The following is a 144,179-nucleotide window of genomic DNA, read 5'->3' as shown; positions in this document are numbered from 1 at the left end:
TTCGTTTTCTCAATACACAAAATAATCGCCATATCGAATTTTATAAGCAAATAAAGAGTGTTTATAATGATATTGCAATGAACGAATCTTCAGTGGCGTGGAATGTTGTCGACAGCGCTGATTTTGAGTCATGACAATGAGCGCTCTCACTCATCAGCACAAATACAGCAAGAACTTCAATGTCTTAAGTGAGAAATTTTTGGGCATCCTCCATGCAGTCCTGACTTGGCACCAAGTTATTTCCTCTTATTCACCGAGCTAAGTGAATTTTCGGGGGAAAACAGGTTCGCGGACGGAAAAGATCTCAAACAAGCCTTACACTCCGGCTCAAATCTTTGGCGATATAGGAGTACAACACAGATACTGAAAAACTGGCCCCATGTTACAATAAGCGTCTTGAAACTTACGGGAACTACATTGAAAAATTGAGCAAGGTACTGTAAATAAATTTTATGTTGTCATCTTTCGTTTTTATTTAGTCACTCCAAAATGTTCTTTACTTTCCGGACTACCCTAGTAACTTCCTCTAGAAATCGTAAGGTGGCTTACAGAGTAAGTACATACAGGTAGAAGATGAAATTCTAAATTGGAATAGCAAATACACTACTGGCCATTAAAATTGCTACACCAAGAAGAAATGCAGATGATAAACGGGTATTCATTGGACAAATATGTTATGCCAGAACTGATATGTGATTACATTTTCACGTAATTTGGGTGCATAGATCCTGAGAGATCAGATAACGGCCTTGATGCGCCTGGGCATTGAGTCAAACAGAGCTTGGATGGCATGCAGCTTCAACAAGATACCACAGTTCATCAAGAGTAGTGACTGACCTATTGTGACGAGCCAGTTGCTCGACCACCATTGACCAGACGTTTTCAATTCGTGAGAGAGCTGGACAATGTATTGGCCAGGGCAGCAGTCGAATATTTCCTGTATCCATAAAGGCCCGTACAGGACCTGCAACATGTAGTCGTGCATTATCCTGCTGAAATGTAGGGTTCCGCAGGGATCGAATGAAGGATAGAGCCACGGGCCGTAACACATTTGAAATGTAACGTCCACTGTTCAAAATGCTGTCAATGCACACAAGAGGTGAAGAGATGTGTAACCAATGGCACCCCATACCATCACGCCGGATGATACGCCAGTATGGCGATGACGAATACACGCTTCCAATGTTCGTTCACCTCGATGTCGCCAAACACGGATGCCACCATCATGATGCTGTAAACAGAACCTGGATTCATCCGAAATAATGACGTTTTGCCGTTCGTGCACCCAGGTTCGTCGTTGAGTACACCATCGCAGGCACTCCTGTCTGTGATACAACGTCAAGGGTAACCGCAGCCATGGTCTCCAAGCTGATAGTCCATGCTGCTGAAAACGTCATCGAACTGTTCGTGCAGATGGTTGTTGTCTTGCAAACGTCCCCATCTGTTGACTCAGGGATCGAGACGTGGTTGCACGATCCGTTACAGCCATGTGGATAAGATGCCTGTTGTCTCGACTGCTAGTGATACGAGGCCGTTGGGATCCAGCATGACGTTCCGTATTAGCCTGCTGAATCCACCGATTCCATATTCTGCTAACAGTCATTGGATCTCGACCAACGCGAGCAGCAATGTTGCGATACGATAAACCGCAACCGCGATTGGATACAATCCGACATTTATCAAAGTCGGAAACATGACAGTACACATTTATCCTCCTTACACGAGGCATCACAACAACGTTTCACCAGGCAACGCCGGTCAATTGCCGTCTGTGTTTGACAAATCGGTTGCAAACTTTCCGCAGGTCAGCATGGAGTAGGTATCGCCACCGGCGCCAACCTTGTGTGAATACACTGAAAAGCTAATCATTTGCATATCACAGCATCTTCTTCATGTCGGTTAATTTTCGCGTCAGTAGCACGTCATCTTCGTTGTGTAGCAATTTTAATGGCCAGTAGTGTACTTTGGGTAAGGAGTCATCGTATGACAACCGCTGCGAACGTGGCGTCCGTCTCCGGAGCAGGAAATGCTGCTACTCGGTGGTGAACTAGCTCCTGGAGGCCACATTCTCTTAACCTCGATGGCTCTGAAGACGGCTTGGTGTTCCACCTGCTGAAGGATCCGCGACCAGTTCAGGTTCAGACGGGCGCGTTGCGAAAACTGACCAGCGCGCTCAAGCGCAGCGGCCGGCCCGTGGGAAAGAACACGCCCATCTATCCAGGTGGCGTCGCGGCCGACCCCGGATGTTGCCAGATGAACGCTGCCTAGCAATGCAAAGTGGAGGTACGCGGACGGTGCCGATAATGAAATACCGGGAGCCCGACGATCAAACACTACGCGCCACGTTGTCCCTAGTCCGGTTCTACATTCTCTCATATTCCCACCACGTCTCTTTTCTCTTTTGTCAGACCTCTCCACACCTGTTCTCTTAGTGATTCTTCCCTGAAAGACTTAATTTCTGAATAAAACTTCGTCTTCCATTTTCTTTCTTCACAGATCAGTAACAGTTACGATAATACACTACTGGCCATTAAAATTGCTACACCACGAAGATGACATGCTACAGACGCGAAATTTAATCGACAGGAAGAAGATGCGGTGATATGCAAATGCTTAGCTTTTCAGAGCATTCACACAAGGTTGGCGCCGGTGGCGACACCTACAACGTGCTGACATGAGGAAAGTTTCCAACCGATTTCTCATACACAAACAGCAGTTAACCGGCGTTGCCTGGTGAAACGTTGTTGTGATGCCTCATGTAAGGAGGAGAAATGCGTACCATCACGTTCCCGACTTTGATAAAGGTCGGATTGTAGCCTATCGCGATTGCGGTTTATCGTATCGCGACATTGCTGCTCGCGTTGGTCGAGATCCAATGACTGTTAGCAGAATATGGAATCGGTGCGTTCAAGAGGGTGATACGGGACGCCGTGCTGGATCCCAACGGCTTCGTATCACTATCAGTCGAAATGACAGGCATCTTATTCGCATGGCTGTAACAGATCGTGCAGCCACGTCTCGATCCCTGAGTCAACAGATGGGGGCGTTTGCAAGACAACAACCGTCTGCACGAACAGTTCGACGACGTTTGCAGCAATACGGGCTATCAGATCGGAGACCATGGCTGCGGTTACCCTTGGCGTTGTATCACAGACAGGAGCGCCTGCGATGGTGTACTCAACGACGAACCTGGGTGCACGAATGGTAATACGTCATTTTTTCGGATGAAACCACGTTCTGTTTACCGCATCATGACGGTGGCATCCGTGTTTGGCGAAATCGGGGTGAACTCACATTGGAAGCGTGTATTCGTCATCGACATACCGGCTTATCACCCGGCGTGATGGTATGGCGTACCGTTGGTCACACGTCTCGGTCACCTCTTGTTCGCATTGACAGTGGACGCTTCATTTCAGATGTGTTACGACCCGTGGCTCCACCCTTCATTCCATCACTGCGAAATCTACATTTCAGCAGGATAATGCACGACTACATATTGCAGGTCCTGTACGGACCTTTCTGGATACAGAAAATGTTCGACTGCTGCCCTGGCGAGCACATTCTCCAGATTTCTCACCAACTGAAAACGTGTGGTCAATGGTGGCCGAGCAACTGGCTCGTCACAATACGCCAGTCACTACTCTTGATGAACTGTGGTATCGTGTTGAAGCTGCTTGGGCAGCTGTACCTGTACAGTCCATCCAAGCTCTGTTTCACTCAGTTCCCAGGCGAATCAAGGCCGTTATTACGGCCAGAGATGGTTGTTCTGGGTACGATTTCTCAGGATCTATGCACCCAAATTGCGTGAAAATGTAATCACATGTCAGTTCTAGTATAATATATTTGTACAATGAATATCCGTGTATAATCTGCATTTCTTCTTGGTGTAGCAATGTTAATGGCCAGTAGTGTTGTTACTGCTATGTGGTGAATGTTTCGGACCATCATACCCATTTTCAAACCATGGCCTACAATGTAACCTGTAATTCAAATGATGTGAATCGCAACTACTAACGGACGGCGATCTTTTGTTTGCGTCATCTGCAGACGTACTTCGTCAAAATGAAAGGAATGTGCAAATGAAGTCAGGGTTGCCCGTAGGTTTTTATGCGATTAGTGGCAAAACATTTTCACCACACATGTGATTTGCAAAATTCTGAGGACATCCTCATATGCTCTTCACTTTCATATTTGTTTCTACCGTGCACTGTTAGTACCTGGTCAATATTTCGAACATGTCATGCTAACAGTATAATTATAGTACTCCCGTCTTCAGACCACGAGTGGCCTCCCGGGACCATCTAACCGCCGTGTCATCCTCAGAGGAGGATGCGGATAGAAGGAGCGTGGGGTCAGCACACCGCTCTCCCGGTCGTTATGATGGTATTCTTGACCGAAGCCGCTACTATTCGGTCGAGTAGCCCCTCAATTGGCATCACGAGGCTGAGTGCACCCCGAACAATGACAACAGCGCTTGGCGGTCTGGATGGTGACCATCCAAGATCCGAGCACGCCCGACAACGCTTAACTTCGGTGATCGCACGGTAACCTGTGTATCCACTGCGGCAAGGCATAACTATAGCAAATCCCCTTTTTTTTACATTTATTCGTTTTCCCGCCATTTACGTTATTTTCGGTTGGTCCTTTCTTACTCTTTCTTAAGCGCTCACCTCTCAATCAGTTATTTTCCTTCTATTGAAAATTTCTTGTTAATACTGTTTCCGACATTTTGGGCTGTTCATACACTACCACAGGCATCAACATCGATTTATGTGGAAACTACGCACCATCATTAGGATAATGCATTACGTAAAACAGTACAGGTTTTCAAATTCTAAATCATTTTTCGTTCGAAAAGAAATATTGGTCTCATTTTAAGCGCACTTTCAAAATTTTTCCGCTATCTTTCGTCACCTGAAGCTACTCTAAACTACAATAAATCTTCGAAAACAGTAGTTTCATTGGTTTTTCCTTTTAAAGGCACGTCAAGTAATGCCCAAAACAGTACGCAAGAAATAACTCATTTCAAATTCGCGAGATTATTTTGTACAAATTTCACAGGATTCTAATTGGCGAGTACTTCTAGACTCTTGATTTGGCTTGTTACTTATTAAGAAAAGTACTTGACTTTATCAATAGCATCTTTATGCGACTTTGAATCTTATATATTTTTGTAGACTCGTGAAAGTTTCTGAAAAAAAGTGCATGGACGGCCCATGAATGCGCTATGTTGTCTACCATGCGTTATATATCGTTGGAAAAGCATACACAACTATTAAAGCTCACTTTCAACTGTATTACAATAAACCAACCACTGCAGAAAGACAGCTAGTCTAGCTGGGGCCGGGCGGTTCTAAGCGCTTCAGTCCGGAAACACGTTGCTGTTACTGTCGCAGGTTCGAATCCTGCCTAAGGCATGGATGTGTGTGATGTCCTTATGTTAATTAGGTTTAAGTAGTTCTACGTCTAGGGTACTGACGACCTCAGATGTTAAGTTCCATAGTGCTTACAGCCATTTGAACCATTTGAATCTAGTCGAAATCGTCTCTTTATGCCACCTGCGTTATTCTCAAAATTTCAATATTTGTTGGGTTGTCGGCGGTTCAACAAACCTTTTTACTTGATGTAGTCGTCAATCTCCGTTTTTCGAAACGATTTCCAACACTGAACAGGCCTGACTGATCAGGAGACCGCTACCCTTTTCATCAAAGCACTTCAAGCCACAGATATACTGGCTAGGGCCATATTTTATCCACGAGTAAAATTACTGCAATTTCTAATAGATATATTTGAGTTTGACTCGCCGCACGGAGTGGCTGCGCGGTTAGAGGCGCCATGTCACGAATCGGGCGGCCACTCCCGCAGGAGGTTCGTGTCATCCCTGGTGTGTGTGTTGTCCTTCGCGTAAGTCAGTTTAAGTAGTGTGTATGTCTAGGGACCGATGACCTCAGCAGTTTGGTCCCATAGGAATTCACACGCATTTGAACATATTTTTCTTTTCTTTTTAGTCTGACACACCCTTGCTTGTAATATTAGATCGCAGGTAGTACATTCTTCGAACGCTCACTTTCACTTTTGGTTTCCATTCGTGTATGAAGTACAAAAAGACTGACGAATATCTATCATTTTTACGCTCCATTCGCTACGCCTTTACACCTCACTATGCACAAAATTCTTTGTAAATCACATTTAGGCACCACTGCTCACCTACAACTCCTTGTCCACTATGGAAAAATTGAGAGGCAACTTGATTAACTGCCGACAAACTCTCGGGTCATAACGAACAGCTGAGGTTCTTGACAGCGCGTTATAGAAACGTTATCCTCAAATGCAGAGCTTATTTACAGCAGCGCTTATGAAATAAATTACAGGAAGGCTGTTGTACAACGATTACTCAACGACTGTCACCCTCGTTAGATCGCATAGTTTGGCTACAGTTGCAATGACGACTTCCAGTTTCTACCAGAAATATCTGTCAGTGGCCGCACAGAACAAATGACCACCCATTCAGCAAATGAAAAGAAATGTAACACAATATGTTGCTTTCAATTAGCTCCTCCACAGTTGTTAACCGTTATTTGAATTTTGAAGGAGTAAGCTTTTGTCGAGTGTGTTTCGCATGGCAACTGTTTTGTTCCACCAATAGCCATTCGAAGTTTGTGAAGACGAACACCCCTAGCGATATTCGAACTAGGATGATGACTTCTTCGTTCCATAGGAAGGCAACATTTCGGAAACAAAACGCTCACCACAGAAGTCCTTCAAGGGGGAAGCAAGTGGTGGACAAGTGTATTAAGGATGAATACGATCCACCGTGATTTAGTAGCAAAATTCGGAAAATGTTGAGGAAACAAAGATACTTGCATTTTCGGTTCAAAAAAGAACTCACAAATGTCGACAGGCAAAGATGAGTAGAAATTCCTGCGTCTATAAAACGAGCGATGTGCGAAACATACAACTACTTTCACCATCATACTTTCACACATTGTTAACGAAAAATTTTGCCGAGAAACCGAGAAAATTCTGGTTTTAAGTAAAATCATCATCGGCTCAAATTCTTCTATCCAGTCCCTCGTCGACCAGTCTGCGATGGCAAAGAAGACAACAAGAGGAAAATCCCATTGTTTGACTGTCGCAAAGACTCACATACCCTATGGAGCACATATAAATAGGCATCTCCAGCGTTGAAAAGCAACTGAAAGAGTTGGACACTGATAACTCGCCTGATCTAGATGGAATCCTGCCTCGGGCATGGTTGTGTGTGATGTCCTTAGGTTAGTTAGGTTTACGTAGCTCTAAGTTCTAGGGGACTGATGACCTCAGATGTTAAGTCCCACAGTGCTCAGAGCCATTTGAACCATTTTTTTTTCATTCTGTAATATTACATTAGCTTTCCCAATTATTCAATATTCTGCTGAGAAATGCCGCAGAGCGTATAGCATCATTGGCTTTCTCTTCACAAATATTTACTCCGAATGCCATAGGCTAGGCAGGAATTTTTGAGAGATATGGATGTAAATAATTGCTTTTTAATAGTTTTATAATAATTTGTTATGATTGCATCCAATCCCATATTTCCAAATTTTCTAAAAAGTTTGCCAGTCGAGTCATTTACTTACTGCTACTTTACAAATCTGCTATTGAATCCATGTATTCCTCAAAGAACTTGGCAATTGTTTTCAGCATTGATGTTTGTAGACACTTTAACACCTAAAAATTCTCTTCATCTCGGAGAACACCTTTTGAGCTAATTCTGCACCCCAAAAGTTTTATTTCAGACTTCACAAATTCTGGTGTTTCTAGATCTGCTGTCCCTCCTGTTCTCTCGAACACTATAAGAATTTCATCTAATATTTGTTCATGTTCTTCCCAAGAGACAGATGGACTAAGAATGTTGTCCACATAAATTGCAATTTTCTTTGGTAATACACACCCATGCACCTTGTCCAAAGATGTGATAAAAACTGCAGTGGATACACTGAGGTTGAATGGTAGAACACAGTATTAGCAATTCGTAGCCCCAAATCTTAACTCTGTATACTTTCTTTCAGGATGGAACACTGCCTCTCAGTACTCAGGCTCCATATCAGTATTGTTAAAATTTGTAGCTCCTCTGAAGTTCTGTAGCTGTGTTTTTAAATTCTCTGGTTGGTTCTGCTGCGGAACTATTATTTTATTTAGCTGGCTAGCCCCTAGGATTATTCTGATGCCACAATTTTTCGTTTCAACGACAAACAGTTGGTAATTGTAGCGACTAGACTATTGTTCAATTATTTCATAGTCTAGCATTATCTGCGATCTATACTACTAAATGGCTTGATGGACACATGGTTCCAGATGCAGGTGGATAGCGAACAGTTGTAACAAGTTACATACATGTTGGCTTCTCGTGATTATGAGAATTAACTGCGCCAGCTTCGAAAAAAGTATTGACAAGATTTTACTTGAGTGTAAACGCCCTTCTTCCAATATAATTATGATTTTGCGTCGCCAACCTTGAATATTTTACAAGATTAATGTTAGTTAACACATTAGCTACTTTGTAAAGTCATAAGACATCTTAAAATGTTTAATACATGATAGTTCAGTTGTTTGCGCACCTGAGGAATTAGGCACTGCTTGGCGTTAAATATTACACGTCCTTTAACTTGGAAACGACGAGCACCTCTCGTATGAGCCCTAATTTATCAGAATATACCTTTTGGTGTTTCCTTAAAATTTTCTCTCGTCTGTGATCTCTCAGCTGTTCTCGGCGTGATTGATTAATTGTGTTCCTACGGCATTAGATTTGCGTTGTTGTTCCCATTTTTTTGCTCAAGTTTCGACAACCGACTCAGCCATCCTTCTTCAGGTGTTGCGAGTTTTGCTGTTACATGAACCCGCTGTCTGAACTCCAACCAGACTGTGAACCATTCCCCTAAAAGCACATTCTGTAAGCGTTTTCAAGGTCTGATGGATAAGATGACCAGGGAGGTTTTTCTCACTTATATTGGGTGCCGGACCCTCAACCTCGTTTAAATTGAAACCTCTGTCATTGTTTACCAGCTTTTCCAATAACGTTATTTCCATAGACTCCTTAATTATTCGTTGCCAGAAACTTTAATGAAATACGAGGAGACCACTATCATGTTGTACACGCCATGTTTCTACCCCTATGGTATAAGGCACTTTCAGCACGTACACACCGAGTGGTATCATCATGATCGCAAAATTTCGCATTCATTGTTTCAACAGTGAAGGGTGCTCAACTGACAAATTAAAGGAGAGTTGTAGCACTTTTTATTCTAATGTGACTTGCGGTCTAGGCCACAAAATTGACTGAATTTCAAGTCCAGTGGTAGGAGAAAACATCTTCCTAGATTGTCCTAAATGCTTCCTCCGAAAATTATTTCGAGCAGTTAGTCCACGAACCCACGCGAATTGTAAATGGTTGCAAAAACACACTTGACCTCTTAGCCACAAACAATCCAGAGCTAATAGAGAGCATCATGACTGATACAGGGATTAGTGATCACAAGATCGTTGTAGCTAGGCTCAATACCGTTTCTTCCAAATCCACCAGAAACAAACGCAAAATAATTCAATTTAAAAAAGCGGATAAAGTGTCACTAGAAGCCTTCCTAACAGACAATCTCTATTTCTTCATAGCTGACTACGCAAATGTAGACGAGATGTGGCTCAAATCCAAAGAAGTAGTAGGAACAGCAATTGAGAGATTCATACCTCAAAAACTGGTAAGAGATGGAACTGATCCCCCATGGTACACAAACCAGGTCCGAACGCTGTTGCAGAGGCAACGGAAAACGCATGCGAAGTTCAGAAAACCCGAAATCCCGAAGATTGTCTAAAATTTACAGACGTGTGAAATTTGGCACGGACTTCTATGCGAGATGCCTTTAATAGGTTCCACAACGAAACATTGTCTCGAAATTTGGTAGAAAATCCGAAGAAATTCTGGTCGTATGTAAAGTACACAAGCGGCAAGACGCAGTCAATACCTTCGCTGCGCAGTGCCCATGGTTCTGTTACCGACGACTGTGCCGCTAAAGCGGAGTTATTGAACGCAGTTTTCCGAAATTCCTTCACCAGGGAAGATGAATGGAATTTTCCAGAATTTGAAACACGAACAGCTGCTAGCATGAGTTTCTTAGAAGTAGATACCTTCGGGGCTGCGAAGCAACTCAAATTGCTTGATACGAGCAAGTCTCCAGGTCCAGATTGTATACAGATTAGGTTCCTTGCAGATTATGCTGATACAATAGCTCCCTACTTAGCAATCATATACAACCGCTCGCTCACCGATAGATCTGTACCTACAGATTGGAAAATTACGCAGGTCGCACCAGTGTTTAAGAAGGGTAGTAGGAGTAATCCATCGAACTACAGACCTATGTCATTGACGTCGGTTTGCAGTAGGGTTTTGTAGCATATACTGTATTCAAACATTATGAATCACCCCGAAGGGAACGATCTATTGATACGTAATCAGCATGGTTTCAGAAAACATCGTTGTTGTGCAACGCAGGTAGCTCTTTATTAGCACGAAGTAATGGTCAATATCGACAGGGTATCTCAAGCTGATTCCGTATTTCTGGATTACACAAACGACTTCTAATCAAGCAGCGGGCCTATGGGGTATCGTCTCAGTTGTGCGACTGGATTCGTGATTTCCTGTCAGGAAGGTCGCAGTTCGTAGAAATAAGCGGCAAAACTGAAGTGATATCAGGTGTTCCACAGGAAAGCGTCCTGGGACATCTGCTGTTACTGATCTATATAAATGACCTGGTTGACAATCTGAGCAGTTCTCTTAGACTGTTCGCAGATGTCTAGTAAGGCAATCCGAAGACCAGTATCAGTTGCAAAGCGATTTACGAAAGATTGCTGTATGGTGTGGCAGGTGGCAGTTGACGCTAAATAACGAAAAGTGTGAGGTGATCCACATGAGTTCCAAAATAAATCCGTTGGAATTCGATTATTCAATAAATGGTACAATTCTCAAGGCTGTCAATTCAGTTAAGTACTTGGGTGTTAAAATTACGGACAACTTCAGTTGGAAAGACCACATAGATAATATTGTGGGGAAGGCGAGCCAAAGGTTGCGTTTCGTTGGCAAGACACTTAGAAGATGCAACAAGTCCACTAAGGAGACAGCTTACACTACATTCGTTCGTCCTCTGTTAGAGTATTGCTGCGCGGTGTGGGATTCTTACCAGGTGGGATTGACGGAGGACATCGAAAGGGTGCAAAAAAGAGCAGGCAGCTCGATTTGTATTATCACGTAATAGGGGAGAGAATCTGGCAGATATGATACGCGAGTTGGGATGGAAGTCATTGAAGCAAAGACGTTTTTCGTCGCGAAATTTCAGTCACTAACTTTTTCTTCCGAATGCGAAAATATTTTGTTGAGCCCAATATACATAGGCAGGAGTGATCATCAAAATAAAATAAGAGAAATCAGAGCTCGAACAGAAAGGTTTAGGTGTTCGTTTTTCCCGCGCGCTGTTCGGGAGTGGAATGGTAGAGAGATAGTATGATTGTGGCTCGATGAACCCTCTGCCAAGCACTTAAATGTGAATTGCAGAGTAATCATGTAGATGTAGATGTAGATACTTCTTTTATGACACACCAGAGCTCTCCAACACCCACACTTGTCGCTATGAATGTTTACAAAATTTATAAAGGGCATGAAAAGGCTTTAAGTTGAAACTCATATGCAGTTGACAGGTGACTAATAGTACAGTGGATTATAGCGAGACAATCTTCTACAGAGAAGATTGTCTCGCTATAATCCATTAGAGTCACCTCTGCAACGCAAAGTAATTGCTGTTGTATCGACCGATGTACTACACGTGTTAGGCGTGCTTTAGAAAATGAAACAACGACTAGTTGCTTGGGGAGCAGAAGAACATACGTCTGCAACTTCGTAGCGATTGCATTGAAGTCTCTTGCCTGCAAACGGTGGCTCAAGTATTCTGTGTCCAGCAGAATCTTTCCACGTTGAACCTTACCTGGCTGACAGCAATATAAACAACAGATTGCAGAAGGGTTCTCGTTTTAATCCGTGGCGACGTAATGGAGTAAGTAGCCTCATACACACACACACACACACACACACACACACACACACACACACACACACACACACACACACATCTGAATAGAAGTCAGCTAAATACGTTATAATGCTCTAAATTTTTAAATGTACGTATTGCAGAAAATGTGAACTAGAAGAAGCATATTAGTAAGCTTCTCAAACAGTTAAGTTCAACTACTTTTGCTCTTCGTGCAACTGATAGGGTTGGAAAGAAATGAATCAACCTCTTGACATATTTCGGATGTTTCCAGCCAATAATGTCGAATGGTGTTAACCCTCGGATGTCGTGTAGGTATATTTAGAAGGACTTAGGCATTTTAAATGCAGCATCATAACACATACATTCGCTAATGAAATTCGTTACAGTTAAGCTTTTAAAACCAAGGGCTGTAACATTAAGCGTACAATGGGAATTCCACTGTTAAATGCACAGGAGAGGGCCTCTATAAGGGGAAAACTTATCTGATGACGTGGTAGAAGAAGAAACACGAGTCGACAGGGAAAACAGTGAGGATCCAGTATTAGAATCAGAATTTAGAAGAGATTTGAAAAACGTAACAACAAATAAGCAGGCGGGATAGATAACATTCCATCTGAATCTCTAAAATCATCAGGGAAGAGGCAACAAACCCATTATTCATGGTGTGCTGAATGTAATGAGACTGACGTTACAGCCTACCATGTCTTTGGGAAAAACGTCATCCATACAATTCCCTGGACTGGAAGAGCCGACAAGTGCGAGAATAATCGCCCAATCAGTTTAACAGCTCATGCATCCAAGTTGTTAACAAAAAACAATTTTCAGAAGAATGGAAATGAAAATTGAGAATCGGCTAGATGACGATTTCTTTGGCTTTGGGAAAGGTAAAGGCACCAGAGAGGCATATCTAACATTCCGGTTCATAATGGAGGCATGACTAAATGAAAATCAGGACACGTTCATAGCAATTGTCGACCAGGAAGAAGCGTCTGACAGGATAAAATGGTGCAAGTAGTCCAAAATCCTGATAAAAATAGGGGTAAATGTCGTGTGACTAGGTCCTCCCGTCTGGCAAGTCTCTCGATTTGATGACCGTTCGGCGATTTGCGCGTCGATGGGGATAAAATGATGATGATGAGGACAACACAACACCCAGTCCCTGAGCGGAGAAAATCTCCTACCCAGCCGGGAATCGAACCAGGGCCCTTAAGATTGACATTCTATCGCGCTGACCACTTTTTTTTCCCTTTAAGAATGAAAATTACCTCTTTCAGGCGTTGGCCCCTATCACCCATACTACCCCCGAAAACCTATCTAACCTAAATACAAAATCAAAGCTAATGCCACTTCCACTTTCATCCTAAAACTAACTAGGACGGCCGTTCGCCACCACTTCAGGTTCCGCCCACGAACAAAAATTAAATTCGCCTCTAAACATTTTTTAAAAAAGAAGAGAAGGAGAAAGTAAAGGGTACAATATTTTATTATATTTTATTTGTTGCTCATTTTGTTCTTATTTTGTTCTCATGTATTTATTTCTAATGATTTCTTTTCCCTCGGGGGTTGTCCACAGCAGCCAGACGGCGGGATGTCCAGGTCGTCTTCTCGTTCATCGAGGGTGAAACACCCTATAATTACCGTTGATGACTCTCATCAGTCCATCATGTGCAATCTCTCAGTCTCTTCTCACACCTGGTACACCCCGATGGTCTGGAGGGCACGTATACAACGACCCCAAGTAATTCGCAAATAGTGTACCATACGACGCACTGCACCGTAAAATCGTGTAGTTACTCGCTAATAATGGCAGAAATCTAACAACCCTGCAACACCCTCATTAAAAAAGTAAGACAATGGCATACCCTTAAGCCACACCGTGGCGTTATGACGAGTAGCAAGGACGTAAGTGACGTCGGGATGGATCAGCTCGGTGGGCTCTACGGACTGAGGCGTCCATCGCAGCAAGATGGTTCAAATGGCTCTGAGCACTATGAGACTCAACTGCTGTGGTCATCAGTCCCCTAGAACTTAGAACTACTTAAACGTAACTAACCTAAGGACATCACACACACCCATGCCCGAGGCTGGATTCGAACCTGCGACCGTAGTAGCAGCGCGGCTCCGGACTGGAACGTCTAGAACCGCACGGCCACCGCTGCCGGCTGTCGCAGCAAGAATGCCAACATGTGTTGTGTGAGGAGCCAGCAGTCAGCAGCCGTACCACAAATGAAACGGTGCATGTCGGTGTCGACAGCGGCGCATCTGGGGCAGAGAGGATCCTCGGCAAGATGGATCATGTGTAAACGTTGTCGGGTGAGGAACTTTTCGGTAGTTCTCACATACCTCAGCGCCCTGACCGTGGTGGGTAGAAAAGCAGAGTGTATGTTACTCCACACCCGTCTCCAGCCAACCGCCGGATGTCGGCGTTCAACCGCATTAGCAGGCAGCGTTCGTTGAAAGTAGCGGTAGAAGTCCTTGGTGCGAGGATCCCACTTGGTCGGCAAGACATCCAACAGATAACTCATGTCGACCAGATAGGTGCGAATGTGGCACAGTGCTGGCTTGATATGTCCAACAGCAATCGGCGGACGGATGGATGGAGGCACCACCTCCTGAATCAGTGTACCAGGGAGGGTAGCCTTGTCCAAAGTACGTAGGTGATGCGTCGTCCGCAGGAAGATAGCGCGCGCCATGTTGTGCACGTTTGTCATTCCAATGTCGCCTCCGTATGTGGGCAACGTTAGCGTGTCGTAACGGTTCTTGAACACCCTACCCTCGCTGACGAAATGACCGAAGGCCACCTGTAACTTGGTAGCAACCGTAGCGGCCATCGGGAGAACGTGTGTGTAATGGTTAAGTTTCGGAGCGAGGTACACGTTGAAAAAAATGTACTCGCATGATCAAGTCAAAGTTATGGAGGCGAAATTGCGCGCGGGTCACATTAAGTAGTCTGCGATACGTGTATGCTTCTGCACCCTGCACGTTCCCATGGGAGGTCACTCACAACCACTTCATCGCCGGGACTTTGGTAATGGGCACTGAGGTACTCGTTTGCAGTCCTCTGCCCACATCCATGTAGTGCGACTTTCGCAGGTTGATACGGCTCCAGGCCACCTCTGCTTATTGCTGAAGCCACGCGATCGCCGTACACGTATCTTCTGAGGACATGGCCAAGAATACTACATCGTCCGCATAGGCACAACATTTAAAATGCACATCATGGAGGCGAATGTCCTCCAAACGCTGTCGTAGGCCGTGAAGGGCGACAGCGAAGAGAAAGGCTGACAGGGGACATCCTTGTCGCACTGAGCGCTCTATAGTGAACGGTGGCGAGCGGTAGCCATTAACCAGAACTGTGGAAGGGGCTCCGTGGATGAGACGGAGAACCACACCTGCCAGCATTGAGGACAGTCCCATCTTTTCTAAGACAGCCTGAAAGAAATGGTGGCCAACTCGGTCAAATGCGTGGTCTAGGTCAACCGCCACGAGGGCGCCTTCTAAGCGGCATCCCGACATGAGCGCAACCACACCTCTATACAGGGTGTTACAAAAAGGTACGGCTAAACTTTCAGAAAACATTCCTCGCACACAAATAAAGAAATGGTGTTATGTGGACATGTGTCCGGAAACGCTTACTTTCCATGTTAGAGCTCATTTTAGTTTCGTCAGTATGTACTGTACTTCCTCGATTCACTGCCAGTTGGCCCAATTGAGGGAAGGTAATGTTGACTTCGGTGTTTGTGTTGACATGCGACTCATTGCTCTACAGTACTAGCATCAAGCACATCAGTACGTAGCATCAACAGGTTAGTGTTCATCACGAACGTGGTTTTGCAGTCAGTGCAAGGTTTACAAATGCGGAGTTGGCAGATGCCCATTTGATGTATGGATTAGCACGGGGTAATAGCCGTGGCGCAGTTCGTTTGTATCGAGACAGATTTCCAGAACTAAGGTGTCCCGACAGGAAGACGTTCGAAGAAATTGATCGGCGTCTTAGTGAGCACGGAACATTCCAGCCTATGACTCGCGACTGGGGAAGACCTAGAACGACGAGGACACCTGTAATGGACGAGGCAATTCTTCGTGCGTCAGAGAATTTGTTGCTGCACAAGGTAACGTTGACCACGTCACTGTATGGAGAGTGCTACGGGAGAACCAGTTGTTTCCGTACCATGTACAGCATGTGCAGGCACTATCAGCAGCTGATTGGCCTCCACGGGTACACTTCTGCGAATGGTTCATCCAACAAATTGTCAATCCTTATTTCAGTGCAAATGTTCTCTTTACGGATTAGGCTTCATTCCAAGGTGATCAAATTGTAAATTTTCACAATCAACATGTGTGGGCTGACGAGAATCCGCACGCAATTGTGCAATCACGTCATCAACACAGATTTCCTGTGAACGTTTGGGCAGTCATTGTTGGTGATGTCTTGATTGGGCCCCATGTTCTTCCACCTACGTTTAATGGAGCACGTTATAATGATTTCATACGGGATACTCTACCTGTGCCTTTACAAGTACGACACAACACGTGGTTCATGCACGATGGAGCTCCTGCACATTTCAGTCTAAGTGTTCGTACGCTTCTCAACAACAGATTCGGTGACCGATAGATTGGTAGAGGCGAACCAATTCCATGGCCTCCACGCTCTCCTGATCTCAACCCTCTTGACTTTCATTTATGGGGGCATGTGAAAGCTCTCGCCTACACAACCCCATGTACCAAATGTAGAGACTCTTCGTGCTCGTATTGTGGACGGCTGTGATACAATACGCCATTCTCCAGGACTGCATCAGCGCATCAGGGATTCCATCCAATGGAGGGTGGATGCATGTATCGTCGCTAACGAAGGACATTTTGAACATTTCCTGTAACAAAGTATTTGAAGTCACGCTCGTATGTTCTGTTGTTGTGTGTTTCCATTCCATGATTAATGTGATTTGAAGAGAAGTAATAAAATGAGCTCTAAAATGGAAAGTAAGCGTTTCCGGACACATGTCCACATAACACATTTTCTTTCTATGTCTGTGAGGAATGTCTCCTGAAAGTTTGGCCGTACCTTTCTGTAACACCCTGTATATTACTGCCACCTCCTAGACACGATTGGTCGACATGAATGGGATCTTTGACAATAGCGAGGAGGCGAGCACGTAGAATGCGGGCAAACAGCTTGTAATCCGAATTCAATAACGTCAACGGCCTAAAGTCTTGCAGTCTGCACCCCACGTTTGGTTTCGCCACAGGGATGATATTGCCCTCCAAAAATTCGGGAGGGTAGGGGGGGGGGGGGGGGGACGCGGAAGTCCGGATCCAGGAGTTCGCAGCACATCTGCCACAAACTTCCCCCATCAGGTCAGAAAAATGCTGTAAAATTCAAGCGGAAGACCATCAGTTCCGGGTGATTTGTTTCTCGCACCCCGCGAGAGGGCCATGCGCATTTCTTCCCACGTGACGGCCTCCAAGAACGTGGCTTCGCCTTGCGCCCTACCCGGAGGTGGGAGGCCGTGCACGACGTCCTTAGTGTCATTGTCACGGCGTTGATCTGCTAGATGGAGAGTGCGGTAATAATCTGTGAGGGCACGGGAGATGTCGTTGTGTGTCTCTGCGCGTTGCCCAGTCACAGAAGTAACTGCTGTGATGAGTCGTCTCTTACGGTGTCTCCGTTCTCTGACGATGTGAGAGGCACGTTCCTCTGGGATGGATTGTTGCAGTCTCGATCGAACCCGCGTGCCGTCCAATCTGTCAGCAGCGACTGCAGAAGCCGTGCCTGTGTCCGGTGGACGGCCATTTGGCGCTCTGGCGAAGGTGGTTGAGACTCTGGTTCCCGCAAAACCGTGTAGTAAAACTGAGAGGTGGATCGGAGCCAAAGCGACCTGTCTCGTCCTTATGTCATGAGCGTGCGACGAAGAGCTGGTTTGCGCAGTATGTCCACCATCGTGTCGTGCAATCATAGGTATGACGCCGTCGCTCACATTTGTGCCGGGTATGAGTGATGGCTACACGGCAGGTCTCTTCCCAGAGAATGTTACCGTTAAGAGTCCAAGGTCCTCTACTACGGCTCGTCTGTTGTGGCAGCGTCACGGTGCAGATAAAGGCCTGATGGTCTGTGAATGCAGTGGGCCATGGCTCAGCACCGGCAGCTGCCATCCGAAGACCTCGGGAGACATAAATCCTGTCCAACCTGATGGCCGATTGGCTGGTGAAGTGTGTATATCCGCGTCGGTCACCGTGGATTAGCGTACATGAATCATGCAAAGCGAGATCTCTGACCATAGCATGCAGGGCTGGACATGGGACATGGTGAGGTATCTGATCCTCAGAGTATAAGACGCCGTTAAAAGTCCCCGCCCACCACCAGATTGTATACCGATCAGGTTCCTTTCAGATTACGCTGATACAATAGCTCCCTACTTAGCAATCATATACAACAGCTCGCTCACCGATATATCTGTTCCTACAGATTGGAAAATTGCGCAGGTCGCATCAGTGTTTAAGAAGGATAGTAGGAGTAATCCATCGAACTACAGACCTATATCATTGACGTCGGTTCGCAGTAGGGTTTTGGAGCATGTGCTGTATTCAAACATTATGAATCACTTCGAAGGGAACGATCTATTGATACGCAATCAGCATGGTTTCAGAAAACATCGCTCTTGTGCGTCGGAGCTAGCTCTTTATTCGCACGAAGTAATGGCCGCTATCGACAGGGGATCTCAAGTTGATTCCGTATTTCTAGATTTCCGGAAAGCTTTTGACACCGTTCCTCACAAGCGACTTCTAATCAAGCTGCGGGCCTATGGGGTATCGTCTCAGTTGTGCGACTGGATTCGTGATTTCCTGTCACGAAGGCCGCAGTTCGTAGTAATAGACGGCAAATCGTCGAGTAAAACTGAAGTGATGTCAGGTGTTCCCCAGGGAAGCGTCCTCTGCTGTTCCTGATCTGTATCTGGGTGACAATCTGAGCAGTTCTCTTAGGTTGTTCGCAGATGATGCTGTAATTTACCGTCTAGTAAGGTCATCCGAAGACCAGTATCAGATGCAAAGCGATTTAGAAAAGATTGCTGAATGGTGTGGCAGGTTGCGTTTCAGTGGCACTCGTTCGTCCTCTATTAGAATATTGCTGCGCGGTGTGGGACCCTTACCAGGTGGGATTGACGGAGGACTTCGAAAGGGTGCAAAAAAGGGCAGCTCGTTTTGTGTTATCACGTAATAGGGGAGAGAGTGTGGCAGATATGGTACTCGAGTTGGGATGGAAGTCATTAAAGCAAAGCCGTTTCCCGTCGCGGCGAGATCTATTTACGAAATTTCAGTCACCAACTTTCTCTTCCGAATGCGAAAGTATTTTGTTGAGCCCAACCTACATTGGTAGGAATGATCATCAAAATAAAATACGAGAAATCAGAGTTCGAACATAAAGGTTTAGGTGTTCGTTTTTCCCGCGTGCTATTTGGGAGTGGAATGGTAGAGAGATAGTATGATTGTGGTTCGATAAACCCTCTGCCAAGCACTTAAATGTGAATTGCAGAGTAATCATGTAGATTTAGATGTAGATGTAGGTGCTCTGTAGCGCCTTGAAACAGTGGAGCTACCTCAGTGGAGTAATAGAGTGTTCGCTCTCGACGCTTCGCAGTACCAGACAGGGCATACAGATTCACAAGACGGACTGCGCCGATGATGAGCGCAATGCCTTTCGCTGATGGCAAAAACTGAACATCTGTTGGTTCGATGTCATCGCGTATTGGTGTAGCCATACCACCACCACTGTCGGAAGTTGGGTTGACGTATGACGCATATCCATATCCATAAACACATCAATGTCCGCCGCTCGAATCACGTCCTTTAGCAACTGAATTTTGATCGTGGAGCTAATGCCGTTGACATCGACTGTACCTATCCGATACACCTGGGTCATTTGATAGTACTATGACGTATCCTGCAGTCTTTTAAGCCTGTATGCGCCACATCGTCCGCCCGACCTTCCCTGTTACCCGCACCGTATATATTATTGATCGGTTGAGACATGATGTCCGTCCGACATTCCGCAGGCCGCGGGCATCTGGTTGTCACTCGAGTCTGACATCATTCTTTCCATCTCGATCTCGGACGACCAATCACCAGCTGGAGGTGTGGTACGTTAGGCGACGCATGACGTTCTTCCGATGTCTTAGCCGCAAAATCGCCAGGGGGCTCGTCGGTGAACTCAGCATCGTCAGCTTGTCTTTGTCCTTGGGCGGACGTTGCCAGAAGCGAAGCGTTGGTGTGAGGTGCACAGCTCTGGCCGCAGATCGATTTTCCTCATCCTCCTGCAACGCGTCACCATCTCTAGAATCATTTACTGCAGACAGCCTCCTCTTCTTTCGTCGCTTGGGCGACTTCTGATTGCGGGAACTCGTGTCCGCTTCCTATGGATCACGGCAAACAGTAGGCTGCCCCCCACATCTCCGTGTCAGAGCTCGAATCGATTTGCTGATGCTCTCCTTCTTCACAGGGCTGGGGTGCAGACGTGGTCGCTGCTGACAAAAACGGTGACGGTTCCGATGGAGGCTTCGTCGTCGTGGGCGCAGAGACCGGCCCGCGGCGGTCGGCACTTGGAACGGAACAACGTCCGCGTCCGACGCGTTCCTCGCTGCCTAAACTAGTGACGGGGAAGCTCGTGAATGAGTCGTTCAAATGAACGCTTCACTCCAGTCAAGTGTGAAGTAACTACTCAAATTCAATGAACTGCTACTTCAAACTCTTCACTGATAGCAGACTCCACATTTTTTTCTATTTCACTCACTCTCTTCCCCTCCCGCTCTCCCACTACACCGGCGCTACGTCACTCATTCTCCCTTCACTTCAGTCCTCCCTCTACTGCCTGTCGACGAGTCGCGCGTTGTTTGTGGGGAACGATAGGTTTAGAAGGGGTTGGAGGGGGGGGGGGGTCGAGGGGCGAGGGGAAGGCGGCGTCAGCTGCTTCCTGCAGTGCTGAAATCATTACACGTGACTATTTGTGCAATTAAACTCCCCGCCCGAGGGTAGACTACCGTTGGCAGCGCTTGCACACAAATGAGTATTAAAGACAAAAACGAAGAGGCTGACTGTATGAGCACTCACATCCAAGATGAAAATAAAAGGTTTGTTAATAACATTGAAAGAGGGATTTTATCTAAAATCGTACCAATGACTACAGGTGACAGTTTAAGTTTTGAATCTGGAGGGTTATTATTCTCAACAAAAATAAAATATATAGGAAAACTTATGAATAATTACTTAACGTAGGTATATAGACTTTGTGACAGTGGTAAACATACTCATTCTATTTTGGATTAAATTTTAAAAGGAACATAAAGGTGGACTGAATAAAATTGGACTGCATTTGTTGTATTCAGTCCAATGAATACAACAAATAATGTTTCACTTGGCAGACAAATACTTTTTTGGGCGCTTCATCAGAAAATGTCGAGCAAGATTAAACGTAATACCTTCTTTATATGTGACAGGCAACATCCATACTCCGCAAGCCACCTGACGGTGTGTGGCGGAGGGTACCCTGAGTACCTCTATCGGTTCTCCCTTCTATTCCAGTCTCGTATTGTACGTGGAAAGAAGGTTTGTCGGTATGCTTCTGTGTGGGCTCTAATCTCTCTGATTTTATCCTCATGGTCTCTTCGCGAGATATACGTAGGAGGGAGCAATATACTGCTTGACTCTTCGGTGAAGGTATGTTCTCGAAACTTTAACAAAAGCCCGTACCGAGCTACTGAGCGTCTCTCCTGCAGAGTCTTCCACTGGAGTTTATCTATCATCTCCGTAACGCTTTCGCGATTACTAAATGATCCTGTAACGAAGCGCGCTGCTCTCCGTTGGATCTTCTCTATCTCTTCTATCAACCCTATCTGGTGCGGATCCCACACTGCTGAGCAGTATTCAAGCAGTGGGCGAACAAGCGTACTGTAACCTACTTCCTTTGTTGTCGGATTGCATTTCCTTAGGATTCTTCCAATGCATCTCAGTCTGGCATCTGCTTTACCGACGATCAACTTTATATGATCATTCCATTTTAAATCACCCCTAATGCGTACTCCCAGATAATTTATGGAATTAACTGCTTCCAGTTGCTGACCTGCTATTTTGTAGCAAAATGATAAGGGACCTATATTTCTATGTATTCGCATCACATTACACTTGTCTACATTGAGATTCAATTGCCATTCCGTGCACCATCCTCCTGCATTTCAGTACAATTTTCCATTGTTGCAACCTCTCGATACACCACAGCATCATCTGCAAAAAGCCTCAGTGAACTTCCGATGTCATTCACCAGGTCATTTATGTATATTGTGTTCATCTTTCCTTCGTCTCATTCGACCATGTTCTATTTAAGTTAACTCAGACGCTGTAAGAGCGTAAAACGTTGCGTGCACGTTACTTCATAGTTCGGCCATCTGTTAGTTATACACTCCTGGAAATTGCAATAAGAACACCGTGAATTCATTGTCCCAGAAAGGGGAAACTTTATTGACACATTCCTGGGGTCAGATACATCACATGATCACACTGACAGAACCACAGGCACATAGACACAGGCAACAGAGCATGCACAATGTCGGCACTAGTACAGTGTATATCCACCTTTCGCAGCAATGCAGGCTGCTATTCTCCCATGGAGACGATCGTAGAGATGCTGGATGTAGTCCTGTGGAACGGCTTGCCATGCCATTTCCACCTGGCGCCTCAGTTGGACCAGCGTTCGTGCTGGACGTGCAGACCGCGTGAGACGACGTTTCATCCAGTCCCAAACATGCTCAATTGGGGACAGATCCGCAGATCTTGCTGGCCAGTGTAGTTGACTTACACCTTCTAGAGCACGTTGGGTGGCACGGGATACATGCGAACGTGCATTGTCCTGTTGGAACAGCAAGTTCCCTTGCCGGTCTAGGAATGGTAGAACGATGGGTTCGATGACGGTTTGGATGTACCTTGCACTATTCAGTGTCCCCTCGACGATCACCAGAGGTGTACGGTCAGTGTAGGAGATCGCTCCCCACACCATGATGCCGGGTGTTGGCCCTGTGTGCCTCAGTCGTATGCAGTCCTGATTGTGGCGCTCACCTGCACGGCGCCAAACACGCATACGACCATCATTGGCACCAAGGCAGAAGCGACTCTCATCGCTGAAAACGACACGTCTCCATTCGTCCCTCCATTCACGCCTGTCGCGTCACCACTGGAGGCGGGCTGCACGATGTTGGGGCGTGAGCGGAAGACGGCCTAACGGTGTGCGGGACCGTAGCCCAGTTTCATGGAGACGGTTGCGAATGGTCCTCGCCGATACCCCAGGAGCAACAGTGTCCCTAATTTGCTGGGAAGTGGCGGTGCGGTCCCCTACGGCACTGCGTAGGATCCTACGGTCTTGGCGTGCATCCGTGCGTCGCTGCGGTCCGGTCCCAGGTCGACGGGCACGTGCACCTTCCGCCGACCACTGGCGACAACATCGATGTACTGTGGAGACCTCACGCCCCACGTGTTGAGCAATTCGGCGGTACGTCCACCCGGCCTCCCGCATGCCCACTATACGCCCTCGCTCAAAGTCCGTCAACTGCACATACGGTTCACGTCCACGCTGTCGCGGCATGCTACCAGTGTTAAAGACTGCGATGGAGCTCCGTATGCCACGGCAAACTGGCTGACACTGACGGCTGCGGTGCACAAATGCTGCGCAGCTAGCGCCATTCGACGGCCAACACCGCGGTTCCTGGTGTGTCCGCTGTGCCGTGCGTGTGATCATTGCTTGTACAGCCCTCTCGCAGTGTCCGGAGCAAGTATGGTGGGTCTGACACACCGGTGTCAATGTGTTCTTTTTTCCATTTCCAGGAGTGTATTATGAAGTATTACGAAGCTTTATTGTACGAGCGGTGCGAAGCGAGCGTAGCCGCGACTCAGCGGGGAACTGGGCAACTTCGCCACGCTTCCATACTTCATGAATTAAGTACTTCATTTGAACGCTTCACGGCAAACAGTGAAACAAATGAAGTAGTTCACGGGAGTGAACGAGTTCGACCCATCTCTAGCCTCAGCATATGTAATAGGCAGCGTTGTCGGTTGCGGTGTAGCCGTCGTGTCTACACGTGGTATCTGGAGGAGGCGTCGCTGCAGGCATTCAGACAGTGCATGCCCTTCCTGCCCGCACCCTGAACAAGTCCCCGGTTAACCGTCATAAATGACGATCGCTCGACAGCCACCAATGGTCACGTACGATGGGGTGTGTTTACGCAGTTCGATTCGCACCTGACGCACTCCATTCAGTACAGGATACGTCTCGAACTTTTCTTCCACGTGACTTACAAGGGGAGGCCACGACGTTTGGAAGGCGGATTTACTGTTGACTTCGTACACTCGTAGTACTCCATGAGGACAACAAAATGTGTAAGCCGTAGCACGTACTTCTCAAGCGTTACTGAGAAAATCGAAAGATACTTTCGGTCGTCAAATATAGATCTGTGCGTGGTGCCGGCACGGTAGCTGAGCATGTTCGGTCAGAGGGTTAGCTGCCCTCTGTAATAAAAAAAACTGAGTTAATCGATCAACAACGAACTTAAAACGGATGTCTTACGGCGTCCGCCCCGAGCAGATGCAACGAACAAAAGCGAACAAAATGAGATTTAAAAAAAAGCGTGTTCGGTCAGAGCATTAGCTTCCCTTTCTAATAAACAAACTGAGCGAACGGATGAACTACCAAACTGAACGGGTATCATCAGACGTCCGCCGTAACAAAATCAGCGATCAATGTAATACAATTGTTTTAAAAAAAAATAGTGTTTGGCGTTCAAGCCGCTTGATCGCTGGATCGAGTTCAGTTCGTCAGTTTCCTTTTTTTTCTTATTTTCAACACAGTCATTTTCTTTACTATTTATATTACAATTGGTATAACGGCAAACATACGCGTAATCGGATAAACTTTTATTAAATTTACAATGTTATTTGGCAGTCTACTAATTTTTATTGTCACAAATAATATAATATTCATAACTATCGACTAGTAAACGACCAAACGCATAAAGTGATACTGAAAATGTATGCTTATTCGTATCTTCAAAACTGTTCCTATCTAATCAAAAGAGAACGAGAAATTGCTTCTCGGAATACGCTATTAAAATACACTCCATACTGCATAACCAATTATCAGTGCCGATTTTTAATGAAATACTGATTTATGCATGGTTTGCTGCCAAAGTATCGTCTGAAAGTGGGGTTTTTGAAAATGTTAACGCGTTGTGTTTTTCCACGGAAAATGTCAAAAGACCTTGAGTATGCGGAAACATAGCATTTATGCAATGCAGCTGGTGCCGTTTAACTTTATGTTTCCCATGTTTTTACGAAAAATACCATCCTGCAACTTGCACTCGTAATGTCGAAAGCGGCGATTAATCTTTCGAAAGCCGTCTGTGCCGGTCAAAACTTGGAGGTAACAAGTCGTTTCGGGCTCCTTTCAGGTATAAGGGATTTCTCAAATCACGGACAAGCATACATTTTCAGTATCACTTTCTGCGTTTGGTCGTTTACTAGTCTAAAGTTATGAATATTACATTATTTCTGATAATAAAAATTAGTAGACTGCCAAATAACATTGTAAATTTAATAAAAGTTCATCCGATTCATGTATTTTCCCCTTTATATCAATTTTAATATAAATAATAAAGAAAACGACTGTGCTGAAAAAAAACTGACGAACGGAACTCGATCCAGCTGCTTGAACGCCAATCACTTAAAAAAAAAATTGTTCTATGTTATTCGTTGAATTTGCTCAGGGCGGACGTCCGATGACACCTGTTCAGTTTGTTCGACGATCCGTTCGCTCAGTTTTTTTTATTATAAAGGGTAGCAAACGCTCTGACCGAACGCGCTTTTTTTTATCTGCTCGGTGCGGACGTCGCCGCAAGACACCTGTTTCAGTTCGTGGTTGATCCATTAACTCAGTTTTTCAAAAAAATGGCTCTGAGCACTATGGGACTTAACATCTTAGGTCATTAGTCCCCTAGAACTTAGAACTACTTAAACCTAACTAACCTAAAGACATCACACACATCCATGCCCGAGGCAGGATTCGAACCTGCGACCGTAGCAGCCGCGCGGTTCCTGACTGAGCGCCTAGAACCGCTAGACCACCGCGGCCGGCAACTCAGTTTTTTTTTTTTTTTTTTTTTTTTTTTTTTTTTTTTTTTTTTTTTTTTTTTACAGAGGGCAGCTAACACACTGACCTAACACGCTGAGTTACTGTGCCAGCAAGCTGAGCTACCGTGCTGGCACCAGTCGGCTGCATCCGCTTCATGGTTAAAATGGCCACGCACAGATATATATTCGACGACCGAAATTATCTTGCGATTTTCTCAATAACGCTTGAGAAGTACGCGCTACTGCTTACATATTTTGTTGTCCTCGTGGAGTACTACGAGTGTACGAAGTTCGCAGTAAATCCACGTTCCTGACGTCGTGGCCTCCCCTTGTAAGTACTTCCTCGTTAAGCCGTCGGCACACGGGCCGTGCTGTCGAACGTTAACGTTGAGCGTGCCAAGTTCAACGTGCTGTTGAACGCTCAGGAACGATGCGACTCGTGCATACGGTACGTGGGCCCCAACGTGGTATACGCGATCGCAACGCACTCCAGCGGCAGTTGAGTAATGTTTCTAGTTCGTAAATCACTCTGTTTACTCAACGGGCGCACTTAAAATTCCCAGGTTAGCTCCATTAGAACGCACATTTCGTCCATCGTCCACGAAAAGGAAAGTACCATGTCCAATCAAGAAGGACACAGGTTTATAAAAGTTCCATTACAAACAGTGCCGTACAAATTTGGAATACTTCTGCGCATAAGATAAACATTATTTCATCATTCCCACAATTTAGTAAAACGCCAAGGTCAGTCTTACTTCATCAGTGTTCCTACCCAGTAGCAGAATCTTTGCAACACGTGCATTACGAAGTGAAAAAGAAAAAGGAGCAAAATATCTTTATAAGCTGTCCTGTAGATTAAGCCAATCAAACAAAGTCACCCCTCAAAAAACAGGTGAACGTATATTTACATAACATCAAATATTATTGTATACACTTATATTAAACTAATAATAAAGTATCAGAACCCAATAAAAACACGAATGTTAGGAAAAAAATTTGGAAGTGCCAAGACACGAACCACCGCCCCATCAAAATAATCTAGAGGGGCATTGACGCTAGTTTAAAAAAATCTCATTTTGTTCGCTCTATCTGCTCGGGGCGGTCGCCTTAAGACATCCATGTAAGTTCATTGTTGATCGATTAACTCAGTTTTTTTAGTACAGAGGGCAGCTAACCCTCTGACCGAACACGCTGAGCTACCGTGCCAGCATCTTCTATTCGTTGCATCTGCTCAGGGCGGACGTCGTAAGACATCCATTTATGTTCGTTGTTGATCGACTGACTCAGTTTTTTTTTATTACAGAGAGCACGTAACCCTCTGACCGAACACGCTGAGCTACCATGCCGGCATCTTCTATTCGTTGCATCTGCTCAGGGCGGACGTCGTAAGACATCCATTTATGTTCGTTGTTGATCGACTGACTCAGTTTATTTTTTATTACAGAGAGCACGTAACCCTCTGACCGAACACGCTGAGCTACCATGCCGGCATCTTCTATTCGTTGCATCTGCTCAGGGCGGATGTCGTAAGACATCCATTTATGTTCGTTGTTGATCGACTGACTCAGTTTTTTTTTTATTACAGAGAGCACGTAACCCTCTGACCGAACACGCTGAGCTATCGAGCCGGCATCTTCTATTCGTTGCATCTGCTCAGGGCGGACGTCGTAAGACATCCATTTATGTTCGTTGTTGATCGACTGACTCCGTTTTTTTTATTACAGAGAGCACGTAACCCTCTGACCGAACACGCTGAGCTATCGAGCCGGCATCTTCTATTCGTTGCATCTGCTCAGGGCGGACGTCGTAAGACATCCATTTATGTTCGTTGTTGATCGACTGACTCAGTTTTTTTTATTACAGAGAGCACGTAACCCTCTGACCGAACACGCTGAGCTACCATGCCGGCATCTTCTATTCGTTGCATCTGCTCAGGGCGGACGTCGTAAGACATCCATTTATGTTCGTTGTTGATCGACTGACTCCGTTTTTTTTTATTACAGAGAGCACGTAACCCTCTGACCGAACACGCTGAGCTACCATGCCGGCATCTTCTATTCGTTGCATCTGCTCAGGGCGGACGTCGTAAGACATCCATTTATGTTCGTTGTTGATCGACTGACTCAGTTTTTTTTTTATTACAGAGAGCACGTAACCCTCTGACCGAACACGCTGAGCTATCGAGCCGGCATCTTCTATTCGTTGCATCTGCTCAGGGCGGACGTCGTAAGACATCCATTTATGTTCGTTGTTGATCGACTGACTCCGTTTTTTTTATTACAGAGAGCACGTAACCCTCTGACCGAACACGCTGAGCTATCGAGCCGGCATCTTCTATTCGTTGCATCTGCTCAGGGCGGACGTCGTAAGACATCCATATATGTTCGTTGTTGATCGACTGACTCAGTTTTTTTTTATTACAGAGAGCACGTAACCCTCTGACCGAACACGCTGAGCTACCGTGCCGGCATCTTCTATTCGTTGCATCTGCTCAGGGCGGACGTCGTAAGACATCCATTTATGTTCGTTGTTGATCGACTGACTCAGTGTTTTTTATTACAGACAGCACTTAACCCTCTGACCGAACACGCTCAGCTATCGTGCCGGCATCTTCTATTCGTTGCATCTGCTCAAGGCGGACGTCGTAAGACATCCATTTATGTTCGTTGCTGATCGACTGACTCAGTTTTTTTTATTACAGAGAGCACGTAACCCTCTGACCGAACACGCTGAGCTACCGTGCCGACGACGCTAGTCACTACGCTACCGCAATAACACACTCCAGATGTCTTACCATAATATCTTAGCTCATACAGAAAACCTTAATTGTAGATATGTTACTAATTGAAGTTTAATTATAACAAATTGTACCGAGAACAATGCCTTTTGGGTAGATCTTCAGTTTGTCACTGGCTTCAAATAGCCTACTCTCATAAAATGCAAGTTACAATAATTCTTTTGTCACTAATATGACGTTTCTCATTATTTCATTGGAACGAATCACACAGTTAACAACGTTTTTTTTTTTTTAGTGATTCTCAGTTTGCTGGTTCTCAGAAACGGCATATATACATATAGGCTTGAAATGAATGCCAATATGGCGCCCCACAACTCCGTACTGAAGGGAGACGGCGTGCGTGTGACGTAGGTGGCGTTGTGCCATCTCATTGGTCAACGCTCAGACGCACGGTCAGAATATCTGACATGCCAGATATTGCTCTGCACGTTCGGACAGACTCTCGAACATGCTATTCCACGCTATGACGTCAGAAAGTCGGCACGCTCAACGCTCAACGTTCGGATGCACGGTCCGTGTGCAGACGGCTTAAGGCCGCAGCGCGTTGACGACAAGCGTGGCCGGTATTTCAAAAGGCATTTCGAAGATTCGTATGTTCCGAATGCCGAGTCCTGTATGGTCGACAGTCACTACACCCACGTTGCCGTCCGAGCTGTGGAAACGATATCCATCGGTGGAACGTCGAAGAAGTAGTTCGCATGCTGCTTCATCTACAAGTTTCAGGTAAACTGTACTGGAGATAATCGAAAGATGTATACCGGTAAGTTCCTGTGGATCGACGAGCATTACTTCACGCAGGAAACGATCTACTTCGTATGCCTTAGGTCGAAGGTACTGGGGATCAAACGTTACTTTAATTCTGGCCTTTCTATAAGAAAGCGCCACCGTCCTAGGTGATCTATTTACACCTCAATACCACTACCCGCGCGAGTTAACACCGCACAGAGCCCCGAGCGCGTCCGCTTGACAACACGGCCGAGAGTCGACTGTGCGTTATAATGCTCTAAATATCAAAAAAAAAAAAAATGGTTCAAATGGCTCTGAGCACTATGGGACATAGCATCTGAGGTCATCAGTCCCCTAGATCTTAGAACTACTGAAACCTGACTAACCTAAGGACATCACACACATCCATGCCCGAGGCAGGATTCGACCGTAGCGGTCGCACGGTTCTAGACTGAAGCACCTAGAACCGCACGGCCACACCAGATGGCCTCTAAATTTTTAGATGTACGTATTGCGGAAAATGTGAACTGGAAGAAGCATATTAGTGAGCTTCTCAAACAGTTATGTTCAACTACTTTTGCTCTTCGTGCAACTGATAGGGTTGGAAACAAATGAATCAACCTCTTGACATATTTCGGATGTTTCCAGCCAGTAATGTCGAATGGTGTTAACCCTCGGACGTCGTGTAGGTATATTTAGAAGGAGTTAGGTATTTTAAATGCAGCATCATAACACATACATTTGCTAATGGAATTCAGTACAATTAAGCTTTAAAAACCAAGGGCTGTAACATTAAGCGTACAATGGGAATTCCACTATTAAATGCACAGGAGAGAGCGGATAGATGGAAAGAATACATTGAAGGCCTCTATGTGGGGAAAACTCATCTGATGACGTGACAGAAGAAGAAACAGGGGTCGATAGGGAAAATAGTGGGGCCAAGTATTAGAATCAGAATTTAGAAGAGATTTGAAAAACTTAAGATCAAATAAGCAGACGGGATTAATAACATTCCATCTGAATCTCTAAAGCTGGCCGAAGTGGACGTGCGGTTCTAGGCGCTGCAGTCTGGAACCGCGAGACCGCTACGGTCGCAGGTTCGAATTCTGCCTCGCACATGTATGTGTGTGGTGTCCTTAGGTTACTTATCTAGTTCTAAGTTCTAGAGGACTAATGACCACAACAATTGTGTCCCATAGACCTAAGAGCCTTTTTTTGAATCTCTAAAATCGCCAGGGAAGAGGCAACAAACCAATTATTCACGGTGTGTAGAATGTATGAGACTGGCGACACAGCCTACCATGTCTCTGAGAAAAACGTCATCCATACAATTCCCTGGGTTGAAAGGGCCGACAAGTGCGAGAATAAGCGCCCAATCAGTTTAACAGCTCATGCATGCAAGTTGTTGACAAAAATAATTTTCAGAAGAGTGGAGAAGAAAATTGAGAATCTGCTAGATGACGATTTCTTTGGCTTTGGGAAAGGTAAAGGCACCAGAGGGGCAGACCTGACATTCCGGTTCATAATGGAGGCATGACTAAATGAAAATCAAGACACGTTCACAGCATTTGTCGACCTGGAAAAAGTGTCTGACAGGGTGAAATGGTGCAAGTCGTCCAAAATCCTTATAAAAATAGGAGTAAATATCGTGTGACTAGGTGCGCCCGTCTGGCAGACGATTCGCCGTTTGCAAGTCTCTTGATTTGACGCCCCTTCGGTGACTTGCGCGTCGATGGGGATAAAATGATGATGATTAGGACAACACAACATCCAGTCCCTGAACGGATAAAGTCTCCGATCCAGCCGGGAATCGAACCCGGGCCCTTAGGATTGACATTATATCGCGCTTACCACTCAGCTGCGGGGGGCGGACAAAACAGGGGGAAGCTATATGGAAAGAGGGGGAAAATACTGTATGTGCAAGAACCAAGAGGGAACAAGAAGAGAGCGAGACTAAGAACGAAGTGCTCTGATTGAAAAAGGTGTAAGAGAAGAATGTGGTCTTCCACCTATCCTGTTCAATTTATACTTCGAAGAAGGAATGACGAAAACAAAAGAAAGGTTCAAGAAACGAGTTAAAATTCATTGTGAAAGGTTATCAACGATAAGATTCGCTGATGTCATTGCTAACCTCATTGAAAGTGATGAAGAGTTCAATGATCTGCTGTATGGAATGAACGGTCTAATGAGTACAGAATATAAATTGAGAGTAAATCGAAGAAAGGCAAAATTAATGAGAAGTAGCAGAAATCAGAACAGCGAGAAACTTAACATCATAATTGGTGATTACAAAGTATATGAAGTTAACGAATTCTGATACCTAGGCTGTAGAATGCAGACTAACACTGACATGAAGGGCATACTTACCCAAGAGAAGTCTACTAGTATCAAACACTGGCCTTAATTTGAGGAAGAAAATCCTGAGAATGTACATTTCGAGAACACCATTGCGTGGAAGTCAGATATGGACTACGACAAAACCGAAACAGAAGAAAATCGTAGCATTTGAGCGGTGATGCTACGGAAGAGTGTTGAAAATTAGGTGCATTGATGAGGAAACGAATAAGAAAGTTCTCTGCAGAATCGGCGAAGAAAGGAATATGTGGAATACACTGCCGAGAAGGAGGGTTAGGATGATGGAACATCTTCAAAGACATCAGGGAAGAATTTCTATGGTAGAGAGTGGAAACTGTAAGGAAGACGGAGATTGGAATACATCGAGCAAATAATGGAGGATGTACGTTGCAAATACTACTCTGAGATGAAAAGGTTGGCACAGGAGACGATTTCGTAGCAAACCAGTCAGAAGATTGACAACTCAAAAAAGAAATATCCATCACTGTGTGAGAAGAATAGTAATTTTCACACCTACAACACGACAGGGAAAGATGACCTTTATTACCAATCATTAAAAATGTCAGCGAGTTAGAAAGGAGTTCAGTATGCAGCAACAAAGAATTTGATCATTGTCAAATAACAAACATAAAATATCTGGGAATCGCTCAAATGCTGTATGGAACGTGTAACTAACGAACTAACAACCAAATTTACTACAAATAATTACAGATTGTTTTGAAACTTACAGAAATACCATAAGAAACATGAATCCAGTTGTAACAGGCTACCTTCCATATTTAAAAATCGCGGTTCTTCTCACAATGGACGTTTACAATTCATAGTTCTCAGGAGGGTACAGCTGTTCTTTAACTGTAATATACTCTCACAAAACTCACTTGTGTGCTACAACAGGACACGAACCCAAGCAACAGCCTCGGACGTGCTTGCGTATTTGGTCCTTTTTTTCATACCATCGTTAGTTATTTTCTCTTATGTTTATCACTTTGATCTCCCGTATGGAGGAAGCCGAAAGCATCAGTATTCTTCAGATTACATGATGTTCTACGTTCGTTTGATAATGTAAACTAATAATGATAGCTCGGAATAAGGAACTGAACAGCTAGGTACATCGAACAACTGATGAGGAAGTACTGAATCGAACTGGAGCAAAAAGAAATTCAAGGTACTAATTGACTAAAAGAAGAGTTAAGTTGGGGAAACCTATCCCGAGGCATCAATGAATTGTCAGTTTGATAACAGAGGGAATTGTGGGGGCTGGCCGTGGTAGCCGAGCGGTTCTAGGCGCTACAGTCTATAAACGCGCGACCGTCACGGTTGCAGGTTCGAATCTTGCCTCGGGCATGGATGTGTGTGATGTCCTTAGGTTAGTTAGGTTTAAGTAATTCTAAGTTCTAGGGGACTGAGGACATCAGATGTTAAGTACCATAGTGCTCAGAACCATTTGAACCATTTTTAAGTAGTTCTAAGTTCTAGGGGACTGATGACCTTTGACGTCAAGTTCCATAGTGCTCAGAGCCATTTGAACCATTTGATGGAGAAGTGTTGGGGAAACACTGTAGAGAGAGACCAAGAGATGAATACAGTAAGTAGGTGTCAAAGGATGTAAGTTGCGGTAGCTGTACAGGGACGAAAAGCCATGCACAGGACAGACCAGCTTGGAGAGCTCCATCAGTCCAGTCTTCGGACTGAAGACCACAAAAAAACTCGAATTAAAGAATATGAAATTTCATGATGTGGATGGTGATGCTATTCAGAAGGAGGCAGAACTTTATAATGATGTACGATAACCTTCAAATAATCAAAACAAATTGGTGGACTGAATGCTATGTGTGAGGGGGAAATCGTATGTTGTGCTAGGGGAATTGTAATGTGGATGTTGTAGACATTACACAGGGCGTGCTTCGACTTTCTCGGCGAATCTCGATGATAAAGTCTTCTCTGGTTATCAGCCGAGTCAAAGCGTTGTTCTGCGGCAACGTTTCAACAAGTTTCCTACTTCTTACTTCTTATCTTCAGGCTATAAAGAACCGGACAGAACACAAACCCTACACTTCGGGTGAAGATGACAAGCAGGAAACTTGTTGAAACGTTGCCGCAGAACAACGCATTGACTCGGCTGATAACCGGAGAAGCTTCGTCATTGTATAGGGTCTTCATAAATTTTTTCTTCAAAAGTAACCTTTAATTGTGAATAGGGTAAAAAATAACAGAAATGTTTGATACTGCATTGAATGCAGTATATCTTCAAGTGTAATTCCCGTCTAACACTGTTAGTTCCCGACGTTCCCGCTAGGTGGCATGCACGAATGAGTTATTCCTACAGTCATCATGGACTCGTATAACGGTGCAGAGCGTGCACACTGTTGTTTATGGTTTCATGAATCCATATCCGCTACTACAGTTCATAGACAATTCAGGCGTGAATAGCGCAAGCCACAGCCTCAATGACAAATTGTTATTAATTGTTAAAATCGTTTAACCGAAACTGACTGTGTATCTATCACACAGGACGCCGTGTGAGGATCGGCCGGTAGTGTCTGATGCAGCAACTGAGCAAATCTGTCTGTCTTACAATCATAGTCCGGCTAAATTAACGAGACGTGCCAGCTTAGAATTGAATACTCTTAGTGTTATTATGTCGAAGGTATATGGAAAGACCTGTCATTCAAACTCTACAAAATGGGTCTGTGCAAGCTTTAAGAGAAAGTGACATCGAAAAACGAGCTCAGTTTTGTATAGAAATCTTTAACAAAATGCAACTGAAGATGATTTTCTTAGCAAGATTGTTTTCAGTAACGAAGCTACCTCCCATATCTACGGTAAAGTGAATCAGCATTATGTTTCGGATTTGGAGCGAGCAGAAAACACGTCACGTAATCAAACATGTACAGGATTCGCCTAAGGTAAACTTTTTTTGCGCTATAAGCTGTAACAACATTTACAGGCTTTTCTTTTTCTGTCGAGTCATTTGCAGCTAGCATATCGTACCTGTACATGCTTGAACATTATCTACTGCCATAATTCTACAGAATATGGGCAGTGAATTTATTTTCCGACAGGATGGCGCACGACCACATTACAATCTTGAAGTTGTCGCCTATCTCCGTAGGAATGTGCGGAACGCGAATGGACGTGGTGGCACAATATCCTGGCCACCATGATCACCTGACTCAACCCCAGTAGACATCAGTGTATGGGCTCACATTAAAGACAGAGTTTTTGTTCCCCCGTTGCTGGGGAACATCGAGGAGCTGAGATATCAGATAACACAAGCAGTTGCCACCATACGGCGACACTTGCTACAAAGAATTTGTCAGGAAACTAATTACGGACGATACATTTGTCGTGTTGAAAGGCACCCACAATGAGCGTTTACAAATAAAACTTGAAAATATACTGCGTCCAGAGCTGTATCAAACATTTCTGTAAGTTATTTATCTTTTTCGCAATTAAATGTTACCATTGGATAACTGTTCTACAAACACCCTGTATTAAGTGGGCGATGGTAAGATTAATGTACGCTTGATTTGTAGAGGGTCTAGAAAGGAATGGGTCTATGTCTAATACACTCCTGGAAATGGAAAAAAGAACACATTGACACCGGTGTGTCAGACCCACCATACTTGCTCCGGACACTGCGAGAGGGCTGTACAAGCAATGATCACACGCACGGCACAGCGGACACACCAGGAACCCCGGTGTTGGCCGTCGAATGGCGCTAGCTGCGCAGCATTTGTGCACCGCCGCCGTCAGTGTCAGCCAGTTTGTCGCGGCATACGGAGCTCCATCGCAGTCTTTAACACTGGTAGCATGCATCGACAGCGTGGACGTGAACCGTATGTGCAGCTGACGGACTTTGAGCGAGTGCGTATAGTGTGCATTCGGGAGGCCGGGTGGACGTACCGCCGGATTGCTCAACACGTGGGACGTGAGGTCTCCACAGTACATCGATGTTGTCTCCAGTAGTCGGCGGAAGGTGCACGTGCCCGTCGACCTGGGACCGGACCGCAGCGACGCATGGATGCACGCCAAGACCGTAGGATCCTATGCAGTGCCGTAAGGGACCGCACCGCCACTTCCCAGCAAATTAGGGACACTGTTGCTCCTGGGGTATCCGCGAGGACCATTCGCAACCGTCTCCATGAAGCTGGGCTACGGTCCCGCACACCGTTAGGCCGTCTTCCGCTCACGCCCCAACATCGTGCAGCCCGCCTCCAGTGGTGTCGCGACAGGCGTGAGTGGAGGGACGAATGGAGACGTGTCGTCTTCAGCGATGAGAGTCGCTTCTGCCTTGGTGCCAATGATGGTCGTATGCGTGTTTGGCGCCGTGCAGGTGAGCGCCACAATCAGGACTGCAAACGACCGAGGCACACAGGGCCAACACCCGGCATCATGGTATGGGGAGCGATCTCCTACACTGGCCGTACACCTCTGGTGATCGTCGAGGGGACACTGAATAGTGCACGGTACATCCAAACCGTCATCGAACCCATCGTTCTACCATTCCTAGACAGGCAATGGAACTTGCTGTTCCAACAGGACAATGCACGTCCGCATGTATCCCGTGCCACCCAACGTGCTCTAGAAGGTGTAAGTCAACTACCCTGGCCAGCAAGATCTCCGGATCTGTCCCCCATTGAGGATGTTTGGGACTGGATGAAGCGTCGTCTCACGCGGTCTGCACGTCCAGCACGAACGCTGGTCCAACTGAGGCGCCAGGTGGAAATGGCATGGCAAGCCGTTCCACAGGACTACATCCAGCATCTCTACGATCGTCTCCATGGGAGAATAGCAGCCTGCATTGCTGCGAAAGGTGGATATACACTGTACTAGTGCCGACATTGTGCATGCTCTGTTGCCTGTGTTTATGTGTCTGTGGTTCTGTCAGTGTGTCAGTGTGTCAATAAAGTTTCCCCTTCCTGGGACAATGAATTCACGGTGTTCTTATTTCAATTTCCAGGAGTGTAGAAAGGATGGATTTCTTTACGAATTTTCCGGACGAGGAAATGAAAATTTTAGCAAATAGGATGTAGGGCGCGTGGAGTAGAAGAGTAGGCGATAAGTATCCCTAGATCTCAGTGGCTCACATTAACTGAGTAATACGAAATCTATAGGGTGTCATGCCTCAGGATAGGGAGCTGTAGGACTTCTGAAGTGCATTAATAAAATGAGAAACGTAGAAATCTAAAATGCATGTAACAGAGAGTGATGGAATGGAGAAGACGAAATGTTCAAGACCTGTCATGAAGTGATATAATTTGGGAAAAGATACGAACTGCCTAACATGAGAAAAGGTAACAGTAGTTCAGACAAGTATTCTGTACTGGGGAATGATTATGAAAGAATGTGATCTTCATATTCTCTCATATTCTCTCATTTAGTAGTTTTCATGTATTGCGGAATTCCTTCTACGTGTTCAATCAGATTTATGGCTTAGTTTGTGGTCGGTAGTTAGTCCCAGAAATTGTGATGGGCCAATAGGCTGTATGGATCCTTTATGCAGAGTGAGGTGAAGCTCGAGGATCAGAACAGGCTGATGGTCCTGCAAGTGACACCTGGAGTTTGGGGAGATTGGTTTTACGATACCATACACGACATCAGGACTTGGAATTGATACGGTACACTTGAAGGAAACCTTGCGAAGAGAACAATGCCTGGTAAGGAACCTATGAGGGTGATGTGGTCAGAATATGAAGCAGAGGGTCCGGGTAAGGTGGTTTGTATCAGTTGAGTACACGTAGTATAGAAATGGAAACAGAAGACATTCTTGGGACACGCTGAAGTTGGTAAAAAACGCGAGAATGATGTAATTCACAGTGACGTATGAGTGGCTATGGCTTAGAAAGGAGCAATTAGAAGCAGACAAATAACCGGAAGCGCTCAGGTTAGGAGTTTATTAGGAAAACGGAAATGGTGTATCGTCAGAAGACAACGGACGGCGTTGTTTTTCAGTTTCGAGGATAGACGTTGGATGACGTTGAACAGCTACTCGTCGAAGTATTTGTAAGAGAAATAACACTACGTGTTGGGTAGCACTAAGTCCCATTGCAGCATAATTTCAAGAGCTTTACTGAAGATGGGTAGCAAGAGGTTTTACTAGGAGTTCTTTGAGGTTCAATAAGACGAATGTTCTGGAAGTTTCCAGCGCTTCATGATGGTAACCAATGCGGGCGACAGCTTTTTATAATGCGCTAAGAGTCTGTAAAAAGGGCTAAGCTCTTTCTTTTACGTGATTTCAATGGAGTGTATCGTGACCAGGGGTTGTTTATGGACCTGTGTGTGTTGGGGAGAATGTTGTACTTTGGGGCACTTTTGTGGCTTTCTCGTGTAGCCAACCCTGTAGTAGTAGTTTCTTATTCCGTTTTGAAACGATAGTATCCACTTTACGTGTGCCTCACTCAGTTTCTGCAATTATCTAAATTACTTAAAAAAGTGAGGTTTTTCCAAGTTTGAAAAACTGTTGCAATGTACAAAATGCTTCTCTGATTATGAAGAAATATTATATTCATATTTAAAAGTGTTGGACGGCCGCGAGGCATTAGCCGAGCGGTCGCAGCCGCTGCAGTCATGGAATGTGCGGCTGGTCCCGGTGGAGGTTCGAGTCCTCCCTGGGCATGGGTGTGTGTGTCTGTGCTTAGGATAATTTAGGTTAAGTAGTGTGTAAGCTTAGGGACTGATGACCTTAGGAACTAAATTCCATAATATTTGACACACATTAAAAAAAAAGTTGGACTCGAGGAAAAGTTATCAGTACTGTATATTATAGTCTGTGTGTTGCACTATTACCATACTACATACGAATAACCAGTAAGTGATATCAAATTATCAAGATTTATTTTCAAAAACCAGTTACGAGTTACAAACGTTTTGAAATAGAAGCCATTGGCAACTAACACAAATTTCCATTTTCAAGAGAAGAAAAAATTTTAAGTCATTTAAAGAAACTCAAGTTATTTTTGAATATCACGTGTTTCATTATAGAAGACCTTTCGTTTGAAGGTACAAGATGGCCTAGGACCAAGGAAATAAGGCTTAACCATCCACACGTTTCCTAACTAGTTTCATAAATATGCTTAATTTTACTCATCATGAAAGCCTCTGTAGAATTATCAATATCCTTCAAATAACTTTAATGTATTAAACAGCACTTAAATATCGTATGTAAACTGAAGGTGGAGGGAAAGAAAGGAAAGGAAAGGGAAGGAACTAATCATGTCAGCTGCATCGGGACTCGGCGCGAAATCAGTGGCAATTACCGAAGATGCGTTCGGTGACTCGAACCTGAAGTGGGGTTTCCTGCTTACTAGGGAGCTGCGTTAACCACTGCGCCACCCGGGCACAGCATTACTCGCAAATGCGCTATCTAACCACACTCCCAGGCCGCCTCTCATTCTCGCCCAGCGCTACCTGTTCGCAGTCCCCGTCCATGTACTACATGCTCGCTAATTTCAGACTACAGCTCGAGGTTGAACGTACACTATGTGATCAAAAGTATCCGGACACCTGGCCAAAAATGACTTACAAGTTCGTGGCGCCGTCCGTCGGTAATGCTGGAATTCAGTATGGTCTTGGCCCACACGTATCGCTGATGACAGCTTCGACTCTCGCAGGCATACGTTCAATCAGGTGCTGGAAGGTTTATTGGGGAATGGCAGTCCATTCTTCACGGAGTACTGCACTGAGGAGAGGTATCGATGTCGGTCGGTGAGGCCTGGTACGAAGTCGGCGTTCCAAAACATCCCAAAGGTGTTCTATAGGATTCAGGCCAGGACTCTGTGCAGGCCAGTCCATTACAGGGATGTTATTGTCTTGTAACCACTCCGCCGTAGGCCGTGTATAGTGAACACGTGCTCGATCGTGTTGAAAGACGCAATTCGCCCCAACAATAGGGAACTGACATGTATCGAGACTAGAAAGTAGTGCATTGATAATGGCTAGGCACGAGCCTAAATCTGCATTTGCCAAATAAGGCCTACAAAAAAAAGGACTAATGATTGTTGCGCTCTATAATTTATAAATGTTCTAGATATTCAACTTATAGAGCAAAAAAGGAGCACTTGTCTTTGTTTACTTAAAGTTTGCTCGTTGGAGCGCACTGAATAATGCTTCCAAGTTTATTGCCAGATATTTCGCATTTATGCCAATGATTATGGTTCCCTTCAGACAGTTTGCGTGCCCGAAACTCCCTGTGTTAGGTACTCCAGTTATCTTTTAAATGTGGCTGGCGAGCTGGCGTTGCCAAAGGGGAGGCGATTATATAGTAAAAATGCCAAGGACTGTGTTAATGACTAAAATGTGCTTGGAGGTTTCGTCCAAGGGTACTTGTAGATAGACTTAAGGTCAATTTATGTGAACAGCGTGCCACTGGCAAATTTTGCCACAATCTCCTCAGTCTTCAGGATAGGATATACATGGTGTTTCAAAAATGAGCGGTATATTTGAAACGAGAATACAAACTAAACCAGCAGCGATAGAAATACACCGTTTGTTGCAATATGCTTGGGACAACAGTACATTTTCAGGCAGACAAACTTTCGAAATTATAGTAGTTACAATTGTCGACAACAGATGGCGCTGCGGTCTGGGAAACTCTATAGTACGATATTTTCCACATATGCACCATGCGTAGCAATAATATGGTGTAGTCTCTGAATGAAATTACCCGAAACCTTTGACAACGTGTCTGGCGGAATGGCTTCACATGCAGACGAGATGTACTGCTTCAGCTGTTCAATTGTTTCTGGATTCTGGCGGTACACCTGGTCTTTCAAGTGTCCCCACAGAAAGAAGTCACAGGGGTTCATGTCTGGCGAATAGGGAGGCCAATCCACGCCGCCTCCTGTATGTTTCGGATAGCCCAAAGCAATCACACGATCATCGAAATATTCATTCAGGAAATTAAAGACGTCGGCCGTGCGATGTGACCAGGCACCATCTTGCATAAACCACGAGGTGTTCGCAGTGTCGTCTAAGGCAATTTGTACCGCCACAAATTCACGAAGAATGTCCACATAGCGTGATGCAGTAATCGTTTCAGATCTGAAAAATGGGCTAATGATTCCTTTGGAAGAAGTGGCGGCCCAGACCAGTATTTTTGAGGATGCAAGGACGATGGGACAGCAACATGGGGCTTTTCGGTTCCCCATATGCGCCAGTTCTGTTTATTGACGAAGCCGTCCAGGTAAACATAAGCTTCGTCAGTAAACCAAATGCTGCCCACATGCATATCGCCGTCATCAATCCTGTGCGCTCTATCGTTAGCGAATGTCTCTCGTGCAGCAATGGTAGCGGCGCTGAGGGGTTTTTTATGGATAGAGGTGTAAACTCTGGCGCATGAGACGATACGTGGACATTAGCGTCATTTGGACCGCAGCTGCAACGCGGCGAACGGAAACCCGAGGCCGCTGTTGGATCACCGCTCCACTAGCTGCGCGTTGCCCTCTGTGGTTGCCGTACGCGGTCGCCCTACCTTTCCAGCACGTTCATCGGTCACGTTCCCAGTCCGTTGAAATTTTTCAAACAGATCCTTTATTGTATCGCTTTATTGTATCGGTCCTTTGGTTACATTAAACCTCCGTTGAAAACTTCGTCTTGTTGCAACAACACTGTGTTCTAGGCGGTGGAATTCCAACACCAGAAATATCCTCTGTTCTAAGGAATAAACCATGTTGTCCACAGCACACTTGCACGTTGTGAACAGCACACGCTTACAGCAGAAAGACGACGTACAGAATGGCGCACCCACAGACTGCGTTGTGTTCTATATCTTTCACATCACTTGCAGCGCCATCTGTTGTTGAAAATTGTAACTACTGTAATTTCCAAAGTTTGTGCGCCTGAAAATGTACTGTTGTCCCAAGCATATTGCAACAAACGGTGTATTTCTATCGCTGCTCTTTTAGTTTTTATTGCCGTTTCAAATATACCGGTCATTTTTGAAACACCCTGTACGTCGATAACAGACTGTGTAATGACAGTAGACTTGATGTCCCCACATGTTCTCAAAAATTCATTTGGCCTTTCAGTTATTGCAGTATGAGTAGCCCACTGGCAGTTGACTGCTAGGCTCAGTACACCTTCCTCTTGCAGTATTGTCCCGTGGTGTAAAAGGTTCATTCTGTGGAAAGAAAGACCTAGACGTCACCGAGGGCTGTAAAGAAATCTGTGTTTCAAAGCCGGTAAAAAAATTGAGGCATTCTTCTTAAAATGTTCTTGAAGATAGGTATCTCGTACAAATGGTTGTATTCGATTCGTTGAAATGTGGACTTCCAAACACAGAGCAATAAAGAGATCTGAACCCAAGATGTTTGTAGCCCATCTCGAGTTGACTACTAAGATGGGAGCTGACAGGGATGCTGCTTGATACTCTATTTGAGCACAGAAGGGGCCCTTCACTTAGCGGTGTCACTGCTGTACTTTGTAAATTGTTTGGCAAAAATGTGGAGTGGCGGTGAACCAAGGCATCCACGTCTCTTCCAATAGACGATAGTTATGTGGGATCGACTATTTATTTCAAGGGTGGTGGGGATGCCACTGACGACCACTTCTAAAGTCAACAGCCTATTGGAGATGGGCTGCAAAGCCGGTATTTGGAGGACATCTGGGCAGTGAACATAGTCCTTCACAAAAGGTCAGAACCCAGCGTATCCATACGACTACTAGCCACATTGATCTTGAGGGAGGTCTGGCCAGCCTTTGTCTTATTGAAGTTTTGCCACAGGCTTTGCATTTCTCCCAGCAATAGTAGTATTACTGGCAATGATGTGTCATGCGTAATAAAAAAATCCCACAATGTACCGTCTAGAGGGTGACTAGAATTTGTCTGTCAGAACACGCAGCCTTGGGGAGCAGAGGGGTGTGGAGCCAAGACTGAGCCTCAACCTTGGGGCGATGGATCTTAGGGTCACTGTACGCATGACTGACTGTTCAAAAGCCTGGATGAGTTTGGAAGCATGTAACTGACGATGGATCAGTTTGAGCAGGTCATTATAGAGACCCTCATCTGGAGATAGCATCAGGATGATGTCCCTAACTAATGATTCAGCTCACGACACTTTGCGTTTAATATTGGAATAATGACGACGGCAATTTTCAGCAAATCACAGCAACTGTGCTATCCACTCCTGGCAGGACTGTTTCGCTTATGACAACAAAATAATTTTGTGCCTTACAACTGCTACATGAAGCTGTGAATCAAAATAGTCCAACAAACACGTTTTCAAATGTTCATAAGTCGATGTATGTTGCCCCAGTTAAGTATTTAGCTGCTGCAATAGGAAATAGATATCAGCCCCTCTGAAAGCCAATAAAAAAAGTGCGCAGCTGGATATCCCCTGAGATCTCGTGGGCGATAAGATCCCCTGAGATCTCGTGGGCGGTAAGATCCTATTCTAGATAAACGACGTAGTTCACCCATGGTTGCGTCTTTCTGTCAAATTCCAGGAAGGGCGGTAGCGACGCCAGGAATCCTTTCACTATGGAGACAATCGGAGATCTCAGGTGACGGATTTATGGCTGCCATTTTCTCCAGCATCACTTCCTGTGACCGTTGCACGTTTTGCAAAAGCAAAAACATTTAAGTGTTCCCGTCTGTAGCGGACACGGATATACTGAAACGGAAATCTGATGTAAATACGCCACATATTTCGAAAAAACACGTAAAAGTCTCTTCTACTGGAGTGCAGCGCAACAGGTCGGCACAAATTCGTAAAAAGCCTCGCCGACAATTGAAGTGACCAAACCAGGTTTGGTGCAGAAAAGCTAATATCTAGGTATACAATGAATATGGTGCAGAGTCGAGGGAACTAACACAGAGGCAGAAAGATCGCCTACTGGCTGTCGAGATGTATTTCGGGAGATGGAGTTGTGGATGTTCCAGTCTTGATCATGTTAGAAATGATAGAAATGATAGGACCAGAGACGTTATGAACGGCGAAAGCACAATCCTAGACTACATAGAAAGGAAGCGCCTACTGTGGTATGGTCACTTGCAGTGTATACCAGACACAAGATGGCCAAATCGTGTATATAATTTACTCCACATCAAAGAAGAATGCGTGGTAGACCTTCGAGATGCTAGAAAGACGACGTCAACGAAGCAATGGCGGCGAGAGGTCTTAGTGAAGGAGACTGGAATGACCGTGAACGATGTAGATTTGGATGCGATAGGCTGCTTCAGCTGTAGAAACCTCGCTCACATGTACACAATGAATAACAGTTTTCTTACTAATTAAATAAATTCACTCTTCTCCATCTTGGAGCATAATTAAAAAGTGAACACAAATACTTTATCAATCGAAACTTCTGTCAGAGTAAACACCTCTGATACATTTAGCGAAAGTTTACCTGTTCGCCTACAACGGCTACGTCCCAAATGATATGGTAACGTCTTAAAGACAAACGGTGGAACTACAGTCTCTAAACACAATTCAAATACAGGAGGACCGAGCGTTAGGGTACCAAGTCTCTGATACGACTCATTTTGCATGTGTTGTCATGGTACTGTGCTATCGATCATTGGGAACCTCCTGTGCATTCCTGTCAGGCTGGAAGGCTATATTCCCAGGCATAACAGTTTCAATATCTGTGGAGGAATAGCGCCATTCTCAAGAGGCAAAAGTAGGGAAGTTAGAGATGTTGGACAGTGGTGGCTGGAGGGAAGGCAGCTTTCTAACTAACCCCAAAGATGTTTTATTCAATTCCGGCCAGGTCTCTGGGCAGGCCAGTCCACAAACCATTGTCGCACAGACTCTGCTTTATGACAAAGCGCGTGTCACGGTGATGCAAAGAATCGTCTCGCAGGTGTTCCTCCACTGTACACAGCACTCATTGCTCTAAGATGTGTTCAGATCCGACCAAATTTAGGGTTGTCTTAAATGGAATTCGGGGAGCACACCCTAACCAAGAAAAGCCCCCATACCAAACACCACCTCACTGCTGGCACTGATGGCAAGTAAAACTCTCCAGGCATTCGCCACACCTTAGCAGTTCCATCGGATTGGCACATCGGATTCAGAACTCCTAATCACTCGTTCCTACTCATCCTCCATCGAGTGGCATTGGTCTTTACACCCCCAAGCGTTTACGTAGTACTGATTACAGCAATGTTTGGCTTATGAGGAGCAGCCCGACCATTGCACCCTGTTCTTTTTAATTCATACACACAGTTATTACGCTGACCTGCCAGGTTAGCCGAGAGCGCAAATGCTCTGCTTCCTGGATTTGGGCCGGCCACAGGATCGAATCCGCCTGGCGAGGGCCGGTGTGCCGGCCAGCCTGGATGTGTTTTTAGGCGGTTTTCCACATCCCACTCGGTGAATACCGGGCTGGTCCCCACGTCCCACCTCAGTTACAAGACTCGCAGACATTTGAAACACATTGGCACTCTCATGATTTACACTAGATGCAGACAGCAGGGGTACACTGACACCGTCCCGGAGGGGGGGGGGGGGGGGGGACTGGATGGCGGCAGGAAGGGCAACCGGCCACCCCTTCAGATTAACATGCCAAATCAGATTTAACCTCACCGACCCTGGGCAAACTGCGGGACAAATGCGCAAGCGAAAGAAAGAGAGAAAGAATACAGTTATTACGCTAGCTGAATGGCTGCTAGCACTTTGGAACTCACATGTGGTTCCTATGGCTGTTTTCTACTGATTTTTTAAAAGTATCCTATGCAGTGCTTGATGGTACCTGTCTGTCAGTACACGAGGTGTTCTGCGTTTCTGCGTCTCATTCACATTATCAACAATCGCCTTGGTCAGCTCCAGGAGGTCTGAATTACCCCTTATGGGTTTGTTACTCAAGTGACATCTATTGAGTAGTTCACTGAGCCGTTCTAACTGAGCCATCCTGGTGTTACTGGTTCCCTGTTGACAACACAGTACCTCTCGTCTCCTTTTATATTTGCAAGTCGGCCTCTGTTTGACATCTAGTGGTCACTTTCACACTGCGTAGGGTTGTTCAGATACTTTTTATCAGCTTTGCACAGGATAGAGTAGCATGGAGAGCTGCATCAAACCAGTCTCAGGACTGAAGACAACAACAACAACAACGTGCAAGTGGAACAGGGAAGGGGGAAAACATAGTGGTACCTGAAATGTCTTGCACCACATATCGTAAGATAGCTTGCGGAGTAAAGGTGCAAACCGAGAGGTAGATGTAACCAATGATGTAGATGCAGATGTAGGTGTCGATGTAGACACAGACATAGCTATAGACATGGACGGATGTATATATCAACATCATTTTTTCTCTTTCAGAAACACGCTGAGCATCATCGTTGCAGCCCGTCCGATGTGGTTGTTGTGCAAAGCTTTCGGCCTGTTTCCCTACTGGCTGCCCACAGCCGCTTCAGTGGACGCCAATGCGCGCTTCAACCTCAAGTGGACATCCCTGGACTCTGCCTACTGTGTCATCGCACTGCTGGGCCATACGGCGCTGTTCGCGGGCAACGTCTGGAGCATCGTGACCGACGACCGCCCCCGCAGAGAAATCTTCCTGCTCGCCATCAAGTCTGGCGCCTCCATAGTCACTGTCTCAGTGGCCATCCTCAGCGACCTCTTCTATAACAAGCCCAAATTCGAAGCCTTGCTTACTACTCTCGGCCAGGTCGACAAGGAAATCGAACGCTATATCGACACGTTCCCTGAACGCTCTTACCGCAGAATGCGCTTCTACACGGCACTGGCAGTTTCGCTCTTCCTAGCCGTCTTCATCCCACTCTTCATCTACTGCCTCTTAACAGACAGGGACGAGCGCGAAATCGTACGAACGCTCTGCGGCCACGGGCACGTCTTCCTCATGATCACCTGCTGCATGAGGATCACCTGCATCGTCTCTATCATCGCTATACGCCTGTCTCAGGTGAAGAAGTGTCTCGCCTTGTCCGTCTGCTCCAGAAAACATCCAGATCGTCACACAGAAGTCGTCTGGGGCAACTGCATGATTCCTGACCCGGCCATTTCAGAGCCTGTTTGTCTCCCGTTGGGTGATGCCAGTGTGAAACACAGAACTACTAGTGTACACCACGCCGCAAGAAAAACAACGAAAACCTGGCTGGGGAAGCGTACATTGCCGAAGATCGGTGGAGAACAGAAAAGTCGTCACCGCGGGAAGGCGTCTGGTGACAGGTTGGTGGTCCCGAGCAGGGGTCGACAGGCTCCCAGCTGCGCAGGCATCGCCGACCTGCGCGTGACGTACCGGCAGCTGTGCGACGTGTCCTCCGACTGGATGGCGTGCCACGAGCCTACGCTCGCCTGCGGCCTGTGCCTGCTGCTGGTGACTCTCATCCTGTGCAGCTACAGGCTCCACACCGCCACCTCGACGACCATCTTTGTGCGCTACGTGCTTATCCAGGCGCTCAACGTGTTCGTGCTCTTCCTGGTGATATTGCCTGCTCGAGCGGCACTGGTGCAGGTCGAAGGGATCAGCTACCAGGTGCGTAGGTGAGGCATAGCGCCTTGCATCGCGCCTGCGTAAGTAGGCCACGGGAGCGTGCATATACTTGTACATACAATGAATGGTGGGGATCGTATGACAGATCCGTTCTGATCCAATAACTAGCTGCAAGTACACTACTGGCCACTAAAATTGCTACACCAAGAAGAAATGCAGATGATAAACGGGTATTCATTGGACAAATATATTGTACTAGAAGTGACATGTGATTTCATTTTCACGCAATTTCGGAGCCTAGTGTAGTAAATTTGGTTTTTTGGTAGGTAGTTTATTTTTTAAAGTTTAGGGGGATAGGATCTCGTGAATGAGACTACCCTGATTTTCGATCCGAAGTAAAATTGCCAAAAGAAAATTTATTTCTATGTGAACAAATTTCTATTAAAGTTTTCTGAGTCGCCAAAAGAAAGTGTTTTTAATGCAGTATTGATAATGTAACTTTCCACGATCGTATCGGACAATATGGGTCAATTTACTACAGAAATAACAACCTTGCATAATTTTTGAGATTTAACAGAGTGAATTTGCGTTTAGAATCCCTTTTTACCTAATTTTACAGTTGTGAATCAAAATAGTCCAACAAGCACGTTTTCAAATGTTCATAAGTCGATGTACGTTGCCCCACTTAAGTATTTAGCTGCTGCAACATGTACTAGATATCAGCCCCTCTGAAAGCCAACAAAAAAGTGCGCAGCTGGATATTCCCTGAGATCTCGTGGGCGATAAGATCCCCTGAGATCTCGTGGGCGGTAAGATCCTATTCTAGACAAGCGACGTAGTTCACCCATGGTTGCGTCTTTCTGTCAAATTCCAGGAAGGGCGGTAGCGACGCCAGGAATCCGTTCACTACGGAGACAATCGGAGATCTCAGGTGACGGATTTATGGCTGCCATTTTCTCCAGCATCACTTCCTGTGACCGTTGCACGTTTTGCAAAAGCAAAAACATTTAAGTGTTCCCGTCTGTAGCGGACACGGATATACTGAAACGGAAATCTGATGTAAATACGCCACATATTTCGAAAAAAACACGTAAAAGTCTCTTCTACTGGAGCGCAGCACAACAGGTCGGCACAAATTCGTAAAAAGCCTCGTCGACAATTGAAGTGACCAAACCAGGTTTGGTGCAGAAAAGCTAATATCTAGGTATACAATGAATATGGTACAGAGTTGAGAGAACTAACACAGGGGCAGAGAGATCGCCTTCTGGCTGTCGAGATGGATTTCTGGAGACGGAGTTGTGGATATTCCAGGTTTGATCATATTAGAAATGATAGGATCAGAGACGTTATGAATGTCGAAAGCGCAATCCTAGACTACATAGAAAGGAAGCGCCTACTGTGGTATGGTCACTTTCAGTTTATACCAGACACAAGGTGGCCAAAACGTGTATATAATTTACTCCAGATCAAAGAAGAAAGCGAGGTAGACCTGCGAGATGCTAGACAGACGACGTCAACGAAGCAATGGTCAGGCCATTGTCTCCGTTGATTTTCTCCCTCCGATTCTTGAAGTAGGTAGGTATGGAAATGTTTTTTTTTTAACTCTTAATCTTGCTGTTTTTCATATTCATTTATTGCTTATACTTATTTACAACCATACGAAACTGAGTTTAATGAAATTTGTCATTATCGAATCTTCAAACTGGTCAATATCACTTACAAGAATACATCAGTCACTTGCACTGTTCCTATGAACTGCTCTACGTGTTATCACAACTGGTGCTGCCGCTATCGACTGGCGGACGTCTATCAACGCTACCGCACCTCATTGGTCAGAGAGAGCAATGCCTTGTGTTCGCTGCTTCCGACCAAAGAGCGCGTTTACAAGAAAATTTATTTATTTATTTTAATATTAATTTACGAAAATGGTAATTTAAATAATTAATTGCGTAATTTCGTTTGAATAAAAAAATAAACATTTTCCTTTTTTGTCATTTACGTCAGTGGGGAGGGGTCTGTTCCACTACACCAGATCCTGCGCAATCAGTACCCAGAACAACCACCTCTGGCCGTAATAACGGCCTTGATACGCCTGGGCATTGTGTCAGACAGAGCGTCGATTGTTTGTACAGGTAGAGCTGCCCACGCAGCTTCAACACGGTACCACAATTCATCAAGCATATTCTGTGGAGCCAGTTGCTCGGCCACCATTGACCAGACGTTTTCAGTTGGTGAGAGATCTGGAGAATGTGTGGCCAGGGCAGCAGTCGAACATTTTCTGTATGCGGAAAGGCCAGTACAGGACCTGCAACATGCGGTCGTGCATTATCCTCCTGAAATGTAGGGTTTCGCAGGGATCTAATGAAGGGTAGAGCCACGGGTCGTACCACATCTGAAATGTAACGTCCACTGTTCAAAGTGCCGTCAATGCGAACAAGAGGCAACCGTGACGTGTAACCAAAGGCACCCCATACCAACACGTCCATACGCCAGTATGGCGATGACGAATACACGCTTCCAATGTGCGTTCACCGCGATGTCGCCAAACATGGATGTGACCAACATGATGCAGCAAACAGAACCTGGATCCATCCGGAAAAATGACTTTTTGCCATTCATGCACCCAGGTTCGTCGTTGAGTGCACTATCGCAGGCGCTCGTGTCTGTGATGCAGCGTCAAGGGTAACCGCAGCCACGGTCTCCAGCTGATAGTCCATGCTGCTGCAAACGTCGTTGAACTGTTCGTGCAGATGGTTGTTGTCTTGCAAACGTCCGCTATCTGTTGACTCGGGGATCGATACGTGGCTGCACGATCCGTTACAGCCATGCGGATAAGATGCCTGTCATCTCGACTGCTAGTGATACGAGGCCGTTGAGATCCAGCACGGAGTTCCTTATTACCGTCCTGAAACCACCGATTCCTACTCTGCTAGCACTCATTGGATCTCGACCAACGCGAGCAGCAATGTCGCGATACGATAAATCGCAATCGCGATAAGCTACAATCCGCCCTTTATCAAAGTCAGAAACGTGATGGTACGCATTTCTCCGCCTTACACGATGCATCACAACAACGTTTCACCAGGCAACGCCGATCAACTGCTATTTGTGTATGAGAAATCGGTTGGAAACTTTCCTCATGTCAGCACGTTGTAGGTGTTGCCACCGGCGCCAACCTTGTGTGAATGCTCTGAAAAGCTAATCATTTGCATATCACAGCATCTTCTTCCTGTTTGTTAAATTTCGCGTCTGTTGCACGTCGTCTTCGTGGTGTAGCAATTTTAATGGCCAGTAGTGTAGTTATGTCCGTGGCCGAAATGTGTCAGAATCTTACAGTACTTAGTTACAACATATTTTGGAAACAACACTAACCTATTGTGACTATGGGGGTTGCCCAGAAAGTAATGCACCTGATTTTTGCTCTCCAACAATTCTTTATTGAACATAATGAGAATTACACACACGAAAGAATGATATTTTATCTACGCCCCCTATTTTTCCACGTAATCTCCATGCCATTTTATGGCCTCCAGTGCGAAACAAGGGCGTGTTGCCCTGTCTGTACCAGTTCTTGTCCTGATGGCGGAGCCAGTGCTCCACTGTGCGAATCACCTCCTCGTCGTCCTCAAAATGTCTTCCACGAATGCCATTCTTTAATGGCCCAAAGAAGTCGAGGACGGAGAAGGCTTGGTCAGGTTTGTCAGGTGTGACAGCGGTGGATGGTCTCCACGGCCGGTGCAAATCGTGGAGCTCCACCGAACCTCCTTCTGACGACCGCACCCTCCGTGCCAAGCTACTAACTATGCTTCTGTCGACAGCAGATGCTCCATAGACCTTGCACAAGCGCTTGTGATTATTCCCCACAGTTTCTTTCTCTACAGTTGATGGCACGTTTCTTGTAACGTACATCACCTATAGGCGCCATTTTGAAGCCGTCCTGCAGCTAAGCTATCTGTCGGAGATGACAGAAACTTGGCGCACTCACTCAGAAGACTTCAAATAATACATACGTAACGTTTCGCATTCGTAGCATTGTTGTCGGCTGTGGAATAAAAAGTGGTGCATTACTTTCTAGGCAACAATCGTATTACGACTTTCTTATTATCGTTAATTTAATTTATTAGTTAGTGTGAATGACTGTATGAATGGAAAATAAGATAATAAATTAATATTTTGTTATGCCTGTTAACTGGATATACGTTAGCCTGAGAACTGTGTACAAAGAGAGTGTTCATACTCAGGGAAATTGTAAAGTGCAGCTGTCCAGTGAGACAAGAGTCATTTTACGATAATTCTGTTGTTTAAGGAAGGAGCTGTATTTATATTTGTAGATTTTCTAAATTCGTTCTTTTTTGAATTGTTCATAAAAGCTATTAAGTTCTGATTGGTCAAATGCAAAAGACGCTGGACTGTGCGGTTTAGTACTAAAATCAGAATAGGGTATGATGTGTATCAGCCAATCAGAGGACAGTACGTTCGCTCGTATTTAGTGAGCTAAAGAATTGCATTGTGAAGTCTAAACAGACATTTCGGCGCTCAGCCGTCATCACGTTGAGATGCGGATATAAGGAACTCTGAATGAATGTGATAATTTTGCAGAACCGCGATAAAAACTTGACCGTGGAATTCCTCTAAGTGGATGCGAACGTGTGAGGAAAACGAATACGTGAGTTTCCGATTTTTAGTGTGAACTGTAACTTCTGAATAACCAAATTCCGCACTTCATATTATACAATCCGTGACCGCAAACGGAACATTCGTAGTGGTGAAATTGTGTAATACTTCAGCGAGCGTTCTGTCACAGATAATCCGTTGTGTAATCCTTTCTGTGCTAGGTTTCGATCGATACCATCAGCTGGAAATTAAGAGTGACTATGACTGAGTGTGAGTTTTTAAATTAGAACTTAAGATTAGTAGAGGGTCGGCAATGTTTTTGTATCAAACAAATGCCAATATATCGAAGCTTTCACGCACAAACTACCTTTCCAGTAAACGTTCAGTTGGCCTGATACTGCAAAACATTTGTTGCACCCATTGGATTCGTATAATTTTACTGGTTCTACTGCAGCTTTTTCAATAGAGCAAGATTCTAATATTCGTTTTTGAACAGGAAAGGAATGTGGGCCGCACAGCAGAAGTAGATATTCACCAGTACACTTCCTGTAGGACGAGAAAAAGTAATCGCGCCATTACACACAGTGCTAGATTCAACCGCAATACAATCATTTTGCAGAAACCTGATAATATTCTAAGTACAATGTGATTGCAAATAATTGATCTGTTTTGGTTGAATGTATTTTTCAATGTGTTACAGAAGAAAGACACCTTGTACGAAAAACCACATTTTTAAAGTTTCTTGTACATAATAACGAAGTTTCTAAGAGCTTTCTTTGTGTTACGTGACAAACTTCTATACAGTAGTCAAGTTCGGCCCATACATGTTCGAGATGTACCCTGTCAATACTCACCAGTGCAGCAGTGATGTGATTCTGGCGTTCATTCAATATCGCCAGCAGAGATGGTACTTAAACATTGTCTTTCAATTATCCTGAAAGAAAAAAAATGTCAAAACTGTAAAATTTGGAAGCCATGGGAGCCATATGAAGAGTGGCGCAGATGCTAAGCACGGCGCCATATCTACCGATTTGCAAGTTCCCCTTTAGATGGTTACGCAGGTCTTTATACCAATGAGGTGGAGATACATTTTGTTGGGACATATAGTTCGGGATACCAGTTATCAGCTTAGGTAACAACAATTCTAACAAAATGTGCATTGCACCCGTCACAGTTTTCCCACAAAAAAGGGCCCTTATACTTTGCTGTTAGAAACAGCACAGGGGACATTCACCTTTGGAGAATCTGTTTCAGTCTTTTCTGTACCCACATGCGAACCATGTATGTGCAACGTAGTCTTATCACAGAACATGAGTCAGGGGGAGGGGAGGGGTAACGTTGGGGCGGTAGAGTTCAAAAAATTCTACACGTCTGATAGTGCGGTTGCATGTTATTAATGTTGCACTTGCTGTGTGCGAAATGGGTTCTGATCTAATCGCTGGCACAGAATCTTCCACACAATATCTTCCGTACACCTGGCTGTGGAACGCCCAGTTCACGACTTGTGCGGTGTGTAGATTTCTTTGGGCTACGAAAAGTGCCTCTCAGACACTCTCCACTGTCTCAACTGCTCGTCTGAAGCTGTTTCCCCGGCAGAAGTAACCTGCGTCCTTGAGCTATTGATACCACTACAGAATACATTGGAGGACAGGCCCTGTAGTCTGCGATGTCTTCAGAATGCACGCTGCACAGTAGTGATGGATTCCGTCTTCTCATTTTGCATCACAACAAAATGCTTTCTATAGTTTATTAAGCTTTTTTTTATTAAGCTTTTATTAAGCTTTTATTAAGCTTTTTTTGCAAATTGCGGCCACCGTGCTGCATTCTGAACCACAACACCTGCTATGACATAAAAAATCTTTAAAATATATTATTTTCAGTGATTGTTAGTGTGTGGGCACTGTACATTTGAGGCAAAACCTTATAAATCATTTGTAATCACCTGCATGTGTATATATTTCAATATATCTCTGGGAGTATCTTAATTAAATTGTTACCTCTGGGCACCCTTTGCAACATATCATCCCCCCGCCGCACACATGGACTCAACCCCTTCAGTACTGTGGATGCCACAGCCAGTTTCTTGTATCTGGTGGAAGAAAGGATTTGCCAATACTAACGAAGATGGTGTGGAATTTCTGTAATCCGTGTAACATGGTTTGCGCTAGGATACTGTCCATGAACCATGGACCTTGCCGTTGGTGGGGAGGCTTGCGTGCCTCAGCGATACAGATGGCCGTACCGTAGGTGCAACCACAACGGAGGGGTATCTGTTGAGAGGCCAGACAAACGTGTGGTTCCTGAAGAGGGGCAGCAGCCTTTTCAGTAGTTGCAGGGGCAACAGTCTGGATGATTGACTGATCTGGCCTTGCAACATTAAACAAAACGGCCTTGCTGTGCTGGTACTGCGAACGGCTGAAAGCAAGGGGAAACTACAGCCGTAATTTTTCCCGAGGACATGCAGCTTTACTGTATGATTAAATGATGATGGCATCCTCTTGGGTAAAATATTCCGGAGGTAAAATAGTCCCCCATTCGGATCTCCGGGTGGGGACTACTCAGGAGGACGTCGTTATCAGGAGAAAGAAAACTGGCGTTCTACGGATCGGAGCGTGGAATGTCAGATCCCTTAATCGGACAGGTAGGTTAGAAAATTTAAAAAGGGAAATGGATAGGTTAAAGTTAGATATAGTGGGAATTAGTGAAGTTCGGTGGCAGGAGGAACAAGACTTTTGGTCAGGTGACTACAGGGTTATAAACACCAAATCAAATAGGGGTAATGCAGGAGTAGGTTTAATAATGAATAGGAAAATAGGAATGCGGGTAAGCTACTACAAACAGCATAGTGAACGCATTATTGTGGCCAAGATAGATACGAAGCCCACACCTACTACAGTAGTACAAGTTTATATGCCAACTAGCTCTGCAGATGATGAAGAAATTGAAGAAATGTACGATGAAATAAAAGAAATTATTCAGATAGTGAAGGGAGACGAAAATTTAATAGTAATGGGTGACTGGAATTCGAGTGTAGGAAAAGGGAGAGAAGGAAACATAGTAGGTGAATATGGATTGGGGCTAAGAAATGAAAGAGGAAGCCGCCTAGTAGAATTTTGCACAGAGCACAACTTAATCATAGCTAACACTTGGTTTAAGAATCATGAAAGAAGGTTGTATACGTGGAAGAACCCTGGAGATACTAAAAGGTATCAGATAGATTATATAATGGTAAGACAGAGATTTAGGAACCAGGTTTTAAGTTGTAAGACATTTCCAGGGGCAGATGTGGACTCTGACCACAATCTATTGGTTATGACCTGTAGATTAAAACTGAAGAAACTGCAAAAATGTGGGAAATTAAGGAGATGGGACCTGGATAAACTGAAAGAACCAGAGGTTGTACAGAGTTTCAGAGAGAGCATAAGGGAACAATTGACAGGAATAGGGGAAAGAAATACAGTAGAAGAAGAATGGGTAGCTCTGAGGGATGTAGTAGTGAAGGCAGCAGAGGATAAAGTAGGTACAAAGACGAGGGCTGCTAGAAATCCTTGGGTAACAGAAGAAATATTGAATTTAATTGATGAAAGGAGAAAATATAAAAATGCAGTAAATGAATCACGCAAAAAGGAATACAAACGTCTCAAAAATGAGATCGACAGGAAGTGCAAAATGGCTAAACAGGGATGGCTAGAGGACAAATGTAAGGATGTAGAAGCTTATCTCACTAGGGGTAAGATAGATACTGCCTACAGGAAAATTAAAGAGACCTTTGGAGAGAAGAGAACCACTTGTATGAACATCAAGAGCTCAGGCGGCAGCCCAGTTCTAAGCAAAGAAGGGAAGGCAGAAAGGTGGAAGGAGTATATAGAAGGTTTATACAAGGGCGATGTACTTGAGGACAATATTATGGAAATGGAAGAGGATGTAGATGAAGACGAAATGGGAGATACGATACTGCGTGAAGAGTTTGACAGAGCACTGAAAGACCTGAGTCGAAACAAGGGCCCCGGAGTAGACAACATTCCATTAGAACTACTGACGGCCGTGGGACAACCAGTCCTGACAAAACTCTACCAGCTGGTGAGCAAGATGTATGAGACAGGCGAAATACCCTCAGACTTCAAGAAAAATATAATAATTCCAATCCCAAAGAAAGCAGGTGCTGACAGATGTGAAAATTACCGAATTATCAGTTTAATAAGCCACGGCTGCAAAATACTAATGCGAATTCTTTACAGACGAATGGAAAAACTGGTAGATGCAGACCTCGGGGAGGATCAGTTTGGATTCCGTCGAAATGTTGGAACACGTGAGGCAATACTGACCTTACGACTTATCTTAGAAGAAAGATTAAGAAAAGGCAAACCTACGTTTCTAGCATTTGTAGACTTAGAGAAAGTTTTTGACAATGTTGACTGGAATACTCTTTTTCAAATTCTAAAGGTGGCAGGGGTAAAATACAGGGAGCGAAAGGCTATTTATAATTTGTACAGAAACCAGATGGCAGTCATAAGAGTCGAGGGGCATGAAAGGGAAGCAGTGGTTGGGAAAGGAGTGAGACAGGGTTGTAGCCTCTCCCCGATGTTATTCAATCTGTATATTGAGCAAGCAGTAAAGGAAACAAAAGAAAAATTTGGAGTAGGTATTAAAATTCATGGAGACGAAGTAAAAACTTTGAGGTTCGCCGATGACATTGTAATTCTGTCAGAGACGGCAAAGGACTTGGAAGAGCAGTTGAACGGAATGGACAGTGTCTTGAAAGGAGGATATAAGATGAACATTAACAGAAGCAAAACGAGGATAATGGAATGTAGTCAAATTAAATCGGGTGATGCTGAGGGAATAACATTAGGAAATGAGACACTTAAAGTAGTAAAGGAGTTTTGCTATTTAGGAAGTAAAATAACTGATGATGGTCGAAGTAGAGAGGATATAAAATGTAGACTGGCAATGGCAAGGACAGCGTTTCTGAAGAAGAGAAATTTGTTAACATCGAATATAGATTTATGTATCAGGAAGTCGTTTCTGAAAGTATTTGTTTGGAGTGTAGCCATGTATGGAAGTGAAACATGGACGATAACTAGTTTGGACATGAAGAGAATAGAAGCTTTCGAAATGTGGTGCTACAGAAGAATACTGAAGATAAGGTGGATAGATCACGTAACTAATGAGGAGGTATCGAATAGGATTGGGGAGAAGAGAAGTTTGTGGCACAACTTGACTAGAAGAAGGGATCGGTTGGTAGGACATGTTTTGAGGCATCAAGGGATCACAAATTTAGCATTGGAGGGCAGCGTGGAGGGTAAAAATCGTAGAGGGAGACCGAGAGATGAGTACACTAAGCAGATTCAGAAGGATGTAGGTTGCAGTAGGTACTGGGAGATGAAGCAGCTTGCACAGGATAGAGTAGCATGGACAGCTGCATCAAACCAGTCTCAGGACTGAAGACAACAACAACAACACTGTTAGGCTGGCTTAAGGGCTGCCTTATGTCACACGAAAGCAGATGTTTTGCGGAAACTGTGCTAAGTAAAATCCAGGCAGTATGCGGAATTTTGCACAGGGATACTACTAACACGAGCAGGAACTGATCTATAAAAGTGCTCCCATTATTCTTCTAAGGCTGACGTTTAAGACAATTTCGTGAATCTGCATAGAGATTGTGAAGTTGGGGATTCAGCCAGCAGTTCTCTCTGGCGTAGGAGACAATTCGTATGCACTCTACAGTGGAGGATGTGTTTTATAGAGATCGACTTTTCGAAAGCAGTGAGTGAATAATCAGATGGTTCAAATGGCTCTGAGAACTATGGGACTTAAGACCTGAGGTCATAAGTTTTTATTAGAGGTGGAGCCCCTCCACGCCCACACCGGCACGATGGCCAACTCAAAAGGTCTACTGCCATCTCTGCATAAGGGTTAGCATTCACTAATGTGAGGTGTCGCAGGATGTGGGTACTGCGATGTGTGCGTACGTCTGGTTATGGTTAACCATTAATACGCGCTCATCTGGAGATAGATCGGGTCGAAAAGCGAACGAAGGGTAGCGGTTTGAAGGGCAGAGGAAAAAAAGTGCCAAGGCAAGAGCCATGGGAAAAAAACCTCAGCGATAGTTAGGTCGGGTGGTAAGAGCAGTAGCGGATGTCTTGCTGCCTGCGATAGGTCGTGCAAGGGTAGGCTTTGTTAGCGGTGGGTATCATGTTTGTCGATACCTTTACGTAGAGCGTTGCTGCTGCTCGGCGGCTGCCGCTGGTGGCTGCGTTGGGCTCTTGCTCAGCGTCAGCAACCTGCAACAGTTAGGTTTGTCATCATTTTGTGTCCAATAGGTCATATATCGAAAGCACAGTGTTGGGTGATGTTGGCGATTGTTTGTGCGTCAGTGGGCGAGCTCGTCGGTTTCCCTGCGATAGCCTGTTTGCCGGCTTTGATAGCAGCTGGTACTTCCAGTCAATGTTGCTGATAAACAGGGGCTTACCGAAGTTTTGTCGCTTGTTAGTGTAGGTTATCTTGCCATAGGTGGTTATGCCCTACCTAGGAGTGTTTTTGGCCGTTTATGCTTCCACCTATGGTTGTGATCGTAGTTACCCAGAGTAAGGATGAAAGGATTGTTCGAGTGTCTCGAGTTCCTGTATAGTCGTGTGGCGTGTTTTTTGAATACTTCCTTGAGAGTTTCAAGGCGGTATTCATTGTGAAGGTCCACGTTGCGTGTGTAGCGTGGAGCGTTGCTAAGTCTCCTAAAACTTAGAACTACTTAAACCCAACTAACCTAAGGACATCACACATATCCATGCGCTGTTACAGACTGAAGCGCCTAGAACCGCTCGGCCACAACGGCCGGCAAGTGAGTAATCCTTGGTTGTCGGCAAGTTCACTTTACCAACAAGGAAATCTACAAGTGTTCGAAAGTGCATTTCTGCGTGTGGGTATGGAATTCTGCTTCAAAACTTTCTCAGTGTTCTAGGAGAGTGACGTAGCTTAGTGACTGTGCATGTGGTCGATAGGAAATGGTCTCCTAACAGAGTGTGAAGCCATTTAGGTAGTTTGTCAGTGGTGGTTAATGAAAGCGACCAACTTCATCTCATAGGTACAAACAAATAAATAACGTTTGTTTCCGTGGAAACTTGACGCACATGATTTTTTTTTCTTTGAGTTTTGAGCCACTGAGTGTGCACTCTCTTCTTGTGGCCATTATCGGCGGAAGTTGTTAGGAGTCATCCAGACACAGTGTGTGAACTGTGAGCGGTTTACACACTGCAGTCCATTGGTCGAGTCCTCGAATCCTCCTGAAAGTTAGGCAGCTACAGCATTGCAACCCCTTTGTTTCCATACCGGTGAAGTTCATCCTTACTCTTACTTCATCACATACAACAACGGATATACTGAGCACAGTCCTTCAACAGGTGTGGCGCCTGCTGGAGACCCCATGCTGCCCCACGGCGAGACGGCAGCTGCTGGAGTTCTCACAGCTGCTGTCAGCGCCCAGTCCCAGAGTCAGCTTCTCTGTCTGTGGCGCCATCACGCTTGACGCATCCCTGCTGGTGGGCGTCGCCTCCTCGCTTACCACCTATCTGGTGCTCGTCTTCACACTCAATGTCTAGGCTCCCAACGGATGTGGTGATTCCGGAAGCCCTGTGCTGCCACCTGGTGAGGCAGCAGCTGCTGGAGTTCTTACAGCTGCTGTCAGCAGACAGTTCCAGAGTCAGCTTCTCCAGATACGCCGCCACCAAGCTTGACATCTCCCTGCTGGTGGGCGTCGCCTCCTCTCACCATCTGCCTGGTGCTCGTCTTCGCGCTCAGCATCAAGGCTCCCAAAACGGTGTGGTGATTCTGGAAGCCCTGTGCTGCCCTGTGGCTAGGCAGCAGCTGCTGGAGTTCTCACAGCGGTCGTCTACATGCAGCACCAGTACAGCTTCTGCGCCTACAACACCTCCACGCTCGTCTCCTACCTGGTGTTAATCTTCCTACTCTACATCTTTGCTCACAGCCGACTGCTAAGCCTCTGTGGGCTGCCCCACAGCGAGTCCACAGCTGTTAGAGTTCTCACAGCTGCTGTTGATGCACAGCCCCAGAGACAACTTCTGCACCTACGGCGTCTTCATGCTCAGCTCCTTGCTGTTGGTGAGCATCGCTTCCTCATTCACTACCTATTGGGTGCTCGACTTTTTCAGCTCTCTCTGGGCAGCCAGAGCTGCAATTTGCACACTAACGATAGGCTTTGTGGGTTTTGCACCATTATAATTTCCTTATCACAACCTTTAAACTGTGTAGGAAGATGTTGTGGTCTTAAGTCTGCAGACAGGTTAGGTGAAGCATCCTGGCTAGTCCATCCTGTGCAAGCTTCTTCATCTTTGCATAATTACTTCAACCTGCACACACTCAAACCTACTACCTACACTCAAACCTTGGTCTCTTTCTATTCTTCTTCTCCTAAACAGCCCTCCACTCCCAAATAAAGTTATCAATGACGCATCAAAGTGAGTGCTGTCATCCTAGGCCTTCTTTTAGTCAAATTCTGCTATAAATTTATTTTTTCGAAAAAGTCTGTGAATTGCACTGACTCAGTTAGAGCCAGGGACCAAGGGCGCAAGTTCGATCCTCAGTGACTCCAACAGTTTTCATTTGTTAACTCTCACTTCATTCACCTGTGGCAATGTTGCTGATGTGTAAAAATGCTGGATTTCACAATGCTTTGGAAGATCACATTAAACTGTAGGTCACATAACTGGGTGGATAAATCATTAACAAGTCAGAGAAAGCTAACGGCGTACCACATTCAATAACACCATGTCTGCTACACCACTGTGGTATTCAACATTTAGACTGATGACAGCTTTGCTTATTTTTTAGTAGCACTTCATTAGTTATCCAATTTGCCCTTATAATCTTGAACAGTCATCTGTAGCACCACTTTTTAAGACTTTCTTGTCAAAACTGTTTGTCACCCACATATCAATTTAGTCCAAAGCTATACAATAGGCAAATGTCTTCAGAAAACCCTCCCTTGCACAAAAATTTATACTCGATGTTAACAAAATTCTCCTTTTCTGCAAGTTTTTTCTATGTATTGCCAGTCTGGATTTTATATCTTCCCTAGTTCGAGAACTGTATTTATTTTGCTACCCTGTAGCAAATCGAGTCTACTACTTTTCCAATACAATTTTCCCAGCATCACCTTACTCAATTCGACTGCATTACTCTCGATTTACAGTTACTGACATTCATGTTAATTTCATTCTATGGCAGTATCCGTTCTGTTAAACAAATAATCCAAGTGCTTTACCAACTCTGAGAGAATTACAGTATGGTCACCACACACCAAAATTTTTAGTTCTTCTCCCCAAATTTCAATTTCCTTTCAAAATTCCTCCTTGGATTCCTTTGTTTCTTGCTCAAAGTACAGACTCAACAACTTAATTTTATCCATTGAGGTCACTGTTTCTTCTGTGACTATATTAATTTTTGTAAAATAAAGACCAACTCCATCAGGCACAAATAATGGTTTTATTTCTATGCATGATGCATTTCGAGCCCTGACAGTTCATATTCAGGTACTTTGACACTGTACATCAGTTTTGCTAAATATTGGTTAATTCTGATCCTGGTAAGATTATATTGGTAAATTACAAAGTGGCACATTGGGAATATAATTTTATAAAACTAAGACAAATCGAAAAATAACTTGCTGTTTCCTGTGGTGGATATATAGTTTTGAGATACAGTACCAGTAGACGTGTTTACACATATACATACACTTTCCATTCTACAGCACATTTATAAACACAAGTCACAACAATTCAAATGTAAAGATGCTGCATTTATACAAGTACACATGTGTTAACATTATATAAAAAGCTGCTATACTTCAATCATAAACAGCTATCATTTATAAAATAAATATCTGAGAATAAGTTAAATATCACTATCTGTTATCAAATGTTTGCGCTATTAAATATTTGTTTGTTTAGGAAAGAATAAACTTTTAAAATTATTGCAAAAACTATGAATCCCAAAACCCATTTCTTTATTAACCATATTTTCAGGCGACTTTTCTTTGTGCAACATTATTTCTACTTGTTCTTGTTGATCAAGCGTATACCGTGGTTTTCTGAGTGGAGAAAAGTTAGGCTGTTGTAGTTGTCATTTACTTTGTGTTTGTTATAGTACATGTGGTTAGATATTGTGGATTTGTCGAAGTGTTTAAGTCTAAAATCATCAATGTTTTCTTTGTAACATGTATGAAAAGTTCTTCCTGTTTTGCCTAAGTAAAGCACAGGGCAACTGTTAAATTATAATTTATACAGGGTGAGTCAATAACTATTGCTACCTAGAATAGCTCCGAAAGTATGATTGTAGCTGAAAAGTTTGAGGGACAAATGTTGTATGGGACAATGGGGGACATAATATGACGTTGGATTTTTGTTGCGGGGTGGGGTCGCCTCAGAGATATGAAGGTCAAATTTGTATTTTTTTTTAATGGGATGCTATAGTTTGGTACTTATTCTCTGATAGCGGCTAGAGAGACGAATTCAATGATGTGTAACAGTAAGGTCTTTGAAGGTCAACGAAAGTCAAAGAAGTGGCATGAACGTCCATTTACAGAAGGTGTTCGAAGTCATGACCATTCTTATCAATGCAGTGCTGCAATCTTTTTAACATTGGGTTGAGTGGTATTCCTTATCACTTTGGCACTTATCGAAGCACAGGCTCTGACAGTTCTCTCTCGTATATCGTGCAAATAGTAAATATTCGCCGAATACGGCGTATCCACCTAATGTGCCGTTGACATGTAAAGAATTTTCGACAGTTTCGCAATACAACCAACATTAATAGGAACGGTAAGACCAGTATCGTCGAATCAATTGAATGTGAATGATGTATTCCTTCGAAGAACGAGTCGATATACTTCTCATTTACGGAAAATGCCAACGAAATTCAGTGAAAGCTAGAGATTTATATGCTGAAAGGTATCCTCAACGTACTCACCGTACACGTCGTGCATTTAAATATGTGTGTGATAAATTGAGAACTAGATCTTTAACTCATCGGAAACATATCCAGCAAAGGAAATTTACTAACGAGGAAACGGAAATTGGTACTCTTGCCACTCTGGTTGGGGATCCTTGCGCTAGATCGCGTCAGATCCCAAGGGAATCTGGCATGAGCTAGAGTAGTGTTGATCGTGTTCTGCATCACCAGAAATATCATACTAACCATATCATTCTTTCCCAAGAAAGAATTTTGCCGATTGGCTCAACTTCAGATTCATAGGGATGACACATTTATTAATTTGGTGTTATTTACTGACGAGGCTACGATCACGAACCATGGAAATGTTAATTTGCATAACATGCATTACTGGGCAACTGAAAATCCATCTTGGTTGCGACAATGTGAGCTCCAAGAACCATGCTCGGTGCATGTATGGTGTGGAATTCTGGAGGACAGAATCATAGGCCCCTATTTCAGCGAAGAAAATCTTAATGGTAGGAAGTACACCACATTCGTGCAAGAAACGTTAGATTTGTTATTGGAAGAAATACCTTTAGGAACAAGGAACAGAATATGGTATCAACACAATGGGTGTCAAGCACATTTTTCGCTGATAGCTAGAAATGAGTTGCAGAGACAATTCCCAAATCGTTGGATTGGACGTAAAAGACATTGTTTGTAAAGACGTTGCAACTACACCTGACGATATGCGAGGGAGAACTGTCAGAGCATGAGCTTCCATAAGTGTCACTGTGATAAGGATTACCACTCAATCAATGATAAGATAATTGCACCACTCCATTGATACCAGTGGTCATGTCTTCGAACACCTTCTGTAAATGGATGCTCATGCTACCTTTGTTTCCTTCGTTGACCTTCAAAGACCTTACTGTTACACATTATTGGATTCGTCTCGATAGACGTGTCATAAAATAAGTACCAAACTGTAGCATCCCATTTAAAAATACGAATTTGACCTTCATATCTCTGAAGCGACCCCACCTCGCAACAAAAAACCAACGCCATATTATGGCTCCCGTTGTCCCATGCAAATTTTGTCCCACAAACTTTTCAGCTCCTATCATACTTTCGGAGTTATTCTTAGTGGCAATGGTTAGTGACACAGCCTGTGTATTCCACTGTGTTCTGTCATTCAAGTGTTTGTGTTTACTGTGTAAGTTGTGTCCAAGTTGTTGTTTGTGGAGATGGATACTTTAATATTGGACTTTTTAAAGAAGTTAGTAATTTTTTGTGATGCTGTACCTAAATAGGGAATGCCTGTGAAGATATGTGTTGTGTTAGTTGTTATTCCTGTAGTGCTTTTCTTATTGGTGGTGTCCTGTATTTTGGTGAACAGTTTGTCAATTAATTTTTTATGACTACCCATTATTTATTGCTATTGCTTTGTCGCTATCAATTTCTTGTGTTAATGCTTTAGGTTTTAAAGGTAATGGGTGTGCCCTGTTCAATGTGGATCTAATGTAACATTCTTGTGTGGCTTTAGATGGTGTGATGATTCATGTATAGTGATATCAGTGTATATTGATTTTTGGCAAATGTAAAAATTATGTTCTTGCTATTCATTAACAACTGAGTGGTCTAAGAAATTTATGGATTCATGTGTTTCATGTCCAGTTCAGAAGCCTATTTTACTGTGCAGTGAACTGAATGAGGCAAGTTGTGCATGAAGTTCACCTTTTGTACCATTAAATAGGAGCAAAGTGTCATCTACATATCTTCTGTAATAAACAAAAGTTTCCTCAAATTTATTTTTCTCTTCAAAACTTTTATTTTCTAAGTCGTTGATTAACAAATCAACCAGGAGAATTGACATGTTCTTACATATAGCTACGCCTATTTCTGTTTGTAGAATTTATCATTAAATGCGAAGCAGTTATGGGATAGTACTAGTTCAGACAGACTGACCAACTCTGAATACCTTTTATAGATACTTTTTATGGTGTTTTTCTGATAATTTCAATTATCTCTTTGTAGTTACGTTTGTGTATGGACTCACAATGTCAGATTAGGCAAATTTAGGTCCTCTGCGAATTTCCATGAGTGTTGCTAACTCATATGTGTTTTTTTATTGAGCATGTGGTTTTAAAAGTGTAAAATTCCCTTAGAGTATTATGTAATAGTTGGGAAAGTTTGTATTCTAGTGTATTTTTGTAGTTAACAGTTGGTCTACCTGCAGAGTTCGGTGTGGGGATACTGGTTGTGCTCTGCAGTCAGTGGAGTTCAATAATATGTAATTTTTGACTTGTTTATCAGATAAGAGGAGATTATACTGATTCAGAATATTCTTTGATTTGTTATGGCGTTTAGTGGTTGGATCATCATTCAATTCAGAAATGTTACTTTGTGAGAAAAAGTAAAATTTCTGTAAAGGACAACAGTGGCGTTTCCTTTATCTTTCTTTTCAGTTTCGTACTTTTAAACGAATACACTGTTTTAATTTCTTCCCCAGTTTCGGTAGCTTTCAGAAGAAGGGCACTAAGTGCCTGAAACAGATGAAGAAATTAAAATTTCTTTAATGCAACTGATTGATTATTATTTCGTTATACACAGTTATTCTTGCTGAGGACGGATAAAATACTAAAGAATACATTGTTCCTAGTGGTTGGCTAGACAAATATAACTTACTTTTATCCATTGCTGTCAGTGTTTCTTCCATGAATGTATTACGTTCATACCGCCTTTAGTCACAAATAGTGATTTTATTTCAGTGCAAATGCATTTCGAACCCTGGAGGCTGATCTCCAGGTGCTATGTCAATCTGCATAAATTTTTTCCAAATTTAGGTTAATTTTGGTTCTAGTAAGAGTAAATTGGTACAATACAAAGTGGCATTTCGTGAATATTAATTTAGAACAGGATACGTAATTTTGAAGTACTGTACGGGTAGACGTGTTTATGTACATGCGGACACTTCCATTCTACAGCAGATTTGTAAACACAAGACGAAATAAGTCAAAAAATTTGAAACATAAAGTTTCTGTATTTTTTTTACAAATACACAGATGTAATTGATAATGTATTTCGACAAACCTGTCATAAAGGGGTGTGACTGAATAAAATTTAAAATGTTCATTTGTCATCACAAACGATCATCAAGCCCCAGTCATTTAAACAATAAAAATTTATTTTTTAGTGACTGTGACTTGACGACCATTTGTGGTTTCAAATAAACGTTTTATACGTTATTGAGAACACTTGAGGTAAGCTACGACGAAGTATCACTTCCTTCTCAGCTGTGGCTGTCCTTTCATATCCCGAAACTCTTGTCTTTGCAGTGTAGTTTCTGTATAACTTGCAAATAAATTTTCTCTCTTTGTATTTCATTCACTTCAAAGTAATATAGCAAGTAGATTTTTTCAAAAGATATCTCTATTGATATTATTCTATGCTTGGGAAAGCCCACTTTTGCCATTTTCTGTTAATAGTTCACCTTAGAGGGGGGAGAGGGGGGTAGGACGTCAAACGGACCTACTTGGAGCAGGAGAGGCACCACAGGACATTTTAATTTCCACTGTCTATACTTTTACAAATAAATTCATAAAACTTTGTCACCATGACCAGGAAGGATTGAGGACTCACGCTCATCGCAGTGGAAGTTCAAAACTTAGCAAAATACCTTTTTTACATGTGAAATTTCCTCTTTTTTTCACTTATTACTTCTTGCATTTGTTACTATAGATACATTTTTCTTCCTACGTAAGAGAGATTCTTCGATGAATTTTTCACAGCATACAAACAGTAGTTACAGGTGTATGAAACCCTAGTATTTTCCAAATCTATTAAAAAACTGTGGAAAAAATTGAGATAGTTAACTACAAAACTTGAATTTTTCTAAACATGAAGTTTAAAATGTAACAGTTCATTCATTTTTTCATAAATTAAATAACTTCTAGAGCTTCATACACCTGTAACTATGAATTTTATGCTGTGCAAAAGTCATCAAAGAGTCTCTCTTACTTAGGAAGAAAAGTGTACCTATAGCAACAAATGCAGCCAGTAGTAAGTGAAAAAATGGTGAACTTTTGTGTGTAAAAAACGTGTTTTGTTACGTTTTTGAGCTTCCACTGCTATGAGTATGAATCGTGAATCCTTCCTGGTCATGCTGTTACAGTTTTATGAATTTATTTGTAAAAGTATAGACAGTGGAAATTAAAATGTCCTGTGGTACCTCTCCTGCTACAAGCCCGTTTGGCGTCCTACCCCCTCCCCCCCCCCCCCCTTAAGTACCTTCTGACGGTCATACAAGAACATCTGCAGCATCACATTGACGATTTTTTTAAAATTCATTCCTTGTTTTAGAGTAGCATGTATTATTTTTCTCTTCTGTCTCCTGAGGTGCAAACATCCCTCTCTGTGGTTTTTTGCAGTTACCTGAAGCAAGTGCCCTCTCCTCGACGCCCCGACATCAATTATGCCCTGAATTTACTCTCCAGAAATTGGCTGGTTCTGCCAACTTAGGAAACTCGCTGGCCAACTGCAGCAGACCTTGTGGGCTGACCAATAAAAATTTGCAAATAAGGTTAACTAGTTCCTACTGTCGCCGATGGTGCAGGAATGAAGGCAGAATATCTCTCCCTCTACATGACAGGCTTCTAGCCCTGGCCACCCAGAAGGCTTGCACATAGACACATGCAGCAAAACAAAATAATTATGAGAGCCAATCACAAATGTCTGTGGTCAGTTGGCGATCCCACACTGTCCCTGTCTGAGTGCTGCATCTGGCTTTCAGATCGTATGTTTACAAAAAGCTATGTGGCTACCCCCAACTCGACTGCTGTGTGGAGATGGGACCCAGTGAATTCTCTGCGCCATACCTGTCGGAGAGCAGTTTATGAACCTCTGGTCTTTTTAATTTACACGTCACAGACCAGCTAAAGAGGCTCCCAATGCTATGGGAAATAAAAGGGCCCCCTCATCATAACGACAGGAAAGGGAAGAAAGAATTAATTATCAGTGTAATCATCTGCAGTGGTGACTATTGTCTGCAGTTATTATGCTGCGTTAAAGATTCGACTATGCTGACTATTTGGATGTGCATATTACAATATAAAACAAGTTATGTGACAGTTTGGGACAAACTGCCAACTAACAACTTTGTCTCACTGCACAGTAGGCTCTTAAACTTGAATTAATGTGTTCTGCTTAATCGTACCATACCTGGTCATATTGCTGAAGTCTTCACGTAAGGACAATACGATATACGAAAATGTTTACTAACATCTGAGCTGGAAGCTGCATTAGATACTTCCAGACAGACCCGTCGAAACACTGCGTGTGGAGAAAATCGGTGATGAAACTAGGTGTCTGCACCTTGTGTGTCGGATTCCACCGTGTGCATTGATTGTCTCTTGCTGTTGCTGCGGAAGGAGCAGGAAAAGATCTTAATTAATTAAGAATGATCTTACTCGCATGGAGAGCTCCGCTTCAGCACTCACCAATAACAGGCACAACTTTTCACTTCCACGTGTCGTTTCCTCCTTGGGATTACTACAACAATTGCCGTCTCAAGATGGGAGCCATGGCGGTGGAGTCTCAACCCTCAATTTGTGGGGGAATCGTGCGGGCACTTCGTGCATCGGTGCCTTGTCGGTTTAGTATCTTCCATGGTGCAGTCTAGCGTTCTTTTGTTCACCTTCAGCGATGCCGTGGCTGCAAGGGAGTAATGCGTGTTACTGACAAAGGAACCTCCCCGTCGCAGCCCCCTCAGATTTAGTTATATGTTGGCATAGTGGATAGGCCTTGAAAAATTGAACACAGATAAATTGAGAGAACAGGAAGAAGTTGTGTGGAACTATGAAAAAAATAAGCAAAATATACAAACCGAGTAGTCCATGTGCAAGATAGGCAACATCTAGGAGAGTGTAAGCTCGGAAGTGCCGTGGTCCCGTGGTTAGCGTGAGCAGCTGCGGGACGAGAGGTCCTCGGTTGAAGTCTACCCTCGAGTGATAAGTTTAAGTTTTTATTTTCGACAATTATCAAAGTTCGGGCACTCACACATAATCAACTTCGCTCTCCAAAATTCCAGGACATGTTCAGATTTGCTTGGACATATGCATTGATTTGACGGTGTACACACGGAAAAATTTGAAAACGTTAAAAACATATGTTTTGACCGAGCACAGTGAAAACTGCGTGACTGTGAAACTGTGGTATTCATTTGTGTGAGTTTATGTGACAAACTCTTATGTTTTCATCACTTTTTTGGGAGTGATCATCACATCCACAAGAAGAACTAAGCCGGGCAAGGTAGAAGAATCCTTTCACCCATTCGCCAAGTGTACAAGTTACGTGGGTCGACAACAAATTCTTGTCATGTGACGCACCAGTGTGGTATAGAATATATCAGACGTGTTTTCCTGTGGAGGAATCGACTGACCTATGACCTTGCGTTCAAATGTTTTCGGTTCCCATTGGAGAGGCACGTCCTTTCGTCTACTAATGGCACGGTGTTGCGGTGCGGCCGCAAAGCACAGAGACTAAACTTATTCAGGTGAACAGAATGAACGAATGGACAGATCATAACTTTCCCAAAATAAAGTAAACTTTTTGCTCGAGGGAAGACTTGATCCAAGGACTTCTCATTCCGCAGCTGCTCACTCTAACCACGGGACCACGGCGCTCCTGAGCTCGCACTCTCCTTGATGTTGCCTATCTTGCACATGGACTACTCAGTTTGTATATTTTGCTTATTATTTTCATAGTTCGACACAACTTCTTCCTGTTTTCTCGATTGATCTGTGTTCAGTTTTTCAAGGCCTATCCACTGTGCCAACTTATAACTAAATCTGAGGGGGGTGCGATGGGGAGGTTCCCTTGTGAGAACCTGCCCCTCCCTCTCCCTCCCCTCCTTCCAGGTACACTCCCTTATGCTTACCGGAAAGGCAGAAACCACTAGAAAGGGGGAAAGCCACTTGAAAAAGAGAGACCAATGAGTGAACGATGCGTTTTACTAAGAACACTGCAAGATTCATTGTTACTCTAGCGGAAGAAAAATTAAGTTAGTTGGAGATTTGCTGCTGCACCCAGCAAGAGCTAGTGCTGAAAGGAACAGTAGAGAGAGAGAGAGAGGAGGGGGGGGGGCGGAAAAGGCAGAAGAGAGAGAGAGAGAGAGAGAGAGAGAGAGAGAGAGAGAGAGAGAGAGAGAGAAGAGAGTATAACCCTACCACTACTATTGTAATTTAATATGCTTTTACCAAAGTAACAGAAGACCATGTCTCTATGTTGCTACGTATAGCCCTTTTACTAAATCTAAAGTACACTATGGGAGGATAATCCTGTTAATAGGAAAAGCTAATCGATAGAGTTACCCTTTTCACAGGATTTGACTGTGTGTTGTGTGTAATGGATAAATAAATCAGACTATTCACTTCTTTTCCTAAGATCTTTCTCAGCTGTTAGATAGAAACGCAGTATGAATAATATTATATTGAAGCTAGAACAACTCAGTGCCAAATTCTTTTAGTGGTTTACAACATGTACTAATGGTCGCCAACATATCCAGGCAATGAAACAGTGAAGTGGAAAAGCAGAAGAATGAATTTTGCCTACTTTGTTACCACTATTTAAGTTGCTTCTTCAAACAGATATTACTCCACGTAACCAATGTTGTATTACAGCCTTAAGGATTAGATTTTTGGAAAATAAAAAAGCTCACTAGATGACTTCAAGGAAGCTAAAATGGTGCCTCTTTATTTTAACTTAGCATTTCTTAAGTCTGTAAAACGTGATACTTCGATTAAGCAAACACCAAGAAGAAACCCTATATAGGTGTATGATTAGGATGAAATAACAGGGTGAACCGGTTACTTAAAGATCAAGAATGATTATTAAAAGGCAGTTTAAATTGACAATTCGCGCTGTACAAAAGTCAAATACAAAAAAGTTTTATCTAGTGGCTCTACAGCTTGGGTGTGGTGAACAATTACGTCGGCTACACTAACCACAGTACCGCCTAGGCTGGTATCTATGGGCTCAACTTCTCTTCTTGGTGTCAATCAGCTTTACACACAGTAGCACAACAACTCGCAGCTATGCCGTAAGCCGTTTGCAGTCTTCATCCCAGGCATTTTTGTGCAAATTTGCGGACAAAGCTTATCCTGCTCCACAAAAGATGTTGCCTGAACCACTGCTGCCTACAGACTGTGTGACTTACTTCCCGCGCTTGCTCGCTCTAGGTAGCGCGCCAATTCGCCCTTGCCACCTTTTCCAGTCCCCAGAGTCACTTTCGTTTCAAACAGAAGCACATTGGCTTTTAAATAGCACCTATTTATTACATTGTTCTAAACGTGACCATTTCTTGCAATTGTCAAATTTACATCAACATGAAAGGTTTATGCACACAAATATTCTTAAATGCAAAATGTCATCAGAAAATTGTTTGACATAATAAACAATTACGTAGTATTTTACATACATTACTCAAACATAATGCAAGGAACTTCAAACTCCAGTATAGCATACTTTACTTTATATCTACAGAAAATATATTACCAACCTCCAAAAATTTTGAAGGAAAAAATTATGGAAATGTGAATGAACCATAAACAAATAATGCTACAAGAGAGAGAGAGAGAGAGAGGGGGGGAGGGAGGGAGGGAGGGGGGGTGAGAGAGAGAGACAGGGGGAGGAGGAGGAATGAAACGAACTGAGACTGTATTACGTAAAATACGTTATAGAGCTGATTGTTAAATTGTTAGAAACTTAGTCAGCCGGTGTCGTAATTTTGAAATGAGAGTTAGTGTGAATGTAATAATTATTTCGCGTGAAGCGCCGTTGCGACACAGGCAAAGGTCAATTGTGGAAACTATTCCACTGAATATTAAAAGTAATGCTATTAAGGAAGACATCCCACTGACTATACAAAATAAGAGGGCATGTACATTCGCGAGTGAGTGGTTCAAAATAAGAATTGACACTGTAAAGGAAATAGGTCCTAAGTATAGTTACATTGTTACGCACTCAAATACATGCGAACGTACTGCCGGATAGAGGCACGTACGTTCTAAGTACTATCATTCTCTGTGGTCTGGGTAAAAAGAATTGTGGTTAAAATTCATTTATTCACCTAAGAAAGAAAATAATTGGACTTCGTAATTAAATGAAAAGAAAGAGTGCAGGTTCTGAATGTCGCGGCAAATATGACCTAAATGTTGAAACTGACGTTGGCGGCCACGAAGGGAAAGAGTAGAACGCATTCACGTACCTCTATTGTTGAGCTGCGCCGTCATGAACATCGTCGCCTCCATCTAAATTCTCCATATAATATTAAAATAATAATAATCTTCAAGAGTTACAGGAGTTGGGATCCGTGATATCGTAAATGAGAAAATCGTATTGTTTCAGAAGTAGCTTTCGTTATTTAGCACAATTTTACTTGAGTTTCACGAGCACTTCGTTTATTCATCTTATCCCAAGGACATGAGAACAACGAAAGGTAACTGTTACTATAACTAATAAAGGAAGAGCGTAAGTCTTCAAATGGTTCAAATGGTTCTAAGCACTATTGGACTTAACATCTGAGGCCATCGGTCTCCTAAACTAAGAACTACTTAAACCTAACTAACCTAAGGACATCACACACATCCATGCCCGAGGCAAGTTACGAACCTGCGACTGTAGAAGCGGCGCGGTTCCGGACTGAAGTGGCTAAAACCACTCAGTCGCAGCGGCGGCGCGTATATCTTCATTTGTCTCTCAATTAAATACTTTCCAAATAGTTCTTTGGTATGAGAGTCACATTTATTAAGTTCCTTTAGAGTATATTGGTTGGATCAAACTACTATACGTAAAATATATTACAGAGGAGATTAAAGGTTGTTGGTGTGTAAACAGGAAAAAAGGAGGGGAGGTCTGCGGCGAAGCAGGAGAAATATTACTTTAAAAAATAACAGAAGAATATAATAATCGACTGAACTGTATGTACTTAGAGCTTTAGATAATTTCATCTTTGATTCTTACTAGAACAAATTTCGTTTACTCTTCGTTATGTGTTCTTAATATGTTCGGACATCTATTATCAGGAAGCAGAATTCATAACTATTTTACATTCTGTTGACGTGATATCATCATGTTCAGATGTCTTAATTCAGCGCGTAGTAAATAAATTAAAGTAAATTTATCCTCAAGTCGAAGGACAAACACATCAATGCTTTGCCAGACGTAATCGTATTGGAGATTGTACGCCCTTTTTTGTATCCCGCCTGGGATGGGTAGGAACGGGAGCAGGAAAATTACGTCGGTACTGCAATGAGTTTAAAAATGGTTTACTGGTGCAAGAAAGAATATGTAACTTTGTACAGATGCGATGTGTTCGACCCGTCGTACGGAGAGCAAACTGAAGCGAAGTTTCGTGGCTGTCTGCACCTGATGAAATGGGAGAATCTGTAGCGATGCTCGTAGAGCTCTCCAGCGCCGGCTAGAGGGCGCTGTCGTCAGTGTCTGTCGTAGTGCCAACCCAAGCAGTGGCATCGTAGGGGTCGATACCTCACTTTTACCTTCCTCAGGCTTCTGCAGTGACTCACATAGGACACCTAAGCTTACTGTCGACTCCAAACCACTGCGTAACTTGATATTTTTCGTATGCGTTGTCTAATCAAAAGTATCCGAACAGCCGCTATGTAGCGCGGAATTGGCCACTAGGTGTCCCGTGAGGCGGAACCACCAGTATGAAAGGAGGCGGGGAGTGTTGTGTTGTCATTAGAGATGCAGTGACAGTAGAAACAGAGCCCAGTGCCATGGAACGTGTGTTAGTCATTGGAAGTCACCTGAATAACAAAATCTTCAGGGATATTTCAACCTCTCTCTAGCAGCCCAGGTCGACTGTTTGTGATGTGATTATGGAGAGGAAATGAGAAGGAACAACCACAGAGACCAGGCAGACGTGAAAAGCTGACGGACAAGGACCGTCGAGTATTGCAGAGGGTGGCTGCAAAAGAATGGCATACCACCAGCGGAAGAAATCAACACCGACACTGCAGACCAATAACTCTACATGCACGCCCAATACGTTTCCGCGAGAAAGTCAAATACCTCGGTGTCTGGCTGGACCGGAAATTACTCTGGGGGGACCACACACAACACATGACCAACCGAGCTAGCGCGAGGCTCAAACAGCTCTACCCTATGCTCAACAGGCGTAGCACACTGAACAGAAGGGTGTCGAGGTCCATGTACATGGCACTTATTCGATCCCTGATGGCGTACGCAGCTCCTGTCTGGGGATACGCTGCGCCTACACGCCTGCGCCGTCTGCAGCTCAGCCGGCCAGGATGGCCGAGCGGTTCTAGGAGCTACAGTCTGGAACCGCGCGACCGCTACGATCGCAGGTTCGAACCCTGCCTCGAGCATGGATGTGTGTGATTTCCTTAGTTAGGTTTAAGCAGTTCTAAGTTCTAGGGGACTGCTGACCTCCGAAGTTAAGTCCCATAGTACTCAGAGCCATTCTGCAGCTCATACAAAACAAAGTACTCAAAATCATAAGCAATGCTCCACGATACACACGCGTCGTGGACCTTCACCGGGAATACCGACTTTAGACTCTCACGGAGGTAATCCACAAACTCATCACAAGACTATACAGAAACTCCAGACATTCGCAGAACCCGTTTATTCTGAATCTGGGGAACTACGACCACAACCATAGATGGAAACATAAAAGACCAAAAGACATACTTGTAAGGACCTAACATCTATGGCCAAGCACACGCAAACACAACGGTGCAGGTGAGCCCCTGTTAATCAGACACCATTACTGGATGTCCAGCTGGAATACACTGCCGAATAACTGGCACCATGCAGGAAAGCCGTACCGTACACTGCATGCAGACAGGCTCCACACATCCCCCACACAGTGAGATGATCTATGGACGATCTTCCACTACTATATAACGATCTTGATTGTTCCAGGAATGTAGCGGCTGCAGCAACTGAGATACATCGCCATCGCTTGCCACGGTAATGACGCATGATACCCAAACTAACAAATCCAACCTTGCATGAACTATCGCTGCTCTTACTACCCATCCCACTGTCGCAGTGGTTTTTTTTCCCACGGCACGAGCCTTGGCACTTTTTTCCCTCTGCTCTTCAAATCGCTTCCCTCACTCGCGTTTCATCCACTATCTATCACCTGATGGACCGTGTTAACGCGTAGTCTTAGCCAGATGCACGTATAACATCACAGCCCAGCATCCTGTGATCCACCTGTTAGATAACTAACATGTTGACGGAAGTGACAGTAGAACATTTGGTTTGGTCACCACGTTGGTGCGGGCTTGGAGGGGACCCATCTCTATAAAAACTCGTGACTTCCAAAGTTCTACCAGCAGTCCAGATAGCACAATGTGCTTAAGAAATGAAAAAGAGCCATGTTCAATGGTCGAGCAGCTACTCATAAGCCACAAATTTCTGTGGTCAATACTAAGCGACGTTTGAGGTGGTGTAAATAGTAAAAGGGCGACGTCTCTGGTGATCAATCAATCACGCGATACTCTGTGGAGATCCGACGGCAGGGTTTGGATTGGATGAACGTCTGGAGAATGTAACCTTCCATCATATACAGGTTGAAAAGTGTTTAAACCGACAAACTCTGGGAGGTTGTACGGGACATCAAAACAAATATATTTCCTAAATGTCATTTTTTCCTATGAAGATTATTTAAACCGGTGGAGGCCGTATTACACTCTTCAGTTGTTCCACAACCTGGAACCAGTTGATTACCCACCCAGAGCACAGTTTTCGTAGTGTTACCTGGAACAGTGTGACATGCATCCTACATTTCCATTCTCTATTTTGTCTACCGATGAAGCAACGTTCGGGCTTGATGGAGTCTTCAACATGCACAGTTCTCATGCCTGGAGGGAGGATAACCCACATCCCACAGTTACTAGCGCTCATCAAGTGCGGTTCTTCGTTAATGTGTCGGTCGGTGTTGTTGGGGACTGTTGAATTGGGCCGTATCTGCTACTTATGCCATTACATGGCAGGCACTACTACGGTTTTCTCGCCAGAGCATTGCCAGAATTGCTGGAAGACCTCCCGCTCCTGCAAGACAACGCATGTGGTTCCAACATGACGGGGCGCTGGCACATTTCAGTCGTCGTGTGCGTCGATTCCTGGACCGACGGTTCCCAGAAACATGGATTGGCAGAGGTGGTCCTGTACCATGGCCTGCTCGATCCCCAGATACGTCCCCTCTGACCTTTTTTGTATGGGGGGAGACACTCAACCTTGTTTACGCAACTCCTGTTGCATCAGAAGAGGGTCTGATTGCCCGAATAGTAGCAGCAACAGGAACAATTCAGGATACTCCTGGGGTTTTTGCCCGTGTCAAACAGAACATGAGCCGACGGTGTAACCTTCGTTTACGTGTCAATGGAGGCATTTTTGAAAATCTACTGTAATTGAAATTAGGTTGTGTTAATGTGTTGTCTCTTGGTCATAAAAAACGGAAAATTGTTTGTTGGTTTAATTAATTTGCAGCCAGAGAAATATTCCTCTACCGGTTTAAATACTCCTCATAGGAAAAAATGACAGTACGGAAAATATTTGTTTTGATGTCTCCTTCAACCTCCCACAGTTTGTCGGTTTAAATACTTTTCACCCTGTGTAGTGCCAACAGTGGAATACGAAGGAAGTTGTGTTAAGGAGTGCCAGTGTTTTTATGTGGTCCTCTTATTGCACTTAAGAAAATGGAAAATGTGGAGGACATCACCACATATTACAGCATTGTGTACTGTGTACAGAAGAGGAACAGTCCCCAGACACTGATTGCTTGTATCAGTATGACAATGTACCCTGTCGTAAAGTAGAATCTGTGAGGCTATGGTTTGTGGACTATAATATTCATGAAAAGGACTGGCATGCTCAGAGTCCCCACCTCAACCCAATAGAATTCCTTGGAGATGAGTCAGAACGTCGACTTCGTGCCAGATTCCAACATCCAACATCCCTACCTGCTCTGGTTGGCTGGTTGGCTGGTTGGTTCATTTGTGGGAGGGGACAAAACAGCGAGGTCACCGGTCTCTTTCAAAGGAACCGTCCTGGCATTTGCCTGAAGCGATTTAGGGAAATCACGGGAAAACTAAATTAAGATGGTTGCCCGTGGATTTGAACGGTCGTCCTCCCGAATGCGAGTCCAGCGTGCTAACCACGGAGCCACTTCACTCGGTTACTTTCTCTGCTTTCGGCTCATTCCACCACAGACATACAGAACCTCATTCAAGGGTTCCAGTTCAAGGCATCTAAAGGCGAAGGGTAGATACTCCTCAATAATAGATATCCATATTGGGTATTGTTGGTGGTTTTGATCAGATACTGTATATAAATCACTCCCAGATGTGACAGAGGGATGTCAGATTTTTAAAAAATCCTGTTACCTGCTAAGAACCTTCGGTTTCTTGGCACAAAAGATAATTTACGAGTCTTCGAATTTCATCAGACCGAGATGGCTTAAGCGTTTATCGAAAACTTGAAACCGTAATTACTCAAAACCGTTGTACCATGAGAACCAAGAATGTTTATAAAATACCTGATTCTCTCGCACAAAATGTGTTAGCGGAATAATGTGCCAGGTAATGCCTGCCTTAAGCTATAAACTGGATTGTTTTTGAACGTCCACGAGCCCGTACCTGAAGTTTTGAGAACACCTGTGCTCTACGCAGACACGTCTGGCAAGTGTTTCTGTTACTTGGCAGGTAGTTGGCTCACCGTGCTGCCTCCGTGTTCCCATCTCCTCTGCTCCTGAGAACAGCCTCTCCGTTAGAAGCGCTAATGATAAAGACCTTGGCCTGTTGCAGCCTCGCCACAACAGTTAGCGTACAGCTGATGAGCGCCACTCGGTGCCAAGGTTAACTGATTTGCAAAGCACAGATTTTCACACGTGAAGCTTGCAACGCTGCACACTTTCGGTAGGTTTGCAATACGATCATGCTGTTTTGCGTTATTGGAATATTTTTCCTCGAAGTAGATCACCGCGAGACACACGACTGAACACGATCAACCACCTGTGGCTAATGGAAGTCAAGAAGTACTTATCATCAAGTACCAAATGTATTTTCACACCCTTACGTCATGGACTATTGATCGGGATACCGATGCGACTATATGGGCAACAATTCAAAAGGGACAGGTAAATATAAAATCCAATGACTCGGACATCGTAATAAGAACATCAATAATAAATTCTCCAAATATTCAGAAGCAATAGTGTTATACGTGTAAAAAGATATTGAAACAATGAAATGCCAACAGAATGCAAAATTAACTGGAGAAATCATTTAAACTGCTGTGGATGACTCTATTGAAAAGCGTGAACCTAAAAAATAGTCGTTCAGAACTTATACATTCCTCTCCGTCTCTCCCGCTGTTTCTATTCTTCTTCTTCTTCTTCTTCTTATGATTAGTTCGATGCTACTGTCATGGTTTCGTGTTCTGCAACTTTCATCGTCGCAGAGCAGCACTTAAAAAACAATGTTCAGTTATTTGTCGAACATGTTTGAATATCTATCAGTCCATGTTTTTCCTTGTGTGGTACCCCTAGTACCATAGAAACTTTTATCTGATGTCTCAACATACGTCGTATCAAATGGCTCTGGGCACTATGGGACTTAACATCTATGGTCATCAGTCCCCTAGAACTTAGAACTACTTAAACCTAACTAACCTAAGGATATCACACAACACCCAGTCATCACGAGGCAGAGAAATACGTCGTGTCATTCTGTCCCTTCTAGACATCTTTTTCACATATTTCTTTCGTAGCCAATACTGCTGAGAACCTAATTTCTTATCGTATTAGCCTACTAAATTTCTCAGCAGACGTCTTTAAGATATCACCTCAGATTCCCTTTCTTCTCGATCTCCACGATTCACTTTCCTTTCTCAAATTAAGACCTGTGGTTCATCCTAGGATACTTGTTTTGGAGCGGCATGCTCTGTATGCTCATGTTAATCTGATTACACGATCTCCTTGCTTCATGCGTCATTTCAAGGTTTCAGAATTTCTCAGATGGAACAAGAGCATCAACAAAAATCATGACGCGAGTCAAACATTATCAGAGGAATGTTTATAGAATATAAGTGATGAAACATCTCTATAGTTGTGTCATGTGTTAAGTTATGAACTGGACAGATGTGGGTAACGTTCTTCTGATAGACAGTCTTTAATTAAGTACAATGAGTTTGCTTTCACTGTTCTTCTCTCTGTAATATTTGTACAGATTTACCATTCCACACAAGTTTTAACACTCCATTTACGAACGTCTTTTCCAATTAACTAACAAACTAAAATATCTCGGACTAGGGTTCGATCATCAAATAACATAGAAACCCCACATATTAAACATTCAACAGAAAGATCAGAATAGACTGAAACAGCTAAGTACCAAAGAACTGGATTGCGCTCTTCCACAATCGTCCACACTTCTAAACACCACATGCCAATCGTCCTCTACTAAGCAAATGTTGCACAGATTTCTGCTCCTCAAACCCTGCAGATCCTAGAACGCCACACAGTCCGCAAAACCTTTCGAATCCGCTTACTCTCACCTTCCTGACTCTGTTACTAGCTTGCAAAAATGAGGTGCCCGTGGTCTAGGGGTAGCGTCTTTGATTCATAATCAAAACGTCTTCGGTCCCCAGTTCGATCCCCGCCACTGCATAAATTTTGATAAATAATCAGCATTGGCGGCCGAAGACTTCCGGCATAAGAAGTCAGCCTCATTCTGCCAACGGCCTTGTCAAAGAGGGCGGAGGAGCGGATAGAGGTTCAGGGCACTCTCTTGTCCTACGGGTGGGAAATTGCCCCTAAAGACGGAAGAATCAGCAATGATCAACGACATGAGGATGCAGAAGGCAATGGAAGCCACTGCATTAAAGACACGTAACGTGTATCCACAGGACGTGTGGCCTGTAGTTGAAGAAGTGTCATGATGATCTCTCCATTGGCAAAAGATTCCAGAATAGTCCCCTATTCGGATCTCTGGGAGGGGACTGCCAAGAGGGAGGTTACCATGAGAAAAAGATTGAATAATAAACAGAAGGATAATGTTCTACGAGTCGGGGCGTGGAATGTCAGAAGTTTGAACGTGGTAGGAAAACTAGAAAATCTGAAAAGGGAAATGCAAAGGCACAATCTAGATATAGTAGGGGTCAGTGAAGTGAAGTGAAAGGAAGACAAGGATTTCTGGTCAGATGAGTATTCGGGTAATATCAACAGCAGCAGAGAATGGTATAACAGGTGTAGGATTCGTTATGAATAGGAAGGTAGGGCAGAGGGTCTGTTACTGTTAACAGTTCAGTGACACGGTTGATCTAATCGGAATCGACTGCAGACCAACACCGACAACGATAGTTCAGGTATACATACCGACGTCGCAAGCTGAAGATGAACAGATAGAGAAAGTGTATGAGGATATTGAAAGGATAATGTAGTATGTAAAGGGGGACGAAAATCTAATAGTCATGGGCGACTGGAATGCAGTTGTAGGGGAAGGAGTAGAAGAAAAGGTTACAGGAGAATATGGGCTTGAGGCAAGGAATGAAAGAGGAGAAAGGCTAATTGAGTTCTGTGACAAGTATCAGTTAGTAATAGCGAATACCCTGTTCAATAATCACAAGAGGAGGAGGTATACAAGGAAAAGGCCTCGAGATACGGGAAGATTTCAATTAGATTACATCATGGTCAGACAGAGATTCCGAAATCAGGTACTGAATTGTAAGGCGTACCCAGGAGCAGATATAGACTCAGATCACAATATAGTAGTGATGAAGAGTAGGCTGAAGTTCAAGACATTAGTCAGGAAGAATCAATACGCTAAGAAGTGGGATACGGAAGTTCTAAGGAATGACGAGATACGTTTGAAGTTCTCTAACGCTATAGATACAGCAATAAGGAATAGTGCAGTAGGGCGGCACAGTTGAAGAGGAATGGACATCTCTAAAAAGGGCCATAACAGAAGTTGGGAAGGAAAACATAGGTACAAAGAAGGTAGTTGCGAAGAAACCATGAGTAACAGAAGAAATACTTCAGTTGATTGATGAAAGGAGGAACTACAAACATGTTCCGGGAAAATCAGGAATACAGAAATACAAGTCGTTGAGGAATGGAATAAATAGGAAGTGGAGGGAAGCTAAGACGAAATGGCTGCAGGAAAAATGTGAAGACATCGAAAAAGATATGATTGTCGGAAGGACAGACTCAGCATACAGGAAAGTCAAAACAACCTTCGGTGACATTAAAAGCAACGGTGGTAAGATTAAGAGTGCAACGGGAATTCCACTGTTAAATGCAGAGGAGAGAGCAGATAGGTGGAAAGAATACATTGAAAACCTCTATGAGAGTGAAGATTTGTCTGATGTGATAGAAGAAGAAACAGGAGTCGATTTAGAAGAGATAGGGGATCCAGTATTAGAATCGGAATTTAAAAGAGCTTTGGAGGAATTACGGTCAAATAAGGCAGAAGAGATAGATAACATTCCATCAGAATTTCTAAAATCATAATGGGAAGTGGCAACAAAACGACTATTCACTTTGGTGTGTAGAATATATGAGACTGGCGACATACCATCTGACTTTCGGAAAACCATCATCCACACAATTCCGAAGACGACAAGAGCTGACAAGTGCGAGAATTATCGCACAATCAGCTTAACGGCTCATGCATCGAAGCTGCTTACAAGAATAATATACAGAAGAATGGAAAAGAAAATTGAGAATGCGCTAGGTGACGATCAGTTCGGCTTCAGGAAAAGTAAAGCCACGAGAAAGGCAATTCTGACGTTACGGCTAATAATGGAAGCAAGGCTAAAGAAAAATCAAGACACATTCATAGGATTTGTTGATCTGGAAAAAGCGTTCGACAATATAAAATGGTGCAAGCTGTTCAAGATTCTGAAAAAAGTAGGGGTAAGGTATAGGGAGAGACGAGTCATATACAATATGTACAACAACCAAGAGGGAATAATAAGAGTGGACGATCAAGAACGAAGTGCTCGTATTAAGAAGGGAGTAAGACAAGGCTGTAGCCTTTTGCCCCTACTCTTCAATCTGTACATCGAGGAAGCAATGATGGAAATAAAAGAAAGGTTGAGGAGTGGAATTAAAATACAAAGTGAAAGGATATCAATGATACGATTCGCTGATGACATTGCTATCCTGAGTGAAAGTGAAGAAGAATTAAATGGTTCAAATGGCTCTGAGCACTATGGGACTCAACTGCTGTGGTCATTAGTCCCCTAGAACTTAGAACTACTTAAACCTAACTAACCTAAGGACATCACACACATCCATGCCCGAGGCAGGATTCGAACCTGCGACCGTAGCAGTCGCACGGTTCCGGACTGCGCGCCTAGAACCGCGAGACCACCGCGGCCGGCCAAGAATTAAATGATCTGCTGAACGGAATGAACAGTCTAATGAGTACACAGTATGGTTTGAGAGTAAATCGGAGAAAGACGAAGGTAATGAGAAGTAGTAGAAATGAGAACAGCGAGAAACTTAACATCAGGATTGATGGTCACGAAGTCAATGAAGTTAAGGAATTCTGCTACCTAGGCAGTAAAATAACCAATGACGGACGGAGCAAGGAGGACATGAAAAGCAGACTCGCTATGGCAAAAAAGGCATTTCTGCCCAAAAGAAGTCTACTAATATCAAATACCGGCCTTAATTTGAGGACGAAATTTCTGAGGATGTACGTCTGGAGTACAGCATTGTATGGTAGTGAAACATGGACTGTGGGAAAACCGGAACAGAAGAGAATCGAAGCATTTGAGATGTGGTGCTATAGACGAATATTGAAAATTAGGAGGACTGATAAGGTAAGGAATGAGGAGGTTCTATGCAGAATCGGAGAGGAAAGGAATATGTGGAAAACACTGATAAGGAGAAGGAACAGGATGATAGGACATCTGCTAAGACATGAGGGAATGACTTCCATGGTACTAAAGGGAGCTGTAGAGGGCAAAAACTGTAGAGGAAGACAGAGATTGGAATACGTCAAGCAAATAATTGAGGACGTAGGTTGCAAGTGCTACTCTGAGATGAAGAGGGTAGCACAGGAAAGGAATTCGTGGCGGGCCGCATCAAACCAGTCAGTAGACTGATGACAAAAAAAAAAAATCCACACCATTCTCCTCCGTACTGAACACCTACGAATATTCTACCTTACGCACACACACTAACCAGCCTATAGTTCCCCCTGTTCTCCGATCTTAGCACTCTGCTGTGTCTACATCGACACATCCCCCCCCCCCCCCCCAAACTACAGCCACACACACTCTACATCCTCTCCCAAGGAGACTTGTATCACCTCAGCTTATCTGGCACCGGTATCCGCCCAGATTTACCAGAACCTGCCAGATATGACAGTACTCTTTCTTCAGAGCTCTGTCCTTACTATTACCCTCCACCACACTAAGACTTGATTCGGAATCTCTCCCTATCACTCCCTCACCATTCTCCCAAACCAGTCAACCTAACATCCAACTACATCAAACCTACATACTACCAGACAATCCAAAAACCTACAAGTCCCATAATTCTCTTATCCTCAGCAGACTACATAAATTCATCACTTCAATCTTCTCTGCATAAAAAGTGCAAACAATCAACAAATCAGCCTTTTATCTTTTAACCAACGCCATTCGACAATTGCATTTTATTTTTGTGAGAATGTTTCACTATTAACGCCATTTTAAATTTTTTACTATCTTTTAAATTTTTAAACTCATTGGGCTGAAAGCCCACCGCAGCCAGTATGTGGCGAGGAAATGAAATAACAAATACAGGAAAAACTACGTAAGTGACGCTGACATTCTGTTCGTTGTATGATCAGATGTTGCATATGATGTCCTTGACGTGTTTAGCATGATTTATTACTAAAAGGTAATAATGGTATTTTACCTGTTGTTAGCAAATTTGGTGCGACTTTTGTTGGTGTGAATAGTGGCATATCACTAGTGTTGAAATGTGTAGGTTGACTTCAGAAATACTTCAGGATAGCTATGGGGTCGAAAGTACAGTAGTGCCCAAATGGAGATAAAAGAACTGTGAAATAGCGAAACTGTTACCGTTTGGACTAGTTTAATGCCATTACCAAGAAGCGCATTGCGCTATAATTGTGATAGTAAGGGTAGGAAAATATTCGTCTATCAGCCGAATAGTTGGTACCTACACTCACATGACATAGCATTATGACCGCATACCTTTGGCACAGATAACAGCGACATTGCGTCGTAGCATGGAAGCAGTGACAACTTGGTAGGTCGCTGGAGGGTGTTGGCATCACATCTGCACACACAGGTCACCTAATTCCCGTAAATTCCAAAGAGGGGGACAGTGGGCTCTGCGGTCATCTTCAATCACATCCCGCATGAGTTCTATCGGGTTCAGATCTGGCGAGTTGGGGGTCCAGCAAGGCAACTGGAACTCACCACTGTGTTCCTCGATCCGCTCCACCACACTCCTGGCCCTCTGACATGGCGCATTATCTTGCTGAAAAATGCCAGGCAAAGGTCCCGAGTTCGAATCTCGGTCAGGCACATAGTTTTAATCTGTCAGAAAGTTTCATATCAGTGCACACTCTGCTGCAGAGTGCAAATCTCATTCTGGAATGCCACCGCCGTCGGCAAACATGTTCGTCAGGAAGGTGTGCACGTGGTCTGCAACCAGTGTACGATACGGCGCCTTGTACAAGCTCCATTGGACGCATGGATGCGCACGTGAATGTTCCCCAGAGCATAATGGAGCCACTGCCAGTTTGTCTCCGTCCCGCAGTACGGGGGTCAAGGAGGTGTTCCCCGGAAGACGACGGATTCGCGGCCTCCCATCGGGATAATGAAAAAATTAATGGGATTCATCAGAGCATGCAACGATCTGCCACTGTGTCAACGTCCAGTGCCAATTGTCACATGCCCATTTCCGTCGTAGATCCCGATCGTGGTGTTAACATTGGCACGTGCAAGTGTCGTCGGCTTCAGAGGCCCATAGTTAGGAGTTTGCGGTGCAGTGTCTGTTCAAACACACTTGTACTCTGCCCAGCATTAAATTCTGACTTTAGTTCCGCCACTGTTCGCCGCGTGTCCTGTTTTACCAGTCTGTCCCACCTATGACATTCGATATCTGTAATTTGACTAGTATTCATTCCTCGCCAGGTGAAGTTGCTATCAGCTGGACGGGTTTATATCGATAGTAGGTCATAATGTTCTGGCTGATCAGTGTATATCTATAATCTGTGAGCCACTCTACTGTGTGTGATGGAGGCCACTTTCGGAACCACCACCTAATCCTCAAAGAAATGGTTCAAATGGCTGTATGCATTATGGGACTTAACATGTGAGGTCATCAGTCCCCTAGACTTAGAACTGTTTACACCTAGCTAACCTAAGGACATCACACACATCCATGCCCAAGGCAGGATTCGAACTGCGACCGTAGCAGCCGCGCTGTTCCGGATTGAAGCGCCTAGAACCGATCGGCCGCAGAGGCCGGCACCTAAATCCCGTTCCAAGCATAAATGGTACAACTGTTGGCAAGCCCCCACACGAGTTCTAGTATCTCTCATTTTCTCGTCGTTATCGGTTCATGAAATGTATTTGGAAGAAAGTAAAACGTTGGTTAATTCTTGTACGAAGCTATACTCTCAGAACTTTACAGTCGTAAATCGTCTGTAGCGACCTCCACTGCGGTTTGATGAGTACCTCCATTGCACTTTGCACTTACTGAACCGACCCATGACGAAATGCACGCAGTAAGGGGCTCCTTCACTCGCATAACACTGGAACTCACAACCACCAATAATTCCAGCTCTGTGAATGTCCAGAAATTGTTGGCCGAGTGGTATTCTCTGGAATAGGGACAAGGGGTTACCTGCGGCAGACGTGATAGAAAAGGAGAAAGCTGTTTCGCACACTCCACGTAAAATCGTATAAGTATCCCATCAGGCACTGTGGCTTTTCCTTCCTTGAGCATCTTTAGCTGATTTGCTAGTACAGAGCCGTTTGCCGCTGTAGTTACGACAGTGGACTTAAACTCTGGATAAAGCGGCTTTCTCAGATATCTACCCGGCCCATGTAGGTTTTTCATGGTTTCCATTAATTTACGTCTATGGTCACAAACTTTTTGTTAACAGATTACCGGTTTCGGTCTTTAATAACCATCATCAGATCTGTTTCATAAGAACAAAATGTACTGCAGTCCTAATGTAGCACAGCTCTGATGATGGTCGTTAAAACCGAAACCGGTAATCTGTTAACAAAAAGTTTGTGACCATAGACGTAAATTAAAGGGAACTTATTACATAAAGGGGTGACTGCTTTTTCGCGACGACATCGCAGCTTGTTTTTCATGGTTCCCGCGTCGCCCCGTGCCTGCTGTGTTGCTTGCGGCACGCTCGTGCATCCCTTGCCAGAGCGGCCGCGCTCCCTCCCCTCTTTCGCTGACGCTGACGTAACGGAAGTGCTTCTGCTTCTGCCAAGGGCGGGAGCTCGGACGAGGTCCTCTTCCCCGGCTTTGTGTGCTCCCCTTTGCTCAGAGAGAGGAATAGCCGCCCGGAAGAGTTTGGCCTCGGAAAGAAGAGTTTTAAACCTGGAGGTCCCTACGTTCTGATGCTACAGGCAGCTTCCAGTGAGACAGAAACTCAGTAAAAGTCGGCCTTATGACGTAAAATTCGTAATAAGATCACAAAACAAGGGAAGCGTCTCGAGGGTAGGTCGTCATCTTCGTATGAAATAATACAAGACTCTTTAAAAAGTGTATCTTCGAATTACTACAAGCTAAAAGGATGACCGAATTAAAGTAACTTTAAACTGTCTCAGATTTAAATTATAATTATTGGTGTATGGGTCCACCCCAATGGCAGAGACGACACCTCAATCTTAGAAAGGCGTAACAAACTTAACGCAGCATACCATATCTCCCACAATCTGTACAGCAATAAGTGCATTTCGAACCCCATGGCACCTGTAATTGAGGATATCGTTGGGTCAACATGTGAACACGTAGGGGTGATCTGATGCGGAGATCCATGTTCAACGGTATAGGGTTAACGGTGTGCTCCGAAACACTTGTGCATGCACCAGCATTGTGCTTTTTCGGCAGAGGTGCCACAGATCATCATATATCCTATATTACAGAGCAGACAAACCTCCGAGCCCCACGTTCTATGAAGAGTCGTGGACATTCAACCATTTAGCTTCTAGTGGCAATTTCACTATCCTTCTACATCTTTCCGTAGATGTTCATGCCAGTAGCAAGTGAACATTAGAGCAGCTTCGCTGTTTTCGAGATACCCATTCACAGTCTCTGCATAATAATAAGCTACCATTTTGCAAAGTCGCTTATCTCTATGGATTTCCCCATTTGTAGCCCACATCTTCGCTAGGGTGGTCGCCCCACCTTGTCTGCTCCGCTTACTCACTTTTGTTACCGCGTGCCTCCAATACAACCAGGCGGTATCCAACGTCGCGGTCGGCAGTGGTCATAATGATTGAGCTTAACAGTGATGTAACTTACACTACTGGCCATTGCAATTGCTACATCATGAAGATGACATGCTACAGACGCGAAATTTAACCGACAGGAAGAATATGCTGTGATATGCAAATAATTAGCTTCTCAGAGCATTCACACACCGTTGGCACCAGTGGCGGCACCTACAACGTGCTGACATGAGGGAAAGTTTCCAATCGATTTCTCATACACAAACAGTAGTTGACCGGCGTTGCCTGGTGAAACGTTGTTGTGATGCCTCGTGTAAGGAGGAGAAATGTGTACCATCACGTTTCCGACTTTGATAAAGTTCGGATTGTAGCCTATCGCGATTGCGGTTTACCGTATCGGGGCATTGCTGCTCGTATTGGTCGAGTCCAATGACTATTAGCAGAATATGGAATCGGTGGGCTCAGGAGGTTAATACGGAACACCGTGCTGGATCCCGACGGCCTCGTATCACTAGCAGTCGAGATGACAAGCATCTTATTCGCATGGCTGTGACGGATCGTGCAGCCACGTCTCGATCCCTGAGTCAACAGATGGGGACGTTTGCAAGACAACAGCCATCTGCACGAACAGTTCGATGACGTTTGCAGCAGCACGGACTATCAGCTCGAAGACCATGGATGCGGTTACCCTTGACGCTGCATCACAGACAGGAACGCGTGCGGTGGTGTACTCAACGACGAACCTGGGTGCACGAATGGCAAAACGTCATTTGTTCGGATGAATCCAGGTTCTGTTTACAGCAGCATGATTGTCGCATCCGTGTTTGGCGACATCGCGGTGAACGCACATTGGATGCGTGTATTCGTCATCGCCATACTGGTGTATCACCCGGTGTGACGGCATGGGGTACCATTGGTTACACGTCTCGGTCACCTCGCATTGACCGCACTTTGAACAGTGGACGTTACAGCTCAGATGTGCTATGACCCGTGGCTCTACCCATCAAAATGGCTCTGAGCACTATGGGACTCAACTGCTGTGGTCATTAGTCCCCTAGAACTTAGAACTACTTAAACCTAACTAACCTAAGGACGTCACACACATCCATGCCCGAGGCAGGATTCGAACTTGCGACCGTAGCAGTCGCACGGTTCCGGACCGCGCGCCTAGAACCGCGAGACCACCGCGGCCTCTACCCTTCATTCGATGCCTGCGACACCCTACATTTCAGCAGAATTAATCACGACCGCATGTTGCAGGTCCTGTCCGGGCCTTTCTGGATACAGAAAATGTTCAACTGCTGCCTTGGCCAGCACTTTCTCCAGTGGTCAGTGGTGGCCGAGCAACTGGCTCGTCATAATACGCCAGCCACTACTCTTGATGAACTATGGTATCATGTTGAAGATGCATGGGCAGCTGTACCTGTGCACCTCATCCAAGCTCTGTTTGACTCAGTGCCCAGGCGTATGAAGGCCGTTATTACGGCCAGAGGTGGTTGTTCTGGGTACTGATTTGTCAGGATCCGTGCACCCAAATTGCGTGAAAATGTAATCACATGTCAGTGCTAGTATAATATATTTGTCCAATGAATGCCCGCTTATCATGTGCATTTCTTCTTGGTGCAGCAATTTTAATGGCCAGTAGTGTACTTTCTGAAGTTCTTACACAGCAGAGTTAAACGAGGCGCGCTGCTCCTCATATGGATTTACACATGAAACCATTTCGTGCTGCGTTGTTGGCATGACAAAAGCGTTTCCGTGAGCCCGTACCCCTGTTTGCGTCTGGCCACAGTGCCTCGGCACTGCGCCGTGTGGACAGGCAGGGCATGGCGGGGTGTCGCGCTTAATGGGCGCTGCCTGGAAGCGGCCTTCGCCCGGTCGTGACTAAGACTGACAGGTCCTCTCTCTCTCTCTCTCTCTCTCTCTCTCTCTCTCTCCAGCCGCGATCCATAAAGCGCCCGGCGCCAGACGCCTGGCCCACGCCGACTGCCTTTTAAGGCGACGTCCAGCCAAATGTCGCCGTATCTCGCCGGCGCTGGAGATTTATCGCTTGCCCATACCGCTAACACATGGCCCGGTATCTCTCTACTTCGGCAAAACTGCCGCCATAGTTATGCAAATGTCTTGCCACCTACTTAGCGATTTTCTACGCCACCCAACGCCAAATTCCAAAAGACAAGGTCACTCTCAGTGGTCCCGGCTTTGCTTGATATGCTGTGGCGACTGAAATAATCCAGTTCATCACATACCTGCAGTTTCTTTTTTACTTGCGGTAGGAAATGTGTTAAAACAACGAAAAGAGTACGATTAAAATTCAGGGTGAAGGGATATCAGTAATAAGATTCGTTGATGACATTGCTATCCTCAGAAGATTTACACGATGTGTTGAATGCAACGAACAGTATAATGAGTTATCACCAGCCAATGGCCTATACAAGTACTTCCTAAGGCAAGATACGGGAGGACAACGGTTCAATTCCGCGCCCGGCTATCCTGATTTAGGTTTTCCGTGATTTCCCTAAAACGCTCCAGGTTCCTTTGAAAGGGCACGGCCAACTTCCTTCCCCATCCTTCCCCAATCCGATGAGACTGATGACCTCGCTGTCTGGTCTTACCCAAACAACCCAACCCCAACCCAACGCAAGACAGTGGTAGCAGCACGCAAAGACTTTCACTGGTTTTGGAAAAAACGACATTTTGTCTATGGAGTGCGTGATTGATTCTTTTTCAAAACTTTTGTGTTTATTTATAGACGCAATCACATGTTTATGACACAGTCATAACCTGTTTCGGCTATACAATGACCATCTTCATATTCTAAAGGCGGCATACACTGAACACAGGTTCATGCGTTGTCAAACAACGCATGTACCTGTGTTCAGTGTATACCGCCTTCCAAAGATGTCAAACAACGCATAAATCTGCGTTCAGTGTATACCGCCTTTAGAATCTGAAGATGGTTATTGTATGGCCGAAACCGGTTATGACTGTGTCATAAACATGTGATTGCGTCTATAAATAAACACAAAATTTTTGCTTTCATTGGTGACTCAGGAGTCCAAAGCGAAGGTTCAAGTAGCATCATGTATACACTTTCGTTGGTGACTCAGGAGTCCAATGCAACAGCCCACTTCGCGCCCACAAGTGGGACAAGTACGAGGTCTATTCGGAAAGTAAGGTCCGACCTTCCGCGAAATCGCACTGAAAATTCGATGACGCTTTGCACACATGTGTTGGGCAGTATCTCCACTATGCCTCTCCATCGCGTCACATTGTTCTTTCCAGTTCTGAGTGCACAGTGAAGTAAAGATGGCTAGAACAATAGTGTCTGACGCCAAGTGTGAGGGCCTGGTGAGAGATATCGCCTGATGTCATGCAGCCCACATAACATAACTGTCATGTGTTTCCTTCTGATTGACAATTCTCGGCCGCACTCTGCAGAGGCAATGAGATGTCCCTGCAGCGTTTTCGATGGGAGTGTTTGATCACCTATAATACAGTACGTAATTGGCTCCCCCTGAGTTTCATCTGTACTTAGTGAACTGGTGGTTGTGGAGACAGCGTTTTGGGGCAGACAACGAGCTGTAAACCAGCGTAGAGAATTGGCGGGTGCCTTCTATGACGATGCTACTGAACAGGTGGAGCAACGCTACGAGAAATGTCTAAGTCGGAGAAGCGAGTACAAAAATAGCTGGAAAGTGTAGCTAAGTGCTGCAAATAAAACATTTTTTATTTTCACAGTGGTGCCCATTACGGGACCGATCGCACCCCGCTTTCCGAATAGCCCTCGTACACTGGTGTCCAAAATTAAAGCAAGAAATAGAAATTTTGCAAGGTTGCGTTTGTTACGCCACAAAACAGTATAAACAGACGACAGTAAAGTAGAAACAATGTAAAGAATTCAGAATGTGAAACGTCCCCTTTGAATGTAAAGAGCCGGCCGGAGTGGCCGAGCGGTTCTAGGCGCTACAGTCTGGAACCGCGCGACAGCTACGGTCGCAGGTTCAAATCCTGCCTCGGGCATGGATGTGTGTGATGTCCTTAGGTTAGTTACGATTAAGTAGTTCTAAGTTCTAGGGGACTGATGACCTCAGAAGTTAAGTCCCATAGTGCTCAGAGCCATTTGAACCATGTTTTTAATGTAAAGAATGACTGTGCTGGTAAACTTCTATGTTATTTAATAATGAAACAGCTGAGTAAAACTGAACGTACTCAGACCCATTTATCTTTACTTATTCCGATCATCACTAAACTGACACACAATATTTTTAGCGCAACGCAATCTGACTTTCAATAATCCCTACAAAAGAATAGCCCTGACTAAAAATAGCCCATACCCTTCATGAATCGCTTACCTCACAGAAATCTTCTGTACTCGAAATACTGCAATACAGCGAGCGCCAATACTGCCAGCTAAATAAAAGATTTTAGCTACTGAAGGCAGTAACTACTGATAGGCATATAGTTAGCAAATGAAAGATTTTGATAGAGAAAAAAAAATGTATTTACCTTAATAGTGTTCAAAAGTCATAATATATATATAAATTCGTGACATCCAAGTTGAAAAATTTGCTTTGTCTCACGGAAATACGTCCAGGTCGTCCGCTCATATTAACATCTCAGAACTCTGGCATCTCTCTCCACACATCCACCACTGCTGACGTCTCATCTCCAACTGGCCAACGCTACGTGCTGTTCAACATCCAACTGCCCAAAACTACGCTAGCGAATATTCCAACAATGAGTCCAACCAGCCACAGACTGCACACGGCCCAGTCAGTTAAAGGCTACGCAGCCATTGACCTTCGTCTGTGCGAATGCGCACAGGTTGCCCAAACACTTACGGGAATCGCCAGAAAGTACGCTAGTAATGAGTGAATGGCAAATGCCTATAAGGTACATTACATATGTAGAATAGTGGGCAGTTATGAATGTGAGTCCCACGGGAAGCGCGCAAGGGATAAGTCCCTGCAGTCGCGCTATTCATCTGTGTCCTCGGTGGCTCAGATGGATAGAGCGTCTGCCATGTAAGCAGGAGATCCCGGGTTCGAGTCCCGGTCTGGGCACACATTTTCAGCTGTGCACCTCGAGGTATATCAACAACACCTGTCGGCAGCTGAGGGTTTCAGTTAGTCATCATTTATGAGGAAACTTTCCAACCGATTTCTCATACACAAACAGCAGTTGACCGGCGTTGCCTGGTGAAACGTTGTTGTGATGCCTTGTGTAACGCACATTTCCGACTTTGCTCAAGGACGGATTGTAGCCTATCGCGATTGCGGTTTATCGTATCGCGTTGGTCGAGAACCAATGACTGTTAGCAGAATATGGAATCGGTGTATTCAGGAGGGTAATAAGGAACGCCGTGCTGGATCCCAACGGCCTCGTATCACTAGCAGTCGAGATGACAGGTATCTTATCCGCATGGCTGTAACGAATCGTGCAGCCACGTCTCGATCCCTGAGTCAACAGATGGGGACGTTTGCAAGACAACATCCATCTGCACGAACAGTTCGATGACGTTTGCAGCAGCATGGACTATCAGCTCGGAGACCATGGCTGCGGTTACCCTTGACGCTGCATCACAGACAGGAGCGCCTGTGATGGTGTACTAAACGACGAACCTGGGTGCACGAATGGCAAAAAGCCTTTTTTTTCGGATGAATCCAGGTTCTGTTTAGAGCATCATGATGGTCGCATCCGTGTTGGGCCTCATGCGGATAACGCACATTGGAAGCGTGTATTCGTCATCGCCATATATTTCAGCAGGATAATGCACGACCGCATGTTGCAGGTCCTCTACGAGCCTTTCTGGATACCGAAAACGCTCGACTGCTGCCCTGGCCAGCACATTCTCCAGATCTCTCACCAACTGAAAGCGTCTGGTCAATGGTGGCCGAGCAACTGGCTCGTCACAATATGTCAGTCACTACTCTTGATGAACTGTGGTACCGTGTTGAAGCTCCATGGGCAGTTGTACCTGTACACGCCATGCAAGCTCTTTTTGACTCAATGCCCAGGCCTAGCAAGACCGTTATTACGGCCAGAGGTGGTTGTTCTGGGTACTGATTTCTCAGGATCTATGCACCCAAACTGCGTGAAAATGTAATCACATGTCAGTTCTAGTATAATATATTTGTCCAATGAATACCTGTTTATCACCTGCATTTCTTCTTGGTGTAGCAATTTTAATGGCCAGTAGTGTAGCTGCAGACGAGGAGTGAGGCGTGAGCTGGCCCATTGTATGACGCAGTATCCCACAATTGAGGCCTCTTCCTGCGCTCAGTATCCCTCATGCGCACTACGATTTCCTGATAGACTTCCTTGTTTACCATCTGACTACATGGATAATATCTGTGTAGTCAAAAGACACAACCAACATCACATTGATCTCTGACCGACTCATGCCTGCTTTATTTGGACGAGGTGACACTTTTCCCACCCACACTTCGTTTCAACGTCATAGCCGTACACCCCCTGTCTCGTCGCCTGTTACGATGTTCTAATGTTTTCATTGTCATTAACAGCGGCAAGCAGTTCCTGGCACATGCCAACATGGGTCTGTTTTTGATCTTCAGTCAACAAACGTGGTAAAAATTTTGCACTGACGCGACGCATCTCAAGTTGTTCATTCAAAATTTGATGGCATGATCGTACGCTGATGCCCACCTCCTTACCAACTTCCCGAACAGTTAAACGGCGATTTACGCGGATCACAGTACGAAAGCTATCCACATGGCCATCATCTGTTGATGTGGAAGGACGTCCAGACTTGGAAATGTCACAGACCGACATTTTGCACTGTTGAAAACGTTTAAACCACTCATAGCACTGCATGGTAGCCATACAGTCTTTCCCGTATGATTGGCTAAGCATTATAAATGTTGCCAAGTTTTTAGCAGAATTTCACAAACACGAGTTGCTCTTCAAGCTCCTTCATTGCACTAATCCGACGCGCAGGCTGTACACGCGCTTACTTCAGCGGCTGTGGTTCGCTTGCTAATTGTCCGAGCGACACAAGGCAAAAGGCAGTTTCTTCTCTAAACCTGCCGCTAGGGGCACTCAGTAGTCGCAGCGCGCTCTCTCTGATGGTTGGCGCGCTATTTGAAAAGTTCGGTTTTTTTATACACACCTTGTATAACTGCATGGATCAGTTATGTGTTTTATTATCCAATAATAAGTTTGTGTTCCGTAAACTTTATATTGAGCAGCCGTATTTTATCCTTACTCACTTACCTAGACAAACTCTTTTTTCAAGTTCTCAATGTCGTATTTTATTGAACTTAGTGTAACTGACTTCTGTAACAACATTTAATAACATTTGTGGAGTAGTAAATTTCTTTACCACTAACTGGATCTAGTGCCTGAGGACTCCACGTGGTTTGCATCGAAGGATAGTCAAAGTTTCACTGAAGTAAATTGACAAGAAAAGATTTTACGTATTCAGCTTGAAGAGCGTTTCTGTTGAAATCTCAGAACAGTATTGCAGTTACCTGTAAAACGTTTCGTGATTCATTATAGTTACTGTCTACTGAGAATCTATTGACTGATTAGTTTCTGGGTCCCATGATTTTTCTGAGCCAGATTTGAATTTCATATTACAACTACAGACTTAATGAAGTGCACTTGACATTTCTGTAATATTTGTGTGCTACAATAAGCAACTGGCTAAAATTATTGAAACTATACTCGTTCCAGGTAACATATGTCCAATTTGGGGTATATAGTAAAGGAATTGAATGCTCTTTGAGAATACAAACAATAATCAAACCAGATAAGATTACTATCTTCAAACCATTTCAGTGATATTATAATTAAACTGATAAAAGATCATCCTGCCCAAGTTAGTAGTCTTCCACCATTAGTAATTATGTACCTGTAATGATATTTAGTTTTCTGCTTTAATATACATACAGTAAGTGTTATTGAGAGACAGTTGTTACAAAAACGGTTACTAGTAATTTGTGTAGTTCATGTCAAAGCACATTGTTTGCTGATGTGTGCTGCTCTCATGCCCTATAAACAAAAATAGAATTTCAGTATCAGGTAAAGTAAATACTTTTCTCAGACAAAAATTCTATCGTTAGTTGCAGGTATATTTTTATTATGCTGTATTGGTTTCGACAAACATTTTGTCCTCTTCAGAAGCCTACAAAATTAGGGATATTGTAAATCTTTAAACCTTCGCTACTCATTCATTTGATGTATATTACAGAAATTTACTTAGTATTGGCTTACCAGGTGTCAGTATCTTCTTCATAGATGCAAAATGCTTACAACAATCAAATGCAATATATACATTTTTGGACACATCATAGCATTATGCTTCTATGAAGAAGATATTGATATCTGCTAAAACAATACTAAGTTTTTGTAATATACCTCTTATACTTCACATAAATGTATATCTAATGTCTAGAGATATATAATACGCTTAAGTTTGTAAGCTCCTGAAAATTACAGATTAATTTGTAAATAAGGATAATAAAAGTATATTTGCAACCATATGCTGAATTTTATTATAAAAACAAATACTGCAATCGCTTAAAGTTACAGCCATGAATAAAATAACCAAGTAAATAACAATAATTAACTTTCTTTATAAACATTGCTAATACTTGGTGCAACTTTGCCTAATTAGACTGACGAGCGTTCCGTTTTGCGAAACTGCTATACACTTTATTAGTAACAGAACCTTGGTTCGATTACCGTTTCTTCTGCTACTGCTTCCTTTCAACAGTAATATTTCGAGAAAAGAAAATAGTCGGACACCTTAATCATTACAGATAGTCACGGTCAAATAAAAATCATTTCAGAGTAGTAACATTATCGGTATATTACTAATTTAGTGATATCAGTCAGTGTTATAACCCTGTGTTCAGAAGTAAAGTATACAGTTCCTCCATGCCTACTGTATCAAATGCCTTGTTCAGGCCGATGGAACCAATGAATGTGCTCGCTGCATTTTTCCAGAATTTGCCGGAGTGTGAAGATCATGTCAATAGTATATCCCTGAGCTGGAAGCCCACAGTGAGACTCAGGGTACACACGGTCGGCAAGCTTCTCCAGTCTATCCCAAAACGCATTTCCGACGATACTCGGCAGAGCAATTCAACGGTAGTCTAATGAGTACAGTATATGAACTGAGAATATACCGAAGAAAGACGAAGAGGCAAGAAGCAGCAGCAATGAGATTAACGATAAATTTAACATCAAAATTGTGGACCGCGAAGCAAACGAAGTGAAGCAATTTTGCCACCTTGAAAGCATAACACTTGGCGGACGAGGCAAGGAGGGCGTACAGAGCAGAGTAGCGCAGGCAAAGAGGCTATTACTTGCTAAAAGAAGCCTGGTAGTATCGAACACTGGTCTTAATATGCGGAATAAATTTCTGAGAATGTTCATTTGGAGCACAGCATTTTGTGGTATTGAATCACGGACCACGAGAAAAGCGGAAAACAAGAGAACCGAAGCGTTTGACAAGTGGTGGTACCGAATGATGATAAAAACTAAGTAAGCTAATAACAAAAGAGGTTCTCCGCAGAATCGTAGAGGAGAAGAACATCTGTCCGCCCCCGGTAGCTGAGTGGCCAGTCTGCCTTCGGCGGTGCTACGGCACGGACGTCTGTTTACGTCCCTGCCGGAGAAGTTCGCGCTCGCGCAGTTGTTTACCTCTTCGGCGTACTCGCGAATTTAGACGACTCGATATAGAATGGCACATGCATACCGAAAGTCGACTCTCAAGATTAGTTTTTCGAATGTATATGCGAGACCGAAAGCCTACGAAATAGAAAGGTTCCTACGAGACGAAGTTAAACTTGACTGCAACGAACTTATCGGAATCCACCTCTCCATAGTGAGCAGTGTCGTTTACGTCAAGCTGATTAACAATGCAGTATGTGACAGAATCATCCGAGATACTAAACATGGACTCAAATTTCGTCACTCTGATGGACATGTTGGAGAAGTAACTATTGATCATGCAGGACTGGGCTTACGAAACATACGCGTTTTCGAACTTCCCTTCGAGGTTCCGTCTGACTTGGTCATTGACGCCTTACGCCCGTATGGAAGAGTGCTCAGCCACGTTCAGGAAAAATGGTCCAACTTCACGACTTACCCCGTTCTCAATGGGGTGCGTCAAATCAGAATAGAACTGACACAACATGTACCCTCGTACTTGTTCATCGGCGGATGCAGAGCTATAGTCATCTAAGATGGACAACCCAAAACATGCTCAGGATGCGGGAAAGAGGGCCACGTGCGTTCCGAATGTATGCAGCGGAGGATAGTGCAAGTTCCAAATGGCGAACCCGTACCTACGTCCACGTTGACGCCGCTGCCACTAACGTATGCAGATGCATTTCGAACAGATCCCATCCCGAAGAATGACCAGGTACAGAATCCTGATAGTTTACGACAACCGACTGCAGCAGAGACCGCCTCCAGTGACGAAACGACGCACAATTCTGCCGCTCCGGCGCCGACGACGCCCTTAACCGAGCGGAAAGGATCGGTAGGAGATATGGAAATTGATCCTGCGGTTGTGCCGACAGCTGCTTTCGTCCCTGAGCACCGGGAGTCACTTCCGCACTCGGATACGGAGGCGCACACGCGCAAACAACGGTCGCCGATGCGCCACAAGAAACGACGGCTAGCGCCGTCGGATACCTGCTTAATGCAGTCCATGTCAGACGAACTTGGGTGTAAAGTCGATACAGTGCATCCGGATGCGCAACGGGAGGTTCTACCCCCCACACAGCAGTACGACGCGAATCACGCTAGACAGGGGTTGAATACAGACACACCGGACGGAAAGCCGACTGAAGGAGACCCTCCACCCGCCGCAGCAACGCCACCGCCTTCGGTCAGCCCGGCCGGAGAGACGCGACGGGAGCTGGACCTCCAGCACAGTAACTGGGCCGACGAATCCGATGCTCACCCACACACTGACGACGCACGCGCAATGGCGAGTGCTGCGTCCACCGGATGTTAACCGCGCAGAAGATGCAGATTGACGCACAGACAGAAGGTCACCGGGCAGCAGCACACAAATTAACATAAACGTTCATGTGCGCTTTACGCACTGAGGAACAGCGGCAGGCATATCGAACAGCCTCTATTAATATTAATACGATCAGAGCGCCTGTAAAATTGCAGTTATTACGAGACACGTTGCATGCGTCAGACGTCGACATCGTTCTGCTGCAGGAAGTATATGTTGAGAGCTTCCCCGACCTCTATGAGTACGATACGTACATTACACCTACTACCGACGGCGGCAGCGGAACAGCGATACTTCTACGTAGCGGCATAGTAGCCGAGGACGTGGTGTACCTGCCGTCAGCGGGAGGACTGGCGCTCACAGTGCTGGGAGTACGGGTCGTTAACATTTACGCACCGTCGGGGTCCGACAGACGGCGCGACCGATCCCGATTTTACGCAGAGGAGATTGCAACACTATTCTTAGGTCGGTATGAACATGTCTTATTTGGAGGCGACTTCAACTGCGTGCTCGCACCAAAAGATCACCACCCACGTTATACTTCATGCCCGGAGCTGCGACAACTCATACAGGACATGAATCTCATTGATACATGGGAGAAGATACATGGCGACAGACGTGGATACACCTACGTCACGAGTCACTCTGCAAGTCGTCTCGATCGCATTTACGTAACACGTCGTCTCGAACCTGCGATCCTAGATGCGGAATTGTGGCCTGTCGCCTTTTCAGATCACATAGCATATATCTTCACGGTCTCCCTGAGTCGTCAACAAGTTTGGAGGAGTCGCAGTGTTTGGAAACTGACTACAGCACACCTCAGGGAACCTGAGTGCAGACGCATAGTCTAAGACGCTTGGCACGTGTGTGAACGACGCCTCCCGACATATCCGACGACGTTGCAGTGGTGGCTGGAATGCGTTAAGCCTGCATTGCGCCGAGCGTTAATTGCATACGGAAGAGAACAGATGATGTGGAGGCGACACACGACGGAATTTTATTTCACGATGCTCCGCGAACTTTCTGTACAAGCACCTTCACAGGAGCGTCGAGCCGGTATAAAACGAGCACAGGCCCAAATAATTTCGATAACGCGCCGCCGTCTGGAGGGAGTCGCAATCCGTGCAAGGGCCTTTGAACTAGTCCGTGGAGAATCACCGTCGATGTATCACGTTATCAGAGAAAAACAACGTAGCCGCAGAACCTTAATACAGACGGTCGTACTGCCAGATGGTCGCCGCATGACAACGCAAAAAGATATTGCCAACGCTTTCGTGGAACACTACGGTCATCTCTATGAAGAAGCGGAACACGATCAGCCAGCCTTTCATGAGGTCCGACGAACGCTCTCCGCGTGTCTCGACGAGTCGGCCAACCTGGAGTTAACAGGTGAAATCACAGTTGACGACGTAATGGAAGCGATTGATAAGGGAGCGTTGCACAAATCGCCGGGGCCCGACGGGTTTCCGTTAGAGTTCTATCGTACATTTAAAGATCTCATGATTCCACGATGGACTGCCATGTACTGCGAATTGATGTCTCCCAATGTGCCTCTTCCACCAGCCTTCGTGGAAGGAATGATCATCCCCATCCACAAACCATCTGGCGGCACAGGGATACAGGCCTACCGGCCACTGACCCTTCTTAATTGCGACTACAAGATCTACGCCAGGATACTTGCAGCACGCTTTAAACGCGTAATACGCCAAGTGATTTCACTAGACCAAACCCAGCTAGGAGGAGACAGCAATATACAAACGGCACTCAGTGACTACCACGATGTTATCGCACTGGCATCAACATGTCGTCTCCGGGGTGTATTGGTATCGATAGACTTCGATCGCGCATTTGACAGGATGAGTCATGCTTATCTCACGGACGTGATGACAAAAATGAAGATTCCGGAAAGTTTTGTCACCGTCGTTATGAAACTACTCCGCGGAGCCGCATCCAAAGTGCTCATCAATGGACGTTTGGTGGGGCCCATCACCATCTCACGATCGGTCAGACAAGGGTGCCCGCTGTCAACGATATTGTATGCCATCGCTGTCGAGCCGCTGCTCTGCGGGCTCCGGAATCGACTTCAAGGAATGACGATAAGACACAACAAGTTTATATGCCGAACATACGCAGATGACCTAGTGTTTTTAGCACGGTCAGGCGACGAGGCAAGAGCCTCCTTACATTGGATTAATTTGTATTGTATGGCAAAGTCGGGAGCGATGAACATCGGGAGAGGGCTCCCGACAGGAAGTGTAGCACCATTACAGCCGATCAACAAGATGAAATGCCTAGGAATTATCTTCACTACAGACGTTCGACGCACGGCGGCACTGAGTTACAGACATCTTCTGCAAACAATTCGTGCGAGTGTCCGAAGTCACAGGTTAAGGGCACTGGATATGACCCAACGGGTCACTTTTGCCAACACTTATCTAGCCTCTCGCATCCCCCACCTGGCACAAGTTCTTCCTATACCGGTGGTGCTGGCCTGCCGAATCCTGGCGGCACTAGGATATTTTGTGAGCACGGGTCTGCTTTTTAAGGTAGGATACGAAACCCCCACCCTTCCTCGTAGTCGTGGAGGTCTTGGACTAGTCCACGTACGCGACCGAGCAGTGGCTATTTATGTAACCACAATGATAAAGATGTGGACACGACACCAGACATGCCTGACGGGCACCTTGATAGACGAACTCGCTCCACCTTCTCGTTCGACTCCGGTAGCGGTGGCTCACATCTCACCATCGCTTACCCATATGCGAACCTTTTTTGTGGAACACAGTTATGTACATATGGAACTACCGACTACCAGGACGGCAACGGCACATGATATATATCACATCTTGACTCGACGACGGCCGAACAATGCCGTAGAGCGCCGCCAACCAACAGTTACGTGGTCAGTGGTATGGCGTACAGTGCACCACCCACACCTTGATACGGGAACGCGCGCACTGTGGTATGAGGTGGTAAATGGGAAATACGTGACTCGTTCCAGGTTGCATACAATTCATATGGCGGACGAGCCACTGTGTCCGCAGTGCAATGTTATAGACACAGAGGAGCATCGCCTGATATGTGGTCCTTCGGCGGACGTATGGTGTTTGGTCAAAAAAATGATCGCCTTCCTCCTTCGGGTGGGGCCGCAAACAGTAGAACGACGCACATTACTTCTCCCAGATAGGACATATTATCCCCGAACAAAGACAAACGCAGTGACTTGGATTCGAGGTTTGACTGTGCGTTAGCTTTTCCGAGACGGCAGTAAGAATGTGCTTGATTTCTGGGCCTTATTACAGGAACATCACTCACAGCTTATGAGACATCCGAGATATCGAACATATTACGCAAATTTTTTAGGGAGTGCCTTGCTTGATCTCCCACCCAGTTGGGGTGTCCCGGGTAGGAGAATGTAATTATTGTCTATAAGTATTAGAACAAGAAAGGACCAGGACAGTGGAGAGGATCCACAAACACACGTGAAGACGTACCCGACACCAACGCGAGGTATGACGGGATTAGCGAAGTACGCGCCTGAAAGAGGAACGTAGACCGTTGTTGTTTTGTCCTGATAGAAGCAGGATTTTTTTTCACTCTTATGTAAAAAAAAGTGGAAAGTCCACTTATTTACGTTTCCCAGAAAAATTTTATTTTATGAAGTCATCGTCTTATATATTTAAAAAAATGCTAGAAGCAGTTTATGTTTGTTATTGCAAAAAAGGTGAATAGAGTGTCTGCCATAAAAAAAGTTGGTAGTGCACTTACTCACAAAAAAAAGTTGCTAGAGCACTTGCCCGCGAAAGGCAAAGGTCCCGAGTTCGAGTCTCGGTCGGAAAAAAAAGTGGTCAGCGCGACAGACTGTCAATCCTAAGGGCCCGGGTTCTATTCCCGGCTGTGTCGGAGATTTTCATCGCTGAGGGACTGGGTGTTGTGTTGTCCTAATAACCATCATTTCATCCCCATCGATGCGCAAGTCGCGGAAGTGGCGTCTACCCGACGGGAGGCCCTCGTCACACGACATTATTATTACAACGAAAGACTTCCATGGTACCAGAGGAGCTCAAGAGGATAAAAACTGTAGGAGGAGACAGAGGTTGGAGAATGCATCCAACGAGTAACTACTGACGTAGGGTGAGAGTGCTAATCTAAGATAAAGAGGTTGGCACAAGAGAGTAATTCGTGGCGGGCCGCATCGAACTTGTCAAAAGACTGATGACTAGGAAAAAAAAAGAACGAAAACAGTTTTTGCTGAGGTATACCTTACAGAGGTTATTATCTGAATTTGTGAGCAAAGACGGCCAACTGACAACCACTTTCCTCATTTGCGCAATCCACACTCTATCTACACATGTTCTAACAAGTTGCTACTGAATGAAGAAGGAACTTCTACCAATAGTACGAGAAAGACTAATTCCAATAAAACACCCCTTCAGTACGCGCCCAATTTTTATTGGTTATGAAGATACAGCTGTTAGAAAGAAATACAACACAAACACTCACAAATGGTGCTAAGCAAGGGAAAATGATTAAGTTGTAAATTGGTTTTCATGAATTTCAAATCCGGTTTCAACGCATTTCCAAATTCTCCAGACGACACCACGTGTAGCTCTTTTGAGGTCGTCTAGGCGTTCTTTTATCAGAGCAGCACTATTCACAATCCGATCAATGCATCTAATCTGTTTACTTTTTATCTCTAGACTTCGCATTTCAACAGTGCCCACAGGCAAAAATCTAAAGAGGTAATTTCTGGTGATCTTGTCCAAGAAAGGGGGAGCGTTCCTGAAGATACATTTTCAGAGGAATGTAGGTTTAGATGATGTGTCGTCTGCTGACTGGAATCTACAGGGGCTCTTGCAACCAACGGAACCTTTTCCGCCAGCCGCTGTGGCCGAGCGGTTCTAGGCGCTTCAGTCCAGAACAGCACTGCTGCTACGGTCGCAGGTTCGAATTCTGCCTCGGGCATGGATGTGTGTGATGTCCTTAGGTTAGTTAGGTTTAAGTAGTTCTAAGTCTAGGGGACTAATGACCTCAGATGTTAAGTTTCATAGTGCTTAGACCCATTTGAACCATTTTAACCTCTTCCATTAACGACGGCGGATCGTTTTCAGGAACGCCTAGATAATGGGCCTCTGTAAGACGGCGTGGTTGCTCAACAGGAAGCCCAGTCAAATGGCACAGTACTCAAAAAGGCCAGATAGCGGAAAGTTTTGTAGATTTCTTTGACCAGGGTTCTATAAGTTTTCGAGGGTGCTAAATCCGAATTTTCAAAGCACCAGAAAATTTTGGTCGGGAATTGGGCCAAAAATGGAAAAAAAATTCAAAAAATGGGATTTTTTTGGTTTTTACTTATGACTCCGAAACAACGCAATTTTCGGAAAATTCGACTGTTTACGAAAATAAGTAGGATAAAATTTACCACGAAATAGCTCTGAGCGAATTTTTTCGTCAGGCCAACCGTGTGTTGAATTTAACGTGATTTCACAGCTGAGGAGATGGCCCATCTCAGGACCTACCCTCCACGCTTACCTTACTTTGTTGCACATCCGTTGTGAATTCCATCCTCCAGTAGTATGACGATATTATTGTAGTCATTGCGAGTTGATACTTGCCATAGGGGAAAGGTAAGATGTTTGCGAATGACCTCCCCCTTCCTCACAGTTGGAAGTTCGGTCCTTTGTGCTGGTCTCCTGTGCCTGAAATTATTTTCGACTTCGCCCTCGGATAGTTGCTTAGAAAGTATTTACGGTCGGTTAATCCAGTGTATAAAATAGGCGAACATAATGAGTTCAAAGAAGACGTGTGTTCTGTGTGATGATGTCTTGGAAGATGGGAGGAAAGTGTCATCACTTAACCCCAAAGTGTGCTTGAAGAATGTTCTTTAAGCAATTAAGTAAAAGACGGATGGGATAGTTGAAGCACAAAATTGTGCTTAAGGTTCGTAAACCATGTTTGAGAAAGCTCACAAACAAAAAATTAGTTGCTGCGGAGGCTAAGAGAACTGTGGCCGGCTGCAGTTGAAAAGAAACTTAATCTGCTCAACCGGATTTTGATCTCAAAACCCTTTTTGTTTGAGTCAGCCTAAGCTAGACTTCTGGCTCAACAAAACAGGCTCCCAGCCAATTGACAGAACCTAGAGTAAGCTGGGGCTCCAAGAGACTGCTCTGAACCTTGCTGAGAGACAAAAGACTGAGTTAGGACGCTTATTAATATGTCGGATTTGATCAGTTACCGACTTGGTTTAGCAGATGCTCAGCACCACACCAAACGCATGAAGGTCCTGCACGGTAACCCAAAGCAAGCTAGAATAAAACTACGAAGTCAATATGTCAAAGAAATTGGCTGCGCTATAAAGCAAATTTTCGGCTACCTCAGTCAAAACGACGAGGGGTGTCAATTTTCCCTTCAGCAGTTACCACACCAGATCAACGCTGACTACCATTCTGATATCACGACTGTGAAAGCTCAGATGTTGAGGATGTATGGAAGTGATATAGTGGCTGTCTCATGTGTGAAGAAATCAACTGTTGTTTGTTTCAAAAACACTAGGTACAAAATCCTTAGTGATAGTTAGCATCAGTCCAAACGGTCATCTCCAGAGCGAGAGTGTCGATATGTGGTTGAAACAGCAGCCGACGTACTTGTTGAAGAAACTCGATCGCAGGTTTACGACGTGAAGAAATATGCCCCTCCAGAACATTTACTTGCAGAGGATGAGGTCCTCATCCCTGATACTGTCCGAAAATTCGTTAATCGACCAGTGATGAAGAAGAAATGCTTAAGCCTGAATAACTGGAAGACCAAAAGTGTGGCCATAGCACACAGCATGGTGGCAGCTGTCAGACCCAGCTATTTCTTGTCACCACTGCAGAATGACCTGGCCACGTTCACCACTAAGACGTGTGGCTCTCAGAAACTATTTTATGTACTGTCTGCTTTAGGACACAGTGTCTCCTACACAGAAGCAGCAGATTTTGAGGTGTCAGCAACGTTTGCAAAGTGACATGAATTTGATCCATCCGCGTCATTTCAATTTGTCTTCTACAATGCTGACTACAACACCCAAACCCTTGATAAAACAGCAGTTTCCAAGTAATGGGAGGAGTCCACTGCACAACATCGCACGAAGGTAAACCATATTTCATATTTCTCGTATTATAATTTCCTGTTGTGAAATATCATAACCTCATTATTGTAAGAAACACTGTACATTGGTTTCAGCTCTATATATTTTCCTGTTATCTGGAATGAAATGAAATTAGTCATCTATTATCGTATTTGACTGTAACATAGTGATGTACAGGGTGTTTCAAAAATGACCGGTATATTTGAAACGGCAATACAAACTAAACGAGCAGCGATAGAAATACACCGTTTGTTGCAATATGCTTGGGACAACAGTACATTTTCAGGCAAACAAACTTTCGAAATTACAGTAGTTACAATTGTCAAAAACAGATGGCGCTGCGGTCTGGGAAACTCCATAGTACGATATTTTCCACATATCCACCATGCGTAGCAATAACATGGCGTAGTCTCTGATTGAAGTTACCCGAAAGCTTTGACAACGTGTCTGGCGGAATGGCTTCACATGCAGATGAGATGTACTGCTTCAGCTGTTCAATTGTTTCTGGATTCTGGCGGTACACCTGGTCTTTCAAGTGTCCCCACAGAAAGAAGTCACAGGGGTTCATGTCTGGCGAATAGGGAGGCCAATCCACGCCGCCTCCTGTATGCTTCGGATAGCCCAAAGCAATCACACGATCATCGAAATATTCATTCAGGAAATTAAAGACGTCGGCCGTGCGATGTGACCAGGCACCATCTTGCATAAACCACGAGGTGTTCGCAGTGTCGTCTAAGGCAGTTTGTACCGCCACAAATTCACGGAGAATGTCCAGATAGCGTGATGCAGTAATCGTTTCGGATCTGAAAAATGGTCCAATGATTCCTTTGGAAGAAATGGCGGCCCAGACCAGTACTTTTTGAGGATGCAGGGACGGTGGAACTGCAACATGGGGCTTTTCGGTTCCCCATATGCGCCAGTTCTGTTTATTGACGAAGCCGTCCAGGTAAAAATAAGCTTCGTCAGTAAACCAAATGCTGCCCACATGCATATCGCCGTCATCAATCCTGTGCATCATATCGTTAGCGAATGTCTCTCGTGCAGCAATGGTAGCGGCGCTGAGGGGTTGCCGCGTTTGAATTTTGAATGGATAGAGGTGTAAACTCTGGCGCATGAGACGATACGTGGACGTTGGCGTCATTTGGACCGCAGCTGCAAGACGGCGAACGGAAACCCGAGGCCGCTGTTGGATCACCTGCTGCAATAGCTGCGCGTTGCCCTCTGTGGTTGCCGTACGCGGTCGCCCTACCTTTCCAGCACGTTCATCCGTCACGTTCCCAGTCCGTTGAAATTTTTCAAACAGATCCTTTATTGTATCGCTTTTCGGTCCTTTGGTTACATTAAACCTCCGTTGAAAACTTCGTCTTGTTGCAACAACACTGTGTTCTAGGCGGTGGAATTCCAACACCAGAGAAATCCTCTGTTCTAAGGAATAAGCCATGTTGTCTACAGTACACTTGCACGTTGTGAACAGCACACGCTTACAGCAAAAAAACGAAGTACAGAATGGCGCACTCACAGACTGCGTTGTCTTCTATATCTCTCACATCACTTGCAGCCCCACGTGTTGTTGAAAATTGTAACTACTGTAATTTCGAAAGTTTGTTTGCCTGAAAATGTACTGTTTCCCAAGCATATTGCAACAAACGGTGTATTTCTATCGCTGCTCGTTTAGTTTTTATTGCCGTTTCAAATATACCGGTCATTTTTGAAACACCCTGTATATTCTCGTTTTGCTGATGAATGAAGTAAAGGCGAAGGCAATGGCGCACGAAGCGCGGAAGTAATTTTTTTTTTTAAATTATTAAATCAATAACGCAATATAATGGTCATTATTATTATTGTTACAAAATTCAAATTAAAGCATAATTATTGTGTCATTTACGTAAGCTATTTGAACAGCTTTTAATTGTGGGGGTGATGAAAGCTTTCATTTTGCCGCTCGAATGAAGATCATAGCATATTGAGAGATGAGGAGTTGGGGTTTGATGGTGGAGCCTGAAATTGCGCTAACTTTAACACATGCTACACGCCATACGGTTGGTCTGGAGAAAAAAGTCACTCGGCAATATTTTGTGGAAATTTTACGGTCTTTATTTTCATAAATAGTCATAGCCCCAAAAAAATCACATGTTTCGTGTTTCTTTCCATTTTCGACCCAATTCTGGGCCGAATTTTTGTTGTCACGAATAAAAGTCGCTTCATCAGTAAACAGTAGTAATGGGATTACTCGGGGATTCGCAACTGCCCGACAACAAAATGTAACCTTCTACCTTCATCTCCGTCCCGAAGGCCTCGGGTAACAGGAGTAGAGGAGGTGCATACATAATGACCGCCATATTCTTTTATGTGGAACACCGATATGTGTATAAATTCTGCGCGTACTTGTTGGAGGACAACGTTCTGTCAACTGAATAACTTCTCCCACTCTGTTCCTTTCCATGTTTAGATGAGATATGACTGCTGGCTGGTGGAACAGTCTCACGCAGTATAGTGAAAATAGAAGTAAACACTCTTGATTATCGTTCTCTTCTTAGGAAATTGTCTTCCCTATTCTCAGCAGCGTTTCCATTATGAAACGTACACAGAAAACATATCAGCACACTCAGCATTTGAAAGTTCGCACAGCGTGCTCAAGCGTTACACTTAAATTGGCTTACAAATCAAATCACATCTGGAGCTTGAAAACAAAAATTACAATCGGGTAATAGGCCCATAACAACCCATGGCAATTGCTGTTCCAACACGCAAAACATAACGTATCTTTGTGACTAGCTGTATCTCAGTAACCAGTAAAAAACTGGACACATATTGCATGGAATTTTTTATTCGAATTAGTCTAAGCTGCCACCTCCTAAAATACTTACTATCTCCATCTAAAACAGCCTATACATTGTAATTAACCAGCTCACTGACAGCTCAATCACTAGCTTAATTTACAACACTGTCAGGATGAATTTATGGGCACCGCTGTTTACTGATGAAGCGACTTCCATTCGTGACGGTCTGAATAACACAACAGTGACTGCCGCTGTTGCAGATCTTTAAACGTTTACTGTTTTTTAAGCAAGTATGGTTTCTATAGTAAACAAACACCTGGTCATTTTTAAAACAATTGCATCCTTAGGTAATTTCCACACAGTTCCCATCATCGCATTCGATTATCATAAAAATCTCCGACTGAGTTGCCATCCACGGCTTAAACACCGTTTTAAGTCATCGTCGTAATCAATTACTGACAGCTTAAATGGTGACGCTGAGTGCCTACGTTGGTGACTTTGCTCAGAATCATCCTTGCAAATATCCTAATGTGATTCAGGTAAATGAAGAATATCGAAACCACGAACGCCGAAGGGGGCTTCGAACTTCCTGCAATCTTGAAAATGAGTCCAGTTTCTGAACCCATTACACCCCTTCATTTGGTGATCACAGCGAGTGTGGTATCAAAGCTACGATGCCACAGTGTAGGTACAAGTTCTTAGGTTGGCACTACGACACCGACACCGCCGACAGCGCCCTCTAGCCGAAGCTGTGCAGCTCTATGAGCGCCGCATGATTCAGTCCATTTTGATCCCGAGGAGACGACCAAGCAACATGTTTCATTTTCATAGTGGGCGAGCCACTTCAGATTTTGCCTGTGTTAGCTCTGATGCATCCGACTTCGCACCTACGTGCTCATCATAGCCAAAGTTATGTTAACCCTGTATTTATTAGTCTACTGACTCGTTGGATGCGGCCCGCCACGAATTCCCCTTTCCTGTGCCAACCTCTTCATCTCAGAGTAGCACTTGCAACCTACGTCCTCAATTATTTGCTTGACGTATTCCAATCTCTGTCTTCCTCTACAGTTTTTGCCTCTACAGCTCCCTCTAGTACCATGGAAGTCATTCCCGCATGTCTTAGCAGATGTCCTATCATCCTGTCCCTTCTCCTCGTCAGTGTTTTCCACATATTCCTTTCCTCTCCGATTCTGCATAGAACCTCCTCATTCCTTACCTTATCAGTCCTCCTAATTTTCAACATTCGTCTATAGCACCACATCTCAAATGCTTCGATTCTCTTCTGTTCCGGTATTCCCACAGTCCATGTTTCACTACCATACAATGCTGTACTCCAGACGTACATCCTCAGAAATTTCTTCCTCAAATTAAGGCCGGTATTTGATATTAGTAGACTTCTCTTGACCAGAAATGCCTTTTTTTGCCACATCGAGTCTGCTTTTGATGTCCTCCTTGCTCCGTCCGTCACTGGTTATTTTACTGCCTAGGTAGCAGAATGCCTTAACTTCATTGACTTCGTGACCATCAATCCTGATGTTAAGTTTCTCGCTGTTCTCATTTCTACTACTTCTCATTACCTTCGTCGTTCTCCGATTTACTCTCAAACCATACTGTGTACTCATTAGACAGTTCATTCTGTTCAGCAGATCATTTAATTCTTCTTCACTCTCACTCAGGATAGCAATGTCATCATCGAATCGTATAATTGATATCCTTTCACCTTCTATTTTAATTCCACTCCTGAACCTTTCTTTTATTTCCATCATTACTTCCTTGATGTACAGATTGAAGAGTAGGGGCGAAAGGCTACAGCCTTGTCTTATGCCCTTCTTAATACGAGCACTTCATTCTTGATCGTCCACTCTTATTATTCCCTCTTGGTTGTTGTACATATTGTATATGACCCGTCTCTCCCTATAGATTACCCCTACTTTTTTCAGTATCTCGAACAGCTTGCACCATTTTATATTGTCGAACGCTTTTTCCAGGTCGACAAAACCTATGAACGTGTCTTGATTTTTCTTTAGCCTTGCTTCCATTATTAGCCGTAACGTCAGAAATGCATCTCTCGTGCCTTTACTTTTCCTAAAGCCAAGCTGATCGTCACCTAGCGCATTCTCCATTTTCTTTTGCATTCTTCTGTATATTATTCTTGTAAGCAGCTTCGATGCATGACCTGTTAAACTGATTGTGCGATAATTCTCGCACTTGTCAGCTCTTGCCGTCTTCGGAATTGTGTGGATGATGCTTTTCCGAAAGTCAGATGGTATGTCGCCAAACTCATATATTCTACACACCAAAGTGAATAGTCGTTTTGTTGCCAGTTCCCCTAATGATTTTAGAAATTCTGATGGAATGTTATCTATCGCTTCTGCCTTATTTGACCGTAAGTCCTCCAAAGCTCTTTTAAATTCCGATTCTAATACTGGATCCCCTATCTCTTCTAAATCGACTCCTGTTTCTTCTTCTATCACATCAGACAAATCTTCACCCTCATAGAGGCTTTCAATGTATTCTTTCCACCTATCTGCTCTCTCCTCTGCATTTAACACTGGAATTCCCGTTGTACTCTTAATGTTACCACCGTTGCTTTTAATGTCACCAAAGGTTGTTTTGACTTTCCTGTATGCTGAGTCTGTCCTTCCGACAATCATATCTTTTTCGATGTTTTCACATTTTTCCTGCAGCCATTTCGTCTTAGCTTCCCTGCACTTCCTATTTATTTCATTCCTTAGCGACTTGTATTTCTGTATTCCTGATTTTCCCGGAACATGTTTGTACTTCCTCCTTTCATCAATCAACTGAAGTATTTCTTCTGTTACCCATGGTTTCTTCGCAACTACCTTCTTTGTACCTATGTTTTCCTTCCCAACTTCTGTGATGGCCCTTCTTAAAGATGTCTATTCCTCTTCAACTGTACTGCCTACTGCGCTATTCCTTAGTGCTGTATCTATAGAGTTAGAGAACGTCAAACGTATCTCGTCATTCCTTAGAACTTCCGTATCCAACTTCTTTGCGTATTGATTCTTCCTGACTAATGTCTTGAACTTCAGCCTACTCTTCATCACTACTATATTGTGATCTGAGTCTATATGTGCTCCTGGGTACGCCTTACAATCCAATATCTGATTTCGGAATCTCTATCTGACCATGATGTAATCTAATTGAAATCTTCCCGTATCTCCCGGCCTTTTCCATGTATACCTCCTCCTCCTGTGATTCTTGAACAGGGTATTCGCTATTACTAGCTGAAACTTGTTACAGAACTCAATTAGTCTTTCTCCTCTTTCATTCCTTGTCCCAAGCCCATATTCTCCTGTAACCTTTTCTTCTACTTCCCCTACAACTGCATTCCAGTCGCCCATGACTATTAGATTTTCGTCACCCTTTACATACTGCATTCCCCTTTCAATATCCTCATACACTTCCTACATTCGGCTTAACCTTCAGTTTACAGGAGCAGACAAAGGCGCGGGATACAAAAGTGGAAGTGGTAGCTGTACCCTTACCTTTTTTTCTGAAATGTAAATGGGCTCTCTCAAGCAATTGCATGCGGCAAATGGCCAAAATGGCTATTTTTCTTTATTTACGTACACAAAATACAAGTATAGGACACATCAAGTGGCCCAGGAGCGATACATTCCAAGGACATGGAAATAAAGTGAAATGCAAATGATGTAGCAGTCCAGGAGTCCTATCCTCATGGCGGAGCTGAACCACATACCACTCCTTTTTTGGCTGTTATCTACAGACTGAATCCAAACTCCATGACAAAATTTTTCACTTTGTCGAGGGATTTCAGCTGGGTATTTTGGTAAAAAGGAGGAGGAGATTAATGTTTGACGTCCCTTTGACAACGAGGTCATTTGCGACGTAGCATAAGCTCGGGTGAGGGATGGATGGGGAAGGAAATCGGCCGCCCCCTGTCAAAGAAATTATCCCGACATGTGCCTGAAGTGATCTAGTGAAATCACGGAAAACCTAAATCAGGATGGCCGGGCGTGCGATTGTGTCCTCCCGAATGCGAGTCCAGGGGGCTAACCACTGTGCCACCTCGCTTTGTTTAGGTGTAAAAGGCTCGGCTCCACTGGCTCGTAGGAGAGTAATAACATAAATATGTTGTATTCAGTATATCACCCCGATTACCCTTGGTCACAATAGTGAAAAAGCATATTATATTCATTCTGACATGGAAGGATTCAGGTCCTCGTAGACCTCCACGTGCAGTGATGTCGTTGCCAATCCGACGCCATTGGACAATGGATGGCTGGAAACGAGTGACATGGAGTGATGAATGACACTGTATCCCTGTGGCAATCTGATAGAGGGGTTTGGGTTTGGCGAATGGCTGGTGGATACTATCTGCCATTATGTGTAATGCTATATGTGAAGTAAGGAAGTGTTATGTTGTAGGAGAACTCTTCGTGGTTGAGGTGGAGTCTGAAAGTTACTGGCAAATTAAAACTGTGTGCCAGACCGAGACTCGAACTCGGGACCTTTGCCTTTCGCGGGCAAGTGCTCTACCAACTGAGCTACCGAAGCAAGACTCACGCCCCGTCCTCACAACTGTACTTCTGCCAGTACCTCGTCTCCTACCTTCCAAACTTCACAGAAGCTCTTCTGCGAAACTTGCAGTACTAGCACTTCTGGAAGAAAGGATATTGCGGAGACATGGCTTATCCACAGCCTGGGGGATGATTCCAGAATGAGATTTTCACTCTGCAGCGGAGTGTGCGCTGATATGAAACTTACTGGTGGAGTCTCTTAACTGCGCTTAAGAAAACGCTGAATGCGGAAGCATATGAGCATAGTTTAAAGCATTGTGCGCTGCGTACAGAAGAGGAACAGTTAGGAAGCGATGACTGTATCATAATGGCCACGTGGCGTGTCATAAAGCGTTATCTGAGAGGCAAAGTTTTGTGGACAGTGACATTCCTGAAATGGACTGGCCCAACCAGAGACCCGACCTGAATCCAGTGGAACGGCTTTGGGGTGAATTAGAATGTTGACTTCACTCCAGACCCCAGTGTTCAACATTAGAATCTTCTCTGGTTTGTGTTCTTGAGAAACAGTGGGCTACCATTCCTGCACGGACAATCACAAACCTCAATGAAAGTGTCCTCAGAGTGCACAAACCGTTAAAAACGACTGAGTGGACACCTTTCGTATTGACTTACGCTGACAGGTGTCCGGATACTTTTGATCAGCTGGCTTACTATGATCGACAGAATGAAAGGCCAGCACATAAAAAAGCAATGAGATGAAGAGTATCGTTCTACATTTTCTTATTATGCCTGAAAAATAGAGTATCACACATAGGATTCCAATACCTATCTTGAATGAGAATAAAACAACGCTATCTTCAACTTTGCAATGCAGCACGACTAATATAATATGTGTGTATGTGGGGGGGGGGAAGGGGGGGGGGGGGGAAGAAAATATTCGTTAGTGCAATTCAGCACAACACGTGAAAACAGTGCACACCTTCCAGTTCAGATAAGAAGACAAATAACTATTTTACTAATCAGGAGACGTCATAGTCAGGAAGCCAGACGTCCTTGGTTTGTGGTATTTGCTGCAGTACATGTTTTCCACCTGCAATTAGCACCATTATCTAAACACACGTGTCAAGCGTCAACGCGCCTTTCGTCTGACAACCTACGCTATTTTATCGACGAGGACAGTATGAACCAGTCTGCTGAGCTTGTGCCCATTTCATTATCAGCCGCTTTTGTGCTGCATGTCATGTTGTTATCACCTTTTAAAAACGAACAAACGCTATAATGTGTTGATAGTGATTTTGAAACTGTAGATTAACTCTAGAGTCCCCTTGATAATTGTGCTCAGTTGCAAGAGCTCTTAGCCGGGCTCCTTGTGACTCTAAGCTGACTAAAACTGAATGCATTGTTGGTAAGCTCTTTAGTCAACAATTTCGAGAGATGAATGTCTTTTAAAGTGCTGAAAAAAACTCCGTTTTCGGAGATAAAAGAAAGATGTGCGCTGACAGTAAAAAGTTTTTAAAGCAAAGTACTTCTGCAGAAAATTTATTGAAGAAATAAATACCACCAAACATCGGGAGACTGAAAGAAGTAAACTTGTGAAAAACACACAACAGTTATTTTCTGTTTTGTATATTGTCTTTTTGTCTCAGTATCTGGCTAAAGCTATTCAATGTTATAAGAGGAATTCGAAAGATAAACACAGCTTTCGATTTATTTTTTATGGAAGAAAAAGAACGCTAGAACACTAATTTTGAGCTAAGATCATAGCGTTCCATCTATAATGACAATGAACAGTTTTCAACCATCTGTAAACAAATCCTTTCCCGCCATATTCTATCTTCTCATTTTTTTTCCACAACATCGGCCGGTGTACTTGTAATTGAAACATTAATTTTTAACAATAACAAAACGGGAGCAACGTCGGCAGGTCAGAGTCAACTGCCAGTACACATGTCCGAATCCCTTGACTCCCCAGCCCTTCATTTGGTGTGGACGAGAAGCCGGACGCCAGTGTATTGGTGACCAACGTTCGGCCGAATCCAATCTCTGTCGTTTTTCGGCCTTCGTTCTGCCTAGTGTGTACACTCCTTCTGAGATGCTCGCCTGCTTAAGGGGAGCCGGAGGTGGTCAAATCCAAAAAATTACGATTTTTTTTTGCTACCGAAAATTAATTGGAAGATTCCTCTTTAATGTAAACTTTGAATTATTGTTCTACTCGCCCTAGAAGTGGAGTTATTACCATTTTCCCCCACGCGTGCAGAGGAAATGGGCGGCCGCTGAATGCATCTAACACTCTCGTGACTTCCTGGCGAATTGCTTGGGATTTTCTCGGCCTGTTACGCAAACAGCGCCTTATGTTACGCATATAGCGAGTGTGCAAGGGTTGGCTACATTGTTTTCTGTGACAAATGAAGCGCTAAGAGCGCGAAACATCGTCTCTTTGCTGTTTACCGTTTCGAATTAGTTCAATGTTGCGTCTGTTGTTGGTAGTATTATACTTCTTGTGTAAAGCGTTGTTCTGGTTACGATGCCACGTTTTAGTAACCGTGTATATAAGAAGAGGAAGAACGTAGGGAAAAGAAAATTAACACTAATACCAAGTTGCGATACTACAATTACTGAAACAGTGCGTTCTTCTGCTAAGCAACACATGGCCGGCCATAGCCCTGTGACATCTTCTAGCAAATACTACCTTGGGGATGGTGACTCCAAAGGTTTCATGACTACAGAGAAACTGAAACCACATTTTCTCAAAATCCACTGAAGCTAGAGAGATGAAATTTTTATACAGCACTCCTAGTGGTCAAACTTACATTGTAGCACAGCCATTTGGCAATATGTTCAGTAGTTTCATTTCAGTTTAATTATAATGCAATTATTTGTAAAAAAATTGGGTCATTAATAAAAAAATTATTGGAAGGAAACTAGAAAAGATACTCCAAAATCCCTCTGTCATAACTGCAATACTAAACCATTCTATATGTAAAAAAAAAATTCAATTTTTTCTATTTGGTAGTTTATTCATAAATGTTCCTCAAACTTAGTGATTTTAACATGGGCAGCATAGACACCTCCGGCTCCCTTTAAATCGCTTGCGGAGCCATACAGGCGCCACTACTCGGGATGCAAAGAAAGCCGTAGCTAAACGACACTAGGCAATAAGTTTCCTCACATATAGGAATCGATATAACCATGTGCATCGCTCATGAACTTCACTTCAAATCTTGATTTGACAGTTTTTCATTCCACAGCATTTTGCCACATTAACCCAGTTTTCTGTGACGTACTTCGAAGATTATAAAAACTAAACTCCACGATCAGCTGTCACGAGGACCGCCTGAGGACAACCAGCCTTAGATACGTCCTCCACCTGATGGAGTCATTCGCATCGGGTATGAAGAGCCGAGGGGTCATGAACCGACGACCACAGACATTTTTCTAGTGTTGGAGCAAATCTCTAAAATGTCCATTTCTTATGTAAATGAGTTGGTCGGTTTTGTGACTTGTCATGCCATCAGAACTAAATTTTATAGGTGACACAAAAACTGATTATATACAAGGGAACTGTTGCTTTTCAATTAATATATGAATAAAAACTGTATACTCCATATTCCTGAAGGGGAGGGAGCAAGTGCCCTCTCTGGCTTTTCTCCCCCTCGCCCCCCTTTCCTTTCCGGACGCGTCTGGGGTCAGCACACCGGATTCCCAGCCGTTGGCTTTACAAACCTTACCAGCACTAATTCTCAATCAAGTAGCTCTTCAGTCAGCACCACGAGTTTAAATGGTCCTTCCCCTCTCCCCTCTTCCCATTCCAATCCTTTTATAGACGAACAATGTTTAGCAATACCGGGGATTGAGCCCAGGACCTCCACATGTCAGCAAGACGCACTTACCAACTCGCATATGAAGGCGGACTGTTCCTTGATTACACCAGAAGTGAAGTCCTTCACCAGGCTACACAAAGTACCATGAGGTTAAGTGGACCCCACCCTATTCCAGTCCTCTTACGGAGAAACAGTGCTCAGCAATACCGGGGATTGAACCGAGGACCTCCAATGAAGGTAGACTCTTCCTCGATTATATCAGAAGTATACCTGTTCACCAACCTATACAACATACCACGCCTCTCCTGAAACCATCTCAAATGAACTGTCGAACCTCTCGTAATATCTCAAAAGAACTCGAATGCACCAATAAGCCCCTTCTCCTGTAGCCAAAGCTCAACAAATCGATACTTAGGCCTATCGACAGGAAGCCATCCATTAATATCTCAGGGCTCACAGATCAAAAGTAGGTCATCATCTGCGATATAACTATCTCTAGCAAAATACTGTAATTGTCCAACCAACGTTCCCGCCGATGACATCCTCTTAACACTCACGTTCCACTTGCTAACTGGATCGGCGCAGTGTGTTACTCTTGCTACAAACAGCGACATCTCCTCTTTCAGACGCAGTCACACTCCCTCCGTTCCGCCCCTGGGAACAGAGCTCGCTCCTTCACGTCGTTTTTTCGCCCCTGACCTCCATGGCTGCCCCAGTTCCATTGTATTCCGCCGTCCCCGGCTGCTCCCACAATTAGTGTGACGCGCACCGTCACGATAACGGACGCTTTCTCCAGTGCTGGAACCCCATCTGGAGAGAGAAACGCTATGCAAATCCACTAAAAAATCCCGGTAGTTACTACTGCTGCAGGTTCAGATGTGTACAGTGGCAGTGACGAAGAAAGCAATGAATAGTGTTACAAATGGCTCACAGCGCATGTGTATAAAGTGACAAAAACCGAAACCTCTGAGTACCTTAAATCAACCACGGCTACTATAATGAGATGCGGCGGAGGTAGGGGAAGTCCTGCTAAAAAGACATACCATTTTGTTTTTAGGTCATTATTGCTTCGTAAAGCAAGATGTTAAATAAAATTTGTATCTAGACCTTGCCTCATTCGCTTGTAGGTTTCCATATCCCAGTGCTATGTTTTTAAATTAATATAGACCATACGTTTTTGACATTCTTGTAACAAGTGCATAAATATATCAGTTTAGACCAATGTCAGGGTACAATGGCATGGGAGTAAGAAAACGTAATAAATTCAGATAAACATTAGTCATTTGATATGCTTAATAGATTTGTACTTAAGAACAAATAAATGACAATTCTTCAACAGTATGCATTAAGGTTTCTCAGTGCACTCGTACAAAATGTGAAGACTGAACGTCGAAATACGAGTGTTAATCCATGAGGGAACAAAATTAGTTCCGTTCTTGCTAATTGATTCTCATCAACCCTTTCTATTTGCAGACATCACAAATAAAGAATTTTCTTCTGTGGCTTACTCCAGCACATTCAGTGTGTGGCCACAAATTACACTGCTCACACCTTAACCAGTGGTCTCCGGGTTTTGAATGCAAGTATAGTTCTAAGCAGTACAGATAGTGACAGTCTTCGGATCACTGTCGTTTTCGTACAGTATTTCCTTTCCAAAAACAAAGTTTCCTCTTCGCTTTTCTAGGCTACTTGCAATGCAAGTTGTCTCACATACTTCTTAGTAGTGGCGAACATGCGCACTTTCAGGTGTTGTACCACTTCACCCTCCAGTGCAGTATGAAAGTTAACTGGAATCTAACCAATACTTTCTGAACACCACTAAAGATTTTGTTCGTGTTCCTAATTCGTTTTCTAAGAGTAGCCGGGAGAACTCCGAATACTTTGAAAGCCCGCAGCCATCCCATCTCGTCTCTGGTAACAGCATCTATGGCTCTGAGCACTATGCGACTTAACATCTGAGGTCATCAGTCCCCTGGACGTAGAACTACTTAAACCTAACTAACCTAAGGATATCACATACATGCATGCCCGAGGCAGGATTCGAACCTGCGACCGTAGCAGCAGCGCTAACAGCATCTATAGATTGCTGCACACGCACCGCATCGCAAGAGTCTCGACGATTTATTTACTTTATTGTCTGCCATCTGAAAGAGGAAATTCACGTACATTTGGGCCTATATAAAATCATTGCATTTATGTATCAATGCACATTTATAAATTCATCTTTAACGTTTTGTATAATTTATGTTACTATAGAGTGTCCTATTGCTAGTGTTGTTAAATTTAAGCATATAAGTAAAATGAATAACTTAATTAATATCAAAGACCATACAGAATAGAGCTAGAGTTAACATTGGGGTAAAATGATATAATGTGTCATTTTAGACTGACACATAGCATGTCATTGTAGCCTGAAACGACTTCTTTGGTTCATTCGAGAAACGCTCAGCTACTGCATGCTCTAGTAGAATCTTCTACCTCTCAAAACATAGCTAAAAGTATGCTTTACAACGTAATTTATCCTTTTCTCAAACATGTAATTATCTAAAATACTAATGAATAAATAAATGTGAATAAAAGTAAAAAGTTGGTGGCATATCTAAAAGTTTTTCGTTCACAGCACCGAGACGGAAGCTGGCAGCTCGTCGTATACATAGGAAAAAGGTTGCTAGTCGGCCTTTCTATACAGTTAGTGCACGTGATGCCACTCAACTGTTTTCGTCCAGTCTTTCTATGTCTTTATAGCGTTACTTCCCTTACTTCTGGTAGTACGATCAGTTTCTAACTCCTCGGTCAGGGTTTTGGTCATAAGTTAACAGAAGATCACGTCTGCAATTTCCTATGTTACATAGTATCTTTCATTATGCTAGTAAGTGGAAAGATAAAACTACAATGTAAAAAAATGTACCACAACACAGCCTGGTGCCATTAGGACTAAAACATGCGCTTCACGTACCCAGGACAGCGAGTGCAGTTTACAGTAACAGCACTAAAAGGTGTTTACAGCACGCTGGTATCCATGGACAATAACAGAGGAATGTTTACTGTATTCTACAAGTCGTTCGTAGTAGCAAAAAGCTTACAGTAGAAATGAACAAGTGCTCGTAACTCTTACTGTAACTTTGGGCTCAAAAGTATCCAGACTACTATTAGTGGACGTCAGTGTAGGTTATGCCAACCCTTCCACTTTATGACGACTTGAACTTTGCTGGAGATACTTTCAATGAATATAAATATGACTCTAAAAATGCTGATAGGCTATTGAAATGAAGGAGATCCAGGTAGTGGTAAATGCTTTATTGTGCTGGCACCACCAGAGCGCCTAGTAACAAATACAAAAAAAAAAAACAATATGAATAATACTACATACAGTGACACAGCATTTCGGGTTGTTGAAAACGAGTAGAGCAACTAAACAAAAGAAAACACACACCACTTATTATGAAAGAAGTTAAAGTGGACGTATAATAACGTCCAACAAAACTGACAAGCAACATTTGTTGTGTAATACAGCAAGTGACGTAGATCAGTCGAAACCAGAACGTGAAGTGAGACTGGTTCACTACGGAGCCATAATGAAAGCTCAGAGTACATAAGCTGAGCGCCCTCTGCATTGTACTATGCGTCATAAATTTGAGAAATAAATTCAATAAAAATAATTTTTATGTTTTGTCATTTTTCTATTAAAATTATGAAAATGTCAACATGTAAAAAGAGCTACTTGAAACTTCCTAGTTTTTCTTAAAACAAATACGCCACAGCTATCAGAGGAAACGTACGATACTCCCTCCGGAAGACCTCAAGATTGACTATAGCTTTGAACGCACGAAGTCTAAAGCTACCTTACGTGGAATTTCACAATGTTTCGATTGCACCGACTGGAGTGGCCGTGCGGTTCTAGGCGCTACAGTCTGGAGCCGAACAACCGCTACGGTCGCAGGTTCGAATCCTGACTCGGGCATGGATGTGTGTGATGTCCTTAGGTTAGTTAGGTTTAATTAGTTCTACGTTCTAGGTGACTGTTGACCTCAGAAGTTAAGTCGCATAGTGCTCAGATCCATTTTTTTCAGTTTGCGGCCTTAATACAGACTATAACAAATCAGTTATCGGTAAACGTATAGTTAAAAAAGTCTCTTATTTTTTTATCCCCTGTTACATCGTGGATGAAATCGAAAAACCGTTTACGACGCCTGCTACCTGCTTATTAATCGAAAAGTTCATATTCTCCTGATAGCTTACATGGATTTCAATCGCCTCCAAAATATCTGGACCGTTCATTTAATACCATAGTGCAGGGTAGACAAGTCATCGTTAATGCTTCTTAAGTAATGCTTTAATTCTCTTGAATGATCCCCTAATCCACTACCAATACTAGCATTTCCCCGCTCGCGAAACCTAACCTGAAAATTCCTCCCAAACTGCCCAATGTAATGTTTCGCACACGAGCCACAACTCATCATGTAGACCCCTACTCTGCTAATTTTACTAACCGTTGTCACCAAGCTGTGTCACTGTATTTTGTCCCATTTATTATTTGTCGGGAAACCCACTGTAACACCGTCTTTAAGGAAGGCGTTAGTAATTTTGTGTGACAAAGGACTATACTAGGAGAGTGAGATATACTTTTTCATCATCGGCTTTCCACAAATCCCCGATTACCTTCCAACTTTCTTAAAAACTTTAATAATCACATTTGTCTCCTTCTCAATAGCAATTAATAAGTGTAGCAGAGGAGGAGGGCCTAAAAGGTCGATTGTGGTCCGTATGTGAAACATTGCATTGGACAGACTGGGATGGATTTTCAAGTCAGGTATCGTGAGCATGGATATGCTAGTAATGGTAGTGCATTAGGGGACCACGCAAGAGAATTCAAGATTTACTTAAGAAGCATTAACGATGACTTATCCATCCTGCACTATGGTATTATAGGCACGATCTTAGGTATTTTGGAGGAGATTTGGCCGAAATTAAAAATTTGCTACCATCTGGATCTCCTTCATTTCAGCAGCTTATCAGCATTTTAGAGTCATATTTATATTGACTGTGACTGTGACTGCATACGTCCATCAAGCCTAAGTCTGATCTACGATACACTTTCAATGAGGCGTCTGAATGTTTATGGAGGAATGACAGCCTGTTCTTACTTAAGAGCCAATACCAGGGAAGGTAATGATATCGGTCGCTGGGGTCTGGAGGGAAATCGATGTTCCAACTTATACCAGAGGTGTTCAATTGGCCTGCATCTCGTGGTCGTGCGGTAGCGTTCTCGCTTCCCACGCCCGGGCTCCCGGGTTCGATTCCCGGCGGGGTAGGGATTTTCTCTGCCTCGTGATGGCTGGGTGTTGTGTGGTGTCCTTAGGTTAGTCAGGTTTAAGTAGTTCTGAGTTCTAGGGGACTGATGACCTAAGATGTTAAGTCCCATAGTGCTCAGCGCCATTTGAACCCTTTGAAACACCTCCATACCGCAACTTCATCTCCTCCTCTTCACGTTGGCACACGATGACAGGTAACGATCTCCAGGCATTCATCAAACAGAAACCCTTCCATCGGGTTGGCAGGATACAGTGCAATTCACCTCTCCAAATCACTTGTTTCCAGTAGTCCACTATCCAGTGGGGTCGCCATTTACAACGTCTCAACGCTTGATATTGACGACAGAAAGCCAGAAAGGAGTGGCCGACCGGTTCTAGGTGCTTTAGTCCGGAACCTCGCTGCTGCTACGGTCACAGGTTCGAATCCTGCCTCGGCCATGGATGTGTGTGATCTCCTTAGTTTAGTTAGGTTTATGTAATTCTAAGTCTAGGGGACTGATGACCTCCCCTCAGCGCTATTTGAACCATTTGACTACAGAATCAGTCGCTTATGACGAGCTACTCGACCTTTATAACCCATTCTTTTAAAAAATGTTAGATTAAAGACCTTTCAGACGTCAACTATGCAACCTTATTCTATTTGGCAACCAGTTTCAGCATTTAACTACGTCATCTTCAGGCGTAGGAAGAATATACCTCGGTTGTGATCATAACCGGGGCATCAACAGTGGTAGTAGTACATTTTTGCTATAGTGATCACTTCTACCATCACCTGCCGACTGTTCACTGCAATTGAAATCTATTAATACCAGTACTGCTGGCCCCTGTTTTGATCACAACCGAGGTATATTCTTCGTATTCTTCAGGAGCCTGAAGATGGGGTAGTAAAACGCTGAAATTGATTGGCAAAGAAAATAAGGTAGGAAACTCGACGGCTGGAAGCTCTAAATCTACATCTACATGGATGCTCTGAAAATCACATTTAAGTGCCTGGCAAAGGGAGCAGAAATTTAGTGATTGGAATTTCGTGAGAAGATTCCGTCGCAAAGTAAAACGCCTTTCTTTTAATGATGTCCAGCCCAAATCCTGTATCATTACTGTGACACTCTCTCCAATATTTCGCGATAATACAAAACGTGCTGCATTTCTTTGAAATGTTTCAATGTACTCCGTCAGTCCTATCTGGCAAGGATTCCACACCGCGCAGCAGTATTCTAAAAAAGGACGGACAAGTGCAGTGTAGGCAGTCTCCTTAGTAGACCTGTTACATTTTCCAAGTGTCCTGTGAACAAAACATAGTCTTTGGTTAGCCTTCCCCACAACATTTTTTATGTGTTTCTTCCAATTTAAGTTGTTCGTAATTGTAACACATAGGTGTTTAGTTGAATTTACGGCTTTTAGATTAGACTGATTTATCGTGTAACCGAAGTTCAACGAATTTAACATTCATGTGGATGACCTCACACTTTTCGTTAGTTGAGATCAATTTACAATCTACAAACAACGTAAGAGGTTTGCTCAGATTGTCTCCCAAATCACTTATATACACTCCTGGAAATTGAAAAAAGAACACATTGACACCGGTGTGTCAGACCCACCATACTTGCTCCGGACACTGCGAGAGGGCTGTACAAGCAATGATCACACGAACGGCACAGCGGACACACCAGGAACCGCGGTGTTGGCCGTCGAATGGCGCTAGCTGGGCAGCATTTGTGCACCGCCACCGTCAGTGTCAGCCAGTTTGCCGTGGAATACGGAGCTCCATCGCAGTCTTTAACACTGGTAGAATGCCACGATAGCGTGGACGTGAACCGTATGTGCAGTTGACGGACTTTGAGCGAGGGCGTATAGTGGGCATGTGGGAGGCCGGGTGGATGTACCGCCGAATTGCTCAACACGTGGGGCGTGAGGTCTCCACAGTACATCGATGTTGTCGCCAGTGTTCGGCGGAAGGTGCACGTGCCCGTCGACCTGGGACCGGACCGCAGCGACGCACGGATGCACGCCAAGACCGTAGGATCCTACGCAGTGCCGTAGGGGACCGCAAGCCACTTCCCACCAAATTAGGGACACTGTTGCTCCTGGGGTATCGGCGAGGACCATTCGCAACGGTCTCCATGAAGCTGGGCTACGGTCCCGCACACCGTTAGGCCGTCTTCCGCTCACGCCCCAACATCGTGCAGCTCGCCTCCAGTGGTATCGCGACAGGCGTGAATGGAGGAATGGAGGGACGAATGGAGACGTGTCGTCTTCAGCGATGAGAGTCGCTTCTGCCTTGGTGCCAATGATGGTCGTATGCGTGTTTGGCGCCGTGCAGGTGAGCGCCACAATCAGGACTGCATACGACTGAGGCACACAGGGCCAACACCCGGCATCATGGTGTGGGGAGCGATCTCCTACACTGGCCGTACACCTCTGGTGATCGTCGAGGGGCACTGAATAGTGCACGGTACATCCAAACCGTCATCGAACCCATCGTTCTACCATTCCTAGACCGGCAAGGGAACTTGCTGTTCCAACAGGACAATGCACGTCCGCATGTACCCCGTGCCACCCAACGTGCTCTAGAAGGTGTAAGTCAACTACCCAGGCCAGCAAGATCTCCGGATCTGTCGCCCATTGAGCATGTTTGGGACTGGATGAAGCGTCGTCTCACGCGGCCTGCACGTCCAGAACGAACGCTGGTCCAACTGAGGCGCCAGGTTGAAATGGCATGGCAAGCCGTTCCACAGGACTACATCCAGCATCTCTACGATCGTCTCCATGGGAGAATAGCAGCCTGCATTGCTGCGAAAGGTGGATATACACTGTACTAGTGCCGACATTGTGCATGCTCTGTTGCCTGTGTCTATGTGCCTGTGGTTCTGTCAGTGTGATCATGTGATGTATCTGACCCCAGGAATGTGTCAATAAAGTTTCCCCTTCCTGGGACAATGAATTCACGGTGTTCTTATTTCAATTTCCAGGAGTGTAGATAAGGAGCAGCAAAGAGCCTATAACATTACCTTCGGGAACGCCAGAAATCATTACTATTTTACTAGATGACTTTCCGTCAATTACTACGAACTGTGACCTCTCTGACAGGAAATCACAAATCCAGTCACATAACTGAGACGATATTCCATAAGCACGCAATTTCACTACAAGCCGCTTGTGTGGTACAATGTCAAAAGCCTTCCGGAAACCCAGAAATATGGAATCGATATGAAATCCCTTGTCAATAGCAGTCAACACTTCATGTCAATAAAGAGCTAGTTGCCTTTCACAGGTACGATGTTTCCTAAACCCATGTTGACTGTGTGTCAATAGAGTTTTCTTCGAGGTAATTCATAATGTTTGAACGCAGTATATGTTCCAAAATCCTAATGCATATTGACGTTAACGATATGGGCCCGTAATTCAGTGGATTACTCCTACTACCTGTCTTGAATAGTGGTGTGACCTGTACAGCTTTCCAGTCTTTGGGTACTGATCTTTCGTCGAGCGAACTGTTGTATATGATTGTTAAGTATGGAGCTAATGCAGAAGCATACTCCGAAAGGAAGCTAATTGGTATACAGTTAGGATCAGAAGACTTGCTTTTATTAAGTGCTTTAAGTTGCTTCACTACTCCGAGGATATTTACTTCTACGTTACTCACGTTGGCAGCTGTTCTCGATTCGAATTCTGGATTATTTACTTCGTCTTCTTTTGTGAAGGCATTTCGGAAGGCTGTGTTTAGTACCTCTGCTTTGGCAGCATTGGCTTCGATAGTATCTCCATTGCTATCGCGCAGAGAAGGCATTGATGTTTGATTTGGCATCCTCTTCGAACAGCCGAGTCCCGCAACCATCATTAAGTATTTGGTTATATCGTCGCTAGTCTCACTGAACTCTTCTGAATTCTATATGTCATGTGTGGTCTGGCGTCTCCTTACCAGCAACAGGTCCCAGGTTCAAACTAATTAATTCCATAAAAAACACACTCAGAGCGACGTTGCGCGAAAGTGGCAGGGAGACACGATATAGAACAAACAGAGACCACCATGAATGTTTGGAAAATGGCGACCCTGCCAGGATGGTAAAATACCATGATTGAAGGTCTATCACATGCCTAATTAGGTCAGAAAAATATCGTGTTGAAAAATTATTTGTAACAAAAATATTTTTCTAAAGTTATACATAGTCGAAAACAGTAGCTGCAGCGATAGATAGTAAGAAAGTATTCAATAACATTCTAGCAGAGACAACAGCATAATTAAGTTATGAATTTTAATATTGTTAGAATTAAGTTTTCTCTCCAATGCAAGAGCACGGGTGGCGGGTACATCGTTGACAAGTTGGTTCTGACCCAACAAGTAACTGAATGGTTTGTCAAGCCGTGTGAACAAAAAATTTATGAAATGCGTGAGATCGTATGAGTGCATGTTGTCGCGAAGTAGGGCGTGTGAATTGCTTTTAAAATAGAAAATAAGGGATTCGGAAAGATTAGCAATGGCAGATCGAGACCTTGACCGAATTGAGGTAGAGACCCAGCTTGAAAATGGACAGAGAATAGAGGACAGTACAACAGACGATGCAGTATCGCGAGAAATAGGACATATAACGCACCATAACGAGGATAATGTACGCCAAGGCACAGTAATCTAGGTCAGCATGCGACAGAGGAGCAGGAAAGTAGAGAGACAGTCGATGAGGATTCTAACATGCGTCTTGAGTACTTAGAACCCATAGTACAAGTAATCAGAGCTCCCTCACCACAGAGTACAAGGAATGCGAGCAGAAACGTGTCACAGCACAGTTTAATGCAATCGGTTGAGAACCAACACTTGGGCGAAAACACAGAGCTTAGGACGTCGGAAGAAAACGCAATAGGACCCACCAATCTGGCAGAATTATTACAACAAATTACGGAAACCATGACAAGGCAAAATAAAGATATACCGAGCCAAATTCAAATTCAGAATGCAGAAACCACGAGACAAATGCGTGAGATTAAAGAACAAAACAAAAAAATTCAGTACACCTAAGTCATATTGAAGACGAGGCAAAAGAATCTCGAGAAGTGATAGGAAACTTAATAACAGGTCACAATCAATTGAGAACAGACATTGACAAGATACAAGCAGACGTACAAACATTCCGTAATGACATTCAGGACGAGATCAAAACATTACGTAACAACACCCAGGGAGAAGTCAAGAAATTAGAGAAACAGATAAACGAAATTACTAGACAAGCAGCAGGTACAGCGCGTGAAATTGTTGAAAACAGCGTGTTACACAAACGTATCACAAAAGCAGCGCTGAAAAGATATGATAACCGCATAGTCAAAATAGAAGCACAAACGAAGAGACAATTTCAGAAATTGCGAGCAGAGTTGTTGCAAACCATTGAAGAGCGTAGTGAACAAGGTCAAAAAAGCACAGAGTCTGCAACCACATCCGTATCTGTAACAGCACCGGAAAAACAAGCAATTAACGAAGATATTACACATTTGCGATTCCAATCACAGGCGGAAAGTAACATACGTGACAATGGAAAGCCAGGTGGCGAAGAGTACACTGCAATGCATTCAGCTACACGTTCACAACCGATGGAAGAAAATTATTACGTACCACTCCAACGATACTACGCAAGGGTAGGCGAAAGTTACAGTGGACAATATCCAATGGATCTACCACAACCGGAAAGAATGGCGGGAGAAATGATCAGAAACAAAAGTGGCGAAAAATCACGAATTTCATATGGTACTATGACGAAGTACGACAACGATCATTTCCTCATAGTCAGAAAATTTCAGCACTTTCGAGAAGGAAACTCATTACATCCACGAACTTTTATTGATCAATTCCGAGTAGGATTACAAGAACACTTAATGCTAGCACACAAATTAGACTTTATATGTGCACACATATCAGGAACAGTCGCAGAAATCATGCAGAACGTTGCAGCAACATGCCGATCGTACGAAGATTTCAGAGAGAAGTTTCTCTCACGATGTTGGTCCAGCGAAGCACAGAACAGAGTGAAGTGCGAATTATTACAGAACCCATATTTTGAAAATTCAGGAGAGAAGAGACCCGTGAAATTTTTCGAAGTAATGACAAACAAAAATCAATGCTTAGATGTACCATACAGTGACGGAGAGTTGATTAAATTATGCGCGATGAAGCTACCATTGAAATACCAGCAATCATTAGTAGGTCGCGGAGGCAATGAGGTCGAAACATTTAAAGGTATTCTAAGGGAACTAGAGTTCATATTTTCGGAAGATGACGCAAGAAAAAGACAAAGCGCACGTGAAAACGAAAGAAAAAAGCAGTGGAATCCACAAGACACAGTACGAAGAAATAATAATTGTGAACCACGTGATAACTAACTAAAAATAGGAAAGCCTTGAACCCTTTCCACTAAATTTAGTTACTATTAAGATTCTTTTACAGGGAGTGCAGTGGAGCTGACACTGAGATCATTAAGTATTTGGTTATATCATCGCTAGTCTCACTGAACTCTTCTGAATTCTACATGCCATGTGTGGTCTGGCGTCTCCTTACCAGCAACAGGTCCCAGGTTCAAACTAATTAATTCCCTAAAAAACACGCTCAGAGCGTCGTTGCGCGAAAGTGGTAGGGAGACACGATATAGAACAAACAGACACCACCATGATTGTTTAGACACTTTCGAAGTCTGTAAGGTGGACATTTCATTTTGATTTTTGTAAGTTATCGATGTGCCTGTCAGAGAGAGAGAGAGGAAGTTACGTTACTCTTAAACAATCTTTTGTCTTGTTGTGGGACAGTCTTTGCCTCTGAGCAGTCTGATACATTCTTAGTTGAAGCGAGGTAGGTAGTGGGCGTATGCAGTAGTGCTGCGTTGACCTGTGATTATATATCTTGGATGAAGAAAGATTTATTGCAAAGGACAGCAAGGCTGAAAAAGATGCACGTATTGGAAAGCGAAGAGAATATAAATTTTGAATAATGTTATTACTTTTTGAGGAGAAGAAATTTGAGGTAATGCTGCACCACTGCGAAGCTTGTCGAAATGATTGTCAGCTGGTTAACTTGCTCAGAGCTGAGAGACAGAGAGACCACACCAATTCATGCCTTAATATATCAACTGATTACGCTGTTTGGTTTATATAGAAATCCTCTGTTACCATCGTTTCCTTTTCAAATCATTATTCACTTTTTTAACCATAGTATTATTCAGGCCAACTTTACGTATGAATATCACACAAAATTGTATTGTGTCTTTTTGAGTACATACCTCATTGTAAACTCGTTGTCTTGAAATATCATTTTATGGGAATAGTTACTCTCTGTCTAAAGAAGGTTTATGATTAGGCCTTACCATACTGTGGTATACAACAGTTTGAATATTTATTTATAAAGTGAAATCTACCTTAGCCACTGCATGTTTTCTGTTTCCTGTTGTGCTTTCGATAAAACTGTAGCAATTTTTTCAAGACGGGAGGTAATTGGAACTTTTAATTAGTGCCAGATAATTGTTTTACTTCAACTGCAAGATTAATACAAAGATAGGTTGTATTCAGACCAGTTACTGTTCGATTCAAATTACGTCCTGCTTAGTCGAAGGTTAGCATACGCCCTCTGTTGGATAACAGTTTGTAGGTACATAGTTTTGGTAATACGTAGATTGTTTTTATAGAGTGAGAGGTAAAGCTGGGACAAATTACATGGCCGGCCAGTGTTGCCGTGCGGTTCTAGGCGCTTCAGTCTGGAACCACGTGATGGCAACAGTCGCAGGTTGGAATCCTGCCTCGGGCATGGATGTGTGTGATGTCCTTAGGTTAGTTAGGTTTAAGTAGTTGTAAGTTCTAGGGGAGTGATGACCACAGATGTTAAGTCCCATAGTGGTCAGAGCCATTTGAACCATTTGAACAAATTTCATACAGAAACATATAGTGCGGAGGTTACAAGTTCCATAGCTTTCCTGATCGACCGACTCTGATATTAATTATTCTCTACTGTCAACACAGTACTCCATGCCTCCTTTTATACTGTTGGGTTAGTAGCATCTGGTAGTGAATTTCGCATTACATAGGCATGTTCGGATACTTTTGATTAAATAGTGTAGGGCTAAATGATTTCCATTCGATGCACAAAGATCTGAGACTGTATCGAACTCCTTAGCAAATAGAACGACATAGAGATTATTTTGGTTTATGGTATTTTGTCAATATAAACATTACTTCTATTTGTAAACCGTTGATGCCCTGTGTTGAGTACCAGTGATTTGAAACGTGTCATGCATAATGCGAACAATAACACACAATACTGTGAGTGACTGAGGTATCTACACATACATACAAGGTTATAAGCTTCACTGTGACACAGTCACGTAAAACCAGTGCTGATAATATGATTCTGTTGCCGCAGTTTTTTTTTTTTTTTTTTTTTTTTTTTTTTTTTTTTTTTTTTTTAACGTTGATGCCTGTTAGTTTCGCTGCATGTAGATGCGTTTTCATTTTCTGGAACAACTGCACCAGCGTTTTCAGTGCACCATTTTGCAACAAATCAACTGCTACGAAGCTTGTCTGTATTCATAGCAAGGGATGTTGGCGTGTCCCCAGTCGTAACTGATTCAATTACAGCGACGATGCCCCTGTGACACAGCCAGACGCAATAGTTCGTGTACTGGTTTGTAGTTGCTAGTATTAACTTTTTAATGTTGCTCGGTATTTCCTGTTCGCCCTAGTGAAGGAAGCTTTCATCATCTTGGACCGTTGTCGTTAAATTTACAGTTCGCTGGCAGATGAACCGTAGGCATCACTAATTATTCCACCCAAGAAATCGGAAACGTTTTAGTTGAAATTTGGTGACGACACTAGCTTTCGCCTCTGAAGACGGTTTTCATTTTGGGCTGGAGAGTAATATCAGGGGCGTCCAAAAAGAAACGAGTCGGAGTCTGGAATGCGCAAACCGGTGACAGGAAGGTCATATCGTGCGGTGTGTAACGAGGTGTGGTTCGGACCAGAGCGTGGAAGTTAACAGTCCGTCGTTACAAGGCACGTGTGTTCGTCACGTGACTATACAGAGGTAGCAACAGCATGCATCAATCTTCCAACGCTGTCAGTCGCATTGCAAACAGTGACATGGAGGCGTCGAAAGACGAGCGAGGAGGTACTGTTCGTTTTCTGACAGCGGAAATAGCAGCAGGAACGGATATTCATCGACGAAATTACAATTCTATATACTGACACCTTTAGCTGCTGCCAGGAGTTGATGTATATCAACGGGGACAGGTGAAAATGTGTGCCCCGATTGGGACTCGAACCCGGGATCTCTTGCTTACATGGCAGACCCTCTATCCATCTGAGTCACCGAGGGCACAGAGGATAGCGTCACTGCTGGGACTATCTCGCGCACGCCTCCCGCGAGACCCACATTCTCATCTTGTATGGCCACATGTCCACGCCCAACATTCGTAGTGTCCCACCCTAACACACTCATTACTCGTGGAAGACATTCCTACCAAGTCCCGTAAGAGTTCGGGGAATATGTGTGCATCAGCACAGAAGAAGTCGGCCATTACCGGTATTGCCAGAACTGTATACTTATATGGATATGCTGTCTGTTCTTTCGGACATGTCCGAAAGACATGTCTCGCGGGAGGCGTGCGCGAGATAGTCCCTGCAGTCACACTCCACTCTGTGCCCTCGGTGGGTCAGATGGAGCAGGAGCGCCGTGGTCCCGTGGTTAGCGTGAGCAGCTGCGGAACGAGAGGTCCTTGGTTCTAGTCTTCCGTCGAGTGAAAAGATTACTTTCTTTAAGCCGGCTCGGTAACTCAGCGTGTTCGGTCAGAGGGTTAGCTGTCCTCTGTAATAAAAAACTGGGATAATGGATCAACGACGAACTGAAACGGATGTCTTGCGACGTTCACCCCGAGCAGATACAACGAACGAAAACGAACAAAAGGAGTTTTTTTTAAAAAAAAAAAAAGATGGATAGAGCGTCTGCCATGTAAACAGGAGATCCCGGGTTCGAGTCCCGGTCGGGGCACACATTTTCACCTGTCCCCGTTAATATATATCAACGCCCGGCAACAGCTGAAGGTGTTAATATATAATTCTAATTTTGTTCTAGACGGCTGCAGGTCATCAATGGTATCCTTATAAGAATACATTCATCGACGGATGTCACAAGTGTACGGCGAACACTGCATATCCCTTGCAAAGGTCAAGGGGTAGCACAAGCGCTTCAGGGAGGGGTGGATGTCGTTAGCCGATGATGCACGGTCTGGAACGCCACCCTGCATTACCGATGACATCGACCAGCTGGTGGATGCACTTTTTACCTAGGACCACCGAGTGACAGTGAAAGCCATAGCCAGCGTGTCGGACTGAGCGCCGGAAGCGTCCACACCATAATGAAAGAACGACTGCACATGCGCAAAGTGTATGCCCAATGGGTGCCCCACAGTCTTCAACAACACCAGGAAGCATGTCGAATGGCCCACTGCCTTGCTGATCGGCAGCGCTATGCTCTGGAAGGGAATGCATTACCGGCACGAGTGGTGGCTGGAGATGAGTCATGGTGTCATCACTTCGAATCAGAAACAAAACGACAAAGTCTCCAATGGAAGCATCCAGGGTCACCACCACCAAAAACGGCCAAGGCCATCCACACGAGTGCAGGAAAGTTTATGCTGAAGTTGTTCTTTGACCAAGATGGCCCTCTTCTGATTCACTTCCTGCAGCACGGGCCAACAATGAATGTCTAACGTTACTCGTAAACCTTGACCACCCTTCGCCAAGTGATCAAATTAAAACGACCAGGCAATCTCACCCGTGGGTCATTATGCTCCACGACAATGCGAAGCCTCATACGGCCAATGCACTCGCTGCACTCCTGCAGATATTCAAATGGGAGGTTCTCGGCCACCCTCCATACAGTCCGGACCTCTCTCCCTGTGATTACGCCATTTTTGGTCACCTTAAAAAGGCTCTGAGGGGCAAACGATTCACCTCGAACCACGACGTCCATCTGTACTGGTTAACATCGCAGCCCCGGGAATTTCATGAGACACCCATTCACCGCCTTGTGTCACGTTAGAACAAGTATCTCAACAGCAAGGGTCAATATTTCTAACATACAGGTACTGGTTTCTGTAATTATGCCTCCGGCTCGTTTCTTTTTGAACACCCCTTATACAGTCCACGACGGACGATCCCCGAAATATATGGTGGTTCCAAATAGAAAAGTCATGAATGCCTAGTTTTCCCCTGCACAAGTGTTTTCGCGGCTCGACCTACTTTGCCTCGTTTGAATTCGCTGTGATTACGTCGATAGTAGGCCTAGCAAACGAGGACAAGAAAAGTAGAATGTTATCGGACTATTTAGCAACAGTAAATGTTCTCACGAGACAGATATGCTTCTTCATTCGTTACACAACCTACAATTTCCGTCTTTACAAGTACACTCCTGGAAATGGAAAAAAGAACACATTGACACCGGTGTGTCAGACCCACCATACTTGCTCCGGACACTGCGAGAGGGCTGTACAAGCAATGATCACACGCACGGCACAGCGGACACACCAGGAACCGCGGTGTTGGCCGTTGAATGGCGCTAGCTGCGCAGCATTTGTGCACCGCCGTCGTCAGTGTCAGCCAGTTTGCCGTGGAATACGGAGCTCCATCGCAGTCTTTAACACTGAGGGCATGCCGCGACAGCGTGGACGTGAACCTTATGTGCAGTTGACGGACTTTGAGCGAGGGCGTATAGTGGGCATGCGGGAGGCCGGGTGGACGTACCGCCGAATTGCTCAACACGTGGGGCGTGAGGTGTCCACAGTACATCGATGTTGTCGCCAGTGGTCGGCGGAAGGTGCACGTGCCCGTCGACCTGGGACCGGATCGCAGCGACACACGGATGCACGCCAAGACCGTAGGATCCTACGCAGTGCCGTAGGGGACCGCACCGCCACTTCCCAGCAAATTAGGGACACTGTTGCTCCTGGGGTATCGGCGAGGACCATTCGCAACCGTCTCCATGAAGCTGGGCTACGGTCCCGCACACCGTTAGGCCGTCTTCCGCTCACGCCCCAACATCGTGCAGCCCGCCTCCAGTGGTGTCGCGACAGGCGTGTCGTCTTCAGCGATGAAAGTCGCTTCTGCCTTGGTGCCAATGATGGTCGTATGCGTGTTTGGCGCCGTGCAGGTGAGCACCACAATCAGGACTGCATACGACCGAGGCACACAGGGCCAACACCCGGCATCATGGTGTGGGGAGCGATCTCCTACACTGGCTGTACACCTCTGGTGATCGTCGAGGGGACACTGAATAGTGCACGGTACATCCAAACCGTCATCGAACCCATTGTTCTACCATTCCTAGACCGGCAAGGGAACTTGCTGTTCCAACAGGACAATGCACGTCCGCATGTATCCCGTGCCACCCAACGTGCTCTAGAAGGTGTAAGTCAACTACCCTGGCCAGCAAGATCTCCGGATCTGTCCCCCATTGAGCATGTTTGGGACTGGATGAAGCGTCGTCTCACGCGGTCTGCACGTCCAGCACAAACGCTGGTCCAACAGAGGTGCCAGGTGGAAATGGCATGGCAAGCCGTTCCACAGGACTACATCCAGCATCTCTACGATCGTCTCCATGGGAGAATAACAGCTTGCATTGCTGCGAAAGGTGGATATACACTGTACTAGTGCCGACATTGTGCATGCTCTGTTGCCTGTGTCTATGTGCCTGTGGTTCAGTCAGTGTGATCATGTGATGTATCTGACCCCAGGAATGTGTCAATAAATTTTCCCCTTCCTGGGACAGTGAATTCACGGTGTTCTTATTTCAATTTCCAGGAGTGTATGTCCATACAATGTCTCTTTCCTCGTGCGCAATAACAGACGCACGGGAATAAAATCGCATGGACAAACATTAGTGAAGAACGCACTTATGCGTTCTAGTACCCACATGTTGTCTCATTGTGCAAGCATTCTGCTATGGATCCCCTTCTTTGCTCGCGAGTTTGTGCTGCATTTATTCTGACGAAAATACATCAGAGAAAGAAAACATGGAACCACGTGACCGCTACGGTCGTAGGTTTGAATCCTGCCTCGGACATGGATGTGTGTGATGTCCTTAGGTTAATTAGGTTTAGTTAGTTCTAAGTTCTAGGGGACTCATGACCACTGCAGTTAAGCCCCATAGTGGTCAGAGCCATTTGAACCATTTTTGAAAGAAAACACAAACGCGACTGCCGGTAAACAAGTATATAAATAACAGAGGTAAGAGAAATATAAAATGACGACGACCCTTTGTTTGCTTATTTTAGGAGGTGACAGCGAAAGTTATATTTTCTGCTAGGGAAACTGCAGGGATAAGGCTGGCTATAACATTTCTTTAGCGGCCAACCGGCGACTTAAATACCAGTTTGGACTGTTTTTCATTTCAAAACAAAGCATTTTAGCGATTATTCCTGAAGCTTAGAAATACATAACAGCAATTCTTAGGCAGTAGGTGAATGTCGATTGGCTTTCACCACATTTGTATTTAATAGAAGTTGTTTTATCATAAAAGATTACACATAGATTAATATCCTAGGGCTCAGCAAACCGGAGGATGTGATAGGCTCAGAATCTACCAGAACAAAGGTTGCATTTTCTAATTCTGTATTTTTTACATCATAAGTGTGCTTGATTTTAGTTTCTAGTCTTTTGCTCTTTTCTCGAGACGTCAAGCTCCTCAGTTGTTGGCCGGCTGCTGTGGCCGAGCGGCTCTAGGCGCTTCAGTCTGGAACCGCGCGACCGCTACTGTCGCAGGTTCAAATTCTGCCTCGGTCATGGGTGTGTGTGACGTCCTTAGGTTAGTTAGGTTTGAGTAGTTCCAAGTCTAGGGGACTGATGAACTATGATGTTAAGTCCCATAGTGCTCAGGGCCATTTGAACCATCTTCAGTTGTTGTGCTACATTTGTCCACAGTTTTCATATACGTGTCATAAATTGATAGGTTTCTTTTCTCTGTTTTTGTGACTCGAGACTTATTTTTTTACTGTAACGTGATCCGAGATATTTTATCTAATACTTGATGCTCTGAGCATAATGGCTTAACTTTTAATTCAAATGATCATCAGAACTTGCGTTCCCTATGCCTTCTCTTTGTCTGTAACCGTATATAAATGTCAGCGTGCTTTCTTTGATGTCAACAGACATTATTTTACATTAACCACCTTAAAGTATAGCCTCAACACAGCACACAACAAACCACACATGGGCACCTGTTGCCTGTTGTCTGCTAAGCAGCTCAAAAGATTCCCACCCAGCCCCTGGAAGCAATGTTCCATTACGCACGGCCTCCATTTCGAGGAAGTTATACATTCACAAATGCGCATGCGTAGTTGCGCTGTTGGAAATGTAAAGGCATGCACGAAGATGAACAGAAAAAGGGCATCAGGTGAACACACCTTAAGGATGAGACCGTACTGAGTGGAACAACACTGCAGATGGGTGGCGCGGCACGAGGCGACAGTATATCGTTTATATGAAATCGTGTGAGACAAAACGCACACACTATGCGGCAGCGTAACTGCATGGCGCAACACTGCGAGGTAAAGTTGACCAACTGGCCAGCTATGACGCAACGTGCGGCGTCGGGTAGTTCCGTTGTCGTTAGTGCGGCACAGCAAGTGTCGCGACACTGCACATCACTCAAACCATAGCTCTTTTGACGTGCGAAACGAAAGATTGTTTACCAAAATGGTGTTAGACGAGTAAAAGTTAGTTTCATGTATAAGTCGATATCCAGTGTTACGCGAGCTTCACAGTGAGCACCATGTGAATAGTACCAAAAAAAAAGAACATTTGGCAAAAAAAAAAACTGACAAGAAAATGGGAGTAAACGTAACAAACACCTACAAATTCTACGATAATGACAGAAGCTGAAGAAATGACTTAAAATTTGTATCACAGTCGGGACTTGAACCGAGCTCTTCTTGCTGCCTAGGCAGGTACGCTAGCCATAACAGTGTCAGTAACACACCTGCTCGGATGGCTATTGTCAAATGCCCTCACTAACACAAACTTCAATTCACGTCTTCGGTTCATTTTCTCCTTTTCAAATCATCAGTATTGCCAAGGCTCTACGGTATTGGAAAAGCACCTAGCATTGGATGTAATGGGGAAATTCTGCCTGTACCTCAGGTGTCGGTGCTCTATAGACCTGATATGGTTAAATTTTTCTTGAGACATTTGAGTCTCAACTTTCTCTATGATAACGATAGAAGCTGAAGAAATGAATTAAAATTTGTGCCACATTTCTTCAGCTTCTGTCATTATCACAGATAAATTTGAGACTCAAACGTCACAAGGAAAATTTAATTATATCTGACCTACAAATTCCTTTTATTAATTTTGCGAAAAGGACAATTAGATCTTTAGTTATTTTTTACTACACGCATATTACTACTTTTTTCTACTACATGTTTTCTCTTTAACGTCATCCGCTATTTACCATGTCGTTTTGTCAGACCTTACGGCGGAACTGAGATAATATTTCAATCTATCCCATATCTCCAGACGATTATTTTCAAAGTTACCTCCGACTTGAGAAAGGCCTCATAATTGTATTTCTTTGGGCTCTTCATTGTCAAACAACACTGGATGGTGTGTGAGGAAACTGTGCAAGACACAAGTGGCAATAATTACGTTCTCTACATGTTCTGAAACATGGACCTTGCCGTTGGTGGGGAGGCTTGTGTGCCACAGCGATACAGATAGCCATACTGTAGGTACAACCACAACGGAGGGGTATCTGTTTAGAGGCCAGACAAACGTGTGGTTCCTGAGGAGGGGCAGCAGCCTTTTCAGTAGTTGCAAGGGCAACAGTTTGGCCTTGTAACAATAACCAAAACGGCCTTGCTGTGCTGGTACTGCGAACAGCTGAAAGCAAGTGGAAACTACCTCCGTAATTTTTCCCGAGGGCATGCAGCTTTACTGTATGATTAAATGATGCTGGCGTCCTCTTGGGTAAAATATTCCGGAGGTAAAATAGTCCCCCATTCGGATCTCCGGGCGGGGACTACTCAAGAGGATCTCATCAGGAGAAAGAAAACTGGCGTTCTACGGATCGGAGCGTGGAATGTCAGATCCCTTAATCGAGCAGGTAGGCTAGAAAATTTAAAAAGGGAAATGGACAGGTTAAAGTTGGATATGGTGGGAATTAGTGAAGTCCGGAGGCAGGAGGAACAAGAGCTCTGGTCAGGTGACTACAGGGTTGTAAACACAAAATCAAATAGGGGTAATGCAGGAGTAGGTTTAATAATGAATAGGAAAATAGGAATGCGGGTAAGCTACTACAAACAGCATAGTGAACGCATTATTGTGTCCAAGATAGATACGAAGCCCACACCTACTACAGTAGTACAAGTTTATATATCAACTAGCTCTGCAGATGACGAAGAAATTGAAGAAATGTATGATGAAATAAAAGAAATTATCCAGATAGTGAAGGGAGATGAAAATTTAATTGTCATGGGTGACTGGAATTCGAGTGTAGGAAAAGGGAGAGAAGGAAACGTAGTAGGTGGACATGGATTGGGGCTAAGAAATGAAAGAGGAAGCCGCCTGGTAGAATTTTGCACAGAGCACAACTTAGTCATAGCTAACACTTGGTTGTATGCATGGAAGAACCCTGGAGATACTAAAGGGTATCAGATAGATTATATAATAGTAAGACAGAGATTTAGAAACCAGGTTTTAAATTGTAAGACATTTCCAGGGGCAGATGTGGTCTCTGATCACAATCTATTGGTTATGACCTGTAGATTAAAACTGAAGAAACTGCAAAAAGGTGGGAATTTAAGGAGATGAGACCTGGATAAACTGAAAGAACCAGAGGTTGTACAGAGTTTCAGGGACAGCATAAGGGAACCATTGTTAGGAATGGGGGAAATAAATACAGTAGAAGAAGAATGGGTAGCTTTGAGGGATGAGGTAGTGAAGGCAGCGGAGTATCAAGTAGGTAAAAAGACGAGGGCTAGTAGAAATCCTTGGGTAACAGAAGAAATACTGAATTTAATTGATGAAAGGAGAAAATACAAAAATGCAATAAATGAAGCAGGCAAAAAGGAATACAAACGTCTCAAAAATGAGTTCGACAGGAAGTGCAAAATGGCTAAGCAGGGATGACTAGAGGACAAATGTAAGGATGTAGAGGCTTATCTCACTTGGGGTAAGATAGATACTGCCTACAGGAAAATTAAAGGGACCTTTGGAGATAAGAAAACCGCTTGTATGAAAATCAAGAGCTCAGATGGAAACCCAGTTCTAAGCAAAGAAGGGAAAGCAGAAAGGTGGAAGGAGTATATAGAGGGTCTATACAAGGGCGATGTACTTGAGGACAATATTATGGAAATGGAAGAGGATGTAGATGAAGATGAAATGGGAGATACGATACTGCGTGAAGAGTTTGACAGAGCACTGAAAGACCTGACTCGAAACAAGGCCCCCGGATTAGACAACATTCCATTGGAACTACTGACGGCCTTCGGAGAGCCAGTCCTGACAAAACTCTACCATCTGGTGAGCAAGATGTATGAAACAGGCGAAATACCGTCAGACTTAAAGAAGAATATAATAATTCCAATCCCAAAGAAAGCAGGTGATGACAGATGTGAAAATTACCGAACTGTCATTTTATTAAGCCATAGCTGCAAAATACTAACACGAATTCTTTACAGACGAATGGAAAAACTAGTAGAAGCCTACCTCGGGGAAGATCAGTTTGGATTCCGTAGAAATATTGGAACACGTGAGGCAATACTGACCCTTCGATTTATCTTAGAAGCTAGATTAAGAAAGGGCAAACCTACGTTTCTAGCATTTGTAGACTTAGAGAAAGACTTTGACAATGTTGACTGGAATACTCTCCTTCAAATTCTAAAGGTGGTAGTGGTAAAATACAGGGAGAGAAAGCCTATTTACAATTTGTACAGAAACCGGATGTCAGTTATAAGAGTCGAGGGACATGAAAGGGAAGCAGTGGTTGGGAAGGGAGTAAGACAGGGTTGTAGCCTGTCCCCGATGTTATTCAATCTGTGTATTGAGCACGCAGTAAAGCAAACAAAAGAAAAATTCGGAGTAGGTATTAAAATCCATGGAGAAGAAATAAAAACTCTGAGGTTCGCCGATGACATTGTCATTCTGTCAGAGAAAGCAAGGGACTTGGAAGAGCAGTTGAATGGAATGGACAGTGTCTTGAGAGGAGTATATAAGATGAACATCAACAAACGCAAAACGAGGATAATGGAATGTAGGCGAATTAAGTAGGGGGATGCTGAGGGAATTAGATTAGGAAATGAGACACTTAAAGTAGTAAAGGAGTTTTGCTATTTGGGTAGCAAAATAACTGATGATGTTCGAAGTAGAGAGGATATAAAATGTAGACTGGCAATGGCAAGGAAAGCGTTTCTGAAGAAGAGAAATTTGTTAACATCGAGTATAGATTTAAGTGTCAGGAATCTTTTCTGAAAGTATTTGTATGGAGTGTAGCCATGTATGGAAGTAAAACATGGACGATAAATAGTTTGGACAAGAAGAGAATAGAAGCTTTCGAAATGTTGTGCTACAGAAGAATGCTGAAGATTAGATGGGTAGATCACATAACTAATGAGGAAGTATTGAATAGGATTGGGGAGAAGAGAAGTTTGTGGCACAACTTGACAAGAAGAAGGGATCGGTTGGTAGGACATGTTCTGAGGCATCAAGGGATCACCAATTTAGTATTGGAGGGCAGCGTGGAGGGTAAAAATCGTAGAGGCAGACCAAGAGATGACTACACTAAGCAGATTCAGAAGGATGTGGGTTGAAGTAGGTACTGGGAGATGAAGCAACTTGCACAGGATAGAGTAGCATGGAGAGCTGCATCAAACCAGTCTCAGGACTGAGGGTATCGAACTCTCGTGCCTAGTAATTCTATTCGAGGTATTTCTTTCTTGTTTCGTTACTAAATATGACTCTGAAAAGATCTCCGTGGCGTCGATTTTGCTCGGAGTTTGCCGAACGACTTACATACAAAATTTGCTACATGCCATCGCGCTGCTAAAGTTCAACTGCGGTGTACGCACCGCTCTGCTGCACCACACTTCCGCTCAGTGCGGTCTTACCTGAAGAGAGCTCTACGGTAAAAGCTTCAAATGGAAGAGTTCGGCTTATCACGTGACGTCAGAACTGTCGGCGATGTAGCTGAGAGCGTGACTGAACGATGGGTAGCGGCATACGGTGCTGCACGCTTGTCTATCCTGAGCAAACCTCGTCATGTTTGCACAGCATTTAAAATTAACATCCATTGATAAGCCAAAACATTATAACCATTGCCCACGGCGACGTTGCCGCCTCGTGACTCGCTAACAAAAGTGTACAGGGTGGTCCATCGGTCGTGACCGGGCCAAATATCTCACGAAATAAGCGTCAAACGAAAAAACTACAAAGAACGAAACTTGTCTAGCTTGAAGGGGGTATCCAGATGGCGGTATGGTTGGCCCGCTAGATGGCCGCCGTTCATCTCAATCACGGCGTTTGTGGAGACGAGCATCGACCTAGTGTAAGAAAAATGTCATTCACACGAAGAGCCGACACATTTCTATTGATCGACGGTCGAATTTCGATAGTCCCGTGCCCACTGAAATCGTAATTGACCATGTCGTTGGGTCAACATGTGAACACATAGGGGTAGTCTGCAGCGGAACTCCATGTTAAACAGTGTACGATGAACGGTGAGCTGCGAAACCAGCAATGTACTCTTTCGACAGAGCTGCCACAGATCACCACATATCCTACTTTACAGAGCAGTCAAGCCTTTGAACTCCACTGTGTCTGGAGGTCGTGGAAGTCGAATCATTTAAGGCTTAATGGTACATTTACTGTTCTGCTACCTCTTTCCGTTTCCGACATACTCGTTCACAGGCTCTGCGTAATAGTAATCTGCCCTTTATCAAAGTCGCTTATATCAATGGATTTCCCTATTTGTAGACCATATCTTCGTTAAGGTGATCCCTCCACCGTGTCTGCTCCGATTATATAGGGTGCTCCATTGATAGTGACCTGGCCAAATATCTCACGAAATAAGCATCAAACGAAAAAACTACAAAGACCGAAACTGGTCTAGCTTGAAGGGGGAAACCAGATGGCGCTATGGTTGACCCGCTAGATGGCGCTGCCATAGGTCAAACGAATATCGACTGCGTTTTTTTTTTTCAAATTGGAACCCCTCATTTTTTATTTGTAAGGTGTCAGGCAAATCCAACTCCTTCCATGTAAACCCTGACGTGAAAAGCAAATCCAGTAGTATGTCACATAGCTCCGAACAAATCGTGACATTAAATTAACCAAAGTAATACGAGTAACAAGTGAGCAAATGGAATACCACAAACTAACACAAGAATGCCTAAATGTATGTCGTACCTTCCCACCGTGAGACCGATGCAGTTCTGAGGGGAGAAACGAGAACAGAAGGCGAGAGTAGAACCGTGTTAAGCTAGAATGCCCTACGATAAGGGACGGACTGGACACCCACGTCACCAGCTAACCACTAGCACAACGCCATCTGCAAGTTTTGGCGTGAGACTTTTTCGCGTCTCTGTTACGTCAAGGACCACCCCCCAGCCCATATTAAAAGCTAGAGCCCTCCAGAAAAACACTATAGATCTTAAGATAACACAAAAAGGTCCACGCCACCCGCAAGTTTTAGCGTGAGACTTTTTCGCGTCTCTGTTACGTTAGGACCACCCCCCCCAGCCCATGTTAAAAGATAGAACCCTCCAGAAGAACAGTATAGATCTTACAACAATGGTAAAAGGACCACACCTGCTGCAAGTTTTAGCGTGACTCTTTCGCGTCTCTGTTACGTTGCAAACTTTAAAAACATTGTCCCACCACGAAAAGAATAACGTTTCTCATTGGATAGACAGAATTTTGTAGGCGGAGCTTAAGGTTAAGTTTGAGACTCTGATTGGTCAGATGAAAACACAGCCAGTTAGTTTTTTTTTTTTTAAACCAACTTCGGTAAATTGTAGTAAGGAAAAGTTAGTTGCTTCCGAGCGGAGCTGTGCTGCCCGCCGCCGCCCTGACGCTGCCTAAACACCGACAAGGAAATGAACGCACGCTATGCCGCATTTTTGAGCGCATAGGGCTTCACTCAGAACTGCAGAAGTCTCATCTGTTACACCCCCTTTTTGCGTAATACTAGTGCCGATCGTCAATTAAAGCTTATGGTGTTCACATTTGCCACTTGAAGTAAAGATCTGAAACGCGATGATTTTTCTGTTATATATTTATTGAGAAGCCACATCAGCCACTGTAACTTACGACAAGTTAGATAGGTCATTAAAGATAATTGAGGGTCACTGTAGACCATTTTGATAGTTTGCTCTTTTGTGAAACTTAATTTAAACCTAGATTATAGATGTGATATGGCATAGGTCTACCTTCGATCCATTGTAGAACTTGGAAACCCATTCAGGGAATATTCGTTCACATTTTTGTTGAACGCAGTTGGATTTTACCATCCTGTATTAAAACACTTCCTTTTATCAATAGTGTGAGTAGAATAAAATTTCCAGTGGTAAACTTAACTGCTTTTTCAACGCTATTTTACCAGCTAACTAAAAATATCAAAGCCTTGAACCCCTTCCACTATTTTTAGTTAGTATTAACATTCTTTTACAGGGAGTGCAGTGGAGCTGACGCTGAAATCATTAAGTATTTGGTTATATCATCGCTAGTCTCACTGAACTCTTCTGAATTCTACATGTCATGTGTGGTCTGGCGTCTCCTTACCAGCAACAGGTCCCAGGTTCAAACTAGTCAATTCCTTAAAAAACACGCTCAGAGCGACGTTGCGCGAAAGTGGTAGGGAGACACGATACAGAACAAACAGACACCACCCAGAATGTTAGATATTACATACTCGTGCAGTACGTAAAGAAATATGAATGTTTTAGTTGGACAATTTTTTTCGCTTTGTGGTAGATGGCGCTGTTATAGTCACAAACGTATAAGTACGTGGTAACACGTAACATTCAGCCACTGCGGTCGGTATACGCTTCGTGAT

Source organism: Schistocerca gregaria, chromosome 1 (assembly GCF_023897955.1).
Source record: "Schistocerca gregaria isolate iqSchGreg1 chromosome 1, iqSchGreg1.2, whole genome shotgun sequence".
In the NCBI taxonomy this organism is placed as follows: Eukaryota; Metazoa; Arthropoda; class Insecta; order Orthoptera; family Acrididae; genus Schistocerca; species Schistocerca gregaria.
Note: the sequence above shows the minus strand (reverse complement) of the source record.